This window comes from Gigantopelta aegis, chromosome 3 (genome assembly GCF_016097555.1).
Source record: "Gigantopelta aegis isolate Gae_Host chromosome 3, Gae_host_genome, whole genome shotgun sequence".
Lineage (NCBI taxonomy): Eukaryota > Metazoa > Mollusca > Gastropoda > Neomphalida > Peltospiridae > Gigantopelta > Gigantopelta aegis.
In genome coordinates this window covers 60702406-60803923 of record NC_054701.1, presented here as the reverse complement: position 1 = coordinate 60803923, position 101518 = coordinate 60702406, and the positions used below count along the sequence as shown (strand labels likewise).

Here is a 101518-nt window from a genome sequence, read left to right as displayed (position 1 = left end):
GATTTTCGAGATATAACAGTGGTGTATGCAGGATTTTCTAAAGTGGGGGGTGCCACTTTTGAAAACATTTATTTTATTGTTTTACTTACTTATTTATTTATTTATTTTTAAGTTCATAACATTAAATTTATATATGTTTCCAATTAATATGAAAACGTTACAAGAAGAAACCCAACACTGCTATTTGGAACGCAGCGGCAGCAGGTCACTATAGTAAAAAACATTTGAGTTTAATATTGTGAGTAAACACGGATAGGATCAAGGTAATGGCCTGTAATGTCAGATTTAGGAAACGTGTAACTAATTTAAGACACAGTATCTGGTGACTGTGTGGTTGCCATTGATAAAATTGACAGTATATTACAAAGAGTACTATAGTCCTGATCCATCATATAAACACATGTAGGCCTACAGGACTAGAGGACAAACTGAGTTGACAAAGATGTCATGTTTCACGCTAAAAATAAATAAATCTGGATAAGGTGTGCACAACCCCAGCACATTGGGTGACAATCTTCCTGACTACCATCAACATTCATGGTTACAATTTCTGTATAATACATTTATAATACAACATTAATTATTTTAAGCATCAGTAAAATTGGTTAATGTTTGATTAAAACGTGGTAAAAGATTGCTTTAAAAATGTATGACGTTCATATTTGGCATGGCTCTTTACTAACTGACAATCCGTCAGCTGTATAACCTAATCAAATGAATGTTTATTTGTTTGGTTTTTTAACGACACCACTAGAGCACACTGATTTATTTATCATCGGCTATTGGATGTCAAATATTTGGTAATTTTGGCATATAGCCTTAGAGAGAAAAGCCACTACATTTTTCCATTAGTAGCAAGGGATCATTTATATGCACCACCCCACAGACATGATAGCACATACGACGGCCTTTGGAATACTAGTCGAGATGCACTGGCTCGAACAAGAAATAGTCCAATGGTCCCTGTGTGATCTCCGGGTAAGGTGAAGGTAATTTAAAACATGGTTTAAGTTTCTGTAGTTCCTTTCTCAGAATGCTTTTAACTCTAATCATTTAATGACTGGTTTTCGTACTGGGTATGGGGCCACTCAACAATTATGAAACACTTAGGAGAGGGATAATGGAATGTGTTTGGAAGAGTTATGGTGAGTGAGATGTTTAGGAGTTTTCTTACACACCCGTTGGTGAGAACACCATGCATTATTTTTGGTTACACATGGTTGTTAAGACATACGACAGGCTGCTCATAGGTGATGACCAGGTCACCAATGCCATACATCCAATGAAAAACACGATGTAAATCGATTAGACTGTGGCGTATAGTCAACCTGACATTCATGTGTCTGTTACACATAAGTCAGCTACAAGTGCAACGGCTGTAAATAACTTTTAGTCGAAAAAGATGCTAAGATTTGCTTAAAACCTGTTTTTTGAGAATATGTAAGACATAGAATAATACATTCGTGTCCGTTAGATACCATTTATCTCACAACTTGTTGTTTAAAAATGTATCAAACTCGCTTTCGCTCGTTAGATACATTTTAAAACAACTCGTTGTGAGAAATGGTATCTAACGGCCACTCATGTATTATTCTCTATATAGCACCTTTAAAAAAAGCAACCAGGGCCCTAGCCAATTTACGAAGCAATCTTAGAGCAAACATCACTGTAAGTGCTTAAGATATCTATGCACTTATAATTATCTTAGCGCTAAAATTGATTCGTAAAACGGGGCCCAGGGTCAGGGCCCAATTTCACTAAACATTGTAAGCCTAGTTTTGCACGTAAACGTAAATTGACGACTAAAACACAATTCTTATTACCACCATAGTATAACAGATATAAAAAATATGAAAAAAAAGTACTTAAAGGGACACACCCTAGTTACGTTTATTTGTTAACCATTACGGCGTTGTTTTTCGCTATTAAACCCCATTTTTCACAAATGAAATTGCACTTTACTTACATTTTATTATTTAGAATACACATTTCCATTCACCTGAAGTGCTTTTTGGTAATCCTGATGTTTGTAAAACCACGAAATGCATTTTTTGCATTTTTTTCACAAGACGCGTTGTCGAGAAAAAACCGTTAAGCAAGCGAGGTCCAATCTATTTTTAGAGGGGATATTTCCATGTCAATGTCACAGACGTTGGTATATCACGTGACCGTTATCATTTTGGTTCGGTTTGTTTTCTCGTGCACGGTTCGCGCAATGAACATCCGATTTGTTGTTGTTCATTTGTGAGATTTTTCTTCACAGTTCGTGAACATTTTCAGTAACAATAAAGTTCAGACAAGTAAGTGTCTCAATACAAAACGTTACAAACCCTTAAAACCAATAATCTTGCTAAGTCTTACGATATCTGGAGAGGGGATACAACCAGGGCAGAACAGTTGGAACATGTCCAGGAGAGGTGAAACGAACGCACCCCAAGTCTGTGAAATTTGTCGTGACGTAGGCATTGTTGTGCTTCGAGCGACATCTACCGGTGACATCAGAATACAAACTTTCAAAATTATTTCAAGCAATTGGGACATGGGGATTCCCATGGTATTTATCGATATAAAACCTGCTTTTTCACTCCATTTGATAAAAACGTGATCTAAGTGTGTTACAGGTTTGTAGATTAACCAAATAATTTTTTCAGTCTTTTTTTTTTTTTTTTTTAAATGAGAATCACTTCGGCCGTTTTCGGTTTTCGTAATGTCAACCCGATCACTTCGGCCGTTTTCTTTGCCCCAATGACCCCCCCCCCCCTTTAGGTACCTATCAGATGGGTATAATCTACCATACATTTTGGGGCCCATTCCCCTAACGTAAATTCCCAATCCAATATAAAACCTTTTCCCAATTACGACCCAATAAAGATTCCCAAAGTTGCTCTTATCGCGGATACTTTGACTCATAAAAATGTTTTAAAATTTAGCTAATTGTATATTTTAAAAAAAAACCTGACATCGAACAAGTTTCGTTTTGGTTTTCCGATCGATTACGAACACGTGACGAACAAGTCTGACCTGGATATGCAAATTAGTTTTATCCTGTTTTGATAGTCTGTTGTGTCGTAGTTTTTAGTAATAATGCCTACATCAGTGGCGTCGGAACTGGGGCGACAGGGGCGGCGACCGCCGCCCTAATATTTGGACACCCCCCCCCCCAAAAAAAACCCACACAACCCCAACAACCCCAAAACAACCCACCTTTAATTTTTGGGTGTGAGGTCGGGATCGGGACATGATTTGGGTAAACATTACAACCACCCTGTGCAATGTAGTGATTATCTTGTTAATACTATTTTAATTAGATGATATAATTTGAGTCAAAGCCCAGGCCAAGCTACTAAATGATATAGGCTATCATTTAGTAACGTGTATTGATGTGTAGGATGACAGTTATAATTTAAAAGCTAAATTGAGTTATGTCACTTGGCCCATGTTTTCATCACTTTATAAGGTGATTCAGTACCTTGGCTTCATATAATAGCAATAACTGACTGTACTATGTTGTTTGTTTATTATTTTGTAATACATTCTAAAACAGTTTACACACATGTAAAATGGTATTTGCATTTTGCACACTTCCAAATATGTCAAAGAAAAGGGTACAGATGGTGAGACCTCATACAAATCAGACAAACTTTTTCATGGTCATAAAATTATCGGTGAAATACGGTTTTTTACCAGTACTTTTGCTACAAAAATATGTATGAGATACCTACTAAAATTGTATCTTAAATGCAGCAGAATGCAGGAAATGGCATCTAGAATTCAAAATTGTTTCGGGGGATCATGCCCCGATACCCCCCCCCCCCCCCCCCCCCCCTAGCACTCCGTCGCTTCGCTCGGTCGACATCCATTTGATAAAAACGTGATCTAAGTGTGTTACAGGTTTGTAGATTAACCAAATTATAATTTATTTTCGCTGGATGGAACTAGGGTGTGCGGCTTTAAGAGCAATTAGTGTACTTTCAGTGCTCAGGAATGAAGAGCAAATTCCGCGAAACCCTTCATTCATTCATTTATTTATTCACATGCTTCCATACCACGAAGGTTTCAAGCATGTCTGTCCCGGGGTCGAGTTCTGGATAGCCAGAGGTCTACTCCGGGACAGAAAATTTAACGGGATAATTTTGAATTTTACTCAAAAATTAAAAATATATATAGGGGGACAAATTTAACTATATTTAAAGAAATTTTTTGAAGGTGTAGTCCAAAAATTTATTTAAAAACTATTATTATATCCAAAATTTTCCTAGACTAATAAATTTTTCACCATTTTAAATGGGCGTTCTAAATTAAAATAATACAACAAACTCTAAGCCCTATCTGGAACGAGGTTGGAGGTTGTTGATTGAAGGTTGTCACAGGAGGTTGATATTAAAATATAATACTAACAGTAATTTACCTTTATGGGGAGGTACCGGGTCCATTTGTAGCTTCAGCGTGGCCGGGGGGGGGGGGGGGGGGCAGGGAAAGCGAGGGACGGGGGAAGGCCCCAGACAATCCTATCTCTCCCTAAATCCAAAACGCCTACGCCTAAGCGTCTAACCCCTAATTTCTGGTGGCATCCCACCTCCCCCCCCCCACCCACCCCGAACCACCACCCACATCCGCCCAACCGTCGCACCAGCCGGAACCCAGCACCACCTCCCTAACAAATAATATACTAAACCAGCAATGGGGTCTCCAAGTGATGGAAGACACTGTAATTAACCCAGCCCTGGCTACAGAAAAATAACTTTAGTAGATTAAATACTTAAGACAAATATAAAGTTTAGCAAATCGTGGTAGAGGAAATGCACCCGGTCGACACAAAGACCCATTGCGCCTCTCAGTTAACCCAAGAACAATATTTTTATTTTAAACAAAGTAAATTTTTAAAAATTGGATAAAATAAAACACGCCAGTAAACAATTAAAGTTAAAAAACGCCAAACTCATTATAAATTTTTAAATAACAAAACCTAAAATTGTTAAGGACAAGCCGGCGAAGGATGGAGTGCATTATTGCCAGATAATGGACCCCAGCCTATACAAACCTGAAGCTGACCAAACTAAACTAAATAAACATACATTCACACATCCATACAAACTAACATTTAAAAATAATTAAATAAAATTCAAAACTGTTAAAACAAGCCGAGAGAAAATTCTTTAAAAGCGGATAGAGCGCGAAGCGTTATAATCCGCGGACGGCGAAAGACAGCCCTCAGAGGTGAGAAAGCGTGCTAGAACAAAAGCAACTAACGCCAAAGATGACACAAACAGTCAATACAGGCAAAAATAACCAACCAACAAGCGTAATTTGAGCTACACCAATAATGCCAGCAGCCCCAATAAAAATGGGGCCAACTGTACAAAAAAGTATAGGATCCAGTATATGGGTCCGGACACGACTGAGGAGGACAAACCATAAACAACAGCCGCGCCCGGCCCCAACATACGTCTTAACCTTACGTAGAAGATCCAAAAATTAATTAGCAACAAAAACACTGGTTAGTTGGAACAGCAATACAAAGCAGAAAGATAGTAAATTTTAATCACAACATACCTGTTAGATATGTGCCCTAGATTGATAAACGAAGGCCACCAGAAGTCTATCAATTACTGCTTTATAACTGTCTAAAGGATTTAAAATATTATAGGAGTTAAAGATAATATTTTTTGATTTGAAAAAGTCTTCCAGTTTCTGTCTAATTAATTTATACTTGGTACACTCAATCAAAAAATTATTAACATTATCAATTTTATTGCATACCAAGCAGTTGGGTGTATTGGATTTTCTGACTTTAAATTTAGTATCATTTAAACCATAAGATACACCCATTCTTAATCTTGCAATAATTTTAGTAGCTTTTACATTAAATGAAACTGGCCCAGGAGTAGTGACCTTCGGTTTAATATAGGAGTGCCACACTCTGGTATGGTGATCCCATTCTAACTGCCACAACTTACCAAAGTGTGGCTCTGCCAGGGAACATATCTCAGCGTAGTTGTAACTAGTCGTCACCCTGACCTTGACCTCCTGGAGAGGCTTTTTGGCATTTTCATCAGCCAGCTCATTACCGGCTATCTCCACATGGGCCGGGACCCATTCGAGGGTGACCTTTACTCCAATGGCTACTAACTTATTTGAAAATTTATAAATTTGTTTAACTATTTCCGGTCTGACGCCATTAGAGCCTGATATTGCCTGTAAGGAGCTAAGACTGTCCGAGAAAATCATGTATCTATCAGGGCTATGATTTCGATGGTAATTTTCAATCCACATCAACGCACAGAGAATGGCCATTAATTCTGAAGTATAGACAGAGATGTTATCCGTGAGTCTAGCCCTAACAGCCACGGGTATGTCCTGAATATCTTTATTATAAATAACAAAGGCCATCCCTGTCCTGCCTGTAGCTGGATCCTTGGACCCATCTGTATACACATGTATAGCATTCGGGTACAAGTCCCCAACCACAGCGGAAAAAAGATTTTTTTTAATATTATCATTTTTAACTTGTATAATTTCTTTGCGGATGTGGTAGCCGACCTCGGGGGTACCGATCTGCCAAGGGAACTCAGTTTAGATTGGCACGACTGATTGGCAGACCCGCAATCCCGAAATCAACTGCAAACTTATACAAATATGAAATAATAGATACGTGTTTATCTCTAACAGAAGCTATTTGAATAGGTTTAATTTTATTTATGGGAGAATCAGGGACCAGATTTTTGACTTTACTCATATATCTGATCCCCTGCTTGATTCTCCTAAGAGCTAACGGGACCACACCCAATTCAGCTAAGACACTCTCATATGGGGTACATACGGTCCCTCCTACTATAATTTTGAGGGCCCTACAGTAGATCCCATCAAGTTTCTTAAGCTGATTATCAGTGGCACACCCAAAGGCAAGGGCCCCATATTGGAGTCTGGATACTATGAAGGCTTCAAAGATCATAAGAAGTGTTTGCCTGTCTGATCCCCATGGTGTGCCCGACAAGACCCGGATTAAATTAATATAATAAATACACCTGTCAGTCACCTCCACAATGTGCTCACTGAATGCAATGGCATGGTCGAAAATAACTCCCAGAAATTTGACCGATTGCACCTGGCTAATCAGTACACCATTATATTTTAACTTTAGTTCAAAAATACTTTTAAAATTACGAGCTTTTTGAAATATAATACATTTAGTTTTTGCCTTGGAAATGGTAACACCAATCGACTCCGCCCACTTATATAAATTATTTATATCGTTCTGGAGATCTCTTTGAATATCTAAATAATTATTACCTACTCTAAAATTGATTCGTAAAACGGGGCCCTGGGTCAGGGCCCAATTTCACTAAACATCGTAAGCCTAGTTTTGCACGTAAACGTAAATCAACGACTAAACCAGAACTCTTATTACCACCATAGTATAACAGATATAAAAAAAAGTATGAAAAAAAAAGTACTTAAGAGCAATTAGTGTACTTTCAGTACTCAGGAATGAAGAGCAAATTCTGCGAAAGCCTCCTCCCTATTCCTAAATGTCACTGTGTTTATAGTTCATTCCTAGAGTAGATCTTTAAATTAATACTTGTGCAGCAGTTACATTTCTTAATTTATAAAAACAATGTATAGATCATGCATAGATCTGGCCTGGCGCTTATAAAACGTTTAGAGTCTAGACTCGAGACTTTAATAGTCTGAGACACGAATGTCATGACAACATCATACAAATTGCATGCGTATGATGTCATTAGATACTGAGTTTGGACTCTAAAAGTTTTATAAGGATGGGCCCAGCTCAAGTTAATAGTCATGTTTACGCAGATATATATTTTTCATGCACCAATGTGAGCAGCACAATAACTTATGAATTGAAGACATCAATTACCCTGAAAAGTTATTGTTATATTATGTATTCAGCCTATTGTTTGGCAAGTCCATAATTTTCCCAGTTGGTAGAGGCAGGACCAAACTCAATCGGTAGAGCACACACCTGAAGTGATTAGGTCATGGGATCAACCCTCCGCGATGAACTTATTCTCCGACTGACCCCCCACCTCAACACTAGTCGCCATGTATATCAAAGGTCATGGTATGTACTGTCCTGTTTGTGGGAAAATGCATATAAAAGATCCTTTGGGAAAATGTAGCAGGTTTCCTCTAAGACTGTCGGATTTATTAAATATTAATAAGTCCAGCAGTGACTTGTTGAAGAAAAAGACGTTCAAGTTGCTCAGTTGTCATTGTTCAGCTACGTTTTTAGAATATTTCTCTCAGTAGTTTTTAAGCAGGTACGAATCTGAATGTTTATTGATATTTATCCTAGAACTTACCCATGATATCCGTCATAAACCCATGTGATAATTTTAGTGTATTAACCCGGTTAATAACGGTATGCAAATTTGCAAGGTCTCTCGGTAGTGTGTTGCTGTGGATGGGTCATTTGCTTCCAAGCCAACAAGACCCACGTACCTGAGCGTAACGTTTTCAAAGATTTAGTTCAAATGTTTGATGGCAAACTAATTTGTGCTAATCGTGATGACGTCATATTACCGATGGCGGCGACTTCAGTACTGTGATTTACTGAAAATTTAATTTAAATAATGTTAGAAGTGTTATAGGATAAATAGAATTCTACTCGTGTTTTTTCAATATGTAAAATATCAAACTTGTCTAGTTAATCGGTATGTCTCAGCAGACTCGACAAATACCAATTAACATAGACTGTTGATATTTTCCATATTAAAAAATACTTGTGACCAATCCTCTATTTACATTATTACTAAACTGCTATATATAGGGTTTTAAACGATTCACTATGCCTTTTTACATGAATTACTACTATTATTGTGAATAGAATAATGGAAATACATGGCGAGACGTTTTCAGGACAGCTCATTTTGTCCCAATGTCTCCATCGTTTTGATTTGCTCCAGCACTGGGGGTGCAATGTCTTGTATGCTTTTGAAAATGATGTGAATGATACTGGTTGAACATAATCCATATTGAAGGCAGTGACCCTAGCTATTTGGAAGTTTAGACATTTTTAAAAAGTTATTGCAACAACAAATACTGTGCCTTGTGTAAAGTGTTTTAAAAGCAGTGGTTATTTAATCATCTTACTAAAGCTTTATTGTTAAGATTATATAAAAACAACAGTTGCAAAATATTTTATATTTATTACATATTGTCCCAGACAAACATAAAACATTGTAAGACGAAAACATTTACATAATGCAACATTTCAAAATCTGTTTACATAACTGAAATAAAGTATTTTACAGTCGTTTTTAGGCAAGAAAAAATGACTGAATATAAGAATATTTTGTGTTATGTTTTAGAAAATAATAATATCTAGTACCACAAAATGAGATTGCAAAACTTTAGTTTGAAGATGACAATAAAATGTCTAGTTTAGAACTGCATGTGGAAAGTAGGAAATCGATTCAGTGAAATCTTGCACAGACAGCAGTTATCCCCCTTTACTTTAAAAATACTAGTAGTATCCATAGGACAATACTTCCACTCTCAATATATCCATCCATATATTAATGGTGAGGTGGGTCCTGAAAATGTTTTGTCACTTGCATGTAAGCATTATTACTATGTTTGTGCTTATATCTGGTTATGGTACGCAATGCACCGCCATCTCAAGTTGTACTTGTATAATGATCCAATATGAATTGGTAAGAAAGAAAGACATGGTTTATTTAATGACGCACTCAACACATTTTATTTACGGTTATATGGCGTCAGACATATGGTTAAGGACCACAGATATTGAGAGAGGAAACCTGCTGTCGCCACTTCATGGGCTACTCTTTTCGATTAGCAGCAAGGGATCTTTTATATGCACCATCCCATAGACAGGATAGCACATACCACGGCCTTTGATATACCAGTCGTGGTGCACTGGCTGGAGTGAAAAATAACCCAATGGGCCCACCGACGGGGATCGATCCCACACCGAACGCTGTACCACTGGGTTACATCCCACCCACTAAATTGGTAAGAAAGATATGCTCCAAAAACGAAATGCAATGCCATACAACATGTCAAAGGCAGGCAAATAAAAATGACTGGTGGTATGTAACCTGTAGTGGCCATACACATCCCCACAAAGAGGCAAACTCGCTCTGGTAATGGGTTGAAAGCTGAGCCTCAGGGACGATCGCGTAACAAAATAAGCAGTATATTTGACTAGTCCCCCGGACAGTGAATCTAGAAATCACTTTGTCCACCAATATATTCACATGTCCAAACAAGCTGTTTGTTTTATTCAAGTACTACAGGAATGTTTTCAATGTCTCAAATATTTTTACTTGTCCACCAGATAATCACTGACATACATCTTGTTTGTCCAAGATGACTGTCACACAATTTGGAAGGAAAAAGTTCAGCACTTTTAAAGCACTTTACACTGTAAAATTAGTTTTCAAGGAATATTGCGTTCACCACATTCAACGAGTAACACTTGGTCTCTTATATTTTCGTCAGTATTCGTAACAGCATATCCAACAATTTTGAATATTTGGAATTTAAAATGACATTTGATTAGTACAAACTGTCAATAATACCAGCTGAAATTATTTTGAAAGTATGAGAATAATAAACTTGAGAAAGGTAAATTTTAAAATCTACCAGCGGAAATATGTAATTCAAGCAATTTAAGACAATTTTCTCAAATCCAAGCACTTTTCATAGGTTTTGACAAATTCAAAACTGTTCATTATGACTGTCAAATTCATGCACTTATCAAGATAAATGGAGAAATGTTAATTTTGACATCTGCACAATGTTACCAAGGCACTAACAAATAATGACAAATCAATGACCTTCTCAAAAGGTTTTAAAAAACAAAATGCACATCACTGTCCTAAGCCAGTTTTCCACATTTGAAACAAATCAGCAGATAAATTAATTGCGATGTCTGTTCTTGTTGATCTTTTTTTCAATTTTGTGGGCCAGTTTCTGGGCATCAGGATCTTCATAAATCTCCAGAGCTTGGAGAATGTGAATCAAGGCCCCCTCCAGATCCTTCTCTTTGTAAAGCTCGCTGAAAAGTAAAATTAAAAGTTTGAAAATTAATTTCACAATGAAGGGTACAATTTTTCAAAATCTTTGCTGAATTGGAATTTAGTTCATAAGACTTTTACTAAGGTAATCAGTTGTTCGGTTATGTGAACTATGTATGTGTAACCTAATAAATTATCCTATAAATTATCTTAATAGTTTGCAATATTAATTTTAGAATGTGTAATGGTTAACCATGTAACCGACTGGCAGTTCAGATGGATTTAAAACTGCGTAACCAACACCTGAATAGAACAGTTAACGTAAAATAATGTGTCCTGCAATGAATAAATAACACACAATAAATTAAATTCTCAATATTCCATAACTACAGGGCTTCTAGATTATGATAGCCTCACTCCCATGGTTAGTGATATTCAATGTTGGTCTAGTAAATAACTTATTGTCATGCCCGATGGCTAGTGAAATGTGTTTGGGTCCACCATTGCAGCTAAGTCTATTTTGTAAATATGAATATCCTGGCGCCACACCACACCCCAATGTTAGTATTTTTAAGCTCTATCTCCCTTTTCAGGTGACATATCTGATTATTACAATTATTTAGTAAAACTGTAAAGCAGGGCTAGTGAATTTTTAAACGTCTAGTAAATTTTTGAAAGCACTGATCCCATGGCTAGTGGATTTTATTAAAATTCTAGAAGCCCTAATAACTTTAAAAAATAATATTTCTTTAACGATAAATTAGCACATTTTAAACTACACATGTGCCAATAGGAATCTTGTTGCCACCAGACAGGCTACTCAAAAAGTAACAAAGGATATTTTTAGACAGAGCAGTACACAATTCAACTACTGGCCTCAGTGGCGCAGTGGTTAAGCCATCGGACTACAGGCTGGTAGGTACAAGGTTCGCAGCCTGGTACCGGCTCCAACCCAGAGCGAGTTCTTAAGGGCTCAATGGTAGGTGTAAGGCCACTACACCATCTTCTCTCTCACTAACCAACTAATCTACTGTCCTTGACAGACAGCCCAGATGGCTGAGGTATGTGCCCAGGAGAGCATGCTTGAACCTTAATTGGATATAAGAACAAAAATAAGTTGAAATAAAAATGAAAAACACTTCAACGTTTATGTACCATTCATGGGGCAGGGATTATAACAGGAAACTAGGAGTCCACCGGATCCCAGAATTCATAGCTACATGTACTCAATCAAGCATTGTGCACTTACTGAATATATCAATAATAATAATAATAATAAAAAAAGAAGTTTTTGTTAAATTTCATAAATTATTCTAATTGTTTTGACCCAATTTGCATTACCTAATGAAATCATTCCATGTTTTGCCAATACCAATCATTCTAAGTAAAGATAAGTATAAAATCTGTTTGTTGATTACCTGCCCTTGTCCATGAGTCTGTTAAACCCTCGCCGGAGTTTTTCTGGAAGAGCATCAAACTCGTCCTCTTCATCAGAATCTATAAAATGAAAAAAAGAAGAAAGTTTGTTTTGTTTAAAGACACCACTAGAGCACAATGATTTATTAATCATCGGATTTTGGATGTCAAATTTTTTTACAGTCCGAGGAAACCCACTACATTTTTCTGTTAGTAGCAAGGCATCTTTTATATGCACCATCCCAGACAGGATAGCACATACCACAGCCTTTAATATACCAGTTGTGGTGTACTGGTTGGAGCGAGAAGTAGCCCAGTGGGGATCTTTTATATGCACCATCCCAGACAGAATAGCACATACCACAGCCTTTAATATACCAATCGTGGTGTACTGGTTGGAGCGAGAAATAGCCCAGTGGGGATCTTTTATATGCACCATCCCAGACAGGATAGCATATACCACAGCCTTTAATATACCAGTTGTGGTGTACTGGTTGGAGCGAGAAATAGCCCAGTGGGGATCTTTTATATGCACCATCCCAGACAGGATAGCATATACCACAGCCTTTAATATACCAGTTGTGGTGTACTGGTTGGAGCGAGAAATAGCCCAGTGGGGATCTTTTATATGCACCGTCCCAGACAGAATAGCATATACCACAGCCTTTAATATACCAATCGTGGTGTTCTGGTTGGAACGAGAAATAGCCCAATGGGGATCGATCCTAGACCAACTGCGTATCAGGCGAGCGCTTTACCACTGGGCTATGTCCTGCCCCATGAAAGAACAAAGAATTCAAACAACTAGCTGACTGTACTCCATGTACAAACATGTAAAGCAACACATGTATTATACCATGTCAGCTTTTCAAATATTATTGATGAAACTTCTGTTGGGAATAGAGCTGGTCTCTGTAACCATTATTTCTTAGAGGTATGTACGTTTTTAGAATTATGAAAAATGAATTTCGTGGTATTAAAAACCAGATGACCAGAAACACTTTGGATTTAAGGAAATGGATAATCTAAACAATAAAATGCAAGTAAGTTATCAAAAATGGCTCCAATAGTGAAAAAAACAAACATTGTAGTTTTTAAAAACTAGGGACCGTCTCTTTAACTTCCAAACAGTCCAAAGAGATTAGTCTTTTAAACTCAACAAAGAAACATAAAATTGTTCCTTACTGTTAGGCCTTAATCTCGAATTGAAAAAGTAGAAGTGACTTCTCTTTTCTCAGGAGAAAGGGGAGAACTTTGCTAAAAATAGGCGAAGTGAACATTTATGGCTACATTTCGTAACGCTTCACCAGTTTTCACGTTCAGAAAAATTATTTTTTTTACATTCAGTTCTAAACGTAATATTCCAGCAAATTTTTTAAAAAACAATTATATGTTTGATTAAAAACGTGATATTATTAAGTAGTTGAATATCTGCCGTTATGTTAAAATTAAAGTATTAATTAGTATATTCTGGTAGTACTGAAGTGAAGGTGGCCGAAGATTAACAACGCTTGATTGGTTGGCCAACTCCTTGGCCGGCCACACTAAGGTTACCAATACCAGTGCTGCACCTCCTTCAACTACTAAAATATTTCCTGAGACAGGAACCCAACCTTTCCTACCAACCTCCCCTTCCTCCTCTACTAGGGCTAAATTAAATTAAGTATAGACCGAATGAGACTTGGCGGGTTTTTTGTATTAGATCACCCGATCTAAAATGCGACAAAATTTTTAAATAATGATTAGGTTTTAAAATATTAGGAAAGCACACTAAAAAGTCCCACAATATTTTATTTTGGCTGTAAAGTTTAACATTTTCCCCTATATTTCTGTCCCGGACTATTCACTGGCTATCCAGAGAACGGGCCCGGGATGGACATGCTTGAAACCTTAGTGGTATATGAGCATGTAAATAAATATTGGAATGGAATGGTCACAGCACACGACACACGTCACTTTGAAAAATATTAGAGTGTATCTGAAGAATGTCAACACTAGACTATGACATGTATTTAATCTCTTCATAACGGAAACTTGCATGGGTATTAAAATTTGTTGATTGATTTTGATACTAAGTTTAACAAGGTAAAACATTATTTCATCAAATCAATCATACATTACAGTACGCGAGCGCAGAGACCATATCCCATTAATAGGCTGGTTCATGATTACTGAGGATACAGTCTGGCACCAAAGTAAAAACACTGTCTGACATATGGTGACAAGGTGTCGAGTGAGCTATGACAATAAACAAGTCGGGGTTTTGATGTCTGTTGTGTGATTTCGTTTTTGAAATCGGATTAGGTCCAGAATATAACAGCAACTTCGACTCTCACTACTGCTAATAATTTGGCAACTTGAGCCGACTTTCAGCGAAAAACCCCACTCATTTTGCGGCAAGATTAGGGCCTGTTACTGTTTGAGGTACGATTTGTTTACCAATAAAAAACCACACACCTGTATTATCACTCTCTGTCTCAGCATCAACATCACCATTTTCACCCTCTTCACCATGCTCTTCATCAGCATTATCATCATTGTCGATAAAACTGTCTTCTTCAATTTTCTCTTCATGACTGGAGTTTTTGATTTCATTGACAGAGGGTTCATCTTCCTTATCTGTGGAATCAAGTTGTGTTCCCCAATTTTATATTTAGGCTTAAACCATGGGATAACTATCAAAAATGAATATAGTAGGATAGTGAATTTAACAAGTATGTAACTACTACATGTATTACTATACACACAGTCACACACAGTCACACACAGTCGCACATAGTGCACACACACACACACACACACACACACACACAGTGCACACACACACCGAGTGCACACACACACCGAGTGCACACACACACACATCATACATTTATGTGAATATGAAATGTCATAAAATCTCTATCATACAATTATTTATATGTGCACACACACACACAGACACAGACACAGACACAAACACTCCGACACACACACACACACAGACACAGACACTCCGACATACACACACACACACACACAGACACAGACACTCCGACATACACACACACACAGACACAGACACTCCGACATACACACACACACAGACACAGACACAAACACTCCGACATACACACACACACAGACACTTCGACATACACACACACAGACACAGACACTCCGACATACACACACACACACTGACACACACTCCGACATACACACACACACACAGACACAGACACTCCGACATACACACACACACACAGACACAGACACTCCGACATACACACACACACACAGACACAGACACTCCGACATACACACACACACACTGACACAGACACTCCGACATACACACACACACACACAGACACAGACACTCCGACACACACACACACACACTGACACAGACATACACACACACACACACACACACACACACAGACACTCCGACATACACACACACTGACACAGACACTCCGACATACACACACACACACTGACACAGACACTCCGACATACACACACACACACTGACACACACATTTATTATAACTTTATTTATTACTGTATTATTGCTGTACACTGTAAGATAATAATTTACGGTAATAAAAGATTTAATACTTTGAGGGAAAAAATCCCTGAATTTGAATTTAAATCACTGCACAAGACCCTACCGCTCTTACCATTTTGGAGTAGAAAGCCACCTTCAGTGTTTTTGTCAGCAGACCCAGCTTTCTCTCCTCCATGTTTTCCCTCAACAGACATGGCGCTCTCTGGCCTGGATCCGGCATCAACATACGCCGAGTCATCATCACATTCTTCCTGCACCAGCTCAGCACTTGACGGCCTCGATTGGTCGTCCTTCGCGTCGGTACTCTCGTCTTCGGAACTCTCTATGACTCGCTTTCTACACACACTCCGTCTTCTAGTGGTTCTCTTAACAGGAGTACCACCTTCATCACCACCATCATCATTGGCAGCGTAAGAATTATTAACAAACTCAAAAGATGACGAAATTTCTTCTAGCAAGTCTGAATCGGGACATTTCAAGTCGCTGGCGTCTCTTACATCCGGCGTATTTTCTACCAGTTCTGCCATATGACCAGCATGCCTGTTCGTTTTAATGTTCTCGGGAGAATCTTCCACAAATGTTTCCAAGAGGTGCCTGCCATGATCGCTGCCACTGGAAGAAGTTGAGGACCCTGCACGAGGCGAATCTTCAGCAGACCCCATGAACGTCCTGCTAAGAATAGAGCCTGGAGACTTGGTCAGAGGTTTTGCAGTCTTCTGTTCGGCATCGGGAGAGATAAATACCGGTTCGAGAAGTGTCCGGTTTATCAAAGAACCAGGAGAACAGGAGAAGAGTTTATTTTTTTCTTTGAAATTTGATTCAGACTCTGATCTAGCATCAGTGTCGGCTGAAAGAAGGGTCCGATCAAGAAGTGACCCAGGAGACTTCGAACATGACCTAGGATTTACCGCCAACTCTGATAAGCCGTAGTCAGAATTGGGGACGGCTCCACTCGGACGCGACCCTGGATGAACTGGGTCACGGTCTGACACTTCTCGTTTACCCAGTCTTTCAGGACTTTTGAAAGGTGTCTTGGCCGACTGCTTTTCCACCAGATGTGGACCTGTGGAATAATTGGATACAGCAGATTCATGTTTTCTGTTTGATTTTTCCCCAACCGGATGTGGACTTGTTCCACAACCGAAGACAGTGGACTCTGTTTTCCTTTCAGACTTGTTGCCCATTGGGCTTGGAGATGTTAAACGGCTGGAGAAGGCTGCCTGATCTTTTCTCTTTGATTTCTCTTCCACTGGAAATAACGCTTTTGAATAACCGAAGAGAGTGGAGCCACGTTTTTGTTTTAGTCCTATTATCGGAAGGGAAGGGTCTGGTGATATGAGCAGCTCTTCCTCAACAATTACACCCGATCCTCGATCAGGGCTCAAGATCGATTTTGACTGATGGAAAGGTCTGGTTACTACGCGAGGACTTTCTGGTTTATTTTGTCTCTTTTTACGACTCGGAATGCCATGACTCTGGTTATCACAGTTTGTATCTTCAGTCCCAGGGTCTTCAATGTTTTCAGAATAATCACAGACAGAGTTACGGTCCCTGCCACCAGGCTGTTCAGGAGTCAAACTTCCGTTGGCGGCTGCTATTTCATCATCGGAATCGCTTTCACTGCTGACTCTGTCCTTAATCCGTGGTGATGTCATTTCAGCGTGAGATATCTCCTGCACCTGTTCAGTGATCTCACGTTTCTCACTTTCCATATCATCTCTCTCGTTCGTCTGTGTTCTGTCCACCCTTCTGTGAGACATTTCGTCTCTATCTTCAGGATCAGATGATTCTGAGTACGAGTCCTCTCGTTTAATGTTCTCTTGTTTGACGTTTGCGAGAAGCATATCACCACTTTCATATGGGTTTACATCTTCGTCCTCTATATCAGTATCTTCAGATGTCTGCAAGCAAATCAAACAAAACAAAAATATTTAAAACATTTCTGAAGGTATAACTAGTGAGGATAACAAGGAAGGAAGGAAGGAAGGAAGGAAGGAAATATTTTATTTAACAACACATTCAACATATTTTATTTATGGTTTTATGGCATCGGAAGAACTTTGTGGAATTAATAAATAATCCATAAATGTTCATCTCAATTGTAATTAAAAAAATAAAAAAATAATAATAATAATTTTTAAAATAACTTACAGGTATATTTTAAAAATCTATTTAAATTTAATACAGTAAAACATGTTTTTAAATGTACTGAGATGAACATTCATAGATACAACTGCAAACCAACCAAGTTTCATTGATCTAGGAAACTGTGATGAATATACATACATATGTGCAATTATAAACATTTTCATTGGTTTCAGACTTACATAGTCTGAAAAAGAATGGAATTAAACACAAAATTTAATGCTGGAGTTTAACGCAAAAGTTGAAAGAAAGGAAATGTTTTATTTAACGATGCACTAAACACATTTTATTTACAGTTATATGGTGACAGACATATAGTTAAGGATCACACAGATATTGAGAGAGGAAACCTGCTGTTGCCACTTCATGGGCTACTCTTATCGATTACCAGCAAGGGATCTTTATATGCACCATCCCACAGACATAATAGTACATACCACGGCCTTTGTTACACTAGTTGTGGAGCACTGGCTGGAACTAGCAGGCCGTCAAGTGAGGCGGTGGGTAAAAAAAAAAGAGGAATTTTTGTTGCCTGAAAATAGGGTTAAAATAGGAATTTTGCAGAATATTGCAGGGGTCAAGTGAGTGAGCCATCTCAAAAAACTAAATATGGAAATAGAAAACCATTAAAAAGATAATAATACAGGAAAATAAGACAATGTGTATATCATAGGAATAAAATAGGCACTTATTTTGTTTTAAGATGGCCTCCTTATAGTCATCTCGATCCACCACTTTTTATTCAGACAATGCAGTGGTTGAATTTGGTTCTTTGGGATAAGACTTTTTAAAAAGCAACACAATGCAGTACATATTCCTTTTACGCTATTGAATAATACAAGTTACAAGGTCAAATTTTAACTCTGAAATGACAGGGGTGTTGACTGAAAAAACACACAAAAAACAAGGCATTGCTGACCCAGTGACACCATCAAAAACAGCAGCAACGGCAGTGTGTGTGTGTATGTGATTGAATGTGGGTATGGACACTATTTTTTAAATTAGTTTTCTCTTGGTAGATCAACTGGATAATATAGCTGGATTTAGTAGCTGTGTGCTAACTGAATTGGTAGAAATATGTCAAATAATTATGATACTGCAGGTGTGCACATTTAATAGAATACTTGTTACGGTAAGCAAAGCACAACCTGCAAATGAGCACTGAAGTCCTACTTCCTTAGACACCATGCACCAGTATATCAGAGGTAACCCTAACAGCTTCAGCCTGACTTCGTACAAATATAGACGTGATGAGCATTCAACAAGATCAGATATTACCAAAAAACAGAAACATGTCCATAAATTCAGAAATTATAAAATAAGGACGACTTTATATTGCATTGTGAAAATTAATAACTGGAAGCCTGTAACCATGCATCCCATCTGTATATTCAGATTTCAATTAATATGCCACAAATATCACAATATGCCTCATAGCAAGTCATCTGGAGCAAATGGTTTGAAGAGTAAAAATATGGTGTCGCTAAAAAAAATAAAAAAATATATATATATGAAACTGGTTAAAAGTGCCAAAAAAAGGGGGAAAAATAGGAATTTTCATCAAAAAGAGGGCTAAATAGGGACTCATAAAAAAAATAGGAATAAATAGGAAAAAGTAGGATACTTGACGGCCTGAACTAGAAATAGCACAATGGGTCTACCGACGGGGATCGATCCTAGACCGACCGCACACCAAGCGAACACTTTACCACTGGACTATGTCCCGTCCCTGCTAAAGTTGATGCTGTCGCTGGTGTTGGAAACGTAATACCTATATCTCACCTTCTGCCTTCAAGAAGCAGACTCCCATTTATTATTAGGACTTAAATCAAAAGTTCTAAATTATCTGTTAAGTAATTAACTCCTGTCCTGAGTCAGGCCCCCGATCATATCGGAGGTTGGGCGTGTTCGAAACCCCAGTGGTATATGAGCACGTAATACTAGTTACCTACCTACATATGAAGCAGAGTTAAAAAAGAAATTCAAATTCAACTCTTCCAATAAGAAACATTAGTTATATATATTTATTATATAACATTTAGTGAAATATTTTAAAATATTAGTGAAATAAAAGTGTTATTAGTCACACAGTGACGATAACACATTTTAGAGTGAAAATTTCACCATTTCACTCTAAAATGTGTTATCGTTACTGTAGAAAGTGTTATGTTCACTGTAAGAAAGCTGGAACTATTTTGCTGCTGACTTTTTAAAAATAAACGTAAATTGCCAAAAGTTATATATATGATAAATATGATTTATATCTCATCTCGTGAAATTTGCAATTATATCACACTCGTTGTGCAAGTGCGACTCGTGAAATATGATTGCAAACTTCACTCGAGATATAAATCATATTTAACAAAAAACATTAAATATCCTGTTTATCACATTTGTGAACTTGCAGAAATAATTTGGCTGATCTATTCTGTGAAACAAAAATAATAAACAAATTTCTTAATTCCTTGCCTTTGCATTACTAAGTTCAAGCATTTTTAAAAATTACTTATCCAGTTTGTGATTTTTATGGAATATGTTGTTTAATCTTGTTATAAAATATTTAGCATGTTCTACATATTTTACACTCGCTCATTTTCTGTGATTTACAGATTTTAACTGGGCAAGTACCATGGTTTCTTCCTTTATGTGAGTTGTAAGATCCATGGTATCATCATTTTGTTCTGTATTTTCTGTGTCAACAACAGAAGGTGGAGACAGATCATAAAATCCTGAAAATAAAAAATCAAGTTCAGTTCACATATCAAAACGAAAGAAATGTTTAAAATAAACATTATAAGCAACTTTTGTAACTCACAAATAAATACAGATATCCACCGTTTAAACATAAAGGCTTCCCAGTTAACCGAGTTATTTAGTGGTAGATATGCAATTAAGTTAATATATGGTATGAGATCCACTTTTTGTGAAGATTATGTAAATAAATTATAAAGAACCAGTCTTTTAAGGTTGATAAAGCTTTCAAAATTATTTTTGTCAGGATTAGCTCACACACCAAGTAACATGGAAAATAAACAGATGGTGATACCAAGAGACAAACTGCTTAATAAAAACATTAATTTAAACAGAGAATAACTAGTTAATGATGTAGGATATCAGCTTTATCCTGTGAAGGTAAGAATGAAAATTTCTCATTCAGCCTGAACAGGATAAAGCCGATATTCTACGTCATTAACTAGTAATTATCTTTATCCTGCAGACCATAAAAATTAAGGAGAAAAGCTATTATTTCTGTTATTTCAGCCACATTGTACGATGACCTAGAGGTCAAATGAGTTATTTTGTAATGTAGCTATGAGTGTGACATCAAGTCATAATCTGCTAGTATACGTTTATGACTTTGGTTTAATCGGTCATCATAATCGGCCAATAAAAACAGTGGTTGCAGGATAAATACAATTACATGTATTTGATAACGTTCTTATAGTTTCTATGTGAGCTTTATTCATTTCCAAAACCGTCCTCGCCCCCTCGACAATTTAGTTCTTCAAGAGCTAAACTCACCAACTTCCATGTTCAACAAAGTAAATTCACAAAATATTTACAAATGCTAGTTACCGAATTGAGGATTGAACGGTTTTTTATTTGGAATCTGTTTGCGGACTTCACCATTAACCTTGGGATGTATCCCCATTCTTTCCTCCAATGTTGATGGAAGACTGGACTCCATTTGTAGAAGTTCCTGGGCTTTCAGAACCTAAATCAGAATTTAACAATTCACACACACATTTTTTTATATATCTCCTCCCCTTAAAAATAAATTTTCTAATGCAACATTAAAAATATAACTACAGTTGTAATAAACTGAAGTGTTCAGACTGGTCAAGTTACCTGATCAAATGCCTTGGTATGACAAACAAGTACACCATTATGTTTTAAATACAATGTATGACAAACAAGTACACCATTATGTTTTAAATACAATGTATGACAAACAAGTACACCGTTATGTTTTAAATACAATGTATGACAAACAAATACAATGTATGACAAACAAGTACACCATTATGTTTTAAATACAATACATGACAAACAAGTACACCGTTATGTTTTAAATACAATGTATGACAAACAAGTACACCATTATGTTTTAAATACAATGTATGACAAACAAGTACACCATTATGTTTTAAATACAATGTTATTTTTAACACTGGAGAAGCATGGCTTTTAGAATTTTTAGAAAATCCACTAGCCATGGAATCAGTGATTCAATTTTTTTACTAGCCACTATTAAAAATTTACTAGCCCTACTTTACTTTAAGTTTATACAATTTTACTAAATAATAGTAATAATCAGATATGTCACCTAAAGAGGGAGATAGAGCTTAAAAACACTAACAATGGGGGGTTGGGGTGGGAGCATGATATTCATATTTACAAAATAGACTGAACTGCAACATTAGAAGAAAAACATTCACTAGCCGTCGGGCATAGCAATAGTAGTTATTTACTAGCCCAACATTGAATATCACTAGCCATGGGAGTGGGGCTACCATAATCTAAAAGCCCTGGGAGAAGGTTATCTCACATTTTGAGGAAAGGGGGTGGAGCACAAGTATTTTGAACCCCAAAAAATATTTTCAAACAATTATGATTTATCCTGTGACCATTCATACGTCTTCTTTTCTCAATAAATATTTTTTTTAAAACAAGCATTCTGAGAGTACTAAAGAAATATATGTCCCTTACCAGGCCTAACACATTTTTTGAATCTCCTAAGTTCAAGGGCAATAACTCTGTGAATGTGAATACCAGTGAGGTACATGATACGCCCGTAAGGAGTTTGATGGAAAATCATAGATATTAATGAATATGTTACAGGTATTTTTCAATTCTAATTATATGAAAATTTTGCAATGGGATGGATGAACAGTTTGTTTTGGACCAACTACTGATGATGCTGTATCCACTGGAGAAGGTGCTGTTTGATTAGTGAAGTTATTGTGCTTTATTACAAAGGGAAATTTGGGTCCTGACTTCTTCAAGATTTTCAGAATATAAACAAATTATTTTATTTATTTGTATCACAGTGACTTAGTAATTGTATGTGACACACCACCATCCCAAGGGAGGTTTGGTGGACCTGTATGCATCTGTATGCAGGATATGGTCCAGACAAGGATTCACTGCTATGTGCAGTAGACTGAAAACTAGATCAGTGACCTAGTAACAGTACATGACACACCGCCGTTCCTACATGTGAGGTTTGATGGTCCTGTATGCATCTGTATGAAAGATATGGTCCGGATAAGGATTTACTGGTATGTGCAGTAGACTGTGAAAAGTAGGTTGCAGTGACCTAGTAATAGAACATGACACACCGCCATCCCAAGTTGTTCCTACATGTGAGGTTTGATGGTCCTGTATGCATCTGTATGAAAGATATGGTCCGGACAAGGATTTACTGTTATGTACAGCAGACTGTGAGAAGTAGGTCACAGTGACCTAGTAATAGTACATGAAACACCGCCATCCCAAGTTGTTCTTACATGTGAGGTTTGATGGTCCTGTATGCATCTGTATGCAAGATATGGTCCGGACAAGAAAAAGTTAAAAGATGGATGTACGAACAGACGCCTTACTATAATACGACTCATCATAGAGGGGCATATAAAAAAATATGATTAAACTGCCATAAACTTAAACTTGATCTGTAATAGTACATCATAAAGCTATACACAAAATTTCAAAACAAATGTTCTTATCTCCAAAGGACCATAACTCTGTGAAAAAATGGGTAAATCGCCATGAAAGTCAAACTTGATCTGTAATAGTACATGATAAAGCTAAATTTCAGCTCAATATCTTGAGGCTTGTAAGACAGAGAGACAGAAGGGTGGAGTTGAGACATATAATCCCCTCTGCATCGACCGGTTACGGATGTCCTTTGATTAAAGACTTACCCTCAGTCCACGAAATTCAGATCATCCTGGTACATATATTAACAAAGTAACTTCATGCTAATGGTAAAAATGCTGTTGCAGATAAATTATGCTCCTGTTTGTTTTCACAAATTTTTGGAAGGCTGCATCCTGTTTTTAATGTCTTGATAGAGCAGGGAACATTTTGTTTTTAAAAACTTGATTAGCAAAAACTGATTAGCAACTACTGTTTAATGTTTTAAAATCATGCAGCAATCTCTGTAACTTGCATAGTGAATCACAGCATCATACTGAACAAAATGTTTCCTGTAGACCCACCCTGTTCTGAATGTAATGCTAAACACCCTGTTCTGAATGTAATGATAGACCAACCCTGTTCTGAATGTTAGATCCTCCCTGTTCTGAATGTAATGCTAAACACCCTGTTCTGAATGTAATGCTAAACACCCTGTTCTGAATGTAACAATAGACCCACCCTGTTCTGAATGTAACGATAGACCCACCCTGTTCTGAATGTAACGACAGACCTACCCTGTTCGATATGTAACGATAGACCCACTCTATTCTGAATGTAACAATAGACCCACCCTGTTCCGAATGTAACGACAGACCCATCCTGTTCCGAATGTAACGACAGACCCACCCTGTTCCGAATGTAACGACAGACCCACCCTGTTCTGAATGTAACAATAGACCCACCCTGTTCTGAATGTAACAACAGACCCACCCTGTTCTGAATGTAACGATAGACCCACCCTGTTCTGAATGTAACAATAGACCCACCCTGTTCTGAATGTAATGATAGACCCACCATGTTCTGAATGTAACGATAGACCCACCCTGTTCTGAGTGTAATGATAGACCCACCCTGTTCGAATGTAACGATAGACCCACTCTATTCTGAATGTAACAATAGACCCACCCTGTTCTGAATGTAACAATAGACCCACCCTGTTCCGAATGTAACAATAGACCCACCCTGTTCTGAATGTAATGCTACACCCACCCTGTTCTGAATGTAATCAGCACTTGAGTGTTCGCCATCTTCCACCATTTCTTCATTTGGTTCTGCCTCCTGGCTGAACATCAGGTCATGGTCACTGACACCAAAAATATCTGAAACAAGAAAATTAAGGATTTCAGCAATTATATTAAGATCACATTCTAAAATTAGCAATTTGAAAATCAAATCCATCTTTGCTACTACTACTTGAAAGTACTACTATTTAACTCAATGCTAATTGCTGGGAGGTGGGTTTAAATGGGAGTTGAGGCTAGGATAGCTAAACTCGGTTTTGTAAAACTGAACCAAATGTGATTTTCCTCCAATACACATAAGATTAAAAAAAAAACACCCCAAAACATAGCCTTTATCAGTGATGGTTGGAAGATGTGCTCTAAATGCATCATTTTAAAAATATGTTTATAAATTTCCAGTAGCTTGTTTGTAAGATAATAGATTGTCCATCTCCACATAGACTGTTATCCTACATGTATCTGTATACATGTAAATATTTTTAATATAACTTTTTTACACCATTATTCTGATGGTATAAAAAAAATATGGTTTACTGCAGTACGTTGTAGTTTGTCAAACACGAAATGATGTTAAAACTATCAAATAAATGTTGTGTTTAACTAAATTTGCCTTATAGTTATTTCTAGAATTAACTTTTTGAATTTTAGGTTTTTGATCAATGTTCTTAGTCTAAAAAAAAAAAATATATATTTTAATTAAAAGAAGTCAAGATGTATATTTAAATTTTAAAAGAGTAAAATATTAAAAATTTAAACATTTTGCTAAACAATTAAAAATCTTTTTTGCTGAAGGAAGGAAATGTTTTATTTAACGACACACTCAACACATTTTATTTTGACGGTTATATGGCGTCGGACATATGATTAAGGACCACACAGATACTGAGGGAGAAAACCCGCTGTTGCCACTTCATGGACTACCCTTTTCGACTAGCAGCAAGGGATTTTTTATATGCACCATCCCATAGACAGGATAGCACATACCACGGCCTTTGTTACACCAGTTGTGAAGCACTGGCTGGAGCGAGAAATAGCCCAATGGGCCCACTGACAGGGATCGATCCAAAACCGACCATGCATCAAGGCGAGCGCTTTACCACTGGGCTACGTCTCGCCCCCTTTTTTGCTGAATTACTCAAAAGTTACAGACCCTAGTTTGAACCCATGAAAATAGACAAATTTCTAACACATTTGGATACAGTTACACTAGAGAGAATCAAAGAGTCTCTGATGTTGAAACTGGGAAATACCCTCTAAAAATAGACTACAGTTCATCTCCGTAACAGTTACTTTTCAGAAGTATGTGTATTTTTAGAATTATGCAGGGCTTCTAGATTATGGTAGCCCCATTCCCATTTCTAGTGATATTCAATGCTAGGCTAGTAAATAATTATTATTGCCATGCCTAACGGCTAGTGAAATTTTGTGGGGTCCACTATTGCAGTTAAGTCTATTTTGTAAATATGAATATCCTGGAGTCACCCCACACCCAAATCCCAAATGTTAGTGCTTTTATCTCCCTCTTTAGGTGACATATCCGATTATTATTTAGTAAAATTGTATTAACTTAAAAGTAAAGTATGGCTAGTGAATTTTTAAACGTGGCTGGTAAATTTTTGAAAGCACTGATCACATGGCTAGTGGATTTTATCAAAATTCTAGAAGACCTGAATTATGACATACAAATAAAACACCAGGATGACCATAGACACGGATGTATCGAAATCAACATTCTAAACAATAAAATATAAATGATATCTCACTTAAATTGTCAAAACAGGCTTTAATAGTGAAAAAAAAAATCACTGTAGTGTTTAAAACTGGGATCTGTCACTTAAAAGGACTTTACGATCATTAACATTTTTAATGAGCATACAAACTGTCCACTGGTTGGAGAGAAGTATAAACTAAAAATGTTGTTAAAAATATTGTTACAAAACCAACATTATTTTTATGAACACTTTTAGGAATTCTTATGCTCATAAAATTATTGATATTTAATTGTTATTGGCCCTTTATGAACCGGTCTCGGTGGTGTCATGGTTAAGCCATCAGACATAAGGCTGTTAGGTACAGGGTTCGCAGCCTAGTACCGGCTCCCACTCGGAGCGAGTTTTAACTACTCAATGGGGGATAGGTGTAAGACCACTACACCCTTTTCTCTCTAACCACTAACCACTAACTCACTGTCCTGGACAGACAGCCCAGATAGCCGAGGTGTACGTCCAGGACAGCGTGCTTGAACCTTAATTGGATATAAGCACAAAAATAAGTTGAAATGAATGAATGGCCCCTTATCAAAGCCTGAAAAAGCAGCTGAAGCGTATCAGACACTAGTTAATCTGCCCCAACACAAAGTGACCAAAATCCAAGTCTGTGTTTGAAGAAGAGCCCAACACACAAGCATATTAGCACTAATCAGCTAACAACAAACATCAACAGTCCAGTGGGTGGGTAATCAGTGTTTTCATTGTGGGGCGGAATAACAGGACCAGATGAGAACAGATAAACCCTGGACAGGGTAACACAAAGGGTCAGCGGAGGTGACAAATACCTGGCATACACCAACAGATTAGTAGTTTTATCAACTAGCTAATATTGTCGGATTGTGTGTAGGGTGGGTGGGTAAAAGCTCTTATTTTATGTATGATGACAATAAAAGGCATGGTCGGGTTGTTTTATATTTTCTAACTTTTTTTAGGGGGGTAGGTGGTTGTAGTTTTGAGAGATTATAAGTTTATACCAAACAATATTTTAAATTTTTTCCCCATATCTGCCTTCTACAAGAAACCATAATTACATTATATTAAAAAACAATGTGTGTGTGGTGTGTGGTGTGTGTGGTGTGTGCATGCACGCGTGTGCATGCATGTGTGTCTGAGTTTTAATTAAAATAAAACAGAAGCCAAAAAAAAAATTCATTTCATTTTTAATTTATTTTGTGCTTATGTGGCATGTTTTTCTGGGGACACATACACATTGACTACTGGATGTCAAACATTAGATGATTCTGACAAGACTTCAGAGAAAAACAGCTAAATAAAATATAATTAGCAGCAAAGGATCTTTTACATGCATGTTCCCAGAGGCAGGACAGCACATACCATGGTGCAGTAGGAGGGAAACTGGTGTGGTGACCTTGTACTGTATCTTCCCAATGGTCAGTAAAAGTTCACTCTGGATTAGAACCAGTATTGAGATACGAACTCAAGTATCTGCCAGTCTTATGGATGATTTAACCAAAAAACAAAACAATAAAGAGCTTTAAAAAATGAATCAAAATTATTTTATTTCAAAGGTTTGACATAATGTACTCCTTGATTCTTTGTGATCATAGCCATTTGGTAGAACTTTGACACAAGAAGGAAAGAGAAGAAATCCATTGTTAGCAGTCTTATGAATTAAAGTCTGAACCACATTGTTAACAACTACAATATATTACTCTCCTACCTTTATTTACCGTTAAGATTTCCCCCACATTTTGTCCAGAGAGAAATCTTGAAAAACAACATTACAATGACACAGATTCCACATACTAGATGATAACTATGTCACCTATATCATTTTCACTGAGATTGCACAAGGCAAAAAGCATGCAACTTTCTGCCGGCTGCTATTTTGCCTTTTTCTAGAATACTCTTCAAGAGAGGTGAAAGGATATGACGTAATCTAACAACGTCATAACATGTTACAATATAAAATCAATAGTGATGACGTCATATTTATTATGTCACATACTTCAGAGGTTTCCACCCCTCTAGAAGAGTATTCCATAAAAAATTTAAATGGCAGACGGCAAAAAATTGCATGTTTTTTCTTTCCTAGGAGATCTTAGCAAAGTCGAAATAGGTGACATGTTTATCATATACATGTAGTATGTGGAATATGTATCATTGTAATGGGTTTTTTTCCACTATTTCTGTCTAGACAAAATGTGGGTAAAATTCATCAGTAATTAAAGGTAGGAAAATAATGTATTGTAGTTGTTAACAATGTAGATCAGACTTTAGTATTTTTGAAGAGGGGTTGTCAAAGTCTCTTCCAATCACCGATTATATTTTAAGTTTCAAATAATTCCGATCAAAGAGTTCAAAAGACATCTTGTCCAAAATATATGCATTGTCTATTCTTTTATCTTGTATGCAGTAACAAACATATTTTTCCATAGATTTTTCCAGGTCAATTTACCTTCAACAATTTTTATTTTTGCTTATTATATGGACATACCAATTGTTTAAGAGTTTAAAATAAAATCTGCCATCACTGAAATTTGTTTATTCTTTTATCTTGTAAGCAGTAACAAACATATTTTTCCATAGATTTTTCCAGGTCAATTTACCTTCAACAATTGTTATTTTTGCTTATTATATGGACATACCAATTGTTTAAGGGTTTAAAATAAAATCTGCCATCACTAAAATTTAATTTGAAATCTTGACACAGGGTTAACATAAGTAACTAAGTGGAATTAGAACACATAAAAACAACAAGCAACATATGCATTGTAAATAACAGCACTACTACTCTATTTACAAGGTGTCAGCCAGCCTCCCAATAAACATGGCTCATGTTGTAATTAGCACGCTGCCCTTTGAAGTCCCACCAGCCATTGTGTGAAGTCCATTAAGGCCAAGTCTGGGTTGGTTTTGAGAGGAACAACAAGCAGTTAGCAAAGAAGTGGCAAAGGCAAATGTTTCAATTAATTATTAATTGTTGGATATACCACAGGATATGTGGACACAGATGAAAGAAAATACAAAAACACATGTCCTTGCCAACATTTTTATTATTATTATTGGAGTGGGTGGGGGGAGCTTAATGTTTATCTTTTGGTTAATTTTTACAATTTATTTATTGGCTTAAACACTTTATATTTTGTTTTGTTATTACTGGTTATGGGGAGTGGGGGTGTGGTCTTTTTTGTTTTAATTTTAAAAAAAATTAAATTCAGATTTTTAAAAAGTATTATCTATTCATTTAAACACTATTTATTTCACTTGAAAGTAACATGTATACTTGAAAGTAACATGTATACTCAAAATTAATTAAGGGCCAGTCAGTATTTTGGCCAGTCAATATTTTGGCCAGTCAGTATTTTCCATATTTTCTTTGTATATGGTATAAAATTATTTGTTTTTGAATTTACAAAGCCTGCATCATTTGCAAAATTTATTCAAACAATGTTTAAAAATTACCTATGATTAAAACTTGCTAATATAATGCAAGACTAGCATGAACTGACCAAAACATCACCGGCCTCGGTGGCGCAGTGGTCAAACCTTTGGACTACATGCTTGTAAGTACAGGGTTCGCAGCCCGGTACAGGCTCCAACCCAGAACGAGTACTTAAGGGCTCAATGGGTAGGTGTGAGGCCACTACACCCTCTTCTCTCTCACTAACCACTAACCCAACTAACAACTAACCCACTGTCCTGGACAGACAGCCCAGATAGCTGAGGTGTGTGCCCAGGACAGCGTGCTTGAACCTTAATTGGATATAAGCACGAAAATAAGTTGAAATGAAAATAAAATGACCAAAATATCTCCTGACCCATGTAATAAATTTTGTTCAGTCAGGAAACATTATGTTCAATATTGAGTCATGATTCACTACGCAAGTTTCAGAGATCGCCATAATACATTTTAAAACATTAAACAATAGTTGCTAATCAATTTTCAACTGACTAGAAATATCACTAGTTAAATAAGATTTTAAAAACAAAATGTTCCATTAGTGTATTTTCAAATATATAAAAAAATCCACGGAATGAATGAATGAATGAATGACTGGATGGAATGGTTTAACATTACACCAGCCCAAAAATATACATTGGCTATTAGATGTCAAAAAAAAGAAGGTATGAATATGAATTTTTTTTTTAAACCTGAAGATTTGGCATATAAATTGTTGGATAATAAAACTAATTTGTGATTCAGTGAACTACTGACAAATGAGAATGGAGGTATGCGATGTGCGCATCTAGACTGACATGCCAGTGTACTTTGTGAGAAAATGACGTGGTAATAAAAGTTAAAAGTATATACAACTCGACCCCAAAAAAAGTTTTTTCCAAGTTGTACGTGTCAGTCAAAAATCAGGAGATGACATTGTGCATGTTTAAATTTTCACTAAAGGTTATTTTAATTCTATAAGAATTATTGAAAATTCTAAATTACAATTGCAAAAAGGACCACAAGTTAACTTTGATGTACTTTGTGCGAGGTTCCCATGTAGTGTATGTACTGAAAATTATCATGAATGACATTATGAATGAATAACGATGTCATCCTTGTTTTCGAATAAAGTTTGAAATGTTTAGAATAGGCATTATTATGCAAGCTGCTTTGCAGCACTTACATGAAAGCAAAAGTGGAAATAACATTTTTCACTCGTTATTGGGAATAGAAAGTATCCAGTAAAATATATTTAAACCGTATACATCTCCAGGGTTTTATTTCTCAAATCTGACTCGACACCTATGGCTTTGCTTTCGGGAATCTGAGCATAATAACATATTATTAAAGCTAAGTTAGAATTTAAAAAAGTAATACTATACATGTACTTGTATTCATTCAAATTAATATATCTATATAGAGATTATTATATGAGCTTGTGTGTTGTACATGTATTGATTTTACAAAATGAGTGTCAGGATTATTGTATAATACGGTAATACAATAATCCTGACACGAGTTTCATAAAATCAGTATGATTCAAACACGAGTGTAATAATTTCTTTATTATCCACATTATCTAAAAATTATTTGTGTAATTAGCAAGTTTGGACCATGTCAAAACATTTCAAACGTAACTAAAAAAAGATGACGAAACGACGTCATTTTGTAAACGTTTACACTGGGGGAGCCGCATTAAGTTATGATGTCACTTCACAAAATTATGTCATTCATTGTGCACGTGAAATCATTATGACACACATTGGTCATATTGGTTATATTCCCTTGAATATCTTGAACTATGTGGATAATAAACTGCATTATGAAACATTATAAGCAAGGGAAAGGTTGTTTGTCAAGAGTTACAAATCATTTTTCAAATATATGTTTATATAATAATAAAAAATTGTAATTATTTACATTCAGATTTGGAATGTTTTACTCCAAAATTGGGAATATAAAACAACATTGTCTTTGGGGAATTGTGGGGAATGGTGGCGGTTATCAGTCTAGATACAGCTGATAAAACCCTGAGCTCACAGTTAACAATTGTATTTATTATAAAGTTAGCCTTTAAGACAACTCACCCAGGGAATGGAGGTATGCGATGTGAGCATCCAGACTGACGTCGGACTTGCGCTGATTGCAATGCATATCCTGCAGCTGTTCCTGGGTTGTCGAAAACCTCGGATTGTCCAAGATGAACAGCTCCCGCAGTTCTGACTTTGAGAAATACCTGTAATTAATAATTTCTTAATCAGTGGGGAGAACACAGTACATACAAATGTAGTTCGCACCAAAAAAGAGTTTGCTGTAAGCTAAACATTGGGCAACTAATGTGCATATGTAAATGATAACTTACTGCAGTATTGAAAGAAAGAAAGAAATGCTTTATTTAACAACGCACTCAACACATTTTATTTACGGTTATATTGCGTCAGACATATGGTTAAGGACCACACAGATTTTGAGAGGAAACCCGCTGTCGCCACTACATGGGCTACTCTTCCGATTAGCAGCAAGGGATCTTTTATTTGCGCTTCCCACAGGCAGGATAGCACAAACCATGGCCTTTGTTGAACCAGTTATGGATCACTGGTCGGTGCAAGTGGTTTACACCTACCCATTGAGCCAAACTCACTCAGGGTTTGGAGTCGGTATCTGGATTAAAAATCCCATGCCTCGACTGGGATCCGAACCCAGTGCCTACCAGCCTGTAAACCGATGGCCTACCACGACGCCACCGAGGCCGGTTGCTGCAGTATTGAGGAGTAGCCTATGTGATAGCAGCAGATTTCTTCTCATATACTCTAACTACATGTACATTAACCCCCCAAGCAGCCATAATTTAAAATGTCCTGAATTTTGTTTTTAAAAACATCAGTAGGAGTTACATGTAGCTCAATCAGCTAAGAGCCTAGACTTAAAATAGTTGTCTGCGGAAAGCAACAAGTGGCCAATTTTTTTAGACCTGGCAGGTGGAATGTAGGACAATTGCTCACCGGACAATTGCTCACTGGACAATACCTCATCCGACAATTGCTCACCGGACAATTGCTCACTGGACAATACCTCATCCGACAATTGCTCACCGGACAATTGCTCACCAATAAATTGAGAAATAGGACAATTGCTCACCTTTATTTTTCATTTAATTAAAAAAAAAATTTAAATAAAAATTTCATTTCCAGTATCAGTGGGTGTATAGAAATATCAGTTAAACACAATAAAATAACAAAATTAATTCTAAATTAACTATATTTTATTCCAATTCAGCACATCAGTTCAGCATAGAAATGTCAGTTAAACACATTTTAATAAAATAACAAAACTAATTATAAAACAACTATATTTTAAACAAGTTTAGCACATCAGTTCAGTATAGAAATGTCAGTTAAACACATTTTAATAAAATAACAATTAACAAAAGAAAACATATCAAAGGTGACCACGGCATTAGGGTGATCATGAAAAAGGACAGTAAATAACAGTAATAATATAATAAAGGTGAGCAATTGTCCTATTTCTCACTTTATTGGTGAGCAATTGTCCGGTGAGGTATTGTCCAGTGAGCAATTGTCCGGTGAGCAATTGTCCAGTGAGCAATTGTCCGGTGAGCAATTGTCACTCCGGCAGGTGAAAAAAATACAAGTCATTTTTCAATCAAAAAATGCATGCACGATTATCCCATATGCTATTTAGTTCATGTTTCTGTTATATTTTAATTCCATAATGCTTTAATATATCTCAGAAGTCCTTATTTTCCACACACCACAATTAATCAATGTGTTCTAGTGATGTAGTTAAACAAAACAAACTTTAACTTTAAATGTACATTCCTTTTCTTTATTTACTTAAATGATTTAAACAATACTTATTTCTGTTTATATTAACAGATGGGATTGGTCAACAGACCTTATATAAAGACCTTTCCCTACATTATACAATTGAAATATTAATTGGTCAACATAGAAAGTATAAGATATGCATTTAGTGTTGAAGAATATAAAACTATCGTATATTTAACATGTCGTAATATAATTACATAATTGAAATTTATTTACATAATTACTTCCACACATGAAAACAGAAATAATTTTTTATTTGTTATCACTGAATAATTCTTTTCTTTAAGGTTAGTACTAATGTTATTATTTAATTAAAATAAAACTGACAATTACAAAAACCCTAGGGGTGTTTCAATACACATCTGTTTGCTGTTGTTATTTCTTTGTTGCCAGTTATAATAGTACACAAAGTGACAGGTCTGGCAGATTCAGTGAAATACACAACACTGAAAAATATACTGTTTAATGTCATGATCTGACAACACTGAAAAATATACTGTTTAATGTCATGATCTGACCAGATGCAATTAACAGTTAGTGATGATGACATCTGAGTATGAATTGTTATTCAGTTCAGATGACATTACCAGTACTGTGGTGTCAGCAAATTGTAATTAACAGAATTGTGCACTCTCAATTAAGAAAAAAAATAACAAGATGATTTGATTTAATTCATTTCATTTCAACTTATTGTCGTGCTTATATCTAATAAAGGTTCAAGCACGCTGTTGTGGACACACACCTCAGTTATCTGGGCTGTCTGTCCAGGACAGTGGGTTAGTTGTTAGTTGGTTAGTGGTTAGTGAGAGAGAAGAGGGTGCAGTAGCCTTACACCCACCCATTGAGCCCTTATGAACTCGCTCTGGGTTATGAACCGTATACGTACCAGCCTGCAGTCCGATGGCTTAACCACAGCGCCACTGAGACCGTTGAATTTAGTTCATCTGACATTACCAGTGCTGTGGTGACAGCAGATTGTAATTAACAGAATTGTGCACTCTCAATTAAAAAAAAAAATAACAAGATGATTTGATTTAATTCATTAGCACAGAAATCATGGGGTAACCGGTCAAAACCCCCTCCAGTCTAAACCCCTTCAAGTCAAAACCCCTTCCAGTCAAAACCCCCTATTTAGAAAATAAACCCGAGTTTCTTATAACTGTTATGTTATACGAAATGACAAAATATTATGCAAATAATTGATACCAAAAATATAAAGTATTGGAGTTTATTCACGCTTGCATATCAAACAATTTATAAATATTGCTAATTACTATCAAGTTCTTTCATTATATTATTTTATTATTTAAGGATTTTCTCTAGGCTTCCCAATTACATTAATCTCTAAGATCAAACATGGCTCTAAGATCAAACATTTTACAAAAATTATAATTCCAAGTCTATGAGTAGCTTCATTTAAAGCCTTGAAGTCTATGTCATGTAACATACACTAAATAACAACATAACTAAATATATTTCAGAGAATTATTTATAAAAAAATTAAAACAATTATCCATCTATATCAACATTATACTAATTTTACCACCATAAATACAAAAAAAATATGAGGTTTTTTTGGACCATTTGACTATTTATCGAAGGGATTTTGCCTGGAGGGGTTTTGCCTGGAGGGGTTTTTGACCTGGATTCAAATCATGGATAAAATCCACCAGAATGCTGATAATGATGCAAAATACTGTATTCAATATTGTAATCAATAACCAATATTCATACTTATGTGACCATTTTAAGAGTTGTCAGTTTAGCTGTTCATGCAAACGATATAAAAATGGACAATGCTATGTAGTACTTGTTTCTGATGTTTTTAATTTTTATCTGCATATACTTTAAATTTTAAAGTTACCCCATTTTGCACGGAACTTTCAATCATTTCAGGTTATAATGTATATTTATCCACAACCAATATGCAAGACACATAAAGTCTATGTTCAACAGATTTACATACCAGATTAGTTGAATTTAATACATGTAGAATTCTAAAAGCAAAACGTTTGTTGAAATATAAATATAAAAAATGTCTCAATTGGTTGTGGCAATGGAATTTTGTGAACCAGAATCGGTTAGAAAATCCACAGGTTTGTTTGAATGCTAAACATGAGACATTACTTTGATGATGAAAATTACACACAATGATCTACAGAAAAGAATAGAGATATCCCTAGACCTTGCCATCAGGCGGCACTGATTTAATTATTAGCATGATAATGTGGAGAGATTAATATAAATTTGAATTCAAATATGGGGTAGTATATCCAACCAGCAGACCGTAGTTGCCCTGAAAAATCAAACACAGGACAGCATACAGTTTACTTCATTAATTTCAACTTATTTTCATGCTTATAATCCAATTAAGGTTCAAGCCTGCTGTCCTGGGCACACACCTCAGTTATCTGGAGTCCAGTCAGTCAGTCCAGGAGAGTGGGTTAGTTGTTGGTTGGTTAGTGGTTAGTGAGAGAGAAGAGGGTGTGGTGGTCTTAAATCGTTAAAAACTTGTTCTGGGGTGGGAGCCGGGACCGGGCTGCGAACCCAGTACCTACCAGCCTTATGTCCGATGGCTTAACCACGACACCACCGAGGCCGATTACCAAACACATGACAGCATACAGTTAAAAAGAAAAGAAAAAAAAAGGAATTAATTAGATCCCTTGTTATGTTTGGGGTTTTCTGAGGTAGACTTCAATTAATAATACCATGGTATTTGTTCCTGTAATTAGTGTCCATGGCTCATCCATGAATATTTCAAGTGGTCACCAGGTGCTCTACTGGACTGCGGTCGATGGTCATTGTTTGTATAATCTCATAAGCTCTTAGATAAACAGGTGTTGTTGCAGATAGTTGTCTAACACCTATCTATAAGTCATGGTGAAAAACATGTCTCCAAACCAGGCCTTGGTGGTGTCGTTGTTAATCAACCAGACATAAGGCTGGTAGGATGATGATGATAACTAGTTTAACGTGCCCATATACCACTAGGGTTTCGAACACACCCATCCCGAGTCCGACCTCCGATAAGATCGGCAGAAATGGGCAGAATTTTGAAAATAGCCATTAGTAAAAAAGTTAATAGAATAAATAAAAAATAAAATAAAAAGGTTACAAGCCAAAAATAAAAGAATTGACTACTCGGCCGAATATTTATATAATTTGGAGCATTTTAGAAGGACAGTCCAAAATTAAATAAGAGAAAGAAGAGAGGATCGGACTATTTAATAATATTAATAATATATAGTAATTTTGACATAAAATTTTGAACGCAGATCTAAAAGTTTAAAGTCTGATCGATATGTCCACGCGAGTGGCCTCGTTAAGGCCGTTTGGGTGCACAGCTTAAAGGGACGAGATGGGTTGCATCCTGTCAAGAAATCCCCTAGATTGACAGTCGATAGACATTGAAGGTGTAGTGCTGTGCTGAAATACAGATCTTGAGAAGCCGGATCCGTCTGAACGAGAGAGAGTATCAGACTAGGCTGGTAGGTACTGGGTACTGGCTCCCACCCAGAGCGAGTTTTAACGACTCAATGGGTAGGTGTAAGGCCACTACACCAACTCTCATTAAACACTAACAACCTATCCCACTGTCGTAACATAACCCACTGTTCTAGACAGACAGCCCTGATAGCTGAGATGTTTGCCCAGCACAGCAGGCTTGAACCTTAATTGGATATAAGTACGAAAATAAGTTGAAATGAATGAATGAATGAATGAATGTCTCCAAACGTAAAGCCAGTGCATCTTGCATGCTTAACAACCCAGCAAGTGGTTACAGTAATAGTGGACACTTGTGTCTGAAAAACTGGTATCCTAAAAAAAAAAATTGTACATCACATACTAATGAAAATTTTAGTTTTTAATAAGATATATTCATAAATGTAATAAAATGTTATTAAAATTCTGTTTTTAAGTTCTTAAGATGTGGGATGAATTAGTGGGTTAAAATATATTTGTCAAAATAATATATAGTTCTAATTCAAAATATCCCAAGATGGAAATCTATAGAATATATCAAAAGATCTACATAGAATAAAAATAAATATTTATATATTTTATATACTCTTATTTCAATCTGGTTTAATCAGAGACAGCTGTATATTACAGGTAACTACACTTCTCTATTGAACAGAATGATTAATGTGTTTGAATTCCAATATGTTGCAAATATTTTTCGTAAAAATAAACCATTTCAACCATTTAATTATCATTATCATCATCATCACCATATAAAAAGTGAGGAAAATTTGTCATCTCATTATACATGTTACTGTCATGATTATCTAGTTTCTCAAAATAGTGTGGTTGTTTGTTGGCACCTAGGGACAAATTTCTCCCTCTCCCTCATAACTATGCCATTGAATACCAATTAAGAGTAAAGAAACATCAAAACATGATCACTGTTTGTAAAAAGGCCACAGAAAAAGAGGCTAGGAACTACCAGTTTGTGTAGATGTACTTGAGAAACACAGTACCTGACATTTTTATTGCTCTTCTTAACACACAACAGATACAAACAAATGGACTGTAAGTAGTAAGGTATTATATAACAAATTAAGCTATTATCAGATATCACCTCCCTGTCTTGAACAGATCCCAGGTGAAATCTGAGGTTGGGCCCACAACAGGCATGCTTGAACAGTTATACAATGGAAGTATGTCAAATATAACACACATCCACACATTCAGAAAGTTTATTACTGGCCTTTGTGGCATAGTTGGGGGGCGAGACGTAGCCCAGTGGTAAACGCACGCCTGATGCAGTCGGTCTAGGATCGATCCCCGTCGGTGAGCCCACTGGGCTATTTCTCATTCCAGCCAGTGCACCACAACTGGTATATCAAAGGCTGTGGTATGTGCTATCCTGTCTGTGGGATGGTGTATATAAAAGATCCCTAGCTACAAATACAAAAATGTACCCGATTTCCTTTGTCTGTCAAAATGACCATATGTTTGACATCCAATAGCCACTGATTAACAAATCAATGTGCTCTAGTGGTGTCGTTAAACTAAACAAACTTTGTGGCATAGTGGCTAAACTTAGAAGGCCGATAAGTACTGGGTTCACATCCCTGTACTGGCTTCCACCCAGGGTGGGTTTTAACAGTTCACTGTGCCCAGTGCCTTCTGGAATGGACAACTGTGGGTTAGATCGGATCATGATAAGATGCTGGTGTTAGGGAGACTAGCCTGCCCCCCTACCCCCCTGCTTAGAATCATTTTCTGGAGATATAAGTTGGATCCAGATGGACATGCCTGAACCTTAAGTGAACATGGGCATGCCAAACTTTTTTTTAAATGGATATGGCCATGACACAGACTTCCTGAAGAAAAAACAAACCTGTCCTGGTGTGTGCCCTGGACAACATGCTTGAACTTCAATTGGATATAAGTATGAAAATCAAATTAAAATAAAATGAGATGTCATCAGTTTGTTTCTTATGTAAAGTACTGACACATTTTAACTTTATGTCCCATTCACAATATCACACATGCACACATCTTGCCCCTGAACCCCCCCCCCCCCCCCAAAAAAAAACCCACACAAAAAACAAACACAATCTAATCTAGCTTCAAGTTTCAGCTCCAAAAAAAAGGAGAGTATTTAATATTTTATTTTTTAAAATAAAATTCTATGAAATAGAGGATAATAAACGAGTTACCAGTTATTATCAAATTTATGTCCCGAGTGAAATAATTTTCAGTTGTCACGAGCTTTAGCGAATGACAAATGAAAATTATTTCACAAGGGACATACATTTGATAATATCTTGTTATGAGTTTGTTATTCTATTTATTACCTGAGCTATTTTTTCTCTAAAAGCCTTTATTTTCAACACACATACACGTACATGTATTAAAAGGGTATAAACCGCTTTACGCACTGTTCTGAGTATTGCTATAACTTTGTAATTTAATCACATCCATAGATCATTTTCAAAAACAAATGTCCTCTTTATTCTGGTACAAAATCTATAATGAACTGCATTAAACTGACATTTTGTTATAAATTTAACACCAAAAACAGACAGCCGTATGTGCAAATTCTTTAAACTACATGACGTCATTGTGCTTGCCAAATCATGATGACGTCACATTTAGTACCGACAAGGTCATTGGTTTGTAAGCGTCAAATCATCCAATAGTATTGTTCGTTAGACCAATGCATGAGAAATTATGATTTTTATTTTCCCCGTTATGAGTGCCTGTTGGGGTAATAAGGCATATTTATGTGTAAACAGGTACTGGTAAAATACACCGTGAGTGTCATTAACTTCTTTGTTTTACAATACAAAAATAATTAAAATCTAGATTGCAAACAACAAAAATTGTTCATTAATATTTTAATTTTTATACAGAAAATTAAAATTGCTAAATTTTTACTGACAATTATATTATTTATAATTTGAAAACCTTTTAAATATTAATAGTCGAACAAACAAATCCAACTTGAAATAGTTTTATCCAATTTTTCAAATTAGAATATAACTAGCCAGTAAAAAATGCAAAGAACTCAGAAATTCATTAACAGGTTGAACTTTGGTTTTTAGTGTCTACTTAGATATTAAAATTGCTCAGTTTCAGTTCTTTGATAAGATATTCCCAAAATAACATTTATTCAGCAAGTAGCCAAGCCCATTTCAAGAGGTGCCAAGTGCCACAACATTGCCTATTGTCAGCTTCTGTTAAATCTCCAACCTTGAGAACTACAAAGATAAACTCAACAAAACAGTAATTGTTAAAAATACACACATGCCTAATTAGTACTAGATGTCAAACAATTGACAGATTACTGGACAAGCAGAGTAAATGCCCAGACAGGGCCCAGGTAAATCACAGTTAATACACACAGAGCAGGCACTTGGTTGTGCCCACACCAGGAACCAATCAGCCATGACGTAGGAGGTTCTATGAGGATTACAGCCAATCAGAGCCAAGCTATTACAAGACCAGCCAATCAGCTGGTTGGGGATCCCAGACAAGCACCAATCATCTTGACTGGGGATTAAGGGGTGGCATTTTCTTTGTTGTATGTTAGGGGCTACACAGACTGTTAATTTTCATTCTTGTATCAGTCATGGTTCAAATCAGTTGTCCATGTGCAAGCCTCTTTGAAGGCTTTTTTGGGTTTTTTAAATAGTAGCTTGGAAATTGATGGTGCTTTTAAAAATGTATTTCATCCATTTTGATGATTTAGTTGCGGACTACATTCCAAGATGGTAAGTAATACTTTTAACAGTTCTAAAAAATATATATTAGATTTTGTTAGTTTTGTAATTTTCATTATTTATTTATACATGTAATAGTCTTATTTTAAATCTCTCATACAAATTTTATTAAGTTAATTATTTATGTGTAAACAACCATTTTAGTTTTATTATTTTTTAACATAAAAACTACAATTTTCAATTAATTCATATGTATTTAGATAAAGTATATTAAGGACTATAAATTATTTTTAATCCTCAAACAAAATGCAGTATATATTTTTCAAAATTCAATGCAAAATTTTAAACATTTTTTTATTTTAATTATTGAATCACAAACTAAGCCATTTTTAAAAACTTATCAACTATTAATAAAGTTAACTAGGTTTGCAAGAACCTGTAAGACATATGCTTGACCAGCAACAATAGAACAGTGACCATCTGAAGGGTGTCTCAAACAAAACGAAATGGACACTCAGTTCTCACTTCATGTGACCAATTAACACCTTTACATTAGCCTCCAGAACTTAACATTCCTGTACACAATTTACAATTGTTACTGATCCCATGTTCCCATGGGAATTATCTTTAAAGAAAAGGAAAGAATCAGTGGTACAGTCAAAATACCTGTATTAAGCAGGCACCTGCTTATAAATGACATTTTGTGTTTGGTCAAATGTTCTTACATTTTGTAACTTTTTTGATTTTAAATATGTCACTTAATATTGGTAAAAGAAGAACAAAACAAAAATATTTTAAATAAAATGATGTAGGATATCGGCTTTATTCTGCAACAGTAAAAATGCACAACTCCTCAGGGTATGCAGAATTGAATCCCCATTTGTACTGAAGTTAAAATAAAATTTAAATATTAATTTAAAACATGGGTTAAAACAAATATTCTAAGAATGAATAACCCCAAGTACAAAACAAAAATTCTATGAATGAGTAACCCAAAATACATCAGTTTGTTGTAATATATTGTTACCCCCCCCCCCCCCCCCCCCCCCCCCCCAAATCAAGTGTTACAGTTAGTTTGTAACTAGATTAGGTTTACCCCTTTCTGTGAAATGATAAATGGTATATTAACCTGTATTTCTCCCAAATTTCAAAATATACGTTGATCCCTTCTTTAAAAAATATAATTTAATATTACAGCTAAATATTCTATTTGTGTTTCTTTTGATGTCCGGTATCCTGTGCTTGTTCTGGTATCTAGTTGTTGCTGGTCACATGATATCCTGCACCAATTACATGCCAGAGTACAAAATCAGAGACAATTCAACAGAACACGTTATTTGCCAGATAGGTTTTTCTTCATAAAATACAGGATTCACACTAGAACACATTTTGGTTTAGCCAGTTTTCAGATTTGTATAGTATTTCCTTGAAACTTATTAAAATGTCGGTAATTTAAGGAATATTTTATAAACCAAAGAATAAATATTGTAGTTCGGTTGTTTAAAAATTAGCAACTGGACATGGTTAAGCCCTGAAAATATATGGTTCTAGTGTAGAAGAGATTATATACCTATAATATAGGGTTGGAACTAAAAATTAAGATTGTTAACAGGGCCAATTAAAATAAGATGTTACTGGTCTCTGTTAAATTGAACTAGCCTTCACATCACACATTCATGATCTTTATTGAATACTGTACATCTGCCATTACTCAAAACTCAAAATGTATAATTTTAGATGGATACAACTTATTAAACTGTTTGTAGTACACTGTACCAAGCTGCAAAAGGTGTGGAGAAAATTAACATGTATGCTTTTGTATGTAATTTAGGAGTGTGTAGTTTTATTTGAGGGGTGGGGTTGCTTGTTTTTTTTTTTAATTTAGCAGATTAGTAAATACTTCAAACCTCAAATACTAAGATACGCTGGAGGAAGTTACTTTTGTCATTAATGTGTAGCTACTCTACATGTATATCAAGATCTCACAAGATCTGCCAATGTACAATACACACCCAATCAGTTGTGTACTGCAGGATGGTATCTTATTGTTACAAGACATCTAATCAGTGTATTGTGTATACTGACTGACAGTTGGGTATTGCAGAATGGTAGCTTATTTTTTAAATTTATTATTCACCTTTTCCCTGTTACAACAAAGCCTACCCTCTATCCAGGGAGGAAACAGAGGACAGGCGGTCAACAGGACCCAGGAAGTTGTATTAACAAAACAGAATATTATAGAATGGTGAACAATTTTTTTTTTTAAACATTCATTCGCACCTAATTTAATTGATGGTAGCTTATTGCTACAATACACAATCAGTGTACTGTGTACTGACTGACAGTTGTGTACTGTGGGATGGTAGCTTATTGCCAAAGATGCTACAACTGATTTCAGTTCTGCCTGAAACACTGAAGATATTTTAACTGATAATCTGATGTATCACTGACATCAATTTGAGTGTTAAGGAGGCCATTTAACCTGCACCAATGTGATGCCAGTTGACACAGCAGATGATTTCTACTTTCTAATTCTAAGCATTTATGCTGAACTCCAAATATACAAGTTTTTAACTAAGCTACTATGGATGAGCTATTACGTTATTATCTCATCCCCACAATAAATAAATAAAAATCAGAACATCAATAAAATTCCCATAAAGTAATACACATTTTTTATAATTAAAATTAATATCATCATGCTTGTTTTAAAAAAAATTAATTTTTGTTTTGTTTTTTTTAACCAAAACATTAAGGAATTTTTAACATATAATCTATTTGACACCTAACAATTTTAAAAATTAATGATCAATGAAATATATATATATATATTTAGTGAATAATCTAAATGTATTCCATTTAAATGTAACGTGCTGTACATGTGTGTATAATCAGATTAAGTTGTGTAGAGCACTTGACTCCCTACCTGAGTCTGTGTTTACAGTGCGCTAATCAGAGATAAGTTGTTAGCACTTGTAAATGCCGGACCCAGGTGGGGCTGTTGTGTCCCCGGATATGCTCAACTTTGACACCTGTCAGATCTAATGACATGTATACAACTACTGATCAAGGTACAGGTATCATGAACAGACTTCTCTAATGAAATGTTTTAAGAAATATTAAAATTGATCTATAGTTTAAAAAAGAAAACTGCTTGGGGTATTACATACATTTTGTTTTTTAAATAATAAAGATTTTTTTGGTATTAAACAAATAATTTTTGTAATGTAAAAATTATGATTCAACATGCATTTACAATGAAGTGAAAAAATAAACTATAATAATAATTTGAGCATAAATTTGCTAAAAGCTCAAATTTGTGTAAAAAGAAAGAAAAAAAAAGAAAGGAAAAAAGAATAAGATGCAAACAACAAAATAAACCATTAAAAAAAATCTACAACTTTTTAAAAGAAACCTTTGCCAAAAAGGTATAAAACAAAGTGTGTTGTTAAAAAAAGCTTCCTCTCTTCAACTATTAAAAAAACAGTAGGGGGAGGGGGATGTAGGAAAGTGGTAAAGTGACCGCTTAATGCAGTTGGTTTGGGATCAATCCCCGTCGGTGGGCCCAAATGGGCTATTTCTTGTTCCAGTGCACCATGACTGGTATGTCAAAGGCTGTGGTATGTGCTATCCTGTCTATGGGATGGTGCATATAAAAGATTCCTTGTTACTAATGAAAAAATGTGGCAGGTTTTCTATGTGTAGAAATTGTCAAATGTTTGATAGTCGATAAATGTGCTCTAGTGGTGTTGTTAAACAAAACAAAACAGATTATTATTATTACTATTAAAACCCATTTAATTTTACCTTTTTATTTACAATGTTAACAAATAGTGTTGGTTGGCCACACTAACATAAATAATTTTAAAAATTGCCTTTTGAGTGGAACCTGGTAAGACTAGGATAACCAAAAAAAAAAGATCAGCAGATTTTAATAAATAAAAATATTTCCGACTGGATTATAGTCAAGACTACAGTCAGGTAACCTGTGTTGCACCGGTATCATGTTGTTGCTGGTATAATTAATTCCTGCACCAATTTGATGCCAGGTATCGCCAGGCTACAAATCACCAAGTATTACATGATTTATATGTGCCTAACATTGTTTCAATGTCATAATGCATCTCAAATGTGTGGAAATACCAGTGCTTACGATTTTAAAATCAATGGTGAGCAATACACTGCTCTCCTGGAATTATGCAAGAAAGCAATTGTTCTCAGTGTCAAATTTACAGTCATTTTGGAGCAAAGGTAATTACAGCTTGTGATGAGGCAAGCAGTTTTTGCCCACATGGAATTTGCTTTGTTAGTGCAATTACTCGCATCAAACCATGATGAGTGTCTGATCATGAATGGATGGTACAGCCCAAGGCTCAAAATTGACAGGTGATATGCAGCAAATGCTGCTCAAAATGTTTAAGATATGCTTTTTGATAATCAACTCCACAAGCAGCCTTTGTTTGCTTTCCATCATGTTTTTGACAGAATTTCAAATATATCGAGTATTCTCGGTTTTCTGAAGCAATAATATAAATCTTATGTAGACCAATCATCACATATATAAATGACCTAATATACTAGTTGTGGAACACATGATGCCACTCAGATTTAATCCTCTTGTAGAAGTGGTTGCAATTATCCAAAGCTATGACTGATAGTTATAATGAATAAGACACAACAAATCAAACGCTAAAAAAAATCTACTTAGAACGTCTAAAATTCAATTAAGACATTTCAAAATCTGGATTTTGGCCTTCCATCACTTTAAAGATTTTCAAATTACCTGAAATATTTATATTTCATATGAATCACCTAAAGTATATCCTCAACCATATTTTTGCATGGTATCTGGTATTATGCAAGTCTAGAACTCTGGTATCCGTTATGTGCTGGTTGTAATAACAATACTAGCACTTACAGATGCTGGGGATCTAGATGTGTGCAACTACAGTATTTTACAATTCTACAACTGGATGTAATTTATACATAACTTACAGGGCTTTAGATCGCATCAAAGCAGAGGCGATAAACATTGGGTCCAACATAATTACGCCCAAATTAAGTACAAATATGCTGACCTCAAAATATGTCACCTTCAAACCACTGATATGTTAAGTTTAATTAGATTAAAATAATTTGAAATGCATTTCTGAATGTTGACAATGGCACAACAGCAGTTAATGACAGTACGGGGCGGGATTTAGCTCAGTCGGTTGAGTGGTCGCTTGAGGTGCTTGCGTCACAGGATCAAACCACCTCTGTGGCTTCATTCAGCTGACTGGGTTTTTTTTTTCTCAAAGGCCGTAGTATGTGCTTTCCTGGCTATGGGAAAATGCATATAAAAGATCCCTTTCTGCATTAGGAAAAATGTAGCTGGTTTCCTCTGATGACTATGTCAGAATTACCAAATGTTTGATATCCGATGATTGTGCTCTAGTGGTGTCGTTAAACAAAACAAACAGGACAGACAAGTCCTAGTTTTACCCAAATTAGTGAGATCTAAAGCCCAAACTAATTTTAAACACCTTAGAAGAAAAGAATGATAAAAATATTACTGATAATGTTGAAATAAGTCCAATCAACATACAGTTGGAAAGATGGTTTATGAAGAAAAACGTTGCTTAATGTTTCGTCAGTCATACCTCGGATATAAAAGTTTGTTTTGTTTAACGACACCACTAGAGCACACTGATTTATGAATCATCAGCTATTGGATGTCAGACATTTCGTGATTTTTGACATAGTCTTAGAGAGGAAACCCGCTTAATTTTTCCATTAGTAGCAAGGGATCTTTTGTCCCACAGACAGGATAGCACATACAACAACCTTTGATACACCAGTTGTGGTGCACTGACTGGATAGAGAAATAGCCCAATGGGCCCACCGACGGAGATCGATCCCAAACCGACCGTGCATCAAGTGAGTGCTTTACCACTGGGCTACGTCCGCCCCACCTCAGATATATGCTGTAACCATGGAACTACACCATCCTAGTGAAATAACAGGACCCTGTAACAACAGGATGCTACTTGGAAGAATGTTTATAGTAGCACTTGTTGTTGCTAGGGATTTGTATTTCTCATTTCTCTACATCTTCGCCTATAGATATCATGTATGCCTATTGGCAAAAGTTACAGGAATATAATCCGAAGATAAGGTTGTATAAACAGAATTAAAAATGCACTGACTGGATAGAGAAATATCCCAATGGTCCCACCGACTGGGATCAATCCCAAACCGACCGTACATCAAGCGAGTGCTTTACCACTGGGCTACGTTCTGCCCCACCTCAGATATATGCTGTAACCATGAAACTACACCATCCTAGTGAAATAACAGGACCCTGTAACAACAGGATGCTACTTGGTAGAATGTTTACAGTAGCACTTGTTGTTGCTAGGGATTTGTATTTCTCATTTCTCTACATCTTCGCCTATAGATATCATGTATGCCTATTGGCAAAAGTTACAGGAATATGATCCGAAGATAAGGTTGTATAAACAGAATTAAAAATGATCATAGACCAGTTGTGGTGCACTGACTGGATAGAGAAATAGCCCAATGGTCCCACCGACTGGGATCGATCCCAAACCGACCGTACATCAAGCGAGTGCTTTACCACTGGGCTACGTTCTGCCCCACCTCAGATATATGCTGTAACCATGGAACTACACCATCCTAGTGAAATAACAGGACCCTGTAACAACAGGATGCTACTTGATAGAAGGTTTACAGTAGCACTTGTTGTTGCTAGGGATTTGTATTTCTCTACACCATCGCCTATAGATATCACGTATGCCTATTGGCAAAAGTTACAGGAATATGATCTGAAGATACGGTTGTATAAACAGAATTAAAAATGATCATAGACAATAAATTAAGTTTACAGGGTCTAAACAGCTTACTGTGGACTTTCCCTCAAAGAAAACTGCAGAATTTCAAAAAAAATCTGGAGATTTCTAATCCCTGTACAGCCTTCACCATGAATATAAATTATAATCATGGACAGATTAAGATCACTCTGTCTCTCTTGAAATGGTGGAGAAGTGTGGAGGGGAGGAGTGCGAGTGATTACTCATGTTTTCTGGTGAAGACTGGTGTCTAAATTAAACCCTGGACAAAAAAACCCCACTTTTTAAGCTGGTTTTGGTGGTTCCTGATAACAACCAAGTGCTAGTTGGATAGTAAATACAAGCACTTGTTGTTGCTAGGAAGCAAGAAAACCATTTTCCATCAAAAGAATACAAATAAAACACGAAAAAAAAGGAATGTTGAATAACATCTCAGCACATTATTTCTTCAGTGGCTATCAAGTGTCGAATGTGGTAATAGTTAAATAAATAAATGTTACTTTGGCCATAATGAAATAAATCCTAGATTTTCATCCATGTTCACTCTGAGGACAAAGGCACGTTTCTCTTTTTTATTTATTGGCCAAAAATAAAAAGTTATTTGTCCTTTAAACCTATATAATGTTCGATGTTCTGTATTTCCAATACGGAATCTATCGCACTATCACTAAACGACGGATGGACATTATGAAAAAAATTGTATCAACTGGATCAGCTTTCTTTCTGATCCCAACCAAGAAGGCTATCTATCCTTGATAAAATCAGGGTTTGCCAGTTGGTGAACATGGAGAAACTCATTATTCTAGCACCAATGGTCATGCAGAATCCTGGTGCCAGCAGTGTGCTGGTGTGACAATACAAACTAGCACTTGTTGTTGCTAGGATTGGGCAAGATTATTATCACAGATGTGTAAAATATACACAGATGCTACATGAAATGGTGGACGACTGTCATTTTCACAACACAGGGACATAATCAGTGCTGGCTTACTGGCCCTTGATATTAACCGTGCACTACTGCTTTGATGAATTTATCATAAACTTATCATTTTCATAACAAGTGGACATAATCACTTCTGGCTTATTGGCCCTCCATATTAACTGTACACTACTGCTTTGATGAATTTATCAATAAACTTCTACTGTCATTTTTATAACAAGTGAGCATAACCAGTTCTGGCTTGTCGGCCCTCGATATTAACCGTGCGCTACTGCTTTGATTAATTTATCAATAGACTTCTTCAGGATCCTAGAACCAACTGTGTGCTTGTCTGATGTGAACACAAGCACTTGTTGTTGCTAGGATCATGCTGAGCTCGTTACCTAAAGAGGAACTGCATGTTTGCAATGATGCCACTGGAGGAAGAAATAAAACACACCAAAAAAAACCCCAACATTTGCACAAAAAGTTGCAGAAATTAGGAATTATTTACAGAATTCCATGCTCCATCTACTTTCCACGAAAAATTAGCGCCCAAGTCATTTAGCTGGACAGTAATAAACAGGCCTCGGTAAAATCACAGAACTGAAATTTCGTTCAAGTACAACTATTCAACAAAAATAATATATGTAATTATTTTTTTAAAAACAGTTTCCGATGGGTTCCCATGATCACATGGTGTGAAACAGAAGAAATGTTTCCTTGAAATTTAAAATCCTATGACCTGGATAAAGATAGATGATTATTTGCAAAGCGATGAAAATGATGCATGTGCACTGAACATCTGTGGACAAGACAAGCAGAAAAGGACAAAGACTGTCACCAGCCATTGCTGTTCCTAGTATCATCATTGTGCTGGTTTAAACTAACACTAGCACTTGTTGCTGCTAGGTACAGACTGCTGGGCTAACATCATCTCATTGTTCAGGGCTCGAAACAGGAAGTAAATTATAACCTGCTGTTACTTTTCAAAATAGCAGATCAAAAGAAATATGTCCTGCTAAGAAAAACAAAAATGGCCTACTGGAAATAAGACAGCATGGGCTAAGGAAAGGGTTTCAGAAAATGTAGGATCACTGAGATGTATTTTAGAGCATTACAGAATTACATGTAGAATAACTAGTTAATCAGAGTTTCCAGAATATGGTAGCCCCCACTCCCATGGCTAGTGATATTCAATGTTGGGCTAGTAAATAACTATTATTGCCATGCCTGACAACTAGTGAATTTTTTTTGTCAAATGTTGCAGTTAAGTTTGTAAATATGAATATCCTGCCCCCATCCCCAACCCCAATGTTAGTGTTTTTAAGCTCTATCTCCCTCTTTAGGTGACATACCCGATTAATACTATTACTTAGTAAGATTGTATTAAGTAGGGCTAGTGAAATTTTAATTGTGACTAGTATATTTTTAAAATTACTGATTCCATGGCTAGTGGATTTAATAAAAATTCAAGAATCCATGAGTTAATGACGTCGGATATCCTGTGAAAGAGTGAGAAATTCCACTCAGAGGAGCCTCGTGGAAATTCCCATTCTTACCTTTATAGGATAAAGCAGATATCTGGGGACAATTAAGGCATTTGGCCTGGTATGCATATTCAACTATATATAATCAGGGGTTTCCCTAGAGCGATAAGCCGACACGGCCCGTGCTCCCTTAGCCAGCCAAGTAAGCGTCTTCATGTCTGGTAAGCGCCTTAACTGCAGGACCGTGTCGGCTTAATTTGTAACATGTATACAAAACAATGGAGCTGTGATCCGTAACGTCATTTTCTATCTTCTGATGTGAACAAACGGTTACATAATCTATTCGACACCTCAAACATAATAATACCAAATATTCAATTAGCATAATAGCGATCTGGCGACCGGTAACGAGAAACGGTGTTATCCAGAATACAGCGTATGCCTTATGATGTTTGCTAATTTTAATAATCATGGTTATTAATTTTAACGCATGCATTCGACATGTATGACAGCAATGTGACGGCGATTCAATGTCTGGAAGATATGTAACTTGCTATTTTAATTTTGTAAAGTCTTTGAACCAAAGTAATAAAAACAAACCGACAATGCATGTCAATTTGAATACACATGCCAGTTCAGGGCCGAACGACATGTCGGCTATCCCAAGGGCTGAGTTCAGCCAGACCGAGCGGAAACAAAACGTTCGCTACACTGTTTTGTGCGCTTCACGTTAAACCAAATGGACACGACGAACACCAATCAAGTGGTTCGCGAACGTTAGGAAAAACGTTTGTTGGCTGAACTGAGGAAAGCTCTCGGCGTAATATACGTCACGCTTCAGTCAGCTGACACCCACGTGTCAAGAGATATCGTTGCGGACATGAACAATACGATTACACAGGAGTAAATCTTGATGTAAATGTGTAGAAAAACAATAGTTGTTTGCATCAATGAATACCTAACTGCAGTTTCGTTATTTCCTTTGTCTTTGTTAATTTTGTACCTATGGCCGAGAGCACGCACTAAGATCGCGATCGCGGGAAATGTGCATGCAGTATTAAATACAAATTGCAGTTAAACGTACACTGAATTAGTTTACAATAATCATATTTGTTAGATAATGCTAGATATATATTTGTTAAACTGTGAGATGACATTTAATAAGTTAGCTGGATTTTGTTTTTAAAGTAAAATTTTATTTTATTAACGTTTTGGGGTTTTTTTTGGTAGTTTTTTTTATAAATGGAATATACTGTGAAGTCAGCATTCTTAGCTTAGGTATTTTACAAGCAGAAATCACAACAAGCATTTAACACGACGCTGAAATCAACAACAACAACATGACGCAAATTATGAAGTTGTTGGGGGTGGGGAATTGATGGGGTTTTTTTTAGAAAAAAGGCCCCCCCCCCCCCCCCATCCCACACAAAAACAACCCCAACATGATTTGATGGATTGAAGACAAACACTTAACTGTTTTCAACTCACTACCCCACTTCTTTTGGCTTGATTTTTGTGTTATAATGATGCTAAATATGTAAGCGCCTTAAAAAAATCCTGGGGAAAGGCCTGATAATGCACATTACTACTTATCAACAAGTATAATCTTATAGTTAATTAATAAAATGGTTAAATGTGACGGCTATTATATATAACGGGTGCAGCCATTTTGTACCATCCTAGTGAATACGCCCTCTGGTGGTTACGTAATACATAACGTGTCTTCGAACTGAAGAAACAAAACATACCTGATTTTTGCGGATGCATCGCAATGTTCAGTAAGCCAGTAACAAATATATATTACTTTTCAATACAAAATAAACCACCATTGTCAAAGTGTTGAAATAACTATTATATTTTGTACATAAATTAACCCATGTACTGAAATAATAATCAGTGTTTTCTTAGTTAATTGGTCTTTTCTTTCCGTGGCCTGTACCTGTTGTTTCTGATTGGCAGGTGTATATTTAGACGGTCTGCAGACACTGTTGTCTAGACACACTAAAAAGACGTGCCTCTTTTATTAAGATCACAGGGTATTGTGTTATAACCGCACGGATACCCCTCTATTCGTAATGGACATTACCAGCCGCCATGCATTATTACTGTAAGTAATTCTGTAAAACCCTTGCTTAAGTAGACTTTCCCATCTAAAATCGCAAAACTGACCAATTACGTCGTCCTAAAGAAAAGAAAAGTATCACTTGGGTATCGTGAGTGGTCGTTTTTGCTCGAACGTACCCTACCAACAAACCTAATTTTTTCTTTCGATTTAAAAAAAAAGAAAATACTATTAACTTCATTTCGTTCTAATGATGCAAATTGAAATATATTTAGTTAAATACATTAAGTCATTTATGTTGTTTTACAAGTCAGGTTGATGAAAGCGAAGTGCCTTGTCGTAAATTAGAGCGTATAGAGGTGATGGACAGAGCTGACGTCACTTCGCCCCAAGCTATACCACCGGACGTCACAAAAACGAAACAATGGCTGCCCCCAGTTAGCAGGAATAATCATGTTTTTTTATTAACTCTAAAATTACGTGTTTTTCATTTGTTAAAGTGTCAGTATGTGTTGGTGGTCCGGGTATGCATCTTTCCAACACATTAGGCTCTTGTTTGAGTTGACCCTACCTTTAACTAGTTATTATCTTCATCCTGCAGACCATAAAAAATAAATGGAAAAGCTATTATTTCTGTTATTTCAGCCACATTGTAGAGGTCAAATGAGTGATTTTGTAATGTAGCTATACGTACGACGTCACATGAATGACGTCAAGTCATATCTTGCTAGTAGCAGGATATGATAGTAGCAGGATAGGACTTTGCTTTATTTGTCATCATATTCTATCAATACAAATGGTGGTTGCTGGATAAAATAACAGAATCACAAGCTAAATAGCAGATGAGATGATCATACATACAGCTGTCTCTTGAAAAAGACTTCCAATTTTTGTTGTTGTTGTAGCTTTGGCAAGTAAATTCCTGTTTCACGTCCTAGGTCCTTTTTGCAGGTCCTGATGTTGTTATAATATAGCTGTATGGTATTGTAGTTTATTGGAGTTGGCCTTGGGGCACAATACTTCTGACCACGCCCCTGAGACTAATTCAAGAAAAATAATTTTTGTTTCCCTTAGCACATGAATTTTTAAAACTACAAAAGGATTAAATATCAATGCTCAGTATAATAATATCTTAAGTACGGGGAGCAATTAAACAGTGTTTGTTTGGGTTTTTTTAATTTAAACTACCGCTACGAATTGTTACATACAAGGCTGGATTTATATTAATTAATGTAAGTTCATAACAGATCTGTGGGTTTTGTTAACTCGAGACAGGTTTTAGACAAATTATTTGATCAATGAATGATTATTAAAAAAAATGTTAATTTACTTTTATGTAACACCAATTTGTTTTATAATGTCAAAATCTTTTCTTTGTTTTTTTGCAATTTTCAATCAATAGCGTATTTTATGTACATAAGATCAGAACTAATGAAAAAACCCATCTGTGATTGTAGGGAAGGGAATGAGTGGTTCATTCTACAATCTTTTTGTATCACACAAGACTGGTGACGGACATTTTTAAAGTTGCAATCAAATCATTTGCTGGCATACTACCCCACGACTTCCCAGTATTTGTGATGTTCTGATGTGAATTACAAGATTAGCACTTGCAAATGCTGGGGACAAACAAGGGAAGCACAACTTGGAAAGCAAATTTTAGTCATTTCTGACATACAATGGCACATACACGATAACACTATATAAAGATCTCAAAAAAGAAAAAAGATGTCAAATGAGCCATTTTTAATTCAGTGTGCTTTTATGATCCTAAAGATATCCATGTATGATTTATGATTAGAATAGCAGACATCAAAATTCCATGCTTATGGGGTCTGCTATTACCCTCTGTTACAAATGTAATGTGATTGAATGATGTTAATACTGAAGCCCAAATCCAATTTCACTGGTTTATCTTACTGAGATAAAGTAAAAAAGTTTGTTTTATTTAACGACGCCGCTAGAGCACATTGATTTTTTATCTTATCATCGGCTATTGGACGTCAAACATATGGTCATTCTGACACTGTTTTTTTAGAGGAAACCCGCTGTCGCCACATAGGCTACTCTTTTTACGAGGCAGCAAGGGATCTTTTATTTGCGCTTCCCACAGGCAGGATAGCACAAACCATGGCCTTTGTTGTACCAGTTATGGATCACTGGTCGGTGCAAGTGGTTTACACCTACCCATTGAGCCTTGCGGAGCACTCACTCAGGGTTTGGGGTCGGTATCTGGATTAAAAATCCCATGCCTCGACTGGGATCCGAACCCAGTACCTACCAGCCTGTAGACCGATGGCCTGCCACGACGCCACCGAGGCCGGTTCTTACTGAGATAAAACCAGATAATATTAATCAATGAATGATTATTGTGATTATGACAGGAATATTTTTCGTTTTATAATGTCAGAAGCAAAATTTTTTTTTGCAATTTCCAATCAATAGAGTACACTTTGTACATAAAAATACTACTATCTTTTTGGAAAGCACTTTAAAATATGATACCCAGAGACCATTTATTGTCACCAGTCAGGGTTCATAGCCTTAAAGACCAAACATTGCTGTCCATGGCAAACAACTGAGCTTTTTTTTACATGCATCATGACAGAGAAAACTTTGTCACTGGGAAATATTAAGTGCATGTAGCTGTAAAAAGTATCATCATTGCTTTGGCTATGATTTGTGAGAATCTAAAGACTTTTATGAACTTCAACTTCTAAAACACTAAAAATACGTCAGTCTTTAGGACCATGAATTAAGATGCCTCGTTTACCCTAACTCACCTGTATGGGTTCTTTGTGGCACCTGTTGTCTGTCGAGTAATGGAGTCCTTGAAAATCTGTCTGCGATAAATCTTTTCTTCCACGGAGCCGCATGTTACGAGTCTGTAGATTACAATGTTCTTGTTCTGTCCTATTCTGAACACACGGTCAACAGCCTGGGCATCGGTCGCGGGATTCCAGCTCGGATCATCTAAGTTAAGAAATACAATAATTAAGTACACATATAACTGTTGTAGTAAAACCACACTGCTTCGTACATTTACTTATACTAAATCACTACTATTGTAAATTAAGGATGCATAATTGTTGGGATATTAATGCCAGTTAAATATTTAACACACTGTATGAATGGCGTAGCGCGTTAGCACGAAGCCATTCATACTAAAGTGTGTAAAGCGGTTTTGCGTTTCATACTAGCATGAAACTCAAAAATATTCACGTTCAATTCTTATAATTCCAAACACATAACCATGTCATTAATGTAAACCTCTTTAAAATAAAAAGTGAACTCTATTTTCCAACTATTTACTATTTTATTAACACGAAATTCATACTCAACATTAGCGGAATGCCTATGGTAGTTTCGGCTTTTTCCGTCAATAGCCGAATGAGAGAATGACAATGTTACAATCATTAATACAATTCATATTAATTTTTTGCATTAAATATTAATACCAAGTAGAAACATTTTGAATTCACTAGAAACATATAACGTAAGTAATTTTAATAACTTATAACCTGTAATAAAAATGTCTGAAGCGATCTATTTTGTATGGTATAATTTATATGTGAAGCGGTTGGTGTATGAATATTTAACTACGAACTGTGGATGGGCGCCATTTTTTGATTACTGTCCAGATTTACCAATTACGACGTTGAAATTACAGTTATAAAATATTTGAGTGCGTGAAAATTCCATATGTTGATAGATTTGATATGGAGAAAGTGGTTTCAATGTTTCCGGAAATGGATGAAACAGGTGTGTCGCGAGTTTCTGTGTTTACTGGCCTTGTAATTGTGGAAGTGGCAACACAGGATGGTTTTGGCATGTGTGACTTCAAGTGGTGCGACACAAGTATTCGTGACATTTGACAGTCCCATGCTGATGTTTCGTTTTTGGAAAGTGGAACATTCTCTGTTGTAGCTTCGAATTGAAGCTTCGTTCCTGTGTCCCGACATGTACATGATATGCCTAGTTTCAAAACCCGAGTCGTTTAAAGATTGGATCGCAGTGGCTATGTGTTGTGTACCGTGTACGTCATACTACAATGCCGTTGAATGCGCGTTACTGCTAATGGTTGACTGAATTTTGTTTTTGAAATCGCTTTTGTAAAAGACCAAATTCCATTGGAATTATACACTTTTTTTGGATCGACAAAATAGATTTTTAGCTGTGGGATTTTGAATTCACTATAAACATGTAACGTAAGTAATTTCAATAACTTTTAACCTTTAATAAAAAATGTCTGAAGCGACCTATTTTGTATGGTATAATTTATATGTGAAGATTTTTAGATGTTTACAAGTTTGACGGCAGACGATTACTGTTTGATGTCTAAAAATAGAATCTCAAGGAAATTCCTCGGGGATTCCTTTGTTGACATAATTCATAAAGTAGTTCCGGCTATATAGCCAAAAATAGTGCTAAACTGAGATTCATGGTGCTATGAATGCCAGTTTTTATCATCACGTGATACGAATTTAACCAATCCAAGGGTTTATAATAAAGGGATTTTTAGAGATTGGAATTATTATAATATAAAGCTGCAATCTTGCCTAACCATATTATAACAGTATTTACTAATGCAAAGTCATAAAAACTTGTGCGTTAATGATAAAATATACAAGTCACCATGGTTTTTTACAACAGTAGAAAAGCATCCTACCAAATGCATGTTAAATTAACCTTATTATTACTAGTGATTATAGTCACAAAATATCATAGAATGGTGTGTTGGTGTGGAAATTAATGCATATGGTCCATTCTAAAATTATTAAATAATAAAAATATAAATCAAAGAAAAGTCATCATTATTGTGTCATGGGGTCTCACCATATGTCATAAACATTAAGCACTGTAACACTATAGTTTAAAAGGGATGTTAACAATAAATTGAAGAAGAGATAAAATAAATCATGAATCCTTGAACATGTGTAATGTAATCACAACTCACAGATGATCACCCGATCTGCAGCAGTCAGTGTAAGACCTACCCCACCAACCTAAAAACAAATAACACTTTAGTGAGACATAAATGTGGGTTACGAAATAAATAAAAATTGGGGAAATTGTTTTAATATTGAAGTTCGGGTACTGTGAATGACTCTAGAATTAGAGTTGAGCAATGGTTAATATTGAAGTTCGGGTACTGTGAATGACTCTAGAATTAGAGTTGAGCAATGGTTTAAAATGGCGAAATTATGCAAAAAAGCAGCAGAATACGCATAGAAAAATAGTGTACAAATTATTAAAAAAACAGGAACATTTCTGGACATCGGATTTCAAATTTTATGGGAAACACTTTTTCGATTCTGTGCCTTGTGGGGGCAGGACATAGCCCAGTGGTAAAGTGCACGCCTGATGCACGGTCGGTCTAGGATCGATCCCCGTCGGTGGGCCCAATGGGCTATTACTTGTTTCAACCAATGCACCACGACTGGTATATCAAAGACTGTGATATGTGCTATCCTGTCTGTGGGATGGTGCAAATAAAAGATCCCTTGCTACTAATGGAAAAATGTAGCGGGTTTCCCCTCTGTGACGGTCTCAAAATGACCATATGTTTGATATCCAATAGCTGATGATTAATAAATCAATGTGCTCTAGTGGTGTCGTTAAACAAAACAAACAAATTTCTTCTGTGCCTTGTGATCATGGGAACTCATCAGAAACTGGGTTTTTTAATATATATATATTTTTGTTGAATAGTCGTACTCATTATAATACATGGTTCATACAGCCACTCACCACTAAAATTCAAGGCCTTTTTAAGGCTTTTTCAATCAGCAAAAACCTTTTTCAAGGCTCCTAAGACTTAGTTACATGTAAAAACTGTTTATTTGTGGATTATTATTTTTAAATATATCAAATAATATTAATAATAAGTTTATTAAAATATATAATTCACTACATGATTATCTGCTACATTCAAGGGCTTTTCAAGGCCAAACTACAATATTCAAGGCCTTTTCAAGGCAATTTTCAGTTTTAAGACCTTTTCAAGACTGCACCTCAAATTCAAGGCCTTTTCAAGCCTGTGCGAACCTTGTAATAATCATGGGAAATGAAATTTCTTTTTCACAGACACTACTGGAACTAATAGGTTCCATGAAATCAGAGAGCCTGTATTTTCACCTTTTTATAGTGCATTTTGTGCTCTTAGCCATTACTGAATAACAGCTTGCAATTATTTTTCAAACAAAGTAGCTATTATAAAATTGAATGAAGGAACAAATTACATACCTGTGTAGTTAGCAGAAATACAGAGTAAGATTCGTCATTCTGAAACCTTTTGATGCGTTCGTCTCGATCACTGATGAGTCTCACTGTCCCATCCAGTCTCATAACTCTGTGTCCCTAAATATCAACAGAAAATTAACTCTTACATAACACATACAAATACATATCAGGTAAACACACCCAAGAAATGGCAAAGATTGTTTCTTGTATAATGCATGTACATTCTTCCTAGCAAACAACTTCAACAACAGGTGAACCAAATTATTAAGAGAAACTTTATAACCCGACTGTAAATAGGGTATGAAGTTAATAATTATTCACAAACTGCCAACTTTGAAATTACAACAGCTAAAAGAATTATGTCAGTACAGGTCTTGAACTTAACGACGGCAATTGCCTTTGTGATATAAATTGCCATAGGTCAGGGTTGTCACTTACGGCACTCTTGTACCGCGGGATAAAAATTACTGTCGTCGCAGTAAAGCTGCCAATGGTGGCAAACGTATACACAATTCTGTACATTTGAAAAAGACTATATAGCAAAATAATCTTTCAGTCATGTTTATTAAAATACAAATTGCCATCTGTAGGCCGTTTTAGTCGGTTAAAAAAAAAAAAAAAATTGCCGTGGCTTACAAATTCTTGAGCCCTGTGGTAAAAACGTAATTGCTTCATTTTCACAAACTCTTGGATCTTAAAAATAGTTGAAGACAAAATAAAAGTCTTTAAAATTATTAGATATCTAAGAAGACAATTACCGTATTTTCCCATGTATTATGCGCACCGGTGTATAATGCGCACCCCCCACTTTTAACGTTTATTCCAAGAAAAAAAACATGAACCACAATATAATGTGCACCGTTTTTTTAAACCACAAAATCGACAGTGAATGCAAGATGGACCGCTTTCCCACCCCCGTCACCAAAATTAACGAAAAGCGAAAGAAGCGGTATATTCAAGAAACCAATAAACAAAACTTAAGTTAGGTATTTGAGTACATAGACCTACATGTCACATTAAACAAAGGCTAGTACTTGCGTACTCACACGTGCATAAATCAAAACAAAGTTATATACCCCATACACTATAAATGACTAATAAATATATAAAAACAAAAATACAACATATTACATTTCGTTCTCGTGGCTAACATGAATGCGCGAGATTTCTAAATTTATAATAGTGTGGTATATTAAAATATGTGGCCGAATTAAATCTCATGGAAATTTAAAATATTTACGGTCCAGTTTTGTCATTTTTGTGCACTTTTTGGCGAGGTATGGATAATTTTGTAGATTTATTTTGCATTTATTACAACCATCACAAGTGAAAAGTGATTTTTAAGAGGGTTTTGGCATTTCATTGTAATGAACAGTCAATAACCTGTAAATTACCGTAAACTACCGATCGGCGATTTTTCATGGGTGATCGCTGGACATTTTTAAAAGATATTTTTTCTATTGCTATGTATAGTGCGCATCCCCATTTGTAACCTGTATTTTCTGGAAAAAAAGTGTGCATAATACACGGGAAAATACGGTATGCAAAAAACAATACTGGTTTTAACTATAATCTCATTCGGAATACTGAGATTCACGTTATACAGAGAAGAAAGTGGGTTATGAAAAAATATAGGGAAATTTTAATATTGATAGTTGGGTACTGAGATTGGTCCTAAGGTTAGGGCTGCACAATGGACTACAATGGCAGGCCCCATTCAGAAAGTAGGCAAAGTATCGGCTAAAACCATATTGTAAGTTTTGGATGGAGAATATGCAAATTGTTTGGAAAACTGTATGGACGACTACAAAACAGAAACTTTCATCTCTTGATTATAGGTCATCAAACAGAACTTCCAACATTGCAATTTCTATAAAAATTAAACTGTACCCGGTCGGTAATAATCTTCTGAATAATGTCGAGCATCTTTCGCGACTGAGAGAAGATGAGACACCGGTGACCTTCAGCCTTCAGGTTGTCGACCAGTTCGATGAGAACCTGAAGCTTCCCCGACTCGTTGATGAGGATGGAATTGTCAACGTTCTTGATGTTCGTCACAGCACTCTCCATGGCCAACGGGTGATCCGACATGGAGTCGTCCAACCTGAATTATTAAATTGATATCATACAATAGAATCCTCCACCTGAATTATTAAATTGACATCTTACAATAGTCAGAATCCTCTACCTGAATTATTGTAACTGGGATTTAACCGAAAAGTACACAGACTTGTGTTGTTCGAAAAGTAATATTTCAAAATGAAATTTGTTTGCATGTTGCCTGCGCATATCTAGTTTTGCGTCACCCATTTTTCGTTCATGCATTAAATTTAGGACATCTTTTACCCCAGTAAATGAGTTAACTACTGGATTAATTTTGGACAAAAAAAACGTTGAGTGGGTATAAGTTTATAATTTTTACTCTCATATATTCACTTGAATGTTTTATAAATACATAAAATAAAGTTCATATTTGAATCGGTAAGTATTATTTTCGTGGATTTTTCTAATTTAGATTGGTTAATGTTGATTAAACTTAGGCAAAAAATCTGTCCAGTATTTATGTCCATCATTCCCAATAACTGGCTTTCTGACCAGAATATTGTTTTAAAAAACAAACTATGATTCATATCCCAATATTTGATGATTTTCTTTGTGGGTAAAACGATCAAATTTGTTATCAAAATATCTGTCACAATCAGCTATCTATCCTTGAAAATGACCGCGACGTTGTTGTCAAGCAAAAATACTTGCCGAAAACCACTTTTTCAACTCAAAATCTAAACACAGGAAGTGGAGTTGTTTTCAGTTTCCTCTTAATAAATGGTTTCCAGTGTCGTGTGCAAAACGGCAGGAAATATGAATTGGGGAATGTACGGTTTACAGTAGGTCGACTGGCACGACGTCAGGCTAGATATCTCGCCTGCAGTAGTCAGAAAATTAAATAAAAAGGTTTCACATCTACCCCTCCTCTCCATTGAGACCTAGCTGTGCAATGGCTCTGTTTGACAGCAGTCTCGGGTGGTCACAGATCTTCTTTAAGACGGTCAGAGCAACCAGAGGTGATTTTGTCGTCATCAGTAGCTGAAAGAAAAAAAACACAATGAATCACACAAAACTGAAACTTAAAAACAAACTGACATTGGAATTCTAATAATATTGAAATTTATTTTGTTAAATGAAATTAACACTGACACTGAACAAAAAATCATAGAAACATTACTAGGTCTGGAAAAGCAGGGGACATTATTTCACAAGTTATTCTATTCACATGAACTGCCTATCGGTTACATGGTGAACTGCCTATCAATTACTTGGCAAACCATTGCCTCTCCTGAAAATAAAAGCTGTAAACTTCAGGATCGTATCAAATGAGGGAAGTTATGTGTTAAAATCAGGCCTACCTCTTTAACACTGTCCAGGGCAAGAAAGTCTTCGTAGATTTTCTGTTGAGCCGTGGACAAAAACAACCAAATCACTAAATCATTCTTCCTTGTCAGTGACGGCATTCTGTAAAACATTTATGTAAATACACAGATATTAAAATAGGTACATTAATATGCATGTATCATATACTGCCTCTTTAATGATATAAATACAGTCAGACCTTGTTACAACGACCGTCGTTACGACAATTACACCATCCGACCACAAACTGTCGGAAACAAACGTACATCAGCATTATTTTGTTCATTACACCAGAATTCACACCTTCCGACACAGACAGAGCAAATTAGGAACAATCGTGCATCAGAGGTCTGAAAACACCTCTTTACAACATTACATAATCACAGATACCGTAGCACATTGGAAGTACACACACAGCCACTTAAGAATCCTTGATCTCGTAATGAGCTGAATGTGTCATATGCTGTCCGAAATACCGATGTCTGCGAAATCTGTAGACATGTATTGCTTTTGCAAATAAGCCTTTAGTTAACCAATTAAAGGATTAACTTCGAACAATAAAATCTTCTATTTTCAAGATATTTTGTAAACGAAACAGGTACCAATCGGAGCAATGATTAGACTGACGGTGAATGTGCCTTGTTTAATATATTTAATGATGTTTTTAAAAACATATTTAATGTCTACGTGTATTTGTTGTTTTTAATAATAATTGCAATGCATTATTTATTTAAATGCTATTCAGTCATCAGTTAATATTAATTAGTATTTTTTGTAACATTATTTTGGCAATGGAGATAACTCATGACAATTTGATACACCAGCAATTTCGATATAACGACAAAGTGACCCAGGGACGAACATGATCGTTGTAACGAGGTCTGACTGTACATAACATTCTTTGTTTAACGTGCTCTAGTGGTGTTTTTAAACAACAAAACTTAACTACTGTAAACCGGATTAATATTGTGACATACTTTTTTTTAGCGAATATGCACCTTAGCACATGTTTGCGACATTTAAATTTCACAAATGATCGTTGGCATCTGTAAAAAATAATGCGTGTGTATAAATTTTGCAACTTGAGGTTAGGCTCAAATGACGCAAAATTAATGTGCATGCAATTTTTTCCCAGTTTACAGTATAACCGATTATAACAAGCATGTAGTTTCCGTAGGTAATCTTTACACTGACAGATAGTTTTTACTACACACATGTAATAGTAATTTGAAAACTAAGCTCACTGTGCATGATCAGTTTGTTGTGAACCAGGGTCATTTAACGATTTCTGAGTCTTCGCTTGAACTTCATCCTTTGTTCGACGCAGGAAGTATGGCTCAATGATTTTCTTTAAGCTCTGTGCCATTTCCTCACCCAGTTTCTTGTCATGGTTGGTTGCATCTTTCTCACGAGACTAGGAACAAAATATGTAATATGAAACAACAGAAATAATAAACCAAATAATCAACTCTTAAATTTCTTGATTTTTAATTAAGTAAAATATTCGGCAAATAAAAGTCAATTTTGGCACAATGAATGGCAACAGAATATAATTTTACCAATGGCATGTTACATATTGACTCAAGATGATGTGTTGATGAACATGCATTCGAATCCATTTCTTAAATTTCAATGATGTATTCTATATATTCATGTAAAGTAATACATGAAGTAGATATATTAAGCCCTCACCCGGGTGATTGGGTTTTCATATTCCATTTTGAATGTACGAGAAGTTCCCAGCAGAGACCCCTGGTGAACAAAATCAAACAAGGCCCACAATTCCTGGAAGAAAGAAAGAAAAAACAGCACAATTTTTTTCTGAACCACGAATCGACATTAGGGACATAAAATGCTTTGAAAGTGCGAGCTACAGTTTAGTCATGGTTTATCCATTAGATCGCATGTTCAGCACATATGTTCATCATTAAATAGATTTTCAGAACCAGTGTTTTTCTCTGGTACCAGGCCATCTCTAAATATTTAGTTATCCAGACCATAAATATGAATAATTTACTAAATAAAGCAATGAAATATCCATCAAGAAGATCCCTTGCATTCTCATGCATTAAAATTAAAGAACAATGACTAAAGTAAAATATTTATTCATGGATTTTAGTAAATCAGACATAATAAGTTCAAAGGTCCTGCTTTTTTTAAAATGATATGAACACTTCATGACATCACAAAACACTTACTAGGTTTAACCCTGCAATTGTCCGTGGCAATACTGTGAAGATAGCCACAGAGTTTTTAATTCTACCCAGCATTTTTCTGCATTTTTTTTTTCAATGGAAAAATTTGTGTTGACATTTTCTTAATTGCAGGGGCTGTAGGCTGGTTTTAGCATTTAATGTTAAATGAATCTGACTACGTAGAAGAAGGAAATATTTTATTTAATAATGCACTCAACACATTTTATTTACGGTTATATGGCATCAGACATATGGTTACGGACCACACAGATATTGAGAGACGAAACCCGCTGTCGCCACTTCATGGGCTACTCTTTTCGATTAGCAGCAAGGGATCTTTTATATGCACCATCCCACACAGGGTAGTACATACCACAGCCTTTGATATACCAGTCATGGTGCACTGGCTGGAACGAGAAATAGCCCAATGTGCCCACCGACGGGAGTCGATCCCAGACCGACCGTGCATCGAGCGGACGCTTTACCACTGGGCTATGTCTCGCCCCCCTGACTAGGTAGATGCTCATAATAAAACTGAAAGTAGCCCAACTCAAGAACTGTTTACAGACAGCACATACATACTCGGAGATTGTTCTGCACTGGGGTTCCTGTCAAAATAATCCGATTTACCGCAGGGATGGCATGAACACCTTTCGTTGTTTTCGTTGGGTTTTTGATTTTGTGGCCTTCATCCAGTATAACATAATCCTGTAATAAAAAAAATGAAACAGGAATTTGAATTATAAAAATTATAAAGTAATTATTTCACATTTTAAAGCATACCCATTTCTGTTTTTACATCTGTACTTCTTATGGCACTGCAAATACTCATTTTAATTGCATTATAACAGGGGACAATATTTTGAAATCTGAGGTAAATAGAAGTCAGTACATGTGGTTTTTACCTAGGTAACCAATTGTTCGGTTACGTGAATTATATTTGCGTAACCCATGATTTACTTGATTGGTTACCTCAAAGATACGTTGAAATTATATTTTAAATACATAATTTTTAGCTCAAACATAGTTAAAACAAAATACAAAAGAAAACATCTTATAAAAGTTTCTTTAATGCTAGCTACAGTTAACAATGTTGTAAAAGGACTAAATATCAGCCTCAGTACTGAAACAAAAGAAATACACATCCAGATTCCTTTGTTTCATTCAGTGGTGGCTATGCTACTTTCACTTTATTGATGGTACTTCTATACTACAGTGATGTTTCAAATGTTTGTTTTTTAAAGCTCATTATGCAATGTTAGTATTTTTCAACTTTTGTGACATTTTTGGATTCCTGTTTACATTAAAACAGTTTCAACATTTGTAAAGTTATATGCAATCCAATATTATGTCTACATATATTCCTTTTAGAGATAAAATATCAGCAGATAATTTAGCTGTGCACATTTTTGTAAACATTTATCGGAAAACTGGTAGTATGTTTGAGTGAATAAACTGCCTGTAATTGTGAAGTTAACAAATTTTAATTTCTGAACGTCTACAGGTCACGACATAACCAATTTGTGGTTTACATAATTGACACATGAACAGAATGGCGGTTCGCGTGAAATATTGTGCCCCGTTGTAATCTTGCCCAAAAGCAGTGCAATCCATTCTGATCAGCAGCCTATTTCACCTTCTTGCTGAAATGTTAAAACTAGAGTAGTAACCGAATCGGTTACGACTGAAAAATACCACTTAACCTACTAATAGATTATGTCAATTACAGCTTATTTCTTAGGCTGTATTTTTAGTGCTAACAAACACTGTATGGATTTTCAATGTAACAGGCATTTAAAAAAGGGATATCAAGAAACCAAATGTCAAGTTATTTTACCAACCCACACAAACTCTCTGCCATCTTTCTGTGAGATCTGTTCCCAGCTAGTGATGACCATCCCGTACGTTGTCAGCAGAACACCGCCTCGATTCTGAATCTTTGTCAGAGATCGCTCACGTTCTTTTTTACTTGTGCCATGGAATGCCATCATTTTGATTCCCGGGGCCCTGGTGAAAAAAAATCCCAGCCATCAGTGTGTTTTATTATTAAAAAGAAATTTTCACCACTAGTTATTGCCTTACCAAACAATATAGCTAACAGGCAAATATATTAATCTTGTCACATATTTGTTTCATAAACTTAAATGCAGGATCGTATGGCAGTCGACTACTAAATGATCCAGTGATATACTGCCTTAAAATATGAAGAATTCATTTCCAAAATGCTATACGTCATGTTGAGTTAGAACATACTGTTCAATGGGTACATATCATATTTTGACATAAACTTTGTTGTCAAATACCTTCTCTGGTAACTCGAGTTTTTCGGGTATGAAGTTTATTTGCTCTTGTACTTATACTTTCTGAAGTAAAAAAAGCCTGCACAAAAACTTTATGCAGACATAAATGCAAAAGTCATCCCCCCCACCCCCCACTCCTTTAAAAAAACAACAAAAAAACTAATAAATGTTGACACGTCACCAATACAGTCCATCGAAGTTACTTTTTGCACCCTTGTTTTGGCTTTGTAGACAATAAATATAACATATCCAAAGATAAATTTTGTATTATGATATATTTGACAAATGATACGTTTTATTTAAAACAGAAACCTACTGACATTGCCTGCTCAATGTAGAACTCAGAAACTATTTTGACTGGGGTTTTATTTTAACGTGGCAAAGCACTGTAACGGTTAACTTTGAATTTTAATATCTCAGTATTCCTTACAATAACAATAAACTGGGTGCATGATGTTTTCATTTTTAGAACAATGCAAAAATACAAATTATGCAAAATTGCTATTCAAAATTTTAGGTTTGAAAATTACTACAGCACCTGACAAACTGAAGAAAATTTTGTAATTAAAAAATAGTACTCTTTACAAAATATGGATTTCAAGTGAAATTAGATTTTTTTAAATTTATTGTACAAAGCCAAAACAAGGGTGATTGACCTTAGAAAAGTATCCCCTTATCTCACCATCAGTAACTTTAACTCAATATGAGACACATGTGGTTCTTTTCCACATTTTCCATTGATTTAGGGCTGTTCCAAAACTGCACACTTGAGCGAGAAACAGGAGGGGCAAGAGATTTTTTAATACTCACCATGCCCCAAATTTAATTTTATTTAAACAAAGTATGCATAAAGATAAAGAAAAATCAAGCAGACCTACCACTGCCACCCACCAAATGTGATCAATTTTGGAACAGTCCATAGATAAATGAAGTCTCAAACAAAGAAGAACTTTGAAATACTATGTACCATTTTGTACACTCTCTCTCCCAGTTGGACATCACAGATACTGGGTTAATGATAAGAACTGACTTTACTTTGTCCATATCAAACATCCCGGACAGGAAGGCGATCACCTGAATCGTCTTTCCCAAACTGAAAACAGTAAAATGTAGTTAGTAGTAAAATTACAAATACAACTTTGAAAACAAACATTTTACTGCAATGTTTACTAATATGTTTGTATACAGCTCATAATGCCATTTCTGCCCTACAAAATCAACATTATATATGCAGAAAGAAACCTGATGAAAAAGTATGGATGATCTGTAGTTTACACCACCAAAGGAGATTGTGTATTTTAATAATCGGAATAAACTGTATTTATATGCATGTACAAATTAAAATTACTGTTGTCAGATTTCACCAACTTTTGGCATTTACATGCAGTGTCTAATGATGGGATAAAAAAAATATCTATCAACCTATCTATCTATCTATCTATCACTCTATCTATCACCCTATCTATCTATCTATCACCCTATCTATCTATCTATATATCTCTCTCTCTCTCTCTCTCTCTCTCTCTCTCTCTCTCTCTCTCTCTCTCTCTCTCTCTCTCTCTCTCTCTCTATCTATCTCTCTCTATCAACCTATCCACCTATCTATCTCTCTCCAGTGTTCTTGCTGCTCCATTTAAGCAGGGCGGCCCGCACCGCTATTGCATTTTGCCGCCCTTCTTTTACGTTCTCCGCCCTCCTTTATTTTTCTGCGCCCCTCCTTATTTTCCATCACCCTACTATATTTTCCAGCACCAATCTCCGCTATTTCCAAGTGCACACTTTTTTCCACACATACCCCCCCCCCCCCATCAGTCTGCACTGGACATCAAAGGAAATAAGCAGTGTTGTGTACGAAAAAGCAACTGACGCAACATTTACGACAGTTACCGTACAATGTAATTTAACAGTATTTTTAACATCCTCTATTTTGTCCCATACCTGTATCCATTTGTATGTTTAATACAAACAAGAAAGGTTATATTTTATTTGAGCAATGAACAAATTTTAATTTTTTTACGGATTCAGCAATCTTCGATTGAAAAAAAAAAAAACCTCACTTATTTGGTGCCAAATTTGTCACGTGATCCGAACGGTCATTCTGTCTTTTGTTTCCACTAACTATCGTCTGATATTTTGTCCTCAATTGCAGATATAATTGGTTGTAACTGATAATTTTTACTTTCTGTCATTTCCGTCATTCTGTTTATTAAGCAGTTCTTTATAAAATATTATAAACTTTTCATTTTGGGGGGATAACACCGCTTATAAAAACAACGGATGTGGTAGTGTTTATCATTAAAATAATTTATCTTGCCAAATAATATATACACTGTCTGTACAAAAACGAAACTACTTTTTATCAGCTGCCGATAATATTTTATCACAGCGATTGATTCATTCGATGAAGATGGAAATAACAAAAAATGTATCCGACATTAGGGGATCACTTTACAAACATCTTTATTGTTTTTCGTTTATCTTTGATCAGTTCAGCAAAACCGGAACTGCCCGTGAATGTTAGACCGATAACATCTTCAGTTCAATTAAAAGACGAGTTTGCAGTATTTCGTATAAACATTTTTGCACTTGTTTTGTAGGCAAAATAAGGAGTGTTTTTCCACAAAGTCAACCAACACAAAACAATATGGTAACCAAGCTCCCCCCCACCCACCTTTTTTTCCGTCTTTTTTTCCTTTTCGTTTATTGGGGGGGGGGGGGGGGGCTGCCCTCCTTTAATTTTCACCTGCAAGAACACTGCTCTCTATCTATCTATCTATATATAGATTTAGAAAAAAAAAAATCCTCTTTGTTGTGAAATATGCAGAATAAAAATTAGTTTTTAATAACACAATACTACTCAACTAGCTTGGACACTCACCACATTCGTCAATTGCAAATTTTAAAAACAATTGTTTAATTTTATTTTAATTCAGCAAAATTTAATAATTGGTATTTTGAAGAAGAAAACAAAATTGGTGTTTGCATTTTGTGAAGTTTAATAGACAATTTTGTGAAATGTTCTGGCTCACTCAGAACTAGCTCTAGTTCAGTGTTGTGAAATGTTCTGGCTCACTCAGAACTAGCTCTAGTTCAGTGTTGTGAAAACTCAGTCTGGTGTGAATTTTGCTCCTTTTAAAAATGCTTGTTATGGCACATCTGTTTTGGATGGCCGTTTCAAATTTATATTATACATCACTTTAAATACTATCACCATGTCTGCTACTGTACAGATAATAAACCAAAACATCATTAAGTTACCCCATATCGTCTCCAAGAATGCCACCTTTCTTGCGCTTGAATAGTTTCCACATCCAAAGAACGCCTTCCTTCTGGTGTGAATACAACTTCTTAAACAGATCCTTGAACAGGTAGAAGCCAGATCCCATATCTATCATGTTGCCATCATCATCTTCAGAGCTTTCTTTGGAGCACTCCTTTAAGTAGGCCTAAAATAATGCATAAATACAGCATCAGGCTTTAACTTGGGACTCTGAACAACTTTAGTAATTTTAAAGCATTGAAATGAAGTCAAGAATGGTTGTTGAGGTTACCAGGATTTTACATGTCAATAAAGTCAAGAATGGTTGTTGAGGTTACCAGGATATTACATGTCAATGAAGTCAAGAATGGTTGTTGAAGTTACCAGGATATTACATGTCAATAAAGTCAAGAATGGTTGTTGAGGTTACCAGGATATTACATGTCAATAAAGTCATGAATGATAATTAGCTCTCAATTTATTTATTTTTAATACGCACCATTATAGTTCATCAGTTATTGGTTTCGTTTCTGTATGCAATCAAGGCAATTTGTTTCTAAATTCTGTGTCTGTAAGCCAGGAGTTAGGCCTGATATGGGTATGGTGTTCAAATGTCATTTTGATCTTTTATTTTGTTAAAATAGATCCCACTAAAACCTATGTACAACTGAAAGGCGTTTTCACAAAACTTGTAAAGTCCTAAATAGTGGAAAATGGAGACAAGGTTAGCTGCATGGTGGTTATCCCCAAAATGGCTAAATTATAATCTTATATCATTGATATAAAGCAGTAGTAAACACATAAAGCACTGTTTCTCTTAAACTGTTATCTCAAGGACTTAATGAATATTGTGATAAAAACCTCTTCAATGGTTTGTTTTGTTTCTATGACCAGACTGATATAATTACATCAGCGACCTAGACGGACTCACCTGCATTTTAGCTATTCGTTTCACAAGCTTTTTACTGTATGATCAACCAACCAAAACTCTATTTATGTGCCTATATCCACTGAAGGTTCAGGCACGTCCATCCTGATCGCCACCTCCGACAAATGTTGGTCATATCGATCGGGACAGAAAGGGGGTTGTTTGAATATTTGGTGCAATTTAGACCGGTGACTCACCTCCATTTTGGCTATTTGTTTCACAAGCTTTTTACCGTATAACCAACTAACCAAAACTCTATTTACGTGCCTATATCCACTGAAGGTTCAGTCACATCCATCCTCCGTCAAATGTTGGTTGTATCGATCGGGACAGAAAGGGATTGTTTGAATATTTGATGCAATTTAGACTGGTGACTCACCTCCATTTTGGCTATTCGTTTCACAAGCTTTTCACTGTATGAAAGGTTTAAAGCTTTCTTGTACATCTCCATGGCTTCAGGCACACGCCCGTCATTGGTGAACTTTTTGGCTTTAGCTATGAGACTGTTATACTTCACTTGATCATTTAAACTCGGCGATGAATCGGATCCCGATCTGACTGGAGTTTCTCGCTTTCCCGGCGTGACATTATACAGTCCAGGTTTGACAGGACTGCGTGGTTCGTGTAGAGGAAGGTTTTGCACTTCTGAAAAATATATCACATAGATAAACACCAGGACTTTCTAAACTGTCAATTATATATTTTTTTAAATATAAAAAAAGAAAACAAATTGCATTTGAAACAATTGAAATTGTATTTCAAATTTTAAAATGTCCATAAATTCACTTTTATTTAAAATGCCTACTTAATTATTAATAATATTCTGAAAAGAAAATTGCATGTAGATATATTTAGAAAAATCAGTTAACAAAATATTTTTCAAGATGACTCACAAGTTTCAAGTAAACATTCTTGTTGTATAAGAAAATACTCAAGGGACAAATATTATGGGGAATAAAAAACTGAGGGCAGAATTTTCCCTTTAAAATAATAAAACAATTTGCAATATTGGCTAGCTGTTTCCAATAATTAATTATAATCAACATTATCTGTGATAATCAATTACAAACAATCATAACTGATCGTCGTGGAAAATGCTAATTTTAATTGTTCCTGGAGCTTAGTCAATGGAAATGATGTAAACATGCTGGGTTTGTGTTTGTTTTCATGTGTTTGAAAAGAAAACAGATAGGTATTAAATGTAAAATTAGCAATAAGCAACAATAAGTGATTAGTCCTAAAAATTCAAATCTTTCTTACATTCAGCTAATTTTAATATAACCGAAATTTTATTGGTTGGTGCCAAGAGATCACAACTAATGAAAGAATTCCAACGGATTCCGAACACTAATGTTGGCCACAACAGATGAAGTACAAAAAAAACCTGTTTTTAATAAGCATTCTGAGAGTACTGCTAAAGCAATACATGTCCCCTACAATAGGCACAACTGTTTATATTTTCTAAGCTAAAGGGCCATAACTCTGTCAAAAATGGGTAAATCACCACGAAAGTCAAACTTGATATGTAACAGCACATAATTGCAGCTCAGTATCTCAATAATTGTGAAAAGAGTTCATTAAACTCACTTTTATACCTCCTAAGTTCAAGGGACATAACTGTCAAAAACGGGTAAATCACCACGAAAGTGAAACTTGATATGTAACAGCACATAACTGCAGCTCAGTATCTCAATAATTGTGAAAAGAGTTCACTAAACTAATTTTCATACCTCCTAAGTTCAAGGGACATAACTGTCAAAAATGGGTAAATCACAAGAAAGTGAAACTTGATATGTAACAGCACATAATTGCAGCTCAGTATCTCAATAATTGTGAAGAGTTCACTAAACTCACTTTTATACCTCCTAAGTTCAAGGGACATAACTGTCAAAAACGGGTAAATCACCATGAAAGTCAAACTTGATATGCAACATTACGTGTTAACACTATGTACAAAATTTCAGCTCAATATTTTGAGGAATTGTGAGGGAAAAAAAGGTCTAGAAAACTATATCATTATATGTGTGACTGATGGACAGACAGACAGAAGGACAGAGACAAAACTAGCAGTCCCCTCCACAGGGGACAATATTTCAAAATCTTAGGTAACCGCAAGTCAGTTCACGTGAGTTTTACTTAGGTAACCAATTATTCGGTTACGTGAATATTGTTAGACCTACCTAATCCTAAAACACTTGAACTACAGTTCTATGCTACATTGGTGGTTCAAAAGTATTAAAAAAATAAACTGATTTGCAATTTAACTTCTGATAGGGTACTTTTAATTTTAAAAATTAATTGTTCACCATGTAACCAATTGGCGGTTCACTTGATTTTAAAGTTGCACAACCGACACGTGAACAGAACGGTTCTCGTGAAATAATGTGCCCTGCCTCCGATTAGACCAGTGGAACACTAATATATAAAATATTTACCTTGTAATGGCTTTTTGTCATGGATAGAAACCCTTGCCAGGTGCTGGCCAGCAACTCTGACATCTTCATCAGACATGTTCTCTACAAACAAAAAAACACAAATTTTAATAAAGAAAAACAAGCTGTATTTTATTATGAATCATTTGATTTCTTCAATAATTGTAACAACAATGTCACATTGATTAAAATGCACGTGGATCTTTCATATCTATTAGTGAACTTCATAACAATATGGAATGAAATGAAATGTTTAAAATCATTAAACATCCTCAAACATCTATTAAAAATAAGCCGTTAAACTACATATATACATTTGTATGTTTATTCTGGTCTAGACAATCAGAAAAGAAATCTGCTACTAAGTGGCACTTTTTCTACATAATTTTTGTTTTATATATGTACTTTTTTACTCATACTATAGCCGTAGTTTGTTGGATCGACTCTACTTTTACCAAAAACGATTTACAATAAAAGTGAAAATGCACAATTTTCAAAACCAAATAATGTCTAATGCTAGTATCAAACTACCAAAAAGTTTGTTTTATCAGACTACCAACTGTCACAACAGAGATGGCCAATTTCTCAACTTCTACAATTGTCCACTGGCTACTCTTAAAATTCCATTTTTGTCATATACAACTCCTATGACCGATTAGACACATGTGCAGGAAAATTTATAACAGGACCTAAGCAGTTCCCGACTGAGTCTGTGTGTCGGACTTGCATTGAGAGTGCCAAATGTCAGAATTTCTAAGGAAAACTGAGGGTGTACTCCCAAAATTTTGTTTGAAAATTAAATGTCCTGAAATGCAATGTCCTGCAATCTACAAATAAAGTTCATCCTGAAAAATAGAGGGGTATACTCTTTTTTTTTTTTAACTGCTTACGTTTTGGGAAAGTTCATTTTTTGCGGGCAAGTGAAATTTGAGAGTTACTAACCCGGCGGGTAATTAAAATTTTAGGATATGGCCAGCCCTGACTGTGTTTTTGGTTCAAAATCAAGTTCACATTCAAGATGTCAAATCTTATGTTCTTAAAAATTTATTATTTCAGTGAATTGTTGGAACTTTAGCATATTCTGAATGATATCGTTTAATGTCAATAACATATAATGATAGCACTGTGAAAAGTGTTCAGATTGCTCATGGATATCTAACTTATGTCCAAATATCCAAGAAATGTGGATCACAGAAATGTAGCATACATGTCATTTGTGCTATGGGAGCAGGTCAACTCACTCCTAAACCAACTTGCCCCAGCCGTTGGTCAACTCACCTCATGCTGTTTAGTCAACTCATATCATTACCGTTTTATTAATTAAATATAACAAGTTTAATTAAGCAATATTGTGCATTAAATATTGTTGAATATGCACACCAGTCGGAGTCCAAAAAATCTTGCCTTATCATTCCTTTAAGGATATAAGGGACAAACTCACAAACATTGTTAAAATAGGCTTGACAGTTCATTATAATTGATTATTGGATCTCCCCAATATAAAACCATTTTAATAAGTGGTCATAATAGCAGTTTCACTGTAATATTAATAAATAAAATGACACCAAAGTTGTAGATGTCCATTTTTAATTTCGACACAATTATTTAGACAGTAAAGTTTGGGGAAAGTTGTCTAAACACTGGGGCGAGTTGACCAGCATTCTGTGCTATTGCTACCAGTCTTAAAAATACATGTAGTTCTAATGTTCAGTTAAAAATTGTTTTCTGGTGATATAGGCCTTCGTGCCTAGAACTTAGACCATGCCACGAACAAACATCAAGGGAAGTGATAATATTAATTGCTCTGCTAATAACTTGATTATGAGGAGCCATTTATATTATTTTTAAAATTCACATGCTATGCCTATGGGGAGCTAAAACTGAGTCCTTGAACTCGTCTTAGAAGAGTAAGAATGACAACTCCCCTTAAACTGCATGGCCCTGGACATGAGGAAATATTCTCCAAAGCCAAGCATATGTGACATACTGAGTATATAATCATAATAATGTGGGACGAAAACTGGTTACACGCGGATATTGTCTGTCCTCTAAACAAATGTATCACCTTAATCTGTTAATCTCGTTACCTAAATTTATTCCTTTCAAGTCTCAACAAGTTTTGCTCAAGTTAGAGAAATGTCACAAAGACGCAATCATGTTATTGAAAAGAAATCTTCGTTTGACTGATCGTCTTTCCTTGAGACTTCGAAAAAATGCGCCAAAGAACCGCCGGAAAGATAACAATTATTAAGAAATGCGAGTTATTTCCCTTGGACCTTCACCAAACGTGTTTGACAGTTTGTACGGAATACCGGCGGTGACATCTTAAATTGTAATTTCCAGTATTAGTTTGTCTTGAATAAATATGAACCGGCCTCGGTGGCGTCGTGGCAGGCCATCGGTCTACAGGCTGGTAGGTACTGGGTTCGGATCCCAGTCGAGGCATGGGATTTTTAATCCAGATATCGACTCCAAACCCTGAGTGAGTGCTCCGCAAGGCTCAATGGGTAGGTGTAAACCACTTGCACCGACCAGTGATCCATAACTGGTTCAACAAAGGCCATGGTTTGTGCAATCCTGCCTGTGGGAAGCGCAAATAAAAGATCCCTTGCTGCTAATCGGAAGAGTAGCCCATACAGTGGCGACAGCGGGTTTCCTCTCAAAATCTGTGTGGTCCTTAACCATATGTCTGACGCCATATAACCGTAAATAAAATGTGTTGAGTGCGTCGTTAAATAAAACACTTCTTTCTTTGAATAAATATGTGTTTTGGAAATAGCAAATATATTCTGTGTACAATTTTTTTTAAAATACTGATCAAATTATAAATAAAAGAGTGCCCAGGATAAAAGTCAAAATGTACCCAACCCAAATGCAACGATACACTTTTGCCCATAAAGAATTTAAGAACTAATGTCCTTTGCTCCATAGAAACTTAACCTTGATTTTCCAGATTGGATTATTCCACATACATACACACGTCATTTAAAATTAATTTCCAATTATCAGAGACAGCAGAGGCAATATCGATCCTTTGGGTATTTTGAAAGTCTGGTATGCTTCTTTTTGCGAAAGATCCCTGGTGTCAGTGTGACCTATGTTCTTGACCACTGGATTGAATTAGCCAGGCATGTAATGTAGGCCTATAGTCCTTCTCACAGGGAACGCCCTTTTCATACTGTGAACTTTACCACAAGATACTTATTTCTGAGCCGATTGATTTCTAAACTGCACACAAAAACAGTTGTTGTTTTATGTTATTTCCAAAACACGTTTACTTTTCTTCTTACGTTAAATGAAGCTGAAATTATTAACAGAAAGCATTTTTTTGTAGGAGGATGGGACGTCACAGTAGTTTAGAAATCTGACCTTCACGTCCATCGATACATTACATATCCATAACATAATTTAAAATTTTTAATAATAATAATAAAAAAAAAAAAAAATTAAAAATTTTTTTACACATGTATATATATATTTTTTAAATCCATAACTGTCAAGATTGGAACAGCATAATGTTAATATAACATTTAAAAACGCAGAGTGTCATTTGTCAGGGTTCGAACCTACTGCATCGATTCGTATGAAATTTGACAAACTAATTGATAGTTAGAGACTTGATGTGTGGTGCGTGCAGGGGCGTGCGCAGGAAATTTTGCAGGGGGGGGGGAGGGGGGCCCAGGTGTCTGGTGTCTGATGATAACATCTCAGTACTTCCATATCCATTCACAGGAATGTAAAAAATCGGGATATGAAAAAAAAATTCGCCTTGAGCGGGGGGGTTCGACCACCCCCCCCCCCCCCCCCCCACCCCGCGCACGCGCCTGGCGTGTGTGCGCCTACGTGTGAGTAGGCCTACATATGTGTGTGTAAAATATTGATGAAAAGGTTACGTTTTTATTAGACTGTGTTATAAACAAATTGATAATATTTAACACCATAAATTAACATGATAAATTATGCATTAGAGGTTTTAATAATAAAATATATATCCGAAGTTGTTAATGACATCACGTTCAAGTTCAAGTTCAAGTTCTTTATTGCGTTACGTTTTGCAACTTATCAGCATTATAACAATGAAATACAATATTATGTACAATAATGCGGAACAATAGTGGAGAATGACTTAAATACATAGCCTACACATAGCCTACACATAGGCCTATACCGACAAAAACTATCTATCTATATCTGAATATAAACAATATATTACGTTGTTTGTAGTAATAGCATATCCCTCATTTCGTCCGCCTGTAGTAAGTATTTGCCAAGGTTATTTATCTCCTTACGTGAACATCATGCATCCTGTTAAAAGGTATTTCTCGTTCCAGCCAGTGCACCACGACTGATATATCAAAGGCCGTGGTATGTACTACCCTGTCTTTGGGATGGTGCATATAAAAGATCCCTTATTGCTAATCGAAAAAAGAAGCCCATGAAGTGGCGACAGCGGGTTTCCTTTCTCAATATTTATGTGGTCCTTAACCATATGTCTGACGCCATATTTAATCGTAAATAAAATGTGTCGAGTGCATCATTAAATAAAACATTTCCTTCCTTCCTGTTAAAAGGGGGCGGCCAGTGGAAAAAGCGCTCGCCAGATACGCGGTCGGTCTGGGTTCGATTCCAGTCAGTGCTCCACAACTGGCGTAACAAATGCTGTTGTATGTACTATATCCTGTCTGTGGGATGGTGCATATGAAATACCCGTGCTGCTAACTGGAAATAGTAGGCGAATTGAGTCGGCATTGTCCTGTGTGGTGTTGTGCGTCTTTAAATAAAACAATCCTTCTTTTAAAAAGAGTATTATCAAAACTCAGTTTAACAACGTGTATGCATATATTATCATATCATGTCTAGCATATGCATGTAGTGTTAGATGGCAAGCTATTTAGATAGAGAATAATACACGAGTGGCTGTTAGATACCAGTTATCTCACGAGTTGTTTTAACATTTATCTAACGAGCGAAAGCGAGTTTAATACGTTTTTAAACAACGAGTTGTGATATAAATGGTATCTAACGGACACGAATGTATTATTCTATTTCTTAGGCCTACATATTCTCAAAACACAGGTTTTAAGCAAATTTTAACATCTTTTTTTTACTAAAAGTTATTTACAGCCGTTGCACTTGTAGCTGACTTACGCGTCACAGACACATGGTCGCCAGGTTAACTATACGTCACAGTCTAATCGATTTCCATCGCGCTGTTGTTTTTTTTGTTGTTATTTTTTGACGTATGGCAATGGTGACTAAGGCCCCGTTCCACGAAGCGATCTTAGCCCTAAGATTACCGTAAGCGCATAGCTACCCTATGCACTTAATTTGATCTTAGGGATAAGATCGCTTCGTGGAACGGGGCCCTGGTCATTACCTAGGAGCAGCCAGTTGTATGTCTTGAAACTGTTAACACATGGACATGTGTTAACAAGTATGTGTAATGACAAATAACGTATGGTGTTCTCACCAACAGGTGTGTAAGAAACAATAATAAAACCACTTTTAGTTTCAAAATATTTATTTTCAAAAAAAGAAAAAAAAGACTGACAATATCACAAATCCTGCTTACATGAATATATCACACGAGATGGGCAAGAGGCTTCTGTTTTGTTCACCCACCACCCAGAAAATGAAATTCTAATTAAACCAAGTACTGATACACATGGTATTTGAGACCAAATTTTTTTTCCTTATTAAAGGGACATACCCGAGTTTTTAAACACTAAGGCATATTTTTTACTATTAGAGCCGTTTTTGATAACTGAACTCATACATTACTTAGATTTTATTGTTTAGATTATCCATTTCCGCACATCCGAAATGTTTTTGGTCATCCTGGTGGTTTTAATATCAGAAAATGCATTTCTCATATTTTAAAAACGCACGAGCGTTTCAGAAGTCACAGTTATGGAGTCGAGTTTTAGTCTATTTTAGAGGGTTTTCACCATTTCAAAGTCACAGACTCATGTTTCACTCAATTGTAACTTTATCCAAATGTGTTACAGGTTTGTAGATTAACTAAACTTAGTGTTATATTGTCACGGGTTGAAACTAGGGTCTGTCCCTTTAAGGCTCACATAGACTGGACGCGGCGTGTGATGCGTCTACGGCTTGCGTTTTTTTTAGGCGTATAAACCATATATGATTATTCCATACGGCTGGCGGCATGCGGTTTGCAGATGCACGTACGCGCCGCATCAGTTTATATGAGTCTTATAAAAAATTAATTCAGAGATGTAATGTGGGATTAAATGCCAGTAACACGGTTAAAACGTCCTGATTCTGTGAATGAAGCTTTTATTTGCAGTCAATGTTTTCTGTTACTATTTATGTGTTTTCTTATTTCTTTTCATCAATTTCTAAAGAATAAAATGTCAACAGACCCACCTCGTAGAAAATAATAATTATAGTGCCCCCCTACCGCACCCCCATGTGATAAATTCTAGACCAACCCTTAGAGACAACAACGTGACCATAGCTTTGTTACTGTGATGTTTGTTAAAGCATCAATATGTGGAAATTAAATAGTTGTATAAAGACGACGATGCGCTGTCGTATCTAATATATTTTTTTTCTTTCGAATTTCCACAATCAGCTGGATGATTTGGGGCAGGCAGCTATCTCGATTCCATGAATGAGACATTTAGTTTTTTCCAGTTCGCAGCTGTAAAGAAAAAGTGAACCATATTATATACAAGAATTCTGCGAAATTAAAAGTCTCGCCTACCATAAATTGTTTATAGTGCACTGTGATGAACATCTATAGATGCAAGTTTCAGTGACCTAGGATTTATAGTTCGTAAGCTTCTGATGTAAACGTGAAACTTTAACGTAAAAGTTGACGCCGTCGCTGTCGCCGCCGTAGGAAAAGTAATACCTATATATCTTCTTTTTACTTCCTAAAGGTCAGACAAAATCTGGTAATTAGGACAATGCAATTGATATTTAACCATCTCTTATCAAGTTTAACATAGAGAGAACAACTCTTTGACACCGCACAGGCTAGGGTAAGTGGTCTTTTATAACCATTTTCTTAGAGACAGGACAGTACAGACATAGCCTTTGATGTACCAGTCGCGGGGCGGTGGTTGGATGTGTGGTGGTGGGTTTGGGGGAGGGGGAGAACAGACTTTTCTGAAAGTGTAGTAAGGTTATGGTATAATAGTGCAAAATGTGATACTAACATGCCACTTTGCATGCTGTTAGGCCATCATGTGTAGAGATAAACGTGAAATAGGACCAACCTGGCAGTGGCCCCTATTGATCACTTCAGGCGATACTAGATGTAACCAGTGCTACGCCAGGGAAAATTTAGATGGAGCGTGGTCACTTTCACCCCAAAAATATGATCGCCGCGTAGACAGCCAGCCCTCACTAGCTGAGGTTATATAGCAATTTCTGTGTTAAGATGGCGGCCTCCATGACGGTTGTATTTACGGAATTCATGTTTGTACGCAATATTTATCATAATGTGTGTACGGCAGTCGACTGGACCTGAGCGCAAAAAGATTCTTATGAAATGCGGCATCAGGAAAGTACAAAGATGGCTATCGGCAGTACAAACCAAAACAGGAGCAGTCAGAACGATTGAAAACTGTCAAAAAGTCTTGTGTATTATGTTTAAGATACATTGCATTCTGATTGACATCGGTAAGTCTGGTTGTAGCGCTGATACTCACAAGTTCGTGTACGTCTGCCCCTGGTGGTCGCACACGGCAGGTCCGCGACTGGGACACGTGACTTTTAGAACTGCACGGCAGGCGATTTCATGTGGTGACGGGTTGCTAGGGTAACCTTCGCCTGTGTTGCAGAAACCATCGTGAATGCGATGTATGTTGTTGGGCTGTACGCATTTCGCTTTCTGGTATTCACACCTGTATTAAACGTTTGTTTTGTTTAACGACACCACAAGAGCACATTGATTTATTATTCATCGGCTATTGGTTTCTTTTGTTTATTAATGACACCACTAGAACACATTGAATTATTAATCATCAGCTATTGAATGTCAAACATTTGGTAATTTTGACAAATAGTCTTAGAGAGGAAACCTGCTACATTTTTTCATTAGTAGCAAGGGATCTTTGATATGCACTATCCCACAGATAGGATAGCACATACCACGACCTTTGATATACCAGTTCTGGTGCATTGGCTGGGACGAGATATAGACCAATAGGCCCACCGACGGGGATCACATCTGTAATATAAAACATTGTTGATTTCTTGCAGACTTTCGCTGATCACAGCATAACGTATTCCGAAACATGGGTTCATTTTATTAAATGCTAAAGAAACTGTGTTCAGTTTTCTGCCATTGTTAATAAGATGTTTCCGACTATCAAAGCTCTTTTAATGGCTAAAATTACATTAGACAACCAACCTTAGATCTTATTGCTAAGTCGTCTTTCTCTCAAAAGGAGTGTGACGTAGCCTAGTGGTACAGCATTCGTACGATGCGCGGTCGGTGTGGGATCGATCCCCGTCGGTGGGCCCATTGGGTTATTTCTTGTTCCAGCAAGTGCACCACGACTGGTATATCAAAGGCCGTGGTATGTACTACCCTGTCTGTGGGATGGTGCATATAAAATATCCCTTGCTGCTATTCGAAGAGTAGCCCATGAAGTGGCGACAGCGGCTTTCCTCTCTCATTATCTGTTTGACGCCATATAACCGTAAATAAAGTGTGTTGATTGCGTCGTTAACTAAAACATTTCTTTCTTTCTTTCTCTCAATATATCTGATATGGACCATTACCAGTTTGAGTGAAAACAGAATGCTTGTCAGAATAGTTATTCCAAATGTGTTACAGCTTGCTTATATTAGCGATGTTACACTATGTCAGCGGCAATTACTTTAGTCGAATCATATGTTACCTAGAGTACTTCCCATCGGGAAACGTCATTCATTATTCTTTCATTATACTTATTTTCGTGCTTCTGTCCAAGTAAGGTTCAATCACGCTATTCTGGGCACACACACACACACACACACACACACACACACAACAGCTATCTGGGCTGTCCGTCCAGGACAGTGGGTTAGTTATTAGTGGTTAGTGGTTAGTGGTTAGTGAGAGAGAAGAGGGTGTAGTGGTCTTACACCTACCCATTGAGTCGTTAAAAACTCGCTCTGGGTGGGAGCCGGTACCGGGCTGCGAACCCTGTACCTATTAGTCTTATGTCCGATGGCTTAACCACGACACCACTGAGAGGAATGTCGATCGTTTTCTTACTACGGTATGTACTACAGGTTATTTATTCCTGAGCCGATTGTTTTCTAAATTGCGCACACAAATAATGCTTCTTTTATTTTTTTAATTTTTTTTTACGTTAAATCAAACTGAAATTATTTTTAAAAAACAAAAAATGTTCATGAAGCCTGGGTAGGACTATAGACACGCTGTAACATTGGATTTGATTAGATCTACTATCGGAACCTGATGTCGGATTTCAATTATATTGCTTCAAATAAGTATCTTTTTATCACTAGCTTTCATTTTTACTTTTAATTTGAAGAATATGTAATCAGTAAACTACTAAACAACATTTCTGTATGACTTACGTGTTTCTGTAATTGCCATTTGTTGTGCAAACAACATTCAGGTGCTTATTGCATTCAAACGACATAAGCAGACGACACAAAAGATCAAAAGATGATTTGGGAGTTGGAGTTGGTTTTGGAATTGCCGAAATTGTAGACGTCTTTGTTATCTGTGGTTTTGCTGTAGTTGGTGTATGTGATGCTTGGGTCTTGTGAGTTAAAATTTTCTTAGAAGTAGTGTCTGTTTTTGCTGTAGTTGGTGTATGTGATGTTTGTGTCTTGTGAGTTGAGATTTTTTCAGACGTTGAGTCCGTTTTTGCTGTAGTTGCTGTATGTGATGTTTGTGTTCTTTGAGTTAAAATTTTTCCAGAAGTAGTGTCTGTTTTTGCTGTAGTTACTGTATGTGATGCTTGTGTCTTGTGCGTGAAGATTTCCCCAGAAGTAGTGTCTATTTTTGCTGTAGTTGCTGTATGTGATGTTTGTGTTTTGTGAGTAACGGTTTTCTCAGAAGTAGTGTCTGTTTTTGCTGTATGTGATGTTTGTGTTTTGTGAGTAACAGTTTTCCCAGAATTTGTATTTGTTTTTGCAGTCGTTGCTGTAAGTGCTGCTTTTGTCGTGTGAGTTACAAGTTTCACAGAAGTGTCTGGTATTGCCGTTGGTGATGCCTGGGCCGTCTTCGAAGCTGCTTGTGTCTTTTGTGTGATTACCGTAGCTGCAGTACTAAACGTCGTCACCGAACATCCATGTCCGTCAGGTATTATCTTAAGTGATGTATTTTTACAATGTTCTTTAGCAAAATCACATCTGAAAACAAGAAGATAGCTTTTTGGAGAACGTTAACCTGATACTGAACAATTAACTTAAATTAACTACGTATAGGCTACTCATATTGTAAGTGTTACTACTTCCGGTATATACTCGCTGTATTCTGGTTTATTTTGTCACAGCTATAGTCCACACTTGAACAATTTATTCTGGATGCAATGTTAATAACTTAATTCCATAGATTTAAAAATATATATATATTTTGTATCTTTAATAAATGGTTCCATCCACTTTCCATCTTTCTAACAAAGCGTCCTTATTCTTAATAATGTTTTCAGGATTTAACTACTTTAAAAACTCTCGACCCGAGTGAAAATAACTACACACACTTATAACCTCACAGTTATTATTAGTAACATGCTCAACTGGTTTGTTCGAGGTGAATGCGAGGAATAACATCCATTATCTAAACTAGATAAGACTGATTCGGTCAAGCCGAAATAAGACACAGAACATGACACAGGGGCGTCGGAAGCGGGACGGCTGTACCACTTGTTCGACCAGGACTCACACACTCTCTCTGTCTCTGTCTCTGTCTCTGTCTCTCTCTCTCTCTCTCTGTCTCTGTCTCTCTCTCTCTCTCTCTCTCTCTCTCTCTCTCTCTCTCTCTCTCTCTCTCTCTCTCTCTCTCTCTCTCTCTCTCTCTCTCTCTCTCTCTTGGTACTCGTATAGTATAGATCTTATCATATAAATTACTTTCATGGCCGTACCAACTTTTAATTGCTTCCGACCCTCCTGTTTCATAATTTCTAAAACGAAACAAGGCGTCTGATTGTTTGACCCAATCGTCTGGTTATATATGGTTTTTGCAATGTTCTGGCTCAACAAACTCATTTAAAAATGATAGTGGTTTTTATTCATATTGAGAACATAGACTTGTCTGCTTGGTCATGCCACATCTCAAGATGCACTTTCAGAAACTTGCTATATTACCACTTCCGGTAATAGTAACTAAACCATAATAGTTTCTATATCGCTATTGGTATTAATGCTATATACATAACAGTTTTGATACTTACTCTGTTCTGTATGTTTGGCCGTTTGACGCACATATAAACTTCGGTGCATAGTCATCGCATATCAGCTGATTCGTGATGTTACAACTAAGATCAATCACTGCAACGGTGGATAATAAATTGCCGGAAGTCGTAATCACCGGATGTGACGTCGATGTGAGCGTAAAGAAACATCCCTTACCGTCGTAGGTCACGTTTAGTGATGGATTATGGCAGTGAGCTTTTGAAAAATGACACCTAAAAATGAACACACTCTGGTAATTATTCGAAATGATTGCGAAAAATATTTCATACTGCTACACTGTAGGATTCAATTCAATTCAGTTCAATGTATTGCCCAATACCAAACAATCTGGGCCCGTGCATATAAAACTTAAAGTCTAGACTTTAATAAAGTCCAGACTTAACGTAATGCTATTTGAATGGCATTGACATGACGTTAAAGTCTGGACTTTATTAAAGTCTAGACTTTAAGGTTTATAAGCACGAGGCCTGGTGTCAGCAAACAGGGATAAAAATGATATAACATTAATAAAAACAACAAGTAAAAACAACAATTGATAATAATAACAATATTAATGTTTGCTCATAATGTTAGCATTTGAGGAGTCGATCAACTGTGTATATTTATTACAAACTGAAAGGTAGCTAAATCAGTTGACCAACTACGATTATGCCACTTTACATTAGTGCCAATGAACTATGAAGCAAGGGATCTTTTATATGCACCATCCCACAGACAGGATAACACATACCATGGCCTTTGATATACCAGTCGTGGTGCACTGGTTCAAGCAAGAAATAGCCCAATGGACCCATGGGCGTATGGGGACTCTTTGATTTAGGGGGGCTGGAGGGGTTGATTTGCCCGAAATTTTACCCAGATAAAAACTGCCCGAATTTTTCCCACTGTTTTGCCCGAATTTTGGGGGGGGGGGGGTCGTACACCCATGAATGGACCCACCGATGGGGATCGATCCCAAACCGACCGCGCATCAAGCGAACGTTTTGCCACTGGGCTACGTCCCGCCCCGTTAATTATGAAAGTGTTAAAGGAAGGGACAGTTAAGACATTTGACTTGGTATGCATATTCAACGATATATAATGCACATTATTGCTTAATATCAACAAGTATAATTGTATAGTTAATTAATAAAACGCTTAAATGTGACGGCTATTATATATAACGGGCGCAGCCATTTTGTACTATCCTAGTGAATACGCCCTCTGGCGAGCTGGTGGTTACGTAATACCTAACGTGTCACGTCAGGAATTAGTCTTCGAACTGAAGAAACAAAACATACCTGATTTTTGCGGATGCATCGCAATGTTCTGTAATAGCCATCCCAGTAAGCCAGTATCAATTATATATTATTTTTCAATACAAAATAAACCACCATTGTCAAAGTGTTGAAATAACTGTATTATGTTTTGTACATAAATTAACCCATGTACTGAAATAATAATCGGAGTGTTTTCTTAGTTAATTGGTCTTTTTTTTCCGTGGCCTGTACCTGTGGTTCCTGATTAGCAGGTGTATATTTAGACGGTCCCCAGACACTGTGTCTAGACACACTAAAAAGACGTGCCTCTTTTTATTAAGATCACAGGGTTTTGTGTGTTAACCGCACGGACACCCCTCTAATCGTAATCGATCAGCCGTCCTTCTTTATTACTGTTAATAATTCTGTAAACCCTTGATTAAGTAGACTTTCCCATCTAAAATCACAAAACTGACCAATTACGTAGTCCCAAAGAAAAGAAAATTATCACTTGGGTATCATGAGTTGTCGTTTTTGCTCGAACGTAGCATACCAATAGGCCTAATAATATGCTCCATTTCGTTCTATTAATGCAAATTGAAATATATTTAGTTAAATAGTTTATTATACCATCAAGTCATTTATGTTGTTTTACAAGTCAGGTTGATGAAAGCGAAGCGACTTGTCGTAAATTAGAGCGTTTGTTTACACTGTGCCTAGAGGAGATAGACGGAGCTGACGTCACTTCGGCCCAAGCTATACCACCGGACGTCACAAAAACGAAACAAAATGGCTGCCCCCAGTTAGCAGGAATAATCATGTTTTTTTATTAACTCTAAAATTATGCGTTTTCATTTGTTAAAGTCAGTATGTGTTGGTGGTCCGGGTATGCATCTTTCCAACACATAACGCTCTTGTTTGAGTTTACTTTACCTTTAACGAAAAATACTCAGTTGAAAACCACACGTGTAGAAGGATCACAGGTTAAAGGCAGTTTTAAAAAATAGCAAACATCTGTATGTTTTCAGAATCAACATACCATGCATTTACTTGTTATTTGATATCGACGTTCGAAAGTCAGAATCTTTTCTTTTTTTTCTTTCTTTTTTTTCTCTCTTTTTTTCAATGACGGCGAGATATTGTGTGTTGCATTAAAGCATTCGTTAATCGTAAAACACTTGAATTTGTTATAGCTGAAGTTGTACTTATATTTTGCTTTAAATATAACAAGAAAAACAACAAAACAAAACCACACATAAAACCACAACACAACAAAACAAAAGAACAAAAACAAAAATAAAAACAATTTAAAAATGAACATGGGAAGGTAAAATTAGGGTCTTATTTTAACGGCATTATGTCTATTTCGGGGAGAGACGTGGCCCAGTGGTAAAGCGTTCGCTTGATGCGCGGTCGATCTGTGATCGATCCTCGTTGGCGGACCAAATGGGCTATATCTTGCTCTAGCCAGTACACAGTACATGACTGGTACTCCAAAGGCCGTGGTATGTGCTATTCTGTCTGTAGGATGGTGCGTATAAAAGATTCCTTGCTACTAATGGAATCATGTAGCGGATTTCCTCTCTAAGACTATATATATGTAAAAATTACCAAATGTGTGACATCCAATAGCCGATGATCAATAAATCAATGTGCTCTAGTGGTGTCGTTAAACAAAACAAACTTTAACTCTATGTCTACTTCCGCGGGTTTCTTTTATTTACACCTAATACGGTAGGTATAGGGCCGAATTTACAAAGCCTGTTTTAGACGTACACGCGTGTAACTACTAGTATATACATTTATAATGCCTAAACATCTGCGTTTAAAGGGACAGACCGTAGTTTTTAAACACTAATATATATTTTTCACTACTAGAGCCGTTTATGATCACCGAAATGAAATATTACTTATATTTTATTGTTTAGATTATACATTTCCGTACAACCTGAGTGTTTCTGGTCATCCTGGTGTTTCTAATACCATAGAATGCATTTTTCATATTTTTAAAAACGCACGTGCGTCTGAGAAGTAATGATTATGGAGTCGCGTTTTATTCTATTTTTAAGGGTATTTCAAAGTCGTTAACTCTTCTTTCATTCTGTTGTATCCACATTTGTTACAGGTTTGTAAATTAACCAAACTTAGTGTCCATTTTTACGGGTTGAAACTAGGGTCTAGGTAAAACATATGCCGTAGTGTTTAAGAACTAGGGTCTGTCCCTTTAAGAAAAACAGGCGTCGTAAATTCGGCTCAGAACGTTGCAGTATTGCTTACGCTGTCGAGTAGGTTATACCATCGGAGCCACAGATTATTCTAGGTGGGTAACTGTCGCAGCTCTGTGCCAGTAGCACACGGCACCAGGAGGGTAGCGAGATGGTGCTGGGCTCAGGGGGGGTAGTAGGACACACCTGGCCGTCAATTAACACATGCACAGACTCGTCCACACAACGCCTTTTGCCGAATTCACAACTGGAAATAATATAACTGGTGTTCAGGGCCAAACCTAGTCTAAAACAACTGGTCGGGTGGGAGGGGCAGTAAAATGGAATTAGGGAACAGTACTAATATAAAGGTAGCAGTATACAGTTAGCTCCCTTGTGTACCCGGCGTACGCTTTTTGGTTTTGCACAGATCCATGTTTGAAGGCTAATTATTTGGAATGGGAAGTAAATTCTTAGTGATACCCAAAGAGTTATTTTTTAAATGACAATTGGTTTGTCACCAGCAGTGCAAACGGTTTAGCTGTAATGAGGCATGGTATTCATACACCAGGTTTTCCTTGTGAAAAATGTGGGGCGTGATCATTTTGGGTAATTTTCAAACAAGTCTGCTACTATAGGATATGTTTCATCTAAACAAAACGTACACTTCTAAAATAAAAAGAACACTTTTTGGTATTGTTGATGGGGTGGACACTGCCTCCTGTATCGCCAGCTATGTACGGCCTGATTATCGTTGCATTATACCAAATAAAATCCCATAGGCAACCATGTTAAAGTTTGTGTTTAAAAACACTATATGCAATATATCAACTAAACTATGACCCATACATATCAGTACTACAACCCCTACGTCAAAGTATTAACTGAAGAAAATTGTACCTTTCGTGGCTCAATTTTCAGTATAACCAGATGTTTCTTTTGTAACACACCTAGTTTCGCACCAAATTTGAGTACTTGTTTTTACAGGTACCCCATACATGTTTCAAGCACAAAGCTACTTCACACAGCAGTACTAGATGAAATAAAATTGCATACTTTTTCCCCAGATGAAACTAATTTTTTTTACAACCACCACACTCACATTTATCACCAATTACAGGACTTGTGACGTTAACTTCTTTATCAAAAGTTCGGTGCACCTCGAACTTTGACCCAGCCGGAAGTTATTTGGTTTAGTACTACCTTTAGTTACATGCTTACAGATTTTACTGTTTGACTATTTTTTACATTTCTGTTTAATAGAGGCATAATCATAGTTGGTGTTTGCTCGTTGATGACATCGGAATTACAATGCAAACTTGTGAAATTTATTTTGTCTTAGATAGACTCATAAGCGAATTCATCTTTTAAAACTCTATTCCCTTCCACCCACCCCTGCAAAAAACTAAACAAAAAAGTGTCGGTTTTTTTAAAATAGAAAAGTGATTTGTAGTTATTTATCACAACGTTTTAAAATAGCGAAACATGACACTTGCACCTTTGACAATGCACGTTTACAAATAGCTTTTTGGAAAATATTCTTCCGACTCTTTATAAACAGAATTTTGGTACTGGTAAGTAAAATGATGTAACTAATTATATGTGAGATATTGTTATTATTACTGCAACTCACTCATTGGGGAAGGTGGTTCCGTCAGAAGCACATATTAGTCTAGGTCTGAACGTAGAGCAATTAACCTTTTCGAAAAACGCACAGACGTCTGGTGGTATCGCGCCATCCAACACGTCAGTTCTGGCTGCAAATAGTATAGAAAGGAAACTGAAGGAATGGCTAATTGAGAGAGAGAGAGAGAGAGAGAGAGAGAGAGAGAGAGAGAGAGAGAGAGAGAGAGAGAGAGAGAGAGAGAGAGAGAGAGAGAGACAAACAGAGAAAGACAGAAGACAGACAGAGACAAAGATATACACATGTAGATATATAGAGAGATAAAGAATTACAGAGTTTATTTTTGTTTAGTTTAACGATACCACTAGATCACATTGATTTATTAATCGTCAGCTATTAGATGTCATTTAAACATTTGGTCATTCTGACATAGTCTTAGAGAAAAAAACCGCAAAAGTTTTCTATTAGTAATAAGGGATCTTTTAAATATAAAATATGACAATCAGAACTCTTAATTTGTGTCTGTTTTGTCGATGTAGTCATAAAAATCAAATTGATAATTATGAATTTTAAAATTGTTTAGACTCAAGCGATTTTAATTTCCCAAATGTTTATACGGTGATGTTGGATTCCGGGGATGTATCGTGGGTATTTCCAATTACAGCCGTGTATCGGCGCATCCGTTGATTCGGCGCACTTGGTATTTTGCTTAAAGCCGCACGCCCTAGTTTCATCCAGCGAAAATAAATTATAATTTGGTTAATCTACAAACCTGTAACACACTTAGATCACGTTTTTATCAAATGGAGTGAAAAAGCAGGTTTTATATCGATAAATACCATGGGAATCCCCATGTCCCAATTGCTTGAAATAATTTTGAAAGTTAGTAGGCCCTATTCTGATGTCACCGGTAAATGTCGTTCGAAGCACAACAATGCCTACGTCACGACAAATTTCACAGAGTGCGCACAGACTTGGGGTGCGTTCCTTTCACCTCTCCTGGACATGTTCCAACTGTTCTGTCCTGGTTGTATCCCCTCTCCAGATATCGTAAGACTTAGCAAAAATATTGGTTTTAAGGGTTTGTAACGTTTTGTATTGAGATACTTACTTGTCTGAACTTTATTGTTACTAAAAATGTTCACGAACTGTGAAGAAAAATCTCACAAATGAACAACAAGCAAACGACAACAAATCGGATGTTGATTGCGCGAACCGTGCACGAGAAAACAAACCGAACCAAAATGATAACGGTCACGTGGTATACCAACGTCTGTGACATTGAAATGGGAATATCCCCTCTAAAAATAGATTAGACCTTGTTTGCTTAACGGTTTTTTCTCAGAGGCCCGTGGCATTTTATGAAATACGAAAAATGCATTTTGTGGTATTACAAACACCAGGATTACCAGGATTACCAAAAAAACACTTCAGGTGAATGGAAATGTATATTCTAAATAATAAACGGTAAGTAAAGTGCAATTTTATTTGTGAAAAAATGGGTTTAATAGCGAAAAACAACGGCGTAATGGTTAACAACTAGGGCGTGTCCCTTTAAATATGCTTAGGAAGTTGTCATGTTGTCGGTGATTTTAGCTAATTAAAGTTCAATTCCTTTTTCAATGGTTAATCAAGTATCAACATACTTATTGTTAAGGGTGCAATTATTATTTTTTTTTTTTTTGAATTATCAATAATTATATCATAACTTCAAAATAAATAATTCACCTGTTTTCGTGTGTATAAACGCAAAGTCGGTCAGCCTTATTGATATTAAGAATGTTAAAACAAGTCTAAAACACCTTTCACGCATTTTTAAAATTATAGTAAACGGTATAATTATTTGTTTCAGTTATTTTTATTTAAACTGAAAAGGAAAACACAGACAAATGCAAACAAAACGAAAGTTTTACACCTTAATTGACAGTCATTCCATTTCACAATTGTCACATTGTTACAAAGTGTGCACAGTCTCGTGGGCGTACATAGGATTTTGAAAAGGGGGGTTCCAATACATAGGATTTTGAAAAGGGGGGTTCCAAAATAGATTGCAGAGATATTGGGCATATATTTCTATGTTGAGTAAATATAATAATGTCAGATATCAATGTCAGATATATTAAATTAAAAAAAAAGCGATTTCAGGGGGGGTTCGGTCGAACCAATCGAACCCCCCCCCCCTATCTACGCCCATGAATCTACCCGAGAAAAAAATCCATGTAGGCATCTTAGACATACATGACAATAAAGATGTATGCATCTGCAATACTGTGCCACTCATGAAAACGATTGCGAAAGTGCATGATCATGGATGGGTCATGTGTGATCGTTCATTTTCATAGTCATATTTTTAACAAGACAAAAACAAAAAAGTACTAAAATAATCCTGGGACAATAGTGTAACGTTTATGGGATACAAAGTTAGGTCATGGGCGGTCTATAAATAGCGGGGTCACCTATCAACATCTACTGCGCCGAATCACCGGACATGCAAATGGTTTTGGATACAAGGGGGTGCCTACATTTATGCACAATTTTAAAATGTTTATTAACTACAGACATAAAACAATTTGTAGTGTATTTCAGATTATGCATTGCTTCATTAGTGAGAGACACATTTTATTAAGTATTTCACAGTGTCCACATAGAAAATGGTCTTTGAATACTTAGATGTGCCGATACACCGGACAGCACTGTATTTGGTTATTTGGGAATTAATAACTCGGCTTAGGGATATTTCGTTTCAGTTCACTTATTTGAATGACTGAAAATGTATTTCACTATATACAAGAAATTTCCGAAACGATGCAACGAATCAAATTAATAAAATGGTTCATCAAACATATGATTTCTAGCTGGAAACTATTCCAGAAATTATCACATTGTGGTTAGAGGTGGGAGACACTGATAATTCATTTTTATGGTATGACGTTGTCTGTCTGCCCGTACGTATTTTTAGTTTCCGGAGCATATCTTTCATCAATTCATATAGGGACATATAAAAGCTTGCATGCAAGTACAATTTGAGATGGCGGCGTGTCGCGTACCATAACTAGGTCACAGCGACCTAATTTTCACGCATCACCGCAATGTTGTTGTTGTTGTTGTTGTTGTCGTTTTGATGGGTTGATGGTTCTTAATTTTGTTTTTGAACATGTCTTTTGTCCGTTTAATTACTTTTTGTGATTTATTTTTATCAACATGTCTTTTGTACGCTTATTTAATTATGATGGATGATTCCAAATTGTTTGCTTGTTTGTTATTTTGTGTGTTAGTGGTTGTTGTTGCTCTTCTTGACTTGTTGGGTTGGGTTGGGGTTTTTTAATATGTTTATTGTACGTTTATTTAATTATTGTGGATGGTTCCAAATTAATTTTATTCTGTAGATACTGATAATCCAACCATTTATAGTATCACTTCTGGAAGATACTAAAACATAATTTGCATGTAAATATGCATGCATATTAATGCACTGTACATTGTAAATGCACTTTCAAGGTCAAAGTCAAGAGATTTAACATGCACGTTCAGAACCAGCTGTTGTAGCGCACGCCTGTCGTGGACGCATGTGTTGACTGTCGTCAACGCTTCCTTCCATCACAAGAAGGGGATGGTAAGAGGAAAAAACGGTATTGCCCGCACTTGCAAGTGTAGTGGGGCACAGGCACCCCGACCGGAGTCGGTAGCGAATGACGTGGTTATTTTTGTTTTGGAATTTGCAATTGTATTCCCTCAGGAGCCAATTTGAAAGATTGCCTGATATATGTAAGTTTCGATAACAGGTATCTATATTTTGGTACTTAGTTTACACACTGTATTTTAAATCTTACTATAAATCGGAGGCGGGATTTAGCTTAGTCGGTTGAGTGATCGCTTGAGGTTTGTGCGTTGCAGGATCAAATCACCTCGGTGGATCCATTCGGCTGATTGTTTTTTCTCGTTCCAACCAGTTCATCACAACTGGACAAAGGCCGTGGTGTGTGCTTTCCTTGCTGCAAAATGTAGCAAGTTTCCTCTGTTAACTATGAGTCAGAATTACCAAATGTTTGACATCCAATAGCAGATGATTAATTAATCAATGTGCTCCAGTGGTTTCGTTAAACAAAACAAACTTTTTTGTCTTAACTTAAATCAACGCTTTAACTTTAAGAAAGTAACATGACAACGCCACTTACCCAAAATGATTATGGTCACAGCAAATATTACGTTTCGAAACATGGCTGGAAAATCGTTGCAATCTGGCAGATGTCTGTTGATAACTAAATGCGCACCGCGGACCGTGTTTGTTCTATTCTGATATGGAAGGCCTGCTTTTTTTTGTAATGTACACATTGATTTGAAATTATAGATTTTGTTTGCTAATGCTTGTTATATTATATAATTTTATGTATAATGCCACTGTGTGTTCTTGAGAAACTTTTCCACATAAATAATGCTGTGGGCACAGTGACATTAGTACGCATGCGCACACCATTCAGAATCTCAAGGTCTAACAAATTCAATGCAGTTCGAGACTAATTGGATCTACGACCTGACGTTTAATAGCCACAGGATCTGGAACATAGACACAGATGTCCTATACTATCTTTTTTTTTTTTTTTTTTTTTTTTTTTTTTTTTTTTTTTGTAATTGCTAAAGTAAAAAAAATCAAACAAAACACCCATATATAATTTGAAAAGTAAAAAAAGTACCTCCAAAGTACCCCAAAATATAATAAAAGGCAACAGTTCAATTATACGTACAAAATAAAATGGTCTGCAATATTATCGTCTGCTTTATGATGAAGTACATACCTGGATTTTCAAAACAGGTTTGAAAAAAACTTTTAAAAACCCCACACACATATAAAATGGAAATATTGTTTCGTGATGTCTTCTGAAAATGGTGACTTTTTAAAAATTGGAACCCTAACTTTTGTTTGTTTGTTTGTTTATACTTACGTTCATGCTTAAAACCAATTAAGATTCAAGCACACTGTTCTGGGAAAACGTCTCAGCAATCGATAATAATTAGTTGTCATTGATAGAGATAGGTGGCTGTAGTAGTGGCCTTACAACTACCCATCGAGTCGTTAAACTTGCGTTTAGTGACGTCGAAATGAACGCAAAGCAAACGTCAACCTCAGGCCACATGACAGATTTAGTGGTGGCTCAGGTATGATGTGGGGTGGCATCACTACACCACTCCATATTGTTCAAGGGAGGGTTACTGGTCAGTACTGTTGGGATAACATACTGGCACAGATTGTTGTCCCGTTGTGGTCGACAGTTTGTGTTTCATATTGACAATGCTTGAGCCCACTGTGCTAATATCGTAAACCTTCAGCAGCAAAACGTTACCAGAATGCCATGGCCAACAATGAGCTCTGACCTTTCCTCCATAGAGCACGTCTGGGACATGATCGGGAGACGTGTACGGCGACGTCAACGGCCGCCGGCTACTTTAGATGAACTTGGCCAGGCGCTGCAAGAGGAGTGGAATAGACTTCCTCAAATAGTCATTGGGAGACTGATACGTAGCATGACACGTCGAATAAACGAATGTTTGAGGAATCGTGGGGGTATTACCCATTATTGATCAAAGGACGTGAACGTTCAGTTCTCACATGTCATCCTTATCTTGTTTCAAGGTCGTTTTCAGCCACACAATCTGCTGCCAACATGAACTGTTGATTGTCATTTCTTTCCAATTCCTTCATTATTATCATGCATTTATTCCTAGACACCGGCCTCGGTGGCGTCGTGGTTAGGCCATCGGTCTACAGGCTGGTAGGTACTGCGTTCGGATCCCAGTCGAGGCATGGGATTTGTAATCCAGATACCGATCCAAACCCTGAGTGAGTGCTCCGCAAGGCTCAGTGGGTAGGTGTAAACCACTTGCACCGACCAGTGATCCATAACTGGTTCAACAAAGGCCATAGTTTGTGCTATCCTGCCTGTGGGAAGCGCAAATAAAAGATTCCTTGCTGTCTGTCGTAAAAGAGTAGCCTATGTGGCGACAGCGGGTTTCCTCTTAAAAACAGTGTCAGAATGACCATATGTTTGACGTCCAATAGCCGATGATAAGATAAAAAATCAATGTGCTCTAGAGGCGTCGTTAAATAAAACAAACTTTACTTTATTCCTAGACAGTGATACTTCTTTAACTGGCTGTTATTTCCTACCTTAACCTACTTTTTTTTAAAGAATATATATATATATATATATATATATATATATATATATATATATATATATATATATATATATGTGTGTGTGTATGTGTGTATGTGTGTGTGTGTGTGTGAAAATATTTGCGAACACAAAATTGTGGAAAGGAGTGGGTGGAGGTGAGTCCACGCCCATCGGCCTAAATCTCGATAACCCGATTAACGCTATAGTACAAACACGTCATACGCAGACGTATACATGTGCGTCTTGCTGATAAGATTAGAGGTTAAGTGGGTCAAATAACCAAAGGTCATGGTGGCATGGGCAACCAGTCCGATACACAAGGTAACCAAAAAAAAGAGTTAAAGTTTGTTTTGTTTAACGACACCACTAGAGCACATCGATTTATTAATCATCGGCTATTGGGTGTCAAACATTTGGTAAGATCGACCGCGCACCAGTCGAGGGGTTTTCCAGTCATGGGCCATTGGTTGGGACGGGAAAAACAATCAGAGAATGAAATCATTAATGTGGTTCAATTCCACGACACATGCACCTCAGACAAGGTGTATTATTGTTAGTAATTTGTACTGTTTTTTTCAAATGGCCTCGTGTAATTTGTATGCTATTTTTATTTATTAGTGTGCATGTACGTTGGTGTTGTTACAAGTAATGGGTAACCTTTCAATTCTAACCACTATTAACTAGCCATCAGCACACTGACCTGGACAGACAGCCTAGACAACTGACGCGTGTGCCCTGGACAGCGTGCTTGAACCTTAATAGGATATATGCACGAAAATAAGTTGGAATGAAATTAATGGGAAACATTGCGATTAGTATGTGCGTAAAATTATGGCTGCGCGCTAGTACATAATTATTTGCATGTGTTGATACGTTGAAAAAAAAGAGTAAAGTTTGTTTTATTTAACGACGCCACTAGAGCGCATTGATTTTTTTATTTTATCATCGGCTGTTGGACGTCAAACATATGGTCATTCTGACACTGTTTGTTTTTAGATGAAACCCGCTGTCGCCACATAGGCTACTTTTTTACGACAGGCAGCAAGGGATCTTTTATTTGCGCAGGATAGCACAAACCATGACTTTTGTTGAACCAGTTATGGATCACTGGTCGGTGCAAGTGGTTTACACCTACCCATTGAGCCTTGCGGAGCACTCACTCAGGGTTTGGAGTCGGTATCTGGATTAAAAATCCCATGCCTCGACTGGGATCCGAACCCAGTACCTACCAGCCTGTAGGCCGATGGCCGGTGCGTGTTGATACGTTGAATGCTTTTTATACGAAAGATAAAGACGCATTTTCATAAATTTACAATTAATATCAAATGATAAAACATTTCTAAGTGATGAAGCCAATAAATAATTTGTATTTATGTTTTGATTTTAGCAAACCAACACATATATCATTTTCTTTGCTTGTTTTCTTTCCTTCTTGCTTGCTTGCTTCCTTCTTTCTTTCAATAATATTAAATTCTCTTTATATTTGAATTAAATAAATATATTAGTGTCATGATTATGCATGTTTCACGAAAGATCAGTAAGTAATAAAACTTGTGTTTTAAAAGTTAGATACCATTTATCTTATAACTCGTTGTCTAAAAACGTATCCAACTCGCTTTCGCTCGTTAAAACCCCTCCCTGCTCAAGCAAATTTTATCTTTTTTTAAATAATTGATCAGGGGAGCATCTCGACACCCCATAAGGTTCACTCGCCACAATCTAGACACACATCCCCAACCCACCCCCCGCTAAAATTCCTGCACACGCGCCTGTATTCATCCTCTCGATTCCTTAGTTGTGATGGGGCTATAATACCACCCGACACCTCCCCCCCCCCCCCCCCCATGTGGTCATTTGCCACAGAAATGACAACTGCACATTCATAAATGCAAACGTATGTGCACATTGTTGAAAATGTAATTTCAAATAAATAGATAAAACATAAATAAATAGATATGAAAACGATACTTTACGATAAATATTCTTGAGTTACCATGTTAACAGATAACGCATTATCTTTTTAGAACAAAATATATTTAATAATAATATTCGACAAATAAAATAAAGGCTTTAACAGGTAAGCAGACCACAACATTGACATTACCTAATAACATTATTGTCGTCACATGACCCAATAACATTATTGTCGTCACATGACCCCCAAAAAAGAGAGAAGCATAATTATGTAGTAGTGTTGGTATAAAGTGCTCCTACTGGCAGTAGCTAATGGAAATTTCCCTATTAGCTCAGTTGGTAGAGCGCTGGATTCTCGTACTTAGAGTCTGTGGTTCGAATCCCTTAAGTGGATGTTGATTTTTATCTGTTACACATACAGCATATTTATGGAGACCAAACATCACTATAATGTATGTGTTCTGTCATCTGTTGGTTCGAATCCCTGACCTGACCGCACAACAAGTTCAAATTGCATTGTTCACAGCTGTAGATATTTGAAAACAAATCAATAGTTAGAACAATGATATGGATTAAATAATTGTGCTGCAGCTGGCAACTGAATATCGTGTTAAAATAAAAGCTGTTTTATAGTTGACTGCGTTAAGATAACATCAAGTAAACAGGGGTTTATAGTTGTTTAATGATCTGTCAATATATTGCGCGTATTGATGTAGTTCTTCCCGCTATTTAATTACTCACACACGTTTCACACATCGCAATCCGCATTATATATCTAGAATAACAACCCAGGTTGAAAAGAAAAAAAGAAGTGTTTTATTTAACGACGCACTCAACACATTTTATTTACGGTTATATGGCGTCAGACATATGGTTAAGGACCACACAGATTTTTTTTAGAGGAAACCCGCTGTCGCCACATAGGCTACTCTTTTTACGACAGGCAGCAAGGGATCTTTTATTTGCGCTTCCCACAGGCAGGATAGCACAAACCATGGCCTTTGTTGAACCAGTTATGGATCACTGGTCGGTGCAAGTGGTTTACACCTACCCATTGAGCCTTGCGGAGCACTCACTCAGGGTTTGGAGTCGGTATCTGGATTAAAAATTCCATGCCTCGACTGGGATCCGAACCCAGTACCTACCAGCCTGTAGACCGATGGCCTGCCACGACGCCACCGAGGCCGGTCAACCCAGGTTGATTACAATTGTATAGTGTTAACCCATTACATTGCCATTAGGTTTACCAACCAGAAGTGGAGCTTATCTGGGTTCCTGTCACACTGGAATGCACCTTCATACTTAGAATACCTACCAAACCATATTCAAGTTGTAAAATAGCCATACTATTTAATGATCTAGGAATAATTCACTGAACTTTCTCAACTTTGCGATTTTGCAGTGCAGTACACAAAAGGATTTGCAAGAACGATTCGTTGTTATTTAAAAGAGCTTAAGAGAGCTTTTTGAATTAGGCTCGTGTTTGTTCTGACGTCCAATTTGGTTTCATGAAACGTTATGATATGTCCACTGTCGATGCAATTTTCGTTCTACAGTCCGGGACTGTGTCACAATTTAATTACCATTCCTATTTCGATCGTTAAATTTGTACGTAACCGCTTTACGCTGTTCCATGTATTGGACTTACAAAACATGATTAGACATGTGGACTTTTTTCCTTTGACTTTTTTTCCTATGACTTTTTTTCTCTTGACTTTTTTCCTATGACTTTTTTTCTCTTGACTTTTTCCTTTGACTTTTTTTCCGCGTACCGTAAAATATAATACTGTCATCGTGGGAGGTGTTTGTAATCAACATCGAAAAAATCTGTCAAAACGATGTACAATTATGAAATAATATTGTAACTAATACGTTTGTGTTTATAATTTAAATTGGTTTGTTAATTTCCATGAGCATTTGATATCGTGGAATGTACAACAACCAATTCGCTGGTGAACCATGTTAGAATTAGAATGTCACGTGACTCGGTAAACGTAAATGAACAAGGACTTTGCATTACGATATCAAACGATAGAATAAAAACTTATTCAAGTTGTCTTTATAATAAAGCTTACACTTTGTAATACATGTATAAAACCGTGTTTGTGTGTTACGATGCGAGTGGACAAATGTATGCAGGGGCATGGGGTGTTTAAGACTTTTGTGCGAAAATATCGGGAGGTGGGGTTGAGGGTAATAACGTCGTGCTGTACTACAAATAGCGTTAGCCCCACCCCTTCGTTACATATCAGATCTGTAGATCTTTATTCCTATATTAATACAATTTTAATTTTGAGTTTCAATTAATTAGTAATAAATTTATATTATGAAATAAATATTAAATTAATAATATTTTTTGTCATAGGTCCGCTGGCTGGCTAGCAAATGCAGAGCAATTAAAGATGTTTGTCAAAACCACAAGGCCCTGTGCACGCATGTGGAATCTTCGGTTGCTGCTCGATCTGGTATATCCTCAAACAAGGCAAACAACTTTGCCAAAGAGATAACGTCGTTCAAGTTGTCAAAACACTGCATATTACGCTGGATGTCTTGCCAATTCTGAAGTCCTTGTCAGAGGTAATCACAGTAACAATACATATTTTGGTTCATACGTTTTACTAATATATATCACATTATATCATATATATATATATCACATTATTCATAATTATTTTGTTAATTATGATCAATAACAGAAGCACTAACAAAAGCAGGCCCGTTGGAACGATATCATGATTTTTGTTTCTTTGGTGGTGGGGGAGTACAAGCTAGATGCTTTTTTTAAATTTATTTATATGGAATGAGACAAACAGCATACATTTTAAACCTGCCACCCAATCAATCGAAATAGTTAAACCAGTGATGTATTGTTACATGATTAAATTTTTTTCAGGTACTCCAAAAAGATTAGCTCCTTATCACAGATGTACCAGCTGAACTTGAAGGCATCACCTTGCAAGTGGAGGCCCTCAAGATGATTTCGACCATTGTGGGGAAAAACATGGCGCAATTCCTCGAAATGTATCAGCCCAAGAGCAAGACCTTCTGTGATGTTGCGTTGATAAAGTTCCCAGAATCCTTTAGTTTTACAGACGACACATTCCTAAAGCAGTTGATCGAAGGGATATTGACGTACAAGAGGTAAAATGAAATTAACAGTTATTATAATTACAAATATGTTGTAACTTGACAAAAGATAATCATAATGTCAATGATAAAAGTCAATGATAACAAAATACTGCGACTCTTGTGCATGAAACGTAGCAATTTGTTTTAGTTATACAAGTTTATAAATATGTGTGTGTATTTTTCGATGTGTCATCATACAATGTAATAAATAAGTAAATATAATAATACTGTACTTTTATTTTTTCTGATTTGAAGTCTTCCACCAGCATCCTTTGAGCTACTTTAAAGTCCTCAACTACATGATCTGGTCGACTGATTGAGCAGTACTAGCTGCATTTGGCAACAAGGACGTTCTGTCTCTTACTGAACACTATTCAAATGTTTTAGATGAGGAAGACCAACAAGACATAGCAAGACAGTTTCAGCTCCTTAAAGCTTGAGTCCGTTCATCAGCTGATAACAACGTGCTGAA

The 101518-nt window shown here is 36.2% G+C and overlaps 2 protein-coding genes across 4 annotated transcripts; both read right to left on the bottom strand.

The window, feature by feature from the left end:
• Window positions 1–10469: 10469 nt before the first annotated feature.
• On the bottom strand, window positions 10470–75588 carry LOC121368363 (DNA excision repair protein ERCC-6-like). The gene is made up of 23 exons (XM_041493058.1): window positions 75440–75588; window positions 73356–73436; window positions 71300–71565; window positions 69992–70179; window positions 67701–67826; window positions 66275–66440; window positions 65016–65141; window positions 63931–64023; window positions 63483–63652; window positions 62235–62340; window positions 61796–61914; window positions 60721–60934; window positions 58834–58947; window positions 57545–57593; window positions 55371–55560; window positions 32327–32475; window positions 25033–25142; window positions 21700–21838; window positions 20752–20852; window positions 16091–17879; window positions 14880–15041; window positions 12425–12503; window positions 10470–11047 (listed from the first exon to the last, which is right to left on the bottom strand). The coding sequence occupies exons 2-23, from the start codon at window positions 73429–73431 to the stop codon at window positions 10909–10911; spliced, it is 4671 nt and encodes a 1556-aa protein (XP_041348992.1). The 5' UTR covers window positions 73432–73436; window positions 75440–75588; the 3' UTR covers window positions 10470–10908.
• A 4047-nt stretch (window positions 75589–79635) lies between these two features.
• LOC121368362 lies at window positions 79636–94131 on the bottom strand. Of its 3 annotated transcripts, XM_041493055.1 has the most exons (7): window positions 94006–94131; window positions 89840–89963; window positions 88280–88474; window positions 84743–84976; window positions 82920–83702; window positions 81035–81229; window positions 79636–80019 (listed from the first exon to the last, which is right to left on the bottom strand). In XM_041493055.1, the coding sequence occupies exons 1-7, from the start codon at window positions 94046–94048 to the stop codon at window positions 79947–79949; spliced, it is 1647 nt and encodes a 548-aa protein (XP_041348989.1). In that variant the 5' UTR covers window positions 94049–94131; the 3' UTR covers window positions 79636–79946. The 3 variants fall into 3 exon arrangements, with proteins under 3 accessions (XP_041348989.1, XP_041348991.1, XP_041348990.1); XM_041493057.1 differs by lacking the exon at window positions 81035–81229; XM_041493056.1 differs by lacking the exon at window positions 88280–88474.
• Between the last annotated feature and the right edge of the window lie 7387 nt (window positions 94132–101518).

What these genes read in the sequence shown, in the direction of transcription:
- LOC121368363 (XM_041493058.1), bottom strand. Translation starts at nt 73,431, where the DNA reads ATGTCTGATGAAGATGTCAGAGTTGCTGGCCAGCACCTGGCAAGGGTT. An exon ending in CCCTGGACAGTGTTAAAGAG is followed by an intron (nt 61,915 to 62,234) that starts GTAGGCCTGATT and finishes TTTTTCTTTCAG; the next exon opens with CTACTGATGACGACAAAATC. An exon ending in ACCGTTCAATCCTCAATTCG is followed by an intron (nt 20,853 to 21,699) that starts GTAACTAGCATT and finishes TTTTATTTTCAG; the next exon opens with GATTTTATGATCTGTCTCCA.
- LOC121368362 (XM_041493055.1), bottom strand. Translation starts at nt 94,048, where the DNA reads ATGTTTCGAAACGTAATATTTGCTGTGACCATAATCATTTTGG. An exon ending in GGCCAAACATACAGAACAGA is followed by an intron (nt 83,703 to 84,742) that starts GTAAGTATCAAA and finishes TCTTGTTTTCAG; the next exon opens with ATGTGATTTTGCTAAAGAAC. An exon ending in GGGCAGACGTACACGAACTT is followed by an intron (nt 80,020 to 81,034) that starts GTGAGTATCAGC and finishes TTTTCTTTACAG; the next exon opens with CTGCGAACTGGAAAAAACTA.